This window comes from Symsagittifera roscoffensis, chromosome 6 (assembly GCF_963678635.1).
Source record: "Symsagittifera roscoffensis chromosome 6, txSymRosc1.1, whole genome shotgun sequence".
In the NCBI taxonomy this organism is placed as follows: domain Eukaryota; kingdom Metazoa; phylum Xenacoelomorpha; order Acoela; family Convolutidae; genus Symsagittifera; species Symsagittifera roscoffensis.
Window position 1 is genome coordinate 22,116,699 of NC_087067.1, and position 144,179 is coordinate 22,260,877.

Genomic DNA, 144,179 nt, shown 5'->3' on the forward strand with positions numbered 1-144,179 from the left:
CTCAACACACTCAAAAGAAGTTTTTTCGCTCAACACACATGCTATACACTTGCTATCGAATGTGTAATAATTGACACTAAAATTTATAAAAATAACCCAAATTAAAAATAAAAATAACCCAAATTAAAATCCACTCTCGAACTGAAATTCATTCAAGTTTCTTCGCACTTTATGTACTTTCCTAATTAAGAGCGTGAAATAACTTCTTCTAAGCAAAAAAAAATTGAGTTGAACTTGAAAAAAATCAAGTCAAACAGCGAAAAATCAAATTTGAGAGTGAACAATTTAAGAATTTGGGCGTGAACGTTTTTCTGTCCTGAATCTGACTTTTTCGCTGAGATTTCAAGCAAAGCAACTTTGAATAGATTTCAACCAGTCAGCAAAACAAAAGGCAGGATTTTGATACAAAAAACTTAAACAGTACGATTCTCAAGCCAGCTATTTAAACAATGAAAACTTTTAAATATTTCAAGTTCTTTAGATACCTTGACTTAGTTCACACAAAAAAAATTGGCAGCTTTAAATGATTCAGAAAAATTGAAATTTGGCAAAGAAGCTAGGAGCAAACGAAGTTTTAACACATTTTAAATTTATTGAACAGTTCAAATCGTTGCGCAAAAACATAGATGAAAAACTGATTTTGAGGTTGTTTTGATAGCTTGACTCGGATCGAAAAAAAAACGTATTGTAAGCTAATTCCACGAAAGATAAAACTTCAAATTAATTCAGTTATTTTTTACCAGTTCGCAACCACAAGAGATCTTCAGGCAAGCAATTCAAGCGACGACAAACTACACTTTTGGTATTTGAATGGATAGCTTGAGAAAAGACAACCAAAAAAATTAACTTTTGAAGCCAGCTATTTAAACAAGGAATTCATAAAAATCTTTGTAGCAAGCAATTCAGTCGATGACACAAGATAAAATATAAGCCTGTTTTGGTAGCGTTAGAATTTTTTCAAACAAGCAAGTCCATTAGGAAAGATTGCTATAATTCAAGTAAATTTGATAGCATGGATTGATTCGCACCACTTGAAAATTTTCAAACTGACAACTCGAGTACTACAGTTTCAATACTTCAAATTTAATAATTTCAGCCGTTTCAGTACCACATCTAGTGGAACAGGCTAAATTTGACAATATCATTGAGAAAATAGTCCCAGTTGTAGTCTAAAATTAGAGTGTTTCAGGCAATCATTTAGAGAAAGAATTGTTGTTTTATTATACTTTCTCGCTTTCCTAGCAAAAGTCGGATCCGCAATTTCAAAAACTACTACTCGGCGAAATTAATTGCAGGATCAACTTTGAAAAACTTCAAGCTTTTGTGATTGCTTGAATTGGCCAAAAAGTAATTCGATCAAAAAAAGAGCATATATTTTTCGAAATACGTTGTCTTCAGAGGTTCTGTTGCAATTTCATGCGATTGGTTAAAGCATGAAAGGCTAATTGTTTTCTTGATTCGATTGGTTAATATCAAAACTTTTGAGGCCAGCTACCCAAAAGATGAAACATAGAAAAACTTCAAGTAAGCAAGAGCGCTGTATTTCGTAGTCAGAAAGATAAAGCCGTGGTTGAAACGACTCGGTTCAAATGATGTTATTGCTTTTATCGGGTTTGATAGACTTCAAATTATTCTCAATAATTCTTATTCCCGGAACAATAAAAAAAGGAATGTAACTTTGAAATATTGCAATTCCAATTTAAAGCCTGATCTGATACACTCATTCACAATATTTTTTGCGCAATAAATTAAGCAGTGCAAATTAAATAATTCGAGTGCGATTGTTATGACTCGATACGCTTCGCAAGAAAAAACATAAAAAATTTCAACACGGAGATGAAGTGGAGCTTCGCGTTACTTGCGATAAAAACACAAACACAAAAAAAATACATAAGAAGTCAAAAAAAAATGAAATATGTAGGAAAAAAACTAGGTGAACCAAAATGCTCGTATGCTTCGATAAAAGATAACTAGAGGCCCAGCTAAAGCTGGAGGTAGCTTTTTGATATTTATGGAACTTTCTATGAGGGATGAAGAATGAAATAGATAATTTCAAAAACTGGACTTCGCCTTAAACTTTAGTTGTTTCTCCTACGCTGTAGGTGGCAAACTGATATTATGGAGTTTTTATACTGATGCGGGATGAAATGGAATCCCTGAGAAAATGCAATCTTTGAGAAAACGCGATTTTCCCAAATACGTATAATTTTTCTTACAAAACAATAAGGAGTGGCCACTACTGAAGAAAAAAAATTCTCGCAACCGGTTCTTCCAACTGAACATTTCATCTCATATGTGATAGGGTAGATTCTAAGAAAATAAGAAAATCAAATAACTCAAAAAATAGTCAAAGATCAAAAACTTGAGTTTCCGAAACCAGTGACTTTTCAGATGGCCATTACTTTTTCTAATAAAACCATTTGTGCGCATCTCAGATTTGCGCGGGTAGGTTTCGAGAAAAGTCAAAGAATCAAAAACAGCCAAAGATTCACAAATGGGACTATTCCGAGGGCCATGACTTTTTGTGGAGAAAAATTTGGGCGTATCCGTTTAGACAGGGGAGTTTGCCATAACCAGTTTTATCCATTGATCCCAAAACCTCAGATTTATGAGGGTATTTTTTGAGAAAACTAAAAAAATCCACAAATATTCCTACAGACTTATCTGAAGGCTGTAAACAAAAGGGTAAAGTAAAAAGAGAACAGAAGACTATGTAGGCGCACATGGTAGTAGGTGGTCTTTCCAATGAAACGCCTTTTTTGAAATTCGGCAGAGTAATTTTCTACTGAAGTAAAATTTTTGCAAAAACTGAAAAAACTTTCGAAAGCTTCTCAAAAAAGTAAAAATGAAAACCCTATCTCATACATTTTCATAAAACCTGATTTTGCAGAACAGGAATTAATTGACCGTCGAAATAACACAATATAAGTTTAATATGGCGGAAAACGTCAGCCAAAAAAAATAAGTCGAAAAAAAAACATTAAAAAAGAACAAAATTATTCAAAATCAAACTTGGTAAAATGAAAATTTGTTGAACTTTCAACTATTGTAAAAAAAACTATCTTGTAGCAAAATAAAATCCATGCTTCACAAAGTAGGCCGATAAAAACTAGTACCAGATGATATAAATGATATAAAAGACGGAAAATGAACCGACGGAAACTGGGCCGAAAACCACAAATCCGAAAAAATCAAAATGAAAAAGCAATTACTACCCGAAACGTACTCCACATATTAACTACCTAGATGAGGTAGTTATATTTTTTTTTCAAGAAATTGAGCAAGTCTTGAAATTTACCTTTCCTTCCAAAATAGACCATTTGTCAACAAAATTATTTACGAGAAAAACTATTTGCATCTCGAAACTAAAAAAGAGGAGCTAACCTTTAAACCGGAAAAAATCTACAGTCAAAAACTATCTACAAAAAATTCAAGCAATACAAGGCGAATAAGCCGATAACTCATTTGTCTAAACCATTCAAGTCGAATAAATCTTTTGAGGTGCTTTGAAGGAGATTAATTAAAAACAGAGGAAAATTAGAAAAAAAAGGGGCGAATCAACATGCCTGTCATTTCTAGCGAATCTTGCTACAATCAGAAAAAAATTGAATGATTTGAAAGGTGAGCTGACAAAAAATAGCAGACAAACAATCCGAAAACTAAACTTCTCCCAGAAAAATAAAAATCATTTTAATAAAAATCAACCCCGACTAGAATCGAAGCCATTACCTTCGTCGTCTCAAGCACCGACATTAGCTCCACACTAAACATGGTAAAGCAAAACCTGAAATTTGTAGGAAACGAAATATTAGGTAGAAAAGCCGACAAATTACAACTGACAGCCAATGAAAATCAACAAAATATACTGCTTATAAGTGCCAAGAGTGCTTTATATGTAGTGAATGCAAGACCGAATTCGGATACTAAAGCGACACAGTTTGAGGCGACAACCAAAAACACAAATTTTGGAATACAAAACAAATTTAGCACAACAAATTGGGAGACGGAATATGAGACGAAATCCGCTAAGTTAAAAATGTTGAGCCAAGTTGAAAAAATACGATAATTGCTAAAAAATTTAAATGCTAATTACTAGAACAAAAATGGCAAGCGCATTGATTCCGTTCTCATTACTCGGCAGAGCAAAAATTCTGAAAAGTTTGAAGTAAAAAAATTTGTAAAATTTATTTAAAAAGTTTTCGAAAAATTGCACCAAAAATTCGGCAAAAAAATTATAGCTCAACAGCTTCCAGTAGTGGCCTAAGAAAAAAAAAGAAAGCTGAATCTTCAAAAAGAAAGCGTGCAACGGAAACTAAGCCAAAGAAAAAAAGAGACGGACGATTGCATTAATAAGCAGGAAATTTCTGGTTAAAAAACGAATCCGACCGGATTCGAACCACAAGCCTTTGTCGTCTCAAGTATATGTATAACCTCTACGCCAGACGCGCTAGATAATTGATTGAATTTAAATGTATTAAAATAAACAAGTTAAAATTGACAATTTTTTAGGTCTAATTTATCTATTTGTACTACAAAAGGCTCAAGAGCGTGAATTAGATTTTAGAAAAATATTCACGATAGGGATCAATCGTTATAAAACCAACATAACTAATAGGAATAACTAATAAAACATTAGGAAAAAGTCAACAAAATTATAGTCAACGACCCCATTGAAAAAAATTTACGACTTCAGATTGAAAGAAGTTTCGAAAATATTTATGCCTTTCGCTAAAACATTGTTCCTAACAATTCTCTATAAACAATGTGTTGAAAAAAAGGCTTCAACATTAAGTTCATTGGCGTTTTAGCGCTACGTTCAAATAAAAAAGATAACAACTTCTACACCGGCTCTTGATGTTTTCAAAAAAAAGGATTAAAAACGGGCAAATATAATGTCAGAGCAAAACAAAAAGGTGAATTAAAAACGGGCTATTATATTATCAGTGCAAACATGCCATGCTACAAAAGAACGAATTTAGAGAACTGATTCACGCAAGCTAGGTAAGAAAAAATTGTAAAGAAGCTTTTAAATTTATTGTACGGCACAGAAAACTATGGAATAAATTGCAGCCATTTCCGATCAAACTTCTAAACAAGTTTCGCTGATGTTTTGCATTTCTTTTGAGCAATCCTGAAAAAGGCATGGCGGACATTTGCTAAATGAAAATAATTTGGAAGTTTTGGCCTGAGGTCGAGTATTTTCCGAGTTCAAGAATTATTTCAAAGGCGAAAAACAAAGTCAAGAGACAGTTGGAAAACAGCCAATGAACAAAAATATATACATTGACATGCGAGCTTTCGAAATTCAAAGAAAAAATATATGGCCATGAAGCTTTTTGAATTTCAGGATCAATTTAAAATTGACAATTTATTTGATGAAAATAACACTTCCGAAACTAACAGTCGATCAAATTTTTTTCGTGATCTTTACACTTTTGCTGTTCGATAAAGGAGTTTGCCTTCCTTTTAACCAAGGAATTGAACTAAACTTATAAATAAACCAAACGTCAAACCGCGAAAAACGAATGAACGTGAACAAATTTCTAGACATTTACTGAAAAAGAAGTTTAACAATAAATCATTACGATCTATAATACGACTCATAAACTTACTACATAAAACTGATAAAAAAAGATAAAACAATCGTTTGCTTATATAATGAAGCATTCGCGTCCCATTTGCTTAGGATAATGAAGCCTTCGCCACCCAGACTGAGCCAACTGTCATGGCTGCTTTATAAATTTTACGCATTATCTAATAGTGAGCATCAAACGGAGTGCAGCCTGTATTTAGACAACCGCGTATTCATACTCGTCAGTATTTAGACAAATCCTGTATGAACCAATCAGAATCGAGAAAATACATAAATAATCCAAAATAAATCATAATTATTTATTATTTTCTTCTTTGTCTCGATTCTGATTGGTTGAAACAGTATTTGTCTAAATACTGACGAGTCTGAGTACGCGGTTGTCTAAATACTGCTATGTAACCGCATCAAACGATGCAATACTAAAGACAAAATACGTGCTAGTAAATCACTCGCCAATGAGATTCAGAACAAAAGCTGAGCACAAAATTGTATGCATTTTTTGGTTGGAAAAAAGTAAATCGTATTCAAGCGTTTGCTGGAGTAAACACTACTTTAGTAGAGAAAATTTCAGTCTTTGGAACATTAATTCTGTAAATAACTTGAGATTAGCTACATTGTTGTTAACCATTTAATGATAGCGAGTATATCCACTTCACTGTGCAAATTTTTATAAAATATTCACGATTGATGATTCACACTTCTCTTCGGACCAGCTTGAAAATGTCAAAACAAATGATGAAATTTCTTTATTTGGCCTTTAACTTTGTGAGTTTAATTCGATTGTTGTGTTTTCTAGTTGTTATTAGTTCATCCAACGTCAGAAATACAAAAAGTTGGTTTCTTCCGATGATGCTGGTAAGGGTTGGTATGTAAATGTCGCAGGTAAAAGGGGAAATTTTCTGGTCTAGTGTCCGTATTTGTTCATGAGAGCCTCGGACGTCACCGATTTGGGTCGCTCAATCGGGAGTCCTAGCGCTCTGTCCCAGACTAGGGAAGCGAGGACTCCGAGTGCTCTTGAGACTCCGAACAACACAGTGTAATACTGCATCTCTTTCAGACCATAGTACTAAATAAAATTGGACATAAATAAAATTCGACACAGATAAATTTCGACATCACGTCAAAACAGACTGAAAATCAAGGTCAGGCGCGGATCTATGAATTTTTCGAGGGGGGGGGGGGATTTCCAAAAAAATTGAAAATTTTGTCGACCTTTTTTAGGTCGACCAAATTGTTTTTCTGAGGTCTTACAAATCACTATAAAGACCCTAATTTGACCAAATTTTCTGCGCCGCAGGCAAACTTTGAAAAAGGCCAAAAACGCATTTTAGGCACTTTTTGGAAAATGTTGACCAAAGTTCACGTTTTATTTGGCGCGCGCTCCCCCTCAAAATTAGTATAAATTGGCGCCAAAGGCGCCTTTAGAAAATTTTTAGAGTCCTTCACCAAAAATAGATATCTAAAAATAGTACAAAGGGGGACCCTTTGGGTCGGCAGGGGGTCGAATCCCTGAGGGGGGGCATCTCCCACCCTAAATCTGCTACAGCAGAAGTTGATCAATATTAAGTCATCTTATCATAAATCATTCCTTGCAAAATCGTTCATTGATCGTTTGAATTCAACGTATAAAACGCCATGCAGCGATGATGATCATACCAAACAACCTAAGACCATATAAAAATATATCAATCTGTCAAATTGAGCCAGGGTGACTTATCTAGTCTAGTTCTTCAAAAAGATTTAGCAATTTTGTATGCAACTCAACCCACCTGAAGCAGCACTCCGGAATGTGCGTCAACATTTGGCCATGGGTTCTTGGCCTTGCCCTGTTCTAGCAGAATATCTGGGGCCAATTTGTACACTTGGGCCACTATCTTGAACATGGGGTCATCCGGGAGGTGTTTCTGGGCAAACTCCATCTGGCAAGTATATCTAGGGTCCGTCTTCCGCAGAACAGCGTGACCATATCCAGGCACTACCTGAAACATCAAAAATCCATGACTCTAAATGATCCTTGCACGTACCTTCAAACAATGAATAATTTGAACCAGGGGCGGATTTAGGGGGGGGGCGGACGCCTCTTCCTCAAGGATTCGACCCCCTGCCGACCCCCTTTGGTACTTTTAAGAAATCCAGTTTTGGCCGACCAAACTAAATTTTTTCTAAAGGCGCCGTGGGCGCCAAAATATACTTAATATAAGGGGGGAGCGCGCACCGAAAAAACGCGATTTTTTGGTCAACATTTTCCAAAAAGTGCCTAAAAATTTTTTAGCAGTTTTTTCAAAATTTTGCCTGCGGCGCAGAAAATGTGGCCGAAATAGGGACTAAACAGGCTTAGGGAGAGCTCGAAAAATCAACTCGGTCGAAAATCAACTCGGTCGACCTAAAAAAAAATGGTCGACAAAATTTCGAAAATTTTTTGAAAATCCGCCCCCCCCCCTCGAGAAAATCCTAGACCCGCCCCTGATTTGAACTATATCTTTACAGCAGAAGCCTGGGTAACACTCCATACGGACATACTCTAGATTTCATCGTCTGGCACGCAATTAGCTTGCATGAGATGAAGCTAAGAAATTACTCCAAACGGAATAATGTGAGTGTAGGGGTAGGGTTCAAGTACGCGAGAGAACAAGTATAGGCAAAAGGGGCTTTACTTTTCATCCTTCGTCTACGTTTGTTATTGAAAAACAAACTATATATTTTGGGTTTTAAAGCAACACAACAAACCTTTTAGACAGAATTATCGTTCATTTTTTTTCAAAAAAGAAGTTCCACATCTTGTGTCTTTCGACTTAGTGTACTAGCTGACCTGGCCCGACTTGAGTGTTTTCCAAATCCACTCCTTGAGACTCTCATCAGTTGGGTGCATTCCCACATCATTCACCACTTTGGTCAGCCACACTAGCACCTCCTGATTGGCAAGACCATGAAGGGGACCAGCAAGACCACACATGCCTATAGAAGACAACATAGACAGGTTACAGTTGGAAAAGAGTAACGAAAGCAAGGAAACTTAAAAAAAAATAACGACTTGTTTTTTTTTCAAAAACCTTCAACTTTTAAAATTCGAAGAAAAAATAGATGACATTAAAGCTCTTTGAATTTGTAGAACAATTTATGATTTCCACTTTTTTGTCAAAATTAGCCCAATTTGAGAAAACTGGATCAATTGGTAAAACATTTTTCATTTGGAAATCTGATAATTAATTTCCATTTTCGAAATTAGAAGTCGATCAGGTTTTTTGTGACCTTTACAGTTTTGCTCTTCAATGGTGGAGTTTGCCTTCCTTTTAACAAGGAAAATGCACTGAACTTAAAAAGAAATCACAAGTCAAACCGCAAAGAAAAAACAAAACTAAGCGAACAAATTTTAGACTTTTTCCTGAAAAAAAGCAAAAAAAAATCACCAAGATCTATATAAGAGTACTCACAATGTTCATTACTCTTAATAACAATTCATCGAATATGCAAGACTATCAAACTTAAGCAAGCATAACGAGAGCTGAACTTTGCACTCAATTGTTCGGATAATATCTTTTATTGCTTTGCTTCATGCTTTATAAAAAAAAACAGTCTTGCTTTCTATGTTTTTCATCGTTTAACATTGACTCCAAAAAATCTAGATGTCATTTTTTATTTTTGAATATGTTTCTAACCATTTGAATAATGCTGCAGTTCGGTAAAAGTTAGCAGGGAAAACAAATCTTGATATTTGAAGATGAAACATTCGATAATTTTAGATTAGATGAAAAAAGCGGGAAAACAACTGGAGATATTCACTAACACTTTTAAGTTTTCAGCAAAAAGTCAACTCTGAATATTCTCGAGCGATGCTCAACTTGGCATGATGATGGCACACTAAATTAGCCCCTTGTTATTTTATCAAGTATAAAACGAGTGAATGTTGTTATGGACAACTGCTCACTTTCAATGGTTTAATGTCTATCACAAAAAACTCTGCAGCAAAACCAACAGTCAATCACCCATTATTCGAGCATACAGAAAACGTACCAGATTTTTTTTAAAAAGCAGCACTTCTGAGATCCCCAGCATCTATTAAAAGTTGCTTCTTTCATTTTGTGCAGGCCTACTGGCGAAACATCAAAAAATTAGAAATGGTTGTGGATTAGAGAAAATACAAAGAGTTACAAGGAGCTGACTACCATTCCTCCGTATGACTTGAAGCTGACTCTAAATACGCTGTTCGGCACAACAAATCAAAATGACCAGCTCGAAATTCGGAGCAGAAGAATTATATTGAAAGATTTTAAACCACTTTTAAGGAATCAGTTTTATAATGCGATAAACAGAAACCAAAAAAAAAAAAAAAACCCGGTCGAGGGATGACATAGCTTCTCAATTATGAATGTATTACGTTCTCATTGGCGCATGAAAATTCAATCAGCAAATAAGAAAGGAGTAAAGTATACACATAAATTGCCTGATTTTGTTCAAAACCGGAGAAAAACCTATACAAGTCCCACATATGAACAATTACATATCAGAAACTTTTAAGAAAGATCCAAAAAATTGTATAAATTCAGAACTCGAAGCACTTTCATTTAAATTTGATCAATAAAAAACCTTTTATATCAAAGAAAACTGGACGCCCTAAAGACTTCGATGTTTAACCACTTTTTTTGTTTCACATTTGCATTTAAGGAAAACAATTTCATACGACTCGTCTCATTTTTTGCGAGTTGCCTTTTTCATAAAAAAAATTAGAGTCTAATTTTCTGAGTTGTTATTTGTTGCGATTTTTGACAGCACCAAACTTACCCTCCATATTTTCAACAGACAAAAACTCACATACCCAATTCATTTTGGGTACCATATAAACACTTTAGGTATCCTATTCTGTCAAACTTTTCTGCGCTGCAGGCGAGACTTTCAAACAACAAGCCGAAAAATGCATGGTATTTGCTATCATCTAATTGAAAAATTTGTCTTTGTTTATAAGTGGAGTTGTTACCAACACTTGGAGTTGTTACCAACCCAATTCACCATTTTAAACAGATTTTTTCTTACCCTACACATGTAAAAATCATGAGTTAAAGCACACTTACCTGCTCCGAAGCTCAAGTAGGGATCGCTAAGAGCACTGCCAACTAAATGTACTGTATGAGCAGAAACGTTGCCACCTTCGTGGTCTCTGAAACAATGCACATGCAAAATTCACTTCAAATCATGGTTACGATGTGGCTGCCTCTTAGATCTTAAGGTCGAAGTCATTAGAACAAAACTAAAGAAATTTTATTATTCATAAAAAATAACAAATTGGACCAACTAGATAATTTGAAGACTATTAGGGCTTTTACGTACATTTTATTTCAGCATAATCTTGAACATAAACTAAAATAGTGAAAACAAAATTATACTATACAAACGTCATGTTCAAAAATTGGAACTCTTCAAAAACTACGTTATCTCCTTCAAGGAGTTACGCGAAAAGAATATTGAGCATGAATTTCAAAAACGTGTTTTCTTAAAAACTCAAGGCACCAAATGGTAGAAAATTTGGACAAACAAAATTGTTCAAACATTTTGCATAAATCTGCACGCACATTTATAAACAATAACTAGATTTTCAGCTATATTCAAATTACTCGCATACAATTTTGTGCTAAGCTGGTACACATCATATCGCCTCAAAACATAAGACTGACACCTAGAAGCACTTCTTCGCGAACCGTTACGAAAATGAACAAAAAGTGAAGTTGCACTTAGCACAAACAAATGCGAAACAACGGCAAAAAAAAGCTACAAACACTCATAACATAGCCAATCGAAGACTGGAAAAGAAAAATGAACGAAAGTAAACATAAAAACACGGACTTAGTTGAAAAAATCTCAACTTTCGAATTTCAAAGAAAAAAATAGAAAGCTGTTTAAGCTTTTTAAATTTCTAGAATGATTTATGATTGGCGCGTTTTTGATAACATTAGCCCAATTTGGGAAAACTGGATCAACAGGTGAAATTTTTAATCCGCTGGAAATCTAAAAAATAAATTCCACTTTCGAAACTAGAAAGCGATCACGATTTTTCACACCATTTGCACGTTCGTATTAGGAGAGTGTTATTTCAGCAGCAGATGAATTTCAATTGAACTCAAAAAGTTCATTTATACCTAATTGCATCAATATCTTAAGACTTTTTCCTGAAAAAAAAAACAAACACAAAATCAGCAAGACCTATACATTTTCACTACGTTCATTACTCTTAAAAAGATTTTTCTCAAATACGTTTCGTGTCATTTTTTCGGCATGTTGTGATAAAAAGATCTGAAAGAAAAAAACGAATTTGCGCATATTTGAGAGTCATAGTAAAATAGGTCAATTGGAAAACAGTTTTTGAAGAAAAATGATCAGAAAAACGAAAATAAAAATTAAAAGATCTGAAATTTTTTGAATTTTCAAGTTTTGATTGCCCGGTCACCTTATTAGCTCGAAATTAGACCAAAAATCAAAAACTTTAAACCGGTTTTTCTCGACACTGTGAAAAAAAATTTTAACGTGGTTCGAATCACGACTGAAAGGGCTTTAAAATGATATACCACTCAACCCAAATCGATCATTATTTGTGTACCTGATTTTGCGTGGAAAAAACTAAAATACGCCCAAATACAAAGTTCCTCCCCATTTCCAATGGTCGGAACAAAAAACTTAATTATAGACACAATAGATTTAATTACAGTTTCGAAAAAGTAGCATCTCAAAAAATTTCTTTTTCATCGTGGATAAGTGGTTTGGAATTTTTCTGTGAAAAACATGAAGCCAAATTGGAATTCACGGTCATTTCACCTCCTTCTAGTTCTATAGCCTACTGAAGATATATCCTGAAAAGTATCAACACCAGCCAATCAGGATCCATCTAACTAAACCTTACAGAAGATTTGTTTAGTTTCAAGTAAATACACTTGCCTTCAGATTGGAAAAAGGGAGCTTTTACTTATAACCTCAAAAAAACCAAAGTTTCTACATATCTTTTGATAGCAAGGAAATAAGAATACGAAAAAGATTCAATACTGGACTAACGAGTAGCACGAGACTATCTGGACGAAAAAAGATAGTGTCACAAGCACTCTATGTATTGATCAGAAATGATAACATCTGGTCTATCTCAAATGACATGAACTCACGTGTGTATGGTAAGATAGAGCCGCATGAGTTCTACGAATTTGGGGTCAGTGTATCCCATCATGTCACAGAAGTTCTCACTCCAGTCCTTGGTGTTGTCTATCGTGCCCACACTCGAACCCTCCTTGTACAAGTTGCGGTAGATGATGGCAGCGATTGTGGGTAGCTTCGCTATCACTTCCATCGCGTCCTCATAGACGTACTAAACATTCAAACCATTTCAAACTAACCAATTCGTTGCGTACTGAAAAACAGGTAAAACGGCAAAGCATCTCTCCGAGCATCTATTTCAATTAAATTTAAAATAAGATCTCAAAATTTCAGCAAAGAAAATCTCGAAGCCAGATATTTTGACTTGTGATCCAGTTATAGCGCAAAAAATACATCACTGTCTTTAGAACTATACCGCAGTTAAAGCTCTATATTAAAAACAAAAGCTGACAAAAGCTAGATAAGTTCTTAGGATGACCTGAAAAAAGCAAAGTTTTTGATTGTCTTGAAACATTGCTTTTCAACAGCACGTTCAACACAAAATTAAAAGTAGTTAAAAATTAATTGAACATGTTTTTACCTTCTAGTATGCAACAGCCGAACTGATTTCAAAATTGATCTAATATATTTGTTACCTCCCAATATGTAGACTTGTGCACTCCCTTCTCGTACGCAGCCTTGAACTGGGACTCTGTATTGCATGCCACTATGGCAGCACTGAATTGGGCCATGGGATGGAGGGAGGAGGGGAAGTTGTTCAACATCGTCACCACGTGTGAAGGCAGGTCTGCACGCTCAGCCCACTCATGTGATACCCAGGCCACCTGAAATACTATTTTTTCAAGAATCTAAAATGAATAAACACTTGAATTCTGTTTCATATTGCCCAAACAAATTTAAAAATAAAGTATTAAGTCAATATTACGCCGGAACATTTCATATGATATAACAAATTTTAAAACAAATCTATTATTTAACACCGAGGTGAAAAAAAGCTTCGCACCATTTGCGATACAACACAAACGCAGCATGACAAACTAGCAGACAGAAATAGCTACGAATGATGCTAAGTCAGAAAAAAGGTAGAAACGTCGAGAAAAGTTAGATCTACCAAAACTTTCATATCTGTCTTGAATTAAGTTTAAAACATGACAAAAAAAAGATAGATAAATTTGATTCTAGAAAAAACTAACAAAGCGGTAATAAAGCCGACAATTTTTGAGCAGACGCCAGTTGAGCCAAAAAAAAGTTTTCATAAAAAAAACTTCAACATTAAAAAAAAACATTTAATGATCCCTCAAAATACTCGCACGCATAAGAAACGTGTTTTGCTCATCAAACGACGCAATGTGAGGCCACAAAGCCGATTAGGCATAAAACGATAAGTTTTTAAGCCGAGTAAAAACAAAGGAAACGAAAAAAAAAACAATATATACCGAACCAGACTTGGTAAATTTAAAAAAAAAACAACTAATATTTGGGAAAATAATAATAAAATTAGTACTTGAAATGCTGACAAAAACAAAAAATGTCAGCTGGTTGACGGAAGTCTATCTTCTTAATTGAAATATTTCCGGGCGACTTTAATCCTACAAGACTGGCGCTATAAAAACCACCTAAAATATTGTTTTTGTTTAATAAAAACATTGTATCTGCTAGAAAAATTATGGAAAATATATTACCAAAAAAGCAGAACATTTTTGGTTTTAAAAAAAAGACAGTTCCCGGCCGAATTCAAACTCCAAGCCTTTGTAGTCTCAAGCAAGTTTGCTACCTCTAAGTCAGATGATTGATTGAACTACAAATTTTTATGAAGCAATTTGAAACACGTGCTACATTTTCGCAAACGAAATCAAATTCTTTGCGAAAAAAAGTCTAGTACCGGGTAGCAACACATTTGCTTATCGCAAGGATTTAAGAAAAAACATTCTAAGGATTAAAAATTATGGCATTGAACATTTTATGGGACAAAATCTTAATAATTATATACGATGAACGAATGGAGACAGTGTTAAACACTGAAAATATTGGAAACTTAAATATTAAGACCCTTGCAATTTTTCCAAAAATATCAAAAATTTCAATCCTAAAATGATTGAAAAACCAATCCTAAAACCAATACTGACAACTTACCTGTTGTGCTGTGGGGATCTGCCCTGTCATAAGTAGCCAGAACAGTCCCTCTGGAAGTGGTTCCTTTCCTCCCGGGGCTTTGGGCAGCATCTCTTGGCACTCAGGGATACTGTAGCCTCTGAATCGGATACCCTCGTCTGGGTCTAGAAGGGATGTCTCAGTGACAAGTCCTGTGATGCCTCGCATACCCCCGTATGCCTGAACAAAAGTATTTGAGTTCAAAAACACATAATCTAGCCTACTCTGAAGGGATTCAAAATGATTTTATCCAAAAATCGTGCGGAAAATTTTGCTTCATAATTTCAGTTTTAAGTTTCACTAGCTAACGCCACATAGTGTCAAAACTGTAAAAAAAAGTTTTAAAAATTTGTTCTCTGCCATTTAAACACTAGTGCTATAACTTTGAATCATTAATTTGAGTTTTTAATTCAAAACTGGGATAATTTTTACCATTTCAGCAAAATTCCAATATCTGCAATTTGCTTCATTCCATATTATAACGCTACGCGTAAATTTCACTTATGTTTCTTATGATGCAAAAATTATCTGCTTGTAGATGAGCACCTGGTCAATTGTGTATTCTCCGAGAGATTTGTTTCCATGTTGTTTCCTGAACGCGCCAATCTTCTTCTGTTCCTCCGGAATCACATTTGCCAACACGTCTTTCAAATTCTACAAGAAAACTTCCAGAACTCAAAAAAATGAGGTGGATGAGACGCTTTGATTATTTTCTTCCAATCGTTTTATAATTTCTAACTAAATTTGCTGCTGATAAGGGTTGTGATTGCTAAAAAGAGCAAGTTTTAAAAGACCTGAACAACAAAAATGAATAAGAAACCCTTGAGAAGCACGTCATTTAAGATCCGGAAACATACAAGTGAAGTACCATCAAAAGATCGTTGCTTTGTCTCGCTTAAACTTTGGTTGTTCACAACAATGTTTTTTTTTCATTTTGGCTAGGAATTTGGTTTGATGCATCATGTTTTGAGCTGATTAAACCCCGTTTTCAGTCCCATTTCAAGCCGATGGCTAGATTTGTTCATGAAGATGACCTCAATGTACGGTTTATGATCTTTATTCACACTCGAACCAAGTTAATGAAAAGTTCAAAGTTATCTAGAAGTTCAAAGACTAGACTTTGAGTTTTCAGATAACCTCAAATGAACTTCAAACATACCGTAGGCTGTGTTGCTAGACTCCTTACAGGTTTAATGCCGACCTGAAATAGATTTCATTGCTTAAAGATGAAAAATGAAATAAATTAACTAGAAAGATAATGACGCTCACATTTGTTGCCCGCGAGGAAAGGCGAATAAGAGATTTCATTGTAATCTGAAATAAAAACATCTATCAATCCATTTCGAACATGAGGGGGAGGAGGCAAAATGGGGAAAGCTTTGGTAAAGTCACCACATCTCAATCAAATATCGGCGGTTTGAAGCAGATGATCCGTACTCCTTGCTTGAAAGTGAGGCAATATTACCCAACCCAGGAGAAACGACCTTGAAAATTGCACACAAACCAGGTGCACAGCAGCAGTTACGCGTAATGAGCCTAACAGCTCGTATTTCGGTCATGTTCCTCATGGATAAATTGGCTGGCCTCAACAGAAAATTCTCGTTTTACAAATGGTTGGAGGGATAGAGAATGCATGACTTTGTCAAATAAGAATACTTCACATTTAATTATAATCAAATTTTCTGGCTGAACTTATGTGGTGGAAATGCCAACCATCCACAAATAAAATCTTTGATTAAATGACCAGCAGGTATGGATTTTAATCATCGCTAGGGTAATCAGTCTTGGTCTAATAGTCCTTCCAGTGTCCAGAATCACAGGTGACTAATCAGCTACTCGCATTTTTTATATAGCATTTTGAAATTGACATTATAAAATAGGAAATAAAATTTGCAGTGAAAAAAAAATTAATTTGAACACAGTTTGTATCTTTACATCGTAATATTTCGCATTTTGCCTACAGCACGACGAAGAACTGCTTTAAAATTAGAAACTTTTATATGTTTTGGGCGGTATCTACTACAGCTTCACATAACCTTCAACTCAAAGAAAAAAATAACGCAGAAAAAAAAAGAAAACAATACTAGGAACTGCCTGAGTAGAAAGTGACATGCTAGATGAAACTTCAAAAAATAAACCCTGATGACTTCCAATATTGAATCATATTAAAAAGTTTCCCATGCTGTCAAACTTAATCCCCTCTAGCTCTTTCCGCAAAACCAGAAAAATTCCTAAGGACAAAACATCGTTCGAAAGACATTACACATTGAATTTCAAACGTCGGAAGAAATTGCATATCAAACTATCTGTAAATTGTAAATTGAAATAAATTTCCGGCGCCATCGAAAGAGGGGCTAACATCCATACGAAACCAGGGCGTCAAAGATCAAGATGCCTCAAGTCTATGGTTAATGATTTCGCTATCACTAGTGATTTCGGTAAGAAAGCGCATGAAAAAATGTGAAAAGGAACGAAAACATTCGAGAAAAGTGAAAATTTGATAATATATCTAACTGAGGTATTGATGCGTGATACTTGCTGGTTGCGCAAATTTTCTTGGTTATCTCGTTATTTAGAAAACTTGCCAACCAGCTAGTGTCAATCATTTCACCTTTCTCGAGAAGAATTTACTTAGCCTAATTGTTTTTATAAACTTATTAAATTGTTTCAGAGAGGCAGCAATGTACAAAAAAATGATCACAAAATGAACACACATATATGCAATTAAATGGTCCAGATGATGTCAACACCAAGATATCCCGGGTTTGAGATTTCCCGACCATACTGCTATCCCCAGAACTAGAATTAAGAGAACAAAGCCTGCCCTGAGTCCACGAGAGGAAGAACGATCTCATCTCAATGATGGTATTTCAAAAAAGATAGAGAATACTATCATGAATTTACTCAAGTCGCTTCTTCTAAGTAAATAAAGAACGAACTCTAACATATAATAAATGGTCCAGTACAAAAAGCAATGAATGCCATCAAGTAGGAAATTTTGTCGTCTGCAACATGAATGATATCCACTTAAGCCAATCTAAACCGACTTAAAACGTCAGTGTGAGAAACTCGAAGCCGCTGATCGTCGTGATAAGTTACATATGTTGGGTGACCCGGAAAAAATTAATGGTGAGAACAGATGGGAGTCTAATGAAAGTATCATTTCTCAAGTAGTCAACATTTCACGAGAAATTGGAGCTAATGTAGAAGAACAAGATAAATCAGTGGCGAATCGCCTACCATCAGGACCTAAAGGAAGCCAACCTATCATTAATTGCTTGTCAAGGAGGATTGGAAAAATAAGTCTGCGAAACAATAAGTCATTGGCTCGCATGTAAAATTTGATTAAATAAATATAATCGAACAACTGAGTCAACCAAGCGTAAATTTCATAAAGTGACGAAAAAAATCAAAAAAAAGTCTGTGTGGACAAGAGAAGGAGTAATCTTTTTCATATGGAAACGTAAAAATAAAATAAAACAAATTAATGGATTGTTTGAAGGAGGTCAAATTCCTACAATAGTGCTCAAAAGGTTATTAAGTGTTTTAGTGTTTTTCGGAGAGACGAAGTATCCGGCGGATCCCAAAGTACGTTATGTGTACGCTCTTCAAAGTTTTCCCTCTGTGTATTCTAAAAAGAGAAAAAAGCGAGGTGGTAGTACAATGGTTCAAGTATGCGATAGAATAACTTCCTAAGAACAAAAATTACAATTACACCGAAATCTTTGGCATTTTGGTTGATTTCAATGGGAAGCGAACAAGTATTGTAAAGATGCATTACCTACAAGAATTGACAAAGTGAAACTTGTAGAACATTTAGACAAAGAACGAGAAGTCCTTTCCAACAGAAAAACTTCACAATTACTGTTACTGATGATTTCAACCTTGACATAATTAATTATGGTTTTGAATTCGTATATAGATCACCCCAAAGAGTTTCAGAGTCCAGCGAATCTTATATTGATAAAAAAAAATAGTTCGAAATAACCGATTTTGAAGTATCAGTACTAGGTAATGAATCATTTTCCAATCATTATCCGCAGGGTGGAGGACTTTGTTTTAAGCAGTTTAAAACACAGGGATAAAAACTGTTTAAAACAGCGGGGAAAAAACACGTTTAAAACAATTTGATTGAAATACACAATTAAAGCCGTTTTTCGGCTAATGACGCAAAAGTGCTAAAGTTATGACGCAGTAGTGCTCGATGTTTCACACCTCAGTTTTATTGCCTGTTGCTTTGACTTGCTCGCTGATTTTCTACGCAGCTAACCTTCTCGACCACAGATTTCGCGGTGCAAAACTTTCCCCAGTTGAAGTTGCAGGCCGGAATGAGTTACATCGGCTCAGTTAATGACTTACGGATCTTTGAGAAATCAACTTGACGTCGAAAAAGCGGGGAAAATTACTTTCTTGTACAAACAATTCAACTGTTGAATTCAGTGTTCGCGAAAGATTTTTTTCTTAAGCCAATCAACAAAAAAAACGTAGCCGCGAAAAAAAAACATAAAAAACGTGTTTTTTTTCGTAAAAAACATGTTTTAATGTATAATTGGATAAAAAACGTTTAAACTCCCACCCTGATTATTCGGTTACGGTATAAAAGTAAACCCATTGATGCCTAAAATTATAAGTATGTTTCGAATTCTATCTTCTCTTGAAAACGAAAAAATACTGATTTTCAATCAAATTTAGAACAACTTAGAGTTCACAGATCTGACTGATTTGAAAATTAGATAAGCTGAATTAAAACAAAAGAAATAAGTTCAATAAAGACCGTAATAAATGTCATACATTTTAACAATTAACAAAGTAGAACAATTACTAAGTTTACTGATAGTATTGGGAAGTCGAGACAACTTTTCAAATTAGTAAATGGAATAACAGGTGAGGCTACTAAGTTTAGGGGAATGCCAAGTCTTTGTGTAAGTGGCAAAAACTTATCTGAAAACTCGATTTCAAATACTTTTAATGAGTATTTTATATCCAAATTCTGACTCTATACTTCAAGTGGAAAATTCCCCTCAATCAATGTATCTCTTTAATGAAAGATTTAAACAAGCATTTGCTTAAATATGAAATGTAATTCAGTTTGATTTAGTTTTATCCCGAAAATTTTTTGATGTTTGAGCCTTCATGCATTAACATTAGAATTACTTTTTTTTCGAGCAGTTCATACAACAATTGGATCCAATTAATAATTGCCCAAGCAAAATGATAATTGTTGTGTTGGCAGCTCAATATTAGAGTTTTTAATTGAGCGATATAATCCAACAGGTAATACATTATAGGTAACCCTCGTTACATTTAGAACAAATTTCCAGAAACTTATTTCAAAAAAGACCAAAAAAAATTCATCAAAAGAACCAACAAAAATTTCACTCTAAAAATCCAACATAAACAATTCACACAGAGGCGAAGCAAAACTTTGCACGAGTTTCGATCAGCCGACAGCAAAAAAAAATAGACCAGTCGGTCATGAGGCTACCGCTCTAAATTACTGCGCAACGTTGCCTGTTGTTTAGGCTGAAGCCAAAAAATTATTCAAGAAACGATGTGAGAGGAGGATGAGCTATTTTTAATTTGGAAGAACTTTATGAAGAACTGAAACTGTTCAGTTATAAAAAAAATGTTTTTTTTTAATAGAACGAGTTTTCAGATACTTTCCTATTCCTTGGCAGGTTGCTATTTCCAATTGATAGCACTAAAAATATAGTTGAATTGCTTTTAAACGAGATGGAAAGAAAAAACCAAATCGATCAAATCAAAAAAATGAGAAAATTAGTTTCATCCCTGAATCTGAGACTCGAAGTGCAACCTGTGGTTGATTAATCAAATGTTTTACCTTCCACTATGGTTACTGGCTATACTCAGACCGTTTGATACAAAAGGAGACATTAATATGGAACTGTTTTGACACAGAAAACAACCAATGTGACAAATAATTTTCCTCTAACCCTTATCTACCACCCAAATTTCGTTCCCAGGGCATATGACCTTGTCAAATAAGGGATCATAGTGAAGACCGCATGTTTCTATCTTTTTTACTTTAAAATATATGACCGCTAAACTCTTACTTTATATATCACATTTAAAAAATTCGATAAAAATTTTTGTCTATGATGAGGATTTGAACCCGGTCATCCGGCTTGTGGGACCAAAACCTATAGGCTAGGCTATGGTGTGAGCTAAAACAAAAAATTTAAATTTTTTCAAAAACTAAACCGTTTTCCTTTTAATTCCCAACTTTGGTCGGGAAAAAATTGGAATTTCTTCCAGGGAAGTGAATGGAAAATAAATCGGAAAAAATCGCCTGCTCTACTTCCCAAGCCAGTCACAATGGAAAAACCCCGAGGAAAAAAATGACGGTACTTTCCGAGATCGGCTTGATGCCCGTCAAAACCTATACGTTAAACGCTCGCGGCTGCTGGCTAAAGGCTTATGGAACTCGCGCGCGCTCGTACGAAAAAGTGGCGGAAAACGCCAACCACCAAATTTATATTGCGTATGATTTTGCTAGAATACTCTTACAACATTACCGGATATCCGTGCCGAAATCAAAAGTTGCCGGATAACCGGATATCGATTCCGGATACCACTATCCGGTGCAACTCTAGTTATGGTTCTAGTTTTTTAAGCCGAGAACGTCTCTTCAAAAAAAATTTGCGTGCATTTTTGATCAAGGAGTTTTCAAGTCTCAAATATACAATTTATTAGATAGTGTTAGTTTGCAACTTTTACACAAAACCATTAGTTCTATCTAAACTTAAACTGATCGGAAAACAGGAACTTTCCCGTTGGGAAGTACAGACAAATTAACTTTCACCTGAGCATTATCATTAGTCTCAATAGCTTCCAAAACATTTTCCCTGTATTCAATTGGCAGGTCTATCTGCTTAGCTCCACAGAGAATAACATGTTTATACTGAGGCGATGGTTTCGATAGCATCGCTTTGTCGTTCATTATGTAGGTATAGCAATCAATCGGTTGATTTTCTGAGTCAACTATTAAAATATCTTCAGGAGACTTAACTCGATAATAGAGTCCTTCATGGACACATTCTTGAAAATCCAGATTCTTCAAATCGTTAGCATCAATTTTCCAAATGGCTCCCCAAACAACTGCTTCTGATGATCCTTTCTTAATAGTGGCAGATCCTCCCATCCAAAGACTTTCATGTCCAGGATTTGCAAACTCTAAATACCAGCCATTTATCTTTCCACACTTCACAAATGAATCGGAAACTTTCACAGATGGACACGATCCAATGCAGAGCCGCTCAGCCAGCAAATTAGAGCCGTACGCAAAATATTTCAGAGTGTCTCCCATTTCGGAAAACACTTATCCATTAGGACAACTAAAAAAACATCTTATGGACTTCCTTGGATAAGCATTGCCAACACAGTTTGAAAAATTTCACTGATCATTTTAAAAATAATTTATGCCACATTGAGCTTTTTGAATTTCCATAATATTTCATGGTTTGATAATAAAAAACCAAATTAAAAACATAGCCAACAGATGATTCGAAAACTTTTCTAAGAGATAAAGCGGAGCTGCGCTACACTTGCGATACAAGGTAAGCACAGCAGTAAAAAAAAGAAGCACCAGAAACAAAAGCTTAATTCAATTTCATCAAAACAGTCAAGAAGCACCAGCACTAGGTTAGCTTTCATTTCCCGAGCGGCTGCTAAGCCAACAATACTTGGATAGACACCCGATGAGGCTAAAAAATATTGAACACTGACCTAAAAAACTTTTATCACCCGATGAGGCGAAAAAAAATTTGAACACTGACCTAAAAAACTTTTATCATCAAAAGCTTAAGAGAGAACAAAATTAAGCTTGAAACCTTGGCAACCCATCCCGCTGCAACACACAAAATAACACACAGAGGTGAAGCGGAGATTCGCAGCACTTGCGATGCAAAAAAAACACATTGTGATACAAAATAATCAATGAAAAACAGAAAATACAGTTACACAGAAGTATAAAAACACTCTTGAAAAATTGTTGGAAAAAACTACTTGATAAAAAAATTTGACAAAAGTTGAAAAATTACAGTTACAAAAACGTCATTTTGTATCAGATGAAGTTCATAAACAGCCAATAAAAATGGAAATCATTTACCGAGAGCCAACAAATGCGACAAACTTTCGGTCGAAACCTGCTGAACCGAAAACAAAACTTAAAAAAAAAAAAACACTTTAATTGCACATCGAAATTAATTTCAATACACAAGTGTATGTCAAATGTTTTCTGTTTTTTTCCTATCAGTTCATAAAAATATTATAACAACATAAGATACACATAGTTACAATAACTATAAACAAAACAAACTATAAACAATAAACAAAACAAAACAAACCAGAGTGGTCTACAAGCTCACATGTAGTGGATGTAATTCCACCTATGTTGGACAAACGGTCCGGCATTTGACCACGCGGATTGAAGAGCATCACAAGGAAGATTCGCCAGTAGGGCAACATTTGGGAGAATGTGACAGGGATGGTAAGAGCGCTGAGCTTAAGTCTGAGATTATAGATCAATCAAGTAACATACAGAAATGAACGTTTTGAATAAAAAACCAAAAATATTTTGGGACTAAATTTTCAGTGTTAACTCCCTGCTCCTAAACTCATCGCGCGTGTTCAAGCCCGGTTTCTCTTTCCTGATATGTATTGCCTCTAGTGTTAGCAATTTTGTTTGGTTGTTTGACCTATCTATAATTTCCCAACTAAGATCTGCGCTATTTCCCTCAAGTTGGCATTGCTGAAGGTGGAGGCCTACCGGTGAGTCTGCTTTCCTATGTTCCTCAATTCTAGTGGTCAAATGTCGAACAGTTTGTCCGACATAGGTGGAAGTGCATCCACTACATGACAGTTTATAAACCACTCTTGACTTGAGGTCATTAGAAAATGCTGACTTCAGTGATGGTAAACATGATTGTAGTTTTCTTGTGGTGAAAACCACTTGAACGTTCGTTAATTTTCGTAACCTGTTAGCAAAATATTGGCTCTGGTTACCTCTATATTGCACCATCAGCATTGGGGGCTTTTCATCCTTTGGTGATTGAACTGACAAACCCCTGTCACTATCCAGGGGCTTGCCTTTACCCTCGATGATCTTGCACAAGGCGTCTGAAGCCACCTTTGCGGACCAATTTTCAGGGTACTGATTTGTCAGCCATTGCGCCCTATTAGTTTCCATAGCCTTATCAAATTGCTCCCAGCTAGATGTACTCCTAAAAACCCTGTGTACAGTGCCTTGGATAACACTACGCTTATACTGAGTTGGGGCGCAGCTTCTATAGTTCAGTATAGTCCCTGTATCTGTTGGTTTTTGAAACCAACTGCAAGTTACACGCCTATCCTGCGATATATTTATGTTCAAATCCAGGAACGGCAAATTCCCCTCCGAATTAGTTTTCTCTAGAGTGAACTGCAAATTTGGATGAAGAGAATTGGCGGCATCGAGAAGACAACTCGGCTCCCCTCTGACTGTTCATACAATGTCATCCACATACCTGAGGAACAATTTCACCTGGGGAGTATCCTTCTCCTTGTTCTTAGCTCGGCAGCAGCTTTCACAGTACCAGACTATCTCGGTTATTGATGCGTATACGTCATCGGATATTTTTCCGCATTTTAGATGATACCAGTTTCGGCAACTCTCGCATTCAACCCCCTTTGATCTATATGTGACTTTCCTGCTGCAACATGGGCACAAGCCGTTTTTGTCATTAATTTGCTGTACCCCCGTTCCCACCGGTATTTGTTGTCGTAGAGCAAATTCGTATTCTTTCAGCCATAAGTTTGCCAGAATTACAGCGAGGGACGCTCCCATTGCTAAACCATCAACTTGTACATACCATGAATCATTACACTTGAAATATACTTTGCTGACCGCCATATTCAAAAGCCTTTTCATGGTTGCTCTTTGAATTTCAGGAGGAGACTCCTGGCTGTACAGCTTCTGTAAAGCAATTTCAATTGCCTCCTTCAGGGGAACGTTGGTGTACAAACTTTTCACATCAAGAGATATTATGGTTTCATCCGGATCTAGAGCAATGTTTTCTATTTTTTCTCTAGCCTCTTTAGTATTGGTTTCTATATTTGCTCCATCGATGTTGTCAAAAAACTTCGCAAGCATTTTGTTAAGATTCTCATACGAGCTGCCGGGAAGTGATAGTACAGGTCGTAGGGGTGTCTCATCCTTGTGTACCTTAGCTAAACCGTACAAACGGGCGGGTTGCCCCCCTGTTGATCGTATCTTAGAATATAACTGATCACTTATCTCGTCTCTTTTGTTCATGGCTAGTAACTCTTTGTTAAGTTCTTTCTCAATTTTCAGTATCACCTCATCAGTGGTTGCATCTTTTTTCACAAACTGAGCAGATTGCAACAAGGATTCCAGCTTTGATTCATATGTTTGTTTCCTCATTATGCAAAAACCAACCGCCCCATCCAACGTTAAACATATAATCTCAAGTAGATATATTTTCCCACAAAATTACGCAAAACAAGTTGACTAGGTCGATATAACATAAACTGAAACTTTTTGAATATTTAAAAAAAAAAAAAAAAAAAATGAAGAAAAAAAATCAGACGTAGTAAATGTACAAATTCGTGTTTCAGAAGTACAGAAACATACAGAAACTCCTCACTCTGGAGGCCTTACATATTTGGAAAGAACGCCCCAGAATTAACACGCGCGAGGAGTTCAGGAGCAGGGAGCTGACATTAAAATTATAGTACATGTTTAAACATGACTAAAAATTGCAATTTTTGAAAAAATAAACTGACATGTCAGTTTGGATAAAACATCAAATCGAAAAATTATGACTCAAATAACAAAAAAGTATGGAAATTGTCATAATCGATGAAATAATGATTACGTAATAACAGATGTAAGAATGTGATTGGTTAAAAATTTCTAACATGTTCTTTTTGAATTTCATACATGATCTTTGATCATTTTATTGTAAATAAAAAATTTTATATCCTGACGATGCACAAAATGTGCGAAAACGTTTGAATTAACAATTTTAAAAAATTCTTATTAAAACAAACTCGATTACAATTATCGATGATTACTTTTCACCTGAGAGCTTCAAGGTGGTTGATAAATAAATGTTATTATATAAACTTGAAGCTTTTCCATGAAACTTTACCATGGGTTGCCATATTTTTCCGCCCCATCCAACGTTAAACATATAATCTCAAGTAGATATATTTTCCCACAAAATTACGCAAAACAAGTTGACTAGGTCGATATAACATAAACTGAAACTTTTTGAACATTAAAAAAAAAAACAAAAAAAATGAAGAAAAAAAATCAGACGTAGTAAATGTACAAATTCGTGTTTCAGAAGTAAAAATTGTTTAAATTGAAACAAAACCCATGCTTTAAACAATAAAATCCCTACCAGATTAAAAAAAGGTGTTCAAAAAACGGAAAATGAACCGACATAATTTAGGACGAAAGCCAGGAACCGAATAAAAATAACATCGAGAAATTTTTTGAGAAGATAATGATAACCTGAGACGGGTTTGAACTAATTACTAGCTATAATTAGTAGGAAAAACTTCAGACACTCAGAATTAATTAAAATGAGCAATCAATGCTTTTCGACGCTTTTTGCATGCAACATTTGAAGCCGAACAACCTTTATTTTTTTGTCAGACCAAGTTCAAAATGCGAGATCGTCGATTATCCGATAATTATGCTAGCCTAATTTTTAAATACTGCGATGAACATCCAGATTTTCCTATAAAACATTTCGACTCTTCGGATGCAATTGCCCGCCGTGGTTATAGACTCCTCATTGATCGCATAACACCGGGTTATCGTCAAGTAGCGTTCCAGTTCCCTATAATCAACCTTACAAATCGCATTAGAAAATTAAATTCATTTACTCCACCACAACTCAATTCGTGTCACAAATGGCATCATACTTAATCTCACTGCCTTTCATCATTTCCACAAAATTTTGCACCATGAGGAGTGTCCTAGATAAAATTTATTTTCTGACTACTTACGTCATCTTGCCATAAAACTTCTTTTCGCTCTTTGTGATTAAAAAGTTGGGACGTGGCACGGCCACGCACCCGTTAAAATTAACTTAACATCACTCACCAAGTATAATCAGTTATTTATGCGGTCCCTTCAATATTAAAACTAAGAAACTCTGTGGCTAGGAATGTTATTGAGTCACTCACCCTTCTCGAGCGAGTTTACCCAAACTTACCATGTCGCCACACAGTGAAATTGTGTCTTACACAGGTTAAAAACTTCAGTCATGTTTAAATAGGTAAATATACTCACCTATGTTCTATATATATACATAAGTAATATAACTAAAATTCTCTTTCAACAATTTTAACAATTGTTACAATTTTCAAAGTCTGGTTTGACCAAACTAAATCAAACCAAAAAGTTTAACAAGTTCAATAATCAACATTTGAAGCCGAACAACCTTTAATTTTTTGTCAGACCAAGTTCAAAATGCGAGATCGTCGATTATCCGATAATTATGCTAGCCTAATTTTTAAATACTGCGATGAACATCCAGATTTTCCAATAAAACATTTCGACTCTTCGGATGCAATTGCCCGCCGTGGTTATAGATTTTGAGCGAAACTCGGATCTGCGAAACTCGGATCTAATAAACAATCTCCCCACACCCCCACCACCCCTATTGTATCTACTAAAGAATCTCCACCCCTGTACATAAAAACAGTAAATCGCACTGAATGTTAATTCAAATTTGGCTGCATTTTGATTGGTCGAAAGTTCTACTAAATTTTGTAGTCAAAGAAGAGCTAAATGATGCTTCCCAAACAAGTTTCCGTTTTGGTAAAATCAAGTTTTTAAGCCTAAATTTCCAACTTTCATATATAACAAACGTTACTCGTTTGCTTTACTAGCTCAAAAGAAAAACAAAAAAAAATCAGAACCAAATTTTCTCAACACCAGGAAAAATTTTTTGAACAATTTTTAATGTCGTTCGAATCACGACTAGAAGGTTCTTTGATGAGATATATCACTCGACCCTGTCCGATGATTATTTGTGGTTCCTAATTTTGCGTGAAAACAGAAAAAGATTCGAAGTACAGACAATAAGGTTCAAAGGCACAGGTATCACTTCTGGGGACCGATCGTTAGCAGACCAATCATTTAGCATAAAAAGTGAAAAAATGAGTCGTTTAGCAGACCAACATAATAAAGCGATGGATGATCGATTGACAAGCTCATCAAGTTTCACCAATTTAGACGATTATCTCTCAATTTGTAAACAAAACTATCATTTTCAAAAAGATAACAGTCTGAATTAGCGGTAAAACAAAGATTTATGTCTAACATTCGCCCAAATACTACACAGTGACGGAGTGTAGAAAAAGTACCTATTAACGACTGGCAGGCGTCAGTTACCTTAATCCTACTCGTTTTTCACCGTCTCGACCCTGCCAGTTGATTTTCTGGTCTGATTAGGGCTAAGTAAAAAGTTACTATTTTTAGGCCATCAGTCAAACGACTTTTGATCAGCTTTCGTTTACATGCGAACACAACCACTTAGCTGAGTCTCGGATCCTCAGACTACCTGATTGCAATTAAAAACACGGCTCGAACAACCTATTTTAACATGTTTTTGTGTGACAGTTCTATATTAAATCCATTGGAGATGGATTGACCCTTTCCTCTTTCTAGCTACTCATATTCTAAAATATCAAATTATACCGGTGTTAATTCAGACTTCTACGACATCCAAGTAGCTACAAAGTCAGTTTTATGTAGTCCCTTCACATAAAACAGTCTCTGGGGGACCAAGCCTCCGCTCCCGTGTTCTTCCTGAGATAACGTTCTTATCTCTTCCAATTTGTGGCACGGGAGGGTTCCGTGGAATATTCCTTCCCCACCGAAGCTTCCTTCTCCACCAATTTCCATTGCTAAGAGTCTTATCGTGTGTTGTTGCCACGATAAGAGGCTTCGTCTTTTTCGTCTCTTGTGCGACCGTTTTCCACAATATTTTTCGTTGTTCTGTTTTTTCGTCGTTTTTCGTCAAAATGGCCGTCTTTTTTGTATTTCTGCGAAATATCCACTCTTCAATCGAAATTTTATTTTAAAAAAATTCTAGAATATTCCTACCCTCCTTCGCAATACTTTTTCGTTCCTAAGGCCTTTATTCGTTTTTTTTTCGTGTCGTCGGAAGGTTGCTCTGTGCCATCTGGCAGAATGGCACATACTCCCCGGACAAGTCCCCATCAATGTCCCTATTGATCGCATAACACCGGGTTATCGTCAAGTAGTGTTCCAGTTCTCTGTAATCAATCTTACAAATCGTATAAGAAATTGAAATTTATCCACTCCACCTCAACTCACTACGTGTTCACAAATGGCATCGAACTACATCTCACTGCCTTTCAACATTTTCACAAAATTTGCACCATGAGGAGTGTCCTAGATAAAATTTCTTTTCTGACTACTTACGTCATCTTGCCATAAAACTTCTTTTCGCTCTTTGTGATTAAAAAGTTGGGACGTGGCACGGCAACGCACCCGTTAAAATTAACTTAACATCACTCACCAAGTATAATCAGTTATTTATGCGGTCCCTTCAATATTAAAACTAATAAGCTCTGTGGCTAGGAATGTTATTGAGTCACTCACCCTTCTCGAGCGAGTTTACCCAAACTTACCATGTCGCCACACTGTGAAATTGTATCTTACACAGGTTAAAAAGTTCAGTCATGTTTAAATAGGTAAATATACTCACCTATGTTCTATATATATACATAAGTAATATAACTAAAATTCGCTTTCAACAATTTTAACAATTGTTACAATTTTCAAAGTCTGGTTTGACCAAACTAAATCAAACCAAAAAGTTTAACAAGTTCAATAATCAAAACTTGGTTGATTGGTTCAAGTTTTAACACACAAAGACAATCAAGTTTTATCTCCTTCTCTTTTCTTCTTTGCTCACGTCTTCACTTGTTCTCTTCTTTCAGCATCTTCATTCCATCGCTTCTCCATCCTGATCTTCAGCTTCGCTTTCTACTAGGACTTTCTCCAGCATGTCCATGGAGTTGCGGGCCGTGCCCCAACTCTCCTGTTCCAACAGCCTCGGTTTGCAACAAGGTAGCAAGTCCACATTCACCTTTTGCTCCCGGTTCCTGCAAAAGCTGTTGTGAAGACATAGGCTCACATTTCTTTCTAGGTCAGCTCTTAAGACCTCTTTCTTCTCATCTTCAGTTACACAAGGCGCTCCAGCTACTCGCTTCACCGCCGTGGTGACCGCGTTTCTGTGCGTCAGGAATACTCTCTTATAGGCTCCCGGTCCTATATCTAGCTGGAAAGATTGATAGGCTTCCGTGTTCCTCGACATGTGACGCTTCGCGCGTTCATACATCCATGATGTCATCACTGCACGGAACCAAGGCATCAATCTTTGCCTTGACCATATTCTTTCAATGGCTTTGGGTATTCTCAGAACCTTGCAGGTGGTTCTGAAAAGATCCAATTCACGACTCATCTTCACGTTGCTCAGCTGCTCAGGAGTCGGCACGGCCGTCTCCTGTTCACTCGTGTCCGCGTTAGCCTCCAACCATCTCACTGCCAGCATGGCACTAACCACCACGATTGACACCTGTTTATTCTGATCGGGCAACCCCGTAGAGTACAACTCCTCCACGTCCCATACTAGCATCAGATTCCCGCGTTTGGGGTACCACAACGTCTGCGCCAAGCAGTGGCAAGGATACTCCCCTTGGGTTCTCACTATGTTCCTTCGGGTCCGATACCCTGAGGCTCCCAGCAACGGTTCCACCTCGATCAGAATTCTGTGTAAGTCGTCCTTCTCTTCTATGATGGGGAATTCAGTGGGTAACGCTCCACTCGCTTTCTGCTTCTGGAACTCACTCATATTACCTTCGTTCAATCTCAGAAACTCTTCACCCACTACGTCTTGCAACTCGCCTTCAGATCTCTTCAGGACTGCCCGAAAGATTTTTGCCAACAAATCATATGACCTCTCCGACATTCTGGCCAACCTCACGCACTTTGGCACAGAGAAAAGTTGGTCAATCAACACCTGCTGCGTCCTCGCATCCATCACCACCATGTGTGTAGGGTACCTACTATTGCAATATGGTGCGGAGCTTGAACCCACCAGATATTTTGAACCAGTAGGTTTATGATAGGCTTCACTATCTTTCAGATTCATTTCGTTCTCCAGAGCTTCTCGCCAGCGTCCGATCTTCTGCTCTGTCTGCAATGCTCCAGGGAATACTTCCACGCTGGGGGAAGTACAATCGTGCCAGTTGTCGATGCTGCTCGCTCAGCGTAATCAGGCAGTGCCCCAAGTTACAAACATGACCTTCCATCCCACTATGTTGAGCCAAGCATGTGCCTTGCTTCAACCAATTGCTCGATGGACCTTTCTCGGACAGCTCCGTGGATGGGTTGCTCTTCCGCTTCGTCAACCTCATGGCCAGCAGATGGTGTATCATGGCCAGATCATGTAAACTCGCGTCATCATCTAGGTCTAACGTGATAACCGCCGTCATATCCCAGATTAAACCGGCGTTAGGATGAGGACACCAAGAAGGCTTCATGAGTTCCCACATCGTTACTAGACTGGTTTTCAAGGGACCGTCCCACGAACCACAATCAAAACTCACTTGCCCCTTTAGCTCGGGAACCGAGGGTTCGACCAAGATAATTCCCAGCTTGGGTTGTTCCACCATCAGCATTCCAGTTTCTTTCATCCGTTCAACCCAGAAATTGAGTACTATGACTTGCTCATAGTCGAAGTACGCTTCCCTGGCTTCTTCATTCACGAAGGGATTATACACCATCCCCGGTATGCCCGACACATATTGGAACGACTTCAGTTTCCCTAGTGTTGCAAAGTCTTTTTGTCCCTTGACTGCTTCAATCAACTCCCGGCTCACTTTCAATTCTTTGTTGGAATATCTTCTCACTTCTTCCAACTTGCGATAGCTCTCCATGTCATTCGACTCCTTATTTGGTACAGTCAACGGCATATCCTGATATAGTTCCAGGAGTGCCCTAAGGAAGTTTCTTTCGCAATCAACTCCCTTTTGCCGAATGATCTTTATACATTCTCCCAAAACAGGAGTGGGGATACGATCCACCACGAACCTGACAAAGCAAAGGGCATCCTTACGCTTAGCCCACGCTATCGCAGAATCGTCTTTTGAAATCAACGCTCGCAGAGCTTCCATCAACTCCAGCTCCTGTTCCCGTGATTTCGAATCATTACTGGCTTCATATTCCGCCTTCTTGATGCCCATCAAGCACCAAGCCAACCGTACTTGCAGATCGGTTCTCATGCAAGGGTGAGCCAGGTACGCTGCCACCGTCGCAGGTGCATGCATCGTCTCGTCGAAGTATCTATGGAGGGCCGCCCTCCAAGAAATTTCTAGTAGTTTTTCTAATCCGATTTCGTTCGCTTCAGAGGACATTACCGTACCGTATTCTTTCCGATTTAAGTTTGAATTCTCCGTAAGCTCTTTCAGATATTCCTGCATGGCTCGCTTCTCGCTCCAAGCCATCAGGTGCCCTCTCGCGGAGTTTCTCGCTTTCAACATCTCCACATAACCCCCTGCTGGATCTCCCATGTGGACCGATTCCGGCACAGTGACTCGACTGTACTCGACCACGTCGAGTTGTCCTTCCAGTTTCAACTTGGCCATGTTGGTCCGCGAGGGCCTGTAATCTTCAAGTCCTCCAGATCCACATTGACTGATGATCTCCATCTCTAATTTAGTGTCTGCCAGGGTTCGTGCTGTTTTCTTTGATCTCACGGCTGTCGTGGTCAGACCTGCCAAGAGCATAGGGGGTATCAGATTCTCTTTTTCTCCCCCGGTCAGCGTCGCACCATCTCCTTGCCCGCTCTCGCCTGAACGACCTGCGCTCATCAGAGAGGCCACCACTGTGCTGGATTTCGACTTCACCACTCTCGGGTTCACGGCTCGACTTCCTGTCTTCCCTTTTAGTCGCTTCAACCCCTTTCTGGCTCGTCTAACGGGTAATTTCTTTGTGACCTGCTGATCATCGGCACTGTCTTCTGTAACTGACTCGGTCAGAACATCCGACTCCATGGAATTCACTATTTTCTGCAGGACCTCACGCATGATGGTTTGGTTCAATCCCACCTTCATTATGGACAACGTCCCATATCGTCGTATCACGTCCCATGACCTTTCTATGAAGTTCACTCGGATCCAGGTTGCCCCTGTCTTGCCTTCTAATTCACTTTGATATCTCTCCCATTCTTCTTCCGGTAGCGTACTCAGGAAGGATACCCTCATTGATTCTTCGATTTTTCTCCTCCTCGGTGACTCATGGAGCAATCTTTGCGGATCCCTGCTTCGGCATTCTCTCGCCTGGCTTATTGGGTCCATCGGGGGTAAGTCGGCCGACGCCTCCTTTGTAAGGGACATGAAATACGATGGCGTCATTAGCAATAGACTCCCATCGACTTCCCCATCGTCGTCTCCTGTGTGATAAAACAATTCATCGTTCACCAGGAATTCTACGGACTCCTCGCCATGTGGTGCCAGGTCCTCTATAGTTATGTATGAGCCTCCTCTGCTCTCCCTTGCCACTTCCAGCATCACTACTTTCGCTTCTCCTGACCACTTCAGTCTTGATAAATCATCCGTGGGAGTATACACTTCGTTCCACATTTCAGCCGAGACCTCTGGTCTCCTGGAAGGTAGTGCCTTGATCTTTTTCCTACTCCAAGCATCAGGAAATGAGAAGTCAAACGTGTGCGCGGCTGCAACATTCCAGCCGATGAAGCGCGGCTCCATCCCTTCACTCCACTTCAGCATTCTCTTCTCTGCATCACGAGCTGCACCGATGCGAGGGGCAGTGATGGGAGATGTGACTCCCAACAACATCCTCCTTATCGGTGAATATCGAGGGCATTGATCCGGCAGCGGCCTGGACCCAGAAAGCCTCGCTTGCTGGTTCTCTTTCGCGTGTGCATAGGCCTCTGGTATGAGTGGGACTCCCATAGCCGCTCCTGTATCCTTCACTACTGGTCTCAAATTCCAAAGCTTCGGATTAAACTGGATGTGAGAAAGGTCCTCACGGCCCATTCGGCACTTGAAGTGGTTGTTGAAATCCATCAACACCCAACCTTGCTCCGCTACTCTTCCGAACAGCCTATCGTCGCTGGCCAGCCCTCTCAGCTCCCTCTGCTCTACCCAATTCAGCACGGAACAGTCCACGACTGAGACCAGGTTGACATACAACACAGAATTCCTGTATGCCTTGACTTGCACGTCCGGGAACGCGAAAGACATCACCGGTCCATACACCACCGTGACGAATTCCCGCAGTCCGTAAATCAGAGCCAACAGATCGATCCGCATCATGACAGCCAAATCTGTCAGCAAGGGCATGCCACAATACTGCTTAAATTCACCCGCATCCGTCGCCACCTTATCTTCTCCCGTGACGCTTCTGTTCTGTTGCAAGAGATATTGGAGCAGGAGAGTCCTCCAGTCTTTCATCTTCCTGAGCGAGGCGGTTTCCAACTGTGCATTGAACTCACGACTTGGTCCCTGAAGTTGTTCAGGGTAACGCAACAGCACAAGCACATCACCCAGTCGACCGTAGGTCATGGCAATCAGAGTCAGGAGTCCATCCAATCTCAAATTCGCCGGTCCCTTCACGAAATTTTCATGACCAAATGTCACGTATAGGGCTAATATCAGGCCAATCGACAACTTCCTGATATCTTTGACAACACTCGCGATCAGGTTCCGGGATACCCTAGGATAGCACGTCGACAGGAAGGATGGCGTCCATCCCACTCCCATTCCACCCAAGATGGCATTCGATCGTTCACACTGTGCCCTCGTGGCTAGTACGTCAGCTTGGAACTTGTCCAGTGCCATCGTGTTTACGTCCTGCATCAATTTCAACATCATGCCCCCAGCTAACTCCCGGGCATCAAACAAGTTCTTCAGATACACGTGTATCTCTTTTATCACTGCCGGCGCATGCTCGAACGCGTCCTCACCCAAGGTGCGCAGCCTTGGTGACAAGTACAACCATACGTTGTTGTGTGGCTTCGTGCGCAAAGCCATTGCCATGAGATCTTCTTCCGCTGACGTCATGATCTTCCTGACTGTCCTGCCCTGCTCATTCTCGGTATGATCCATCTGTCTGAACCAGAGATCATCAGCCACCTGTTGTACTAACAGATGATCGTCATCTACCCCTGGTCTTAACTTCAACAATCTGGCAAAGTTGGACAGCTCCAACCCCAGAACCTCACTTAGCACCAACCGAGTTGTGCTACAATCTTTGAGTCCCTGTATGGCATTGGAAATGTCAGCCCAAACGGCGGGAAGCTCAGATCGGGACGGGTAGTAATTGTCTGGGTCTACCACTCTGTTCGGGGCAGGAATTATCACGTTGAACCTCCCCTCTGCTATCGTTGTGACCATCGTGTACACAAACTGAAGGGGTTCTGGCAATGCAGCGTACCCTGGTGACAACACAAAGACCACCTTCACTACATTTTGGGTGAAACGATGTTTTGCTGCTGTTTCTACCTCAGCCATCGCCGAGAGCAATGTCATTATCGCCTCCCCTACGACCTCGTTGCTCGGGATCGACCCATCCGTCAGACGTGTCAACAAGCCCCTGCTTTGCAGATGATCTTTTGAGCCTGCAACCACTATCACCTGCGGCTCCATGCTGACCACCCTTCGTACACTTATCATCATGCCTATTGCCTGTCCCCAGTCCAATTTAGGCGCCGTCAAGAAAATCACATCGGGCCAAAAGAGAGAACGGGGCGTATAGAGATAATCGGAACTGGCCACAATCAGATACTTTGCAGCTTTCATCTCTAAGGGATCGTAAGCTGCAAACAGGCCGTCGCCTATTGGGGCCTTCAGTTTCCCATATCTCTTGTCATCTCCATCCACCGTGGTCGTTCGGGGGTAGTCCTCTGAATACTCGCCAGGCGTCTGACCGGGTGGTTTAGCAAACTGCCTGTACATCTTGTGATGCTTCTTATTGGGCTTGTTCTCTGCCTGAAACTTGCCCTTGCGAGCAGGTGGCGTCAGTTCCCGGGCTCTCTGTCGGACGTCCGTAAGAGACCGGGTATTCAAAGGTCCAAAGGTATTGTCCTGAGGCAACCCATTCAAGTCTGCGTGCCGGAGCGTAGTCGTGGAACTGAACTGCTCCTGCTCTGCTAGCAGCCAATCCACGCCCGGTATCCGATATAGTCGCGATACTGTGGGACTTTCTCCGCCAATCATTTTCATTGCGCCCCCCGACACGTCAGGGTATTCATGTTCAACTTCGTGGACATGTCCGTCTTGTAGTGTCCCCAATGACTAGGGTCTGATCGGTTCCAAAGCAGCACGCTGCCTGGTTCAACTCCCTCCGCTGGCACGGCGCTCGTAGACGGTCCTGCTGCTGAAGCAGGGTTTGCCGTGGCGGGCGGATCGTTCCTCCTAGACACGACCTGGGAGTTACTCCTGTTCTGAACCACTGATCTCCCGAGTCGGCTTTCGAGCGGTTGTGTACTGGGAGGGGGAGCAGTCCCTAACCTCTCTCTTACGTTTGAGCTCGGAGCGATGGGTGTGGCTGCAGCCGTCTCCATTGCCAAGGGCCCTAGGCGGTTGACGAGGGATTCGGGCACGCTTGCCCTTATTCTACTTCCTCCGGTCGAGCTGGTCCGAGCCAGAGAACTGGTCGCCCTCGAATCCTGCTCCACTTCCCTCAACTGCGTCTGAAATACATCATTGACCCAGTGTCTCCCTCGTTGGGTGTTGAAATGTATTCCATCTCTGGCAAGCGCGATGTGATCAATCATGCGCAGCAAGTTCTCGAGATCCAGAAGTCGCAGCTCGCCAGGGTTGTTTCCCACCAGATTGCGGATCATTTCATTCCACCGTGTCAGGTTGCCATTCATGAAATCTGCCACTGTGGTGCCCACCAGCGGGTTTTGTGGTATCGTGCACAGCATCACAAACCTGGGCCTGTACTTCTTCTTCAGTTCATTCAGGAGGCATACCAACAGAGGCTCCCACTTGCTCTCCGGAGTCACTGGGGCTCTCGAGACGTCGTTGGTTCCCAGCATTATCACCAGCGTATCCAGGTGATCCTCGCTCTGGAATTCCATCATCTTGATGACCTGAGCCACTGAGGCTCCTCCAAAGGACAGAGTGGTAGTCTGACCATAGACGAAGATCTCATTCAGATCCCTCACCAAACTGTCTCCTATGATCAAGTGGAGACTCCCTAGGGGAATTACCTGGTCGCTCGTAGCGGGGTTCCAGCTCATGTCATTCAGGCAGGCTCGAGGATGCTCCGCAGCTACTTGCGTGAACTGGTGACGTGCCATCAGATTCTTCCTAATGTCTACCACGCGGGAATTTTGAAAGGTTCTGCCATGCGCAGTCCCCGAGGACACTACCGTGCGGGGTGCTCGCTCCGAGCTATTGGATGAATGATCACGACGTTGGGAAGGAACGTTCCTACCCAATGTCCGCCCAGTGGTTCGGTTGATCTCATCCATTATTGCTCTGGCCACTTGGTTGAACGATTCTTGGAACTGAGGAGCGTGGTAGGTGTCAGAAGGGTCCGGTATCGTGTTCCTTTGACTGGAAGCAGACGGTTGTGTCTGCTGAGGAGCCTCGGGCCCTCTCGATGCACGTAAATCCAAAGCCTCGGGCCCTCTCGATGCACACAGCTCCTGTACTCTTGTCCTGGGGCGTGTGTCGCTGGATCCCTCCGAGGATTTCATTGTCGCCAGAACTTCCTGTGACACTTGGCTCACCTTTGCCAAATACAGCTCCTTCAGGTGCTTTATTTCATCCTCCTTGTAGGTCACCTGCAGATCTTCATATTTCTTCTTCCATTCGTCTCTTTCTCGAGCTATCGCACTATACTCCTGGAGTTTGGCACACAGCTCGCTCCGATCTCTCTCCTTCTTCTCCAGCGTCTCGATCGTCTCCGACGTCTGGATCTTTATTTCACTCACCCTCACTCTCTTCGGAGGAGGAGCAGCTGTTGGAGAGTCAACCGAATGTGACGGGCCTGGCCCATCACGTTGTCTCTTTGCTCCGATGAGTGGCTGCGCAGGTTGGACGGTTAAGGGCATCTCACCTAGCCGGTGGTCCCAATGTTCACCTAGTCCTGGCTCACGAGCCAGGTCGTGGCCAGACATTTCTCCACGCCGCCATCTCATCAGTCGGTATCGACCTCTCTCGGCGGTCCCGGACTCACCGAAGGCCAACATCAACACGACTTCCGTAGGGCGATTCCCTCGACCCTCTCGTCCTAATGCATTGAGGAGCGCGACCACAAACATCGCCAGCCCCGGGTCTTCTCGTGTAAAATCACAATCGATCAGCCGCTGATAGATCTCGTCTAGAGTTGCTCCTAGACACGCTGAGAGGAACTCCATAAGTTCGTTCGTGTCACCCATTTCTTATCGTGTTGATCCTTGCTGTCGTGTAGTTTCTTCCTGTCTCGTTTGATTCAATGAATTCAATAAACAATTTCTGATCAATCAAGATCTAAAAAACAAGTCGCGACTTAAAACCATCATTTTTGGATTAAACATAATTCAACTCTTTAAAACTCCCCATTGAAATTCTCTTCTCAATTCTGATTTAAAAATTTAGCACCAAGGTGGATCGTCCACCTGTATCTTTTTCAGGGTAGCACAAATGAGCGCTGTCACCTTGATGACCTGGAGTACTCTAGGTCTTTTATGACACGAAACATAAAACATATCATAACAATAACATAACACATAAACACATAAACATCTATATTATCACATAAGAACATAATTCCTAATATTGAACCTAAAACCTAACCTATTCTAAAACTTGACACTAATTCTTATCAAGTAACTTAATAAAAACCACTTATCGCCAAACGCAATTCCTAGCATATGCTCAGATAGTATTTTTTATGTAAGTAAACCTCTATGTCAGTTTCTGAAAATATCACATGTACAAGTGCGTACAACTCTCTCGGACGTAGCCTTCCCCTATTGGGATCATATACTGGTAACGAGAGAGAGGTCACTCCTCTCTCAACCAAAAAATCCCTAAGTCGAGTCAAGGCGAATACCAAGCTCTTTGGATCTACGTGTTGCCTATCAGTGGCCTTGGTAACAAGGAAACACAAATATTTCCCTGGTATCTGTGATGCAACAGGGGGCAGCGCTATCATCCCTCCCAAACAGGCCTCTGTTTCCATAAAAATTCGATGTTCTTATACTCTCTTTTGAAATCAGCCGCTAGTGCTGTTTTGAAGCTTACGTCCGCGGTTATCGCTATAGCGCACGTGCGTTCCGTGAGTATGAAATCGCTGTTTGTTATGACGATATTGTTTGAATAATGCTTCGGTAGATCAAAATACGATTCAAAAATTCGTCCAAAAGGTGGTTTTTTAGCATTCTCGCCCTCTGTCTCTAGTTCTCCGGTTTCTCTTGCCGATTTCAATTTTTTTATTATCAGATTTTTGGTGTGGGTGAGTCCTACCCCCACTCCCCGGACAAAAATATCCATCGACGTCCCCGTCGATCGCCCAAAGTCTAGGAGATCGAGGTTGGATTGTGGAACACGTAGAGGACCATCTGAGGCGACCCAGTTGGACTCGGAATTGTCACGACTGATGTATTTGATGCCGTCTTTATCGACGTCCTGAATCGTCAGGATCGTCTCTTTTGGATCTGTCGGCAGATCATGGAGCCATTCGAGCACGCGCAAGTTCGTTAGTTCTTGCTCATGAGTCTGTTCCGCTTCTGGTTCGAACTCCACTTCTGGTTCTGATCGATCGTCGATCCAATCCTGATCCATGTCATTCACCAAGTCTATTTCTTCTAGCACCGCCACTTCGTCCAGTCCTACCAGCGAGTCCATCATATCACTTACAACTATCCTGTCTACGACGAAATCCTCGCCGTACGGATTGTATTTCTTTTTATTTTTCCTCTCTTGCTCTGGCGCGTTTCCATGGTGAGAGGAAAATCAGGCTGTATTCCTTTTTCAATTTCAATTTGTTCCGGGCAATCCCAGTCTTCCTCGGCATAAGGTAGAGTTTCATCGTCCACCTCTACTCGCTCGGTCAACTCCAGATCCAGTGGTAGGTCGCAATCATCCACCACCTCATTCCCGTCGTTTTTGTCGCGAGTACCCCTTTCATTCACTTCACAAGCAGGATCCACTATCAAATAGTCTCCCTCTTGCATGTCCGCTGGGATGCACCAAACCTCTGACGAGGCATTGTGTGGTTTGATATTTTCGTAATGAGCTGCTCTTCCAGTGCTCAGTCGATAAAAACGACCTCCTTGGTGCACCTCTGTTACCTGAAATGGACCACGCCATTTCTTTAATAATTTCTTGGTTCCTTTTGGTGGAACCACTTCCTGGAACACCCAGACGTAGTCGCCAACTGAGTAGGCTTTTGCATCGGCTGTCCTTTTATCGAACCTCCTTTTTTGTCTAATTTGCGCCTGTTGCGTGTTTCTCCTGCATAAGTCATTGAGTTCCTGCTGTCTTCTGATAACATCCCGCACGTATGTTTGCGGTGCTGTTCTCTTCCCCTCATATTCAGGGTAAAAAAACGTCAACGGAAGCGCTTTTTCGTGACCCGTTAGCATCATGTGCGGACTTATTCCCGTGGTGGAATGCTCCGTGCTGTTGTAAGCACCCATAACTTGCGGCAAGTGCTTGTCCCAGTCATCCATGTAACGCGAGCAATAGACTCTCAGCATGGATACCAGTGTGCGATTTTGCCTCTCGACTAGGCCATTCGTTTGCCGGTGATAAGTGTTCGAGTGGGCCTGCGCTACCTGCGACCTTTTCATTAACTCCTTTCTTGAGATCACCCACGAATGCTTTGCCATTGTCCGATTGGAACGTGATGGGGCAGCCATGCCTCGCTATCCACACATTTATCAAATGATCGCATGTTTCTTCCGCCGATGCTGTCATGCAGGGTGCTGCCTCCGCATACTTCGTAAAATGGTCGATCATTACCAGCACCTGATTATAGCCCGTTGCTGTCATGCTGATTTTTTGATGATCAATTTGCACCACTTCGTTGAACCCCGATGACTCTATTGACTGTAGGGGGAACCTTAGTTTCCTGAGATCCTTCGCCTGCTGACATGACAGGCATGCGGCGATCCACTTTTCACAAGCCTTCTTCAATCCCGGCCATTCGAATCGTTTCTGTATCCTGTTGTACACTTTGTCCACGCCTTGATGGCCCATCTGATCATGTGAGCGAAAGAGCAATTCGGTTTGGTACAACTGTGGTAACACTATTGAATTGTATTTATAAAGGACCTTGTCCTCCTCTTTACGTTTACAGGCTACGATTCCGTCCTTGTTCAGGTACAACAAGTCGCTTCTCTTCAGATAGAATTGCTTCAAGATCTTGTAGCTATCTACTTCCAAGTCTCCCTTGTCAGGTGCTCCATTCTCGATCCATCTCTTCAGACTGCTCGTCATTCTATCATTTCGTTGAGCCCTTAGGAGATCCGACAGCCTGTACCTGGCTTTCAAATACGTCTTTACCACGTTCATTTGCCCACTCATTAACTCCGGAGCATGAGCATCGTCCATCAACTTGACACACCATATCTTTTTCAAAGGCGTCGCTTCCTGCACAGATGGTTCCAGATTGGTACGAACGACCGTACCATGTGGCAACAATCTGGTTGGGCGTTTCGAGACTGCTATCAGCTCGAGCTCGTCTGCGGCATTATCTACCACAGTGCCCTCTTCATCTGAGGTGTATCTGTCCCTGTCTGGATCCTGATGCGTTTCTCGGTCCAGCCCGCGCTTTTTCCAATCTACCAATAAGGAGTGGATTGCGATCTCTGACATGTCCGAATTGTAAATTGTTTCAGATGTGTTGTCCCAGGATTGGGGCCTCGAGTCAACACTTGAGTTGACTGACTCCCCAACATCATATTCCAAGTTGTCCGAGATGTTTCTCGACTCCCCGGACAAAACTCTGTCCATTGGTCGCTTTGAACCCGACTCCCCGGACAAAATTCTGCCCCTAGGTGTTCTCGTCAACCTCTCCCCGGACAGGTCGTCCTGCACGGGCTCAAAGGTGTCTGACTCCTCAGACAAGTCGTCCTTGACTGGCACGAATGTATCAGACTCCCCGGACATTGTCTCGTCCCCGGACGAACAATCTGGGCTCGGCTCGTATTCATTTTTCGCATCCGTGAAATGCACTCTCCTCGCGAAGCTCGATTTCGACTTGATCCTGACTTCCTCAGTGGCTTGGTTCTGACTCAGTGTCCCATATTCAGTGAACGAAGTTCTCAACAAGACCTCCTTCGGCATCGAGCTCACCAGCTGGTTGACTATCGACCTGCAATCCCGTTCAACGCCTCGGCTGCGAATGGACACTGGCCTCTTCTCTGTTCTCTCGGTGACAGTCAACCGCTGCATGGTCTCCATCCACTCACGATCATGCCGATCCACTTCCCTGTCCAACAAGTCACGGAGCTTTCCCATGACGTCCGGCGCCACGTTCACCGTCCCGTTCAATAGGGCCATGCTGTTTATACCCAGCCTGGTAAGTTCTTGCTGTACCAAATTGGATCGTACTAGCAGATCCAACGGAACGGGCTCGCCTCTGGCTAAAACCTTTATCCCCGCGGCCGTTTCTACTGGAAGGGTCAGGGTGTCCGGGTAAAGGATGCCCTGACTTATCCAACCACCTAGTAAGTGGCAGTTTGTCGTAGGTTTCCTTGTCCAGAAATGAAAACCCGTCTTTGATTTCCGATTGGTTAGCCTGCTTCTCCTCGAGGCGCTCACAAAATTCTGTCTTTTTACTGAGGCTATCTGCGTTCTGGTGCTTGTCACGGGTACGGTGCTCTATGATCATGTGGTATTCATCCAGGCGCACGATCCAACGACCAATATAACTTTGGTCTATCGAATAAGTTTTCAGCCAGGCAAGGACACGATTATCCACACGTAACTTGAAGGGAGCACTCCCCAAGTAGGCCCTGTATTTTTCCACGAAAGTGATCACCGCAAACATCTCCGCTTTTGGTGCGCCATACTTCATCTCAGTATCACTCAGGACTTTACTCCCGTAGGCTATCGGACGAAGAACCGTTCTCCCGTTCCACTCCTGCTCATGGTGAAGTATGCCCGATATCGCAACCACTGATGCCTCCGTGTCCAGCACGAACATCCCCTTCTCTGTTGGCATGCCGAGGACCGGTGCCTCGCAAAGTTCACGTTTGATGTTCTCAAATGAAACTTGTGCCTCATCAGTCCAAGTGAACTTTTTTCCCTTGTTTCTCATCAACCGCTCATGGGGTATATTTTGTCAGCATACCCCTTGATGAACTCTCGATAATAATTAGCGAATCCCAAAAAACTCATCAGCTGTGTATCTGTTTTAGGTGCCTTCCAGGTCAGCACCGCTTCAACCGCTTCAGGATCTGGTCTCACTCCATGTTTGTCCACCAGGCGATCGAGATACTTTATGGAATCCCTGAGGATTTCACACTTAGAGGGTTTATATTTCAGACCCGCCTGCTTCATGCAAGAAAACACCTCCTCCAAGCTCTCTATGAGGTCTTCTAGGGTTGGTGTTACAATCACGACATCATCGACATAACACATGATGAGATTCCCGTATTTCTTAGTGACGCTCGTGAGTGCCTGGGCCATCAGTCGCTGGAATGTGGCCGTCGCGTTGCTTAATCCGAACGGCATCCTCTTCCACTGGAACAATCCCAGCTCGCACGCAAAGCCTGTTTTCTCTCGATCTTGCTTTCTGAGTGGCACTTGCCAGAACGCAGAGCCCAAATCCAACGTCGTGAAGAACTTCGCGTCTCCCAGCTTGGATAGGCTCTCATCGATGCGGGGAATGCGTCCTTTATAGTCACTGCGTTCAGATAACGGAAATCACAACCAAATCTGAGTTGTCCCCCTTTCTTTTTCGCCATGACCACGCCACAAGCCCACGGGGTTTTCGACGGCTCGATCATGTCGCACTCCATTAACATCTCGATTTCCTTCCTACACGCTTCTGATTTGTTTGGGGTCATTCTTCTCGCCCCTTCCCTATGAGGTACCGAGCCCTCTTCTATCTCAATCTCGTGTTCTACAAAATTACAGCAACCTATGTCGGCCTTATGTTTCGAAAAAACGTCTGCGTTCCGATTTAGCACCGCTCTGAGCGAATCTAGTTCCTTGTCTGATATTTTACCCTTCAAATGTTCTATCTCAGGTAGGACTGGTTTATTCGCTGCTAACTCTGTTTCTGTCGGCCTCTCAGGAAAGTTGGAACAACTAGACAGCCCATCATCTGTTTCCGACTTCATTGAAAACAATTTCCTAGAAGATTTCAATTCATTCACTCTCTTCATTATACATTCTTGGTTCGCATGCAATGGACATTTAGTTACATCAAACTTTTTCAAGTTCTCCACACTCTGAAAGTCTGTGTTCAGAGGCAAAGCATAGCCAAGTTTCTTTCCCTTCTGTATTGTCACTGTTGTTGCTTCTGTGTTCAATAACACACTCACACACAGTCCGCTCTGAGTGAGTGAGAAGCTTCTTCCTAAAATAGCCGTGCTTTTACTGTTTGGATTTGGTACCAGACACACCTGTCTGTCATTGCTGAGTTCATTCAAGTTCCTCATCCTAAACGTCGCTACTACGGCTTGGTTTGGTTTTAATCTAACTTTTTGATCCAGAAAAATTGGCACCTTGGCCTGGTTAATTAAGATCTGATTAATGGGTCTCTTTTCATACTTTCTCTCAGGATCCTTGATCCTAATCAACCCGTCATTGAGATCGATCGTGACATCAAAGTTGCGCACCAAATCCCTTCCTAAGATGAACTGGTCGGATTCGTCCAAATTCTTCACTACTAGGAAGCTCATCCAAAGATGTCTTCCTCCGAGCTGCAGTGAAATGATCGGGGTTCGTCCAGTCACATAGATCGCTCCCTGATTGGCAGCTGCCAACCTGATGTTTGTCGGTATGAGATCCGACCTTTCGAAACCCATGTCGGTCCAAGTTTTGACTGGCATGACAATAACCACTGCTCCCGTGTCTAGCAGTCCCTTTACTGAAAGTTGTCTGCCTTGCACGTCCAGCACGTGTGCGGCCAGATCGGCCTCGCAACCAATGTGCACCGCATCTTGTTCGAGCATCGCGTTGTGTCCGATTCGTTTAACTTTCAGCTCCTCTTGACCAATGTATATCCGGCCAATCTGATCGTTCGCATCAGTTATGTGAGCTTTTGTGTAGATATTGATGCCATCCACATTCATTAGAATCGGATAAGGGCCATGGACATCGATATAATGTCCATCCACTTTCATCAGCCTCGGATCTCCTGTTGTGAGCAGCGCTCGCTCTGCCCTGGAGTCCAGTTTGGGATCCCTCTCCTTCAGGTAGTCGGCATAGATGTCCAGGTGGACTAGTGTAATCTCGGATGGTTCACTCAAGTTCTTGACCACCTGGTGCCCTGCGACTGAGATGATGGACATCATATTTTGGTCCCCGCCTTCGTCATGCCGAAAGTCTTACCAGATATAACGTTCAGTTTTAGTCCCTGTTTCTAGGGTTCCTCTTTGTCTTCTGCTTTTGTCATCTTACCCAGGACATTAAGATTTTCCCGAAGATCTGTGCTCTCCAGCTCCGATCTTACCCATTGCTCCACTTCTTTCGTGGCTAGGCCCTGTTTGACATTCTGCAGCGCTGTCCTTGCCGCCAGGCCGTAATCCACCTTGAGTGGGCTAGACGACTCTGCCTCCAGGTTCGAGGCTACCACCTCGTCAGGCAGTGTCTTTACCTTCTTAGTCGTAAAGGTGCTCGGTGTCATGTCCTTTCTCCGAGACTCAGCCTCGTTCATCAGACGTGCTCGACTGGCCTTGACACCCGAAAGCGCCTCTCTCGTGGCGGGGATGTTTCGCGTCCGCCACTGCATCCCAAAATTGAGTACAATCCGACTTGAAGTGTCCCTCCAAATTACAGAAGAAACACCTCGGACCATATTTCATGATATGCCCTCTGACGTACTCTTCGTGATCCTCGTCGGTCGTGTCAGCGTCCTCGAGAAAGTAGCCTATCGCCTTCATGTTCTGTTTGTATGCAGAACACGCGGAAACGTGATGGTCCATCGAACCACAATTCGCACACAATCTCCTCTTATCCATGTCATCGCGAGGTTTGTACCAACTGGAATTCGCACCAGTGTTTGTCCCGCTATAGTTACCATAATTGCTGTAACGGTTTTGCGCCCTCGGCTTTATGAGTAAATACTCGCGTGACTTCATGCGCAAATCGTTGGGCGTGGGTACCTGGTCAAGTGACAGGGTGAAGTGTGTGGCCAACATCGTCTTCAACTCCTCACTCTTTACTCCGTCCATGAACTTCGAAGCAATCGCCAAGTTCCGCTCGGATATTCTCTCATCGGGATTGCTTCTCCTCCTAAGCAATTCAAGGTCGTCCAAAAATTTATCTATGGATTCGTCATCTCTTTGACGCCTCTTTTCGAACTTCACCATAGCCTGTTGCCCTTGTACTCCAGAGCCGAAACGATTCAACAGGATGTCGAATATCTTGCGAGCGCTGTCTCTCTCATTGGCTCTTTTCGCCATTACACAATTTAGTGCAGTACCCTCCAGGTTGCTCGTTAGCGCGCTGCATTCTTGTTTCTTGGAGAGACTCTCTTCCTCAAAGTGTAACTTCATCATATCTATCCAAGTATCAATGCAGCCGTCTGACTCGTCTTTAAATGACTTCGGCTTTTTCAGTGTCCTTCTTGACCTCTCTCCTCTCTCGGTTGACTTCGAGAGTTTGGTGATGAATGTTTCGAGAGATCTGTTCAGAGGCTCAAACATCGAGGCATACATCGTTGTGTCCTGTGAGACTGTAGTCAGATCTGGTACTGAACTGACTTGTGGCACAGTTGGCAACCTCGTCTCCGTGGTAGCATCTGCCTCCGGCGGGACTGGATTCGTCCAGCCAGGCCTCGACGGGGCTGCCCTTGGCCGCTCCTTGTTCCTAGGTTCGTAGTTCCTTCTCGAGCTTTGCTGGGCTCTGGCGTTGCTGCCCGTACCATCTTCATCATTCGCATGGCGTGAGCGCTCCCTTTGGTTGGAACGCTCCTGCCAATTGCTCCCATTCAGGATCGCGTCAAGCTTCCGCATCATTAAGTCAGACTTGGCATCTAACCTTTTCTCCAGGCTAGTCATCGTGTGGGCGTAGGTACTATCATGATCGTTCAACAATCGCTCGATCTCTCTCGTCATCCTAGCCTCTCTTTCCTGTGACTCCTTGTTTGCCTGTGCCAGGCTCTCCGCCAGGCATTGATCGGTGTTGCGAATCAGTTGAGCCTGATGAACCCTCGCCTGCGACTTCGCGTGCGTTAGTTCATCTCTCAGATTCTCTCGACCCTGGTGAGCTCTCTCGTCAACCTGATCTATTCTCTTAGTCATGTCCCGTCTCAGTTCATCCAGACCATTCATTACACCAGCGAACATGTCACTTATGTCGCCAGTGGCCCCAAATGACGGGGTTAGTCCCAAAGAAGATGAGGTCAACTGCGGCTGCTGCCTGGTGCTCGATGACGCACCGCCTTTTTGCTTGCTCATCGACGTCATCAATCTGTCGAACGTTGATGACGCTCCCATCGCTATCCCATCTGACATGGGCCTGGTCGGCGAGGCGGACGACGCCTTCCTGCTCATGTCGTTCCTTGGGCACGGTGTGAAGTTCACATCCGGATGGGTTATCTCCGGGTAGTCATAACTGGAAGATAAACCTTCAGTTCTTAGTGACGCCATGCGCTCATCGTACAAAGACTTCCAACTCTTCTTGGCCTTCGAACCCGGTTGTTCTTCACTCGGGCTTATACTCGACATCATCGCGTTGTTACTCTGCTTGCCAGAGATGAGTGGGTATTAGCCGAATGTGAATATTCTCTCCTCCACCTATGACTCTTGGTCTCCGATTTGGACATTGCCTTGAATAACACTTCCTCTCGCGGCTCGACCTCGGAACGCTCCGAGGTCTCCTCCGTCCTCTCGACTTCCTCCCGCTCGAGGTCCTCGCTTGGCTCAAAGTCGGGTCGAATAAGCGTCCGTTCTCCTTCGTCAAAGGGGTCCACAAGCGTTTCGCTCACGGTTCCGGCCTCGGCGCTCCGCCTTTGATCGCCATCGAGGTTTTTCTCGCTCCTTAATTTCATTTCGCTCACTGAAAGATCAGGTTGACCTTTAGTCGATTCGGTTTCGGCAAACACGTCGGAGGCGCTGCTAAACGAAGACTGACTACGCCTAGTTTTAAGTTTTCGCGTGCTGCCCTTGCTCAGCCTGGGAATCTTAGTAGTAGATCCTAACGAGTCCCTGCGCTGCATGCTTTGTGACAAAACAATATTCGTATGATTTAATGGCGATGCACACGTACCGCAAATAAGTTCAAGTTAAATTACTTAAAGCTACCTCTTCGATCTCGTAAGTATCGAGAATGTCTCTTAGGTTTCTCAATGACAATCTTAGTGACTCAGCTAGAGTTACACACACAGGGCCTGCTCAGTATTGATATAATGCTAACTCAACCCTGTTGTATAGTATAACAGTATCATAAAATTTTCACAAGATATAATCAACACACAAAACACAATCGATAGTCAGATAAGAATATCCTACAGGTGACAGCGACCTCTCGTCAGTATCAATTTATCTCCACACAATTTATCAATTCACTGCTTTGTTAAAATCAAACAATCTTTGGTAAAAAGCAGTGATGATTCAGAAACAGATCAATAAAACTTAGTCTTAAAGAAAAAGACTTCCCTCAATCGGAACGATCCGAAAGAACGAAGCCCAGGACACAGTCTTCTCAAGTGAGTGTGTATTCGCCTAATACACCCACCGAGGTCGTCTTTTAGGTGTCCTGCGATTACCCGAGCTGTCCTATTAAGTAGCTCAAGGCAACCTCTGATCGAAAATTTCTTAAGTCTAAGAAAAAGCTCCCCCACACCCGGACTGCTCCAAGTGCACGAGAGTAGGGATCAACTTCTCTTCTCAAGTGAGTGTGTGTTTGCCTAATACACTCACCGAGGTATTCCTTTAATTGTTCCCGGATTGCCCAAACTTTCCTATTAAGTAGCTCAAGGCAACCACACAACCAAAATCACAAAAAAAAAAATTTTGTTCGTGTACTTCTGATACACCCGATCTAGAATCCAAAGTTGATCACGAATTTCCGGGCCAAAATGGGCTCTTATGATCCTAATAATCACGCCTAATGTCCTAATATGATCTTTATTAAATGGATATTTCCCGTCTCCCAAATTGCCACAGAAGGTTTCCTCAAGTTTCTAACAAGGAGGGTTGCTAAGAAGTTTAAGTCACTCCGGAGGGTTAGTTCGGAGGGTTGTTAAGACACTTAGCCTACCTCGGAGGGTTACTTCGGAGGGTAACTTAATCACCCAAGTTACTTCGGAGGGTCCCCCTAAATTTACTAAGGAGGGTCAATAAGATGCTTAATATGCTCCGGAGGCTTACTTCGGAGGGTACCTCCAAAATTTTCAAATCTCTGAACCTCACTTAGAAGGGCCTTCAATTAACTCCAGGAAGCGTCAAAACAAGCTAAATTCTCTATGGGGTGCTGTTTTAACTTCTTTGGATGATCTCGTGGAAATTTTCCACTAAGGAGGGGTGCTAAGGGGTTTAGCTGACTCCGGAGGGTTACTTCGGAGGGTTCCCCAAAAATCAAGAAAAAAGGCTATGTTACCGCGATAAAGTATCCAAAAGCGGTCCACCTGACTTAAAATTAGGTTGGCTGACACGGTCAACCTTCCCAGTTGGATAAAAAGGTGTTTTGATAAAATTTTCTGCCGCTCGGAGGGTTAGTTATAATTTGGACCCTCCGAACCAACAAATTCTAAAAAAAATTTCTTTTCCGAGATTATCAACCCAAAAACGGTTGCGGTCCGGAAAAGTGGTCCAAAACGTCGACTGATGGTACCAAATTTTTTCCGATCGGTTGGCTAGTCTTTGAGAAATTCCCAAAAACGTGTTTGTCCAAATGGCCTCTTTTCACCACCTATATAGGTTCTGAGAAACTTTTTCCGCAATTCCTATTGAAAGTGCCTAAAAATAATTGAAACGAGCGTAGTAGCCCTGTACGGCACTGGAATAATGCAAAAAACTGGACCGAGCTAATTAGGTGGATCGAGCTACGTAGCTACTCCCTATGTAAAAGCTTTTTGCTGTTCGGAAAAGCTCGGATATCCAAAAATTTGGGGGCCTATAGTTTGTCAAAAATCGATAGTTTTCGACGAAATGTGGGTGTTTCTTGGGTCCAATTAGGAGATAAGTAATATATAGTTAGGACAATAATCTATTAGCAGTCGTTAATGAATATTACTATACCCTCCTTTGCACCAAAATACCCGAGTTAAGACCCTTAAGACCCTTCTCCACCAATTTCCACTGCTAAGAGTCTTATCGTGTGTTGTTGCCACGATAAGAGGCTTCGTATTTTTCGTCTCTTGTGCGACCGTTTTTCACAATATTTTTCGTTGTTCTTTTTTTTCGTCGTTTTTCGTCAAAATGGCCGTCATTTTTGTATTTCTGAGAAATATCCACTCTTCAATCGAAATTTTAAAAATAAAAATTCTAGAATTTTCCTACCCTCCTTCGCAATACTTTTTCGTTCCTAAGGCCTTTATTCGTTTTTTTTTCGTGTCGTCGGAATGTTGCTCTGTGCCATCTGGCAGAACGGCACAATGCGCACAACAACACTCATCTTGAATTGAAGCGCAGTGGAGCAAGCGGTCGCTAATCTCCCATGCCGCGTTTGAAGTTAGCTATCACGCTTTATAATAGTTCTGAGTCTGCTAAAAAACCGGACTGCTAAAAAACCGGTCTGCTAAGAAACCGGTCTGCTAAGATCCCTAGCACCATCAATTCTACATCAAGTAAACAGCTGAGAATGCGTTAAATTTGTAAAATCAAACAAACGTTTTCGCACATGTTCGTGCATCTTCAGGCTTTAAAAACCTAAATATCTGTACAAATTGTTCAAAGATCGTAAAAAGTGTAATTCATGTCATCATTTCAAATTTAAAAAAAATTAACCAATCAAAACATCACAATCATTACTAAAATTTTGTATCAACAATTATGTAACAATTCTATTCATTTAGTCACAAATTTCTGAGTTCTCGACTTTTTTGTTTTTAAAATTTCGTTTTGTCGCTCATTTCATGCTTTCATGTAAATTACTTCAATAATTTTTGTTTTAGCTGAAATTTTTTCAATTCTGGAACTATAACCTTAGTGTCAGCTCTCTACGTCTAAACTCGTCGCACATGTTAATTGCCGGTCACTCTTTCCTAATCAGCATAGCCTCTAATGTACGTAACTTAATGCTGCTGGAGGCCTGGTCGATTATCTTTCAATTGAACTCTGACTTACCACCATCACTACCACACTGCCTTAAAAGCTGAAAGCTGGGGTATCTTCTTTTCGGTGTTCCTCAATCCTTGTGGTGAGATATCGGAGCTTCTGGCCAACATAGATGCATTTGCACCTACAACATTGAAGTCTGTACACACTTTTGATTTCAGTTCACAGGAAAAGGAGGATTTTAAAGAGGGCATACAATTTTTCATTTTCCTCGTCGTGAGTATTATCTGCGCAATGGTGTTATCGCGCACTTTTTTTTCTAATTCCTGTGTGTGATTCCCCCGACATTAAACCATCAAGATGTGGTGAATTGCAATCATCACAGAACTTTTTTTTCTCAGCCATCTTCTTTTTGTTTTTGCCCTCCCTGATTATCTTTTCAAGGTTTTGCGACGCAACCCGCGATGACCAACTTTCCGGATTTTGGTTATCCAACCACTGCTTACGGTTGATTTCCTTCGTTTTATCATAATCTTCCCATTTGGACGTACTGAGGAAAACCCGGTGAACAGTTCCTTCAATGACACTTCTCTTGTACTGAAGGAGGGCGCAACATTTAAAATTTAATACGGTTACTGTATCTGTTGGTTTCTGATACCATTCACAGTTTTTTTTCCTGTTTTGTCAACACTAATTTGTAAATCCAAAAATGCCAATTTCCCAGATGTGTTTGGTTTCTCTATTATGAACTGTAAATTTGGATGTAGTAACTCTGCTGCCCGTTGCACCTCTTCAGGATCACCCTTCACTGTTCTCACTGTATCGTCCACGTAGCGGTGAAAAAAGTTAGTTTTTTGCAATGACTTATTTTTCTTCCTTATCGCGATGCCTTTTCTATAGTAAGGCGGTTTGATTTATATTTCGATAAAAATCATCTGATATATCACCGCATTGTACGTGATACCAGTTCAAACAGCATTCACATTCTACACCTTTTGACTTGTAGGTGACCTGCTTGTTGCACTCGGGACATATTCCATTCGGACTTTTAAGGCATAATTATTTCGGGAATATCCCTCGATAGTGCAGTTTTGTACTGCTTCAGCCAAAAATATGCTAATATAAAGGCAAGAGATGCCCCAATTGTTAAACAAACTTTCTTAATTAACCATATTTCATTGCACTTGAAATGGACTTGACTAATGCTCTCTACTGTTTCTCTCGCTTCGAGTGAGTTTCAGCTTAAACATATTCTTTTTCTGATTTCAGTATGTTTTTGAGGTCTCGGAGCACTATTTTGTAGTCGTCGGCTAGGTTTCCGTCATCTAGTACCAAACGTTTATTTTGGATTCCATCTTTTTTTACTAGCACCTATATTGTTTCACCAAAAAACGGCGGAGCCTCGGGATTACCCTGATGTGTGACAACTACTTCTGAGGTTCCTTTTTTATCAGTGGCAGATCCTCCCATTCAAAAGCTTTAATGCCCGAGATTTGCAAACTTTAAAAACCAGCCATTAATCTTTCCACACTTCACAAATGAATCGGAAACTTCACAGATGGACACGATCCAATGCAGAGCCGCTCAGCCCGCAAATTAGTGCCGTATGCAAAATAATTCAGCGTGTCTCACGTTTCGGACAACATTTTTCCATTAGGAAACTTTAGAACAAAAAATTAGGACTTAAATAAACAAGCATTGCTAACACAGAGTTGGAAAAAATTCACTCAACCTTGAATTAAAATGCTTTTTTTTAAATTTTTTTTTGAATTAAAAAAAATTAATACCATTTCGAATTTTTTGAACTTCCATAATATTTCATTGTTGCCTTTTTTTTGAATAAAAAAACCAAATTAAATCATAGTCAATCGGATCTGTATCTTATGTAAGTTTTTCTTCTACCATTATGCAGAGTTCACTAAAATTGAGATTATTGTGAGTCTACGTCCACATTCTGCAAGTTTGGTAATTTTTGTGGTTGTATAACAACTAGAGAAATTTTTTTGGGACGTTTCTTGCGAAACAAAATCAAAAAGTTCCACTTTGTTTGTGAAGTTTCAAGAGTAAATTTCTTGAAAAACCAATATTCCGACTCATACTTTTCAATACGAAAACTAAATGAAAGTAGATTTTGAAAATAAAATTTTAAATTACAAGACAAAAAACAGAAATTTTTGTGCAGTACAAATCTCAACAAACATAAAGTCACCCAAATTTTTGGACAATTCTTTGAATTCATTCAAAATACAGTTAAAATAGGCAACTTCTTTCATTGCTTCGTTCTCATTTGCAAGGAAAAGTCGAATTCGAATACAAAAGGTTTGTTAACATTGTACTTCTTGTTTCTGACACAAACATGTCTCCTATTTTAAGTTGCTATGTCATACACTTTGTTACAGTTGGCAGCTCCTGATCCATAGTCAGAAGTGAGTTCCAATATAGGAACAAGTCCATGGTTTTCAGCATCGTGAATAATAGCATTTATGTTTGCAGAGATTACATCTCCTTTTTTTCACCACTATAGACTTGCTGTTTTTTTTGAGTTGTCTTAACTCATTTTTTTGAATAGTTGAAAGCAGATTTCAATTTAGATTTTGCATTTGTAGGTTTTTTGGGAACAAGCCAATCTCCCAATTCTTGTTTTATTTTTAGAGAATTCAAAATAATTGGGACTAGTGTCTTTTCTTTAGTACATTTTTGATAAGCAAACTGATCAGATGAGGAGAATTGAGGGAAATGATTTTGAAAACAAGTTAAAATGGAAGTACACAATATGAGTCATTCAAATATCATAAAAAGAAAAAGAACTATAGATGGAATTTCTGTGTGATCTTTCCAAATATGGAATTGTGTAGGTGTTAGTGTTCCTATATAAATCAACATTTTTCAGCAAAACTCATTGTTCCAGATAGCCTCTGCTATGTGTCAAGCTTTTGCCAGCTTTCATTCAGATTATCGTCAGAAATCGCTATTTATTTCCGTTTCCAGTGATTTTTACGAAAATGTTTAGTAACCCATAATTTTTGTGTCTCTACCCACAAATCTTACTGTTATTTGATGCAAAAATTGATTTATATTTTTCGAAAAAATGCAAAAGTTTTTTCGATTTTTTCTACAAAAAGCAAAAAGTGTTTCCCTTTTTTCGACAAAACGCGAAAAGTGTTTCAATTTTTTCGACAATATAAGAAACTTGATTCACTATTTTCCTAGAAAATGAAAAAGTGTTTCACTTTTTTCTACAAAGTGCAAAAAGATTTGAGATTTATCGACAATATCCAAAAACCATCAAATATTTTAATTTCGTGAACAATTTTCTTGTGTTTTTCCTAATGTGTGTGCAATTTTGGAGCACTAGTTAAGGTTGTATTCTAATTATTTGGTAATAGTTTACCCTACACTTCTCATTTGTTCTCATAATTAAAATGAATTGAACAAATTAATTATTTACAAAGAACGAAATAAATATCAAACTTAATTATTTACAAAAATATTCAATCAAAGAGCTATCGAGCTGCTGAAAAGTTCTGGAGGTTCTCAAAAGAGCGCAGCGCTGGACGATGTTGTAGTGGTTGTTGTGGAGCTGGAGACTTCATTGTTTCTGAGAAGCCCTCATCTTCATCTAATGTGATGGGGTTTTCAGCTGATCCTGCTTCCTCCGAAAGAAAGAGGAAATCGTCGACTGGTTGAGCTACATATCTAGAGTCAGGACTGTCGGGGTAGTTCATTCCCACATGCTCAGCCACTTCCTCCATCTATTGCAATTCTCCAAGTTGGTTCTCTGTGATGGTTACTTGCGTTTTATGATGCTCACTGAAATCCCTGCGCATCACTTCCACCATGTGCCAGACTTGATTAGGAATTTCCATTCGGGCCAAAAAAACTCCAGAGACTGGTTCTCGCACTTGGATTTGTAGTAAATCAGGCAGAAATTCTACCGAGAACATAAGGTTGCTGTTTTGCACAGAGAAAATGATTTTGAGCAATAAGTTGAATAAACGATACAGAATTTAAAAAAAAACGATTGATTTACAGTTGAGAGAGGAGGTAAGTGATAGAAGTTAATTTGAAGTTAAAGTATTTAAAACTCAGAGAGGAGGTAAATGATGGTAGTTAATTGAAAATAAAATGATTTTTATTTAAGAGTGAAGGGTACCTTCAACTCGAATGTCTTGGCATAACGAATCAGAATTGATTTTCCTTAATTGGATTGAGGTCGTGTCCAATCAGATTTCAGCTTCCTTTAATGAAGTTTTTATTTAAAAGTCGTCTCAAATCGGATACATTTTAACTACGTTTTACACCTTGTCGTTTCCAATTACGAAAATGTTCATTTTTGTTCTAGTTGTCGTATCCATTCAGACTAAATTTTACCTTTTAATAACTTAAAACTTCCAAATATGTAAAAAAAAACACAATTGCAATCGCTGTATTTGCTGTAACAAAAGGAAACAAGGCCGATATGATTGCCAAAAAGAAGAAAAGTAGAACAAGTACCATTTTCACAATTTTTAGGAATTTTTGAGTAGATAATCAAATTCCTTTGATGTAGATTGACTTTGATGTAAATTTGGGAAGATTCAAAGTTGATCTATTTTTTATTGCTAATTTCTAGAGATCTGGCTCCAAACCTGATCATACGTGATTTTAAACTTTGAAAATTCTTAAAGAAATGAAGAAATAAAGAATTTACCGGGGAGTTTTTACAAATTTGGGTATCGGGTAGGGGATAAAAAGGTTCTTTGACGAATTATCGTAGGAGTTATTGATTATTTTCAAATTTTCTAGAATAATTTAAATTTATTTCCTAGTCAGGTGTGATTCAGCGGTAAGTTTAGAGCTTTGATACGCAATATACAAATCAAAATGTAAACTCTTTCACTTTCACTGCGTAAGTTTCCGTCGTTTGGTTACATTTGTTTAAGCGACAGCAAATCAAATAAATTCATTCTGAAATTGTTTTACGCTAAAAATAATTGTTCTATACATTGCATAAGCACTTGAAAAAAAAATTCCTCAAAAATTCAAAGTAAATTCAAATCACAAGTAGGTTTGCCTTTAAACTCTGTATAAATACAAATTTTATATTATTTCATCAACTGGCGAAGTTTTCAACAAGTTTATCGCGTTGTTATTCATAATTTGAAATGGAGAGAAGCAGAAAAAATCCAAGTTTTGCAAAGAAAAGACTGTTATGTAAAAGTTTCAGACGTCAATCTTTATGTTCTAACCAGAAACTGGCTTCCACACAAACTATTGGTTTAGCATTTCTGGAAAGAGTTCGTTAAGTACAAAACTCAAAAAACGAAAAAGATTTGTTAAAAGTAATTTATGCTTTATTGATGGTTATGGATTTGTAACTAGTGATCAAGTCAATTTTTCATTGAAAGAATAAAAAAATTCTCAATAATTTTTTATCTCCTCTCATATGCTTACGAATTTACCAAAAACTGTAAGGAAAAAGAAAAAAGTTTCGCCGCTATTAGGGAATTAAAAAAATATCTCTACAAATTGTAAAAAAGATGCAATGTTTTCTTCTTATTTTCAAGAAGCTGCAAAAAACGTCTCAAATTTTTAACATGTTGCAAAAAATGATTCAATTCTTATATAAAATGCAAAATTTGTTTCTATTCTTACAAAAAATGCGAAAAAATGTTGAAATAAAGTGGTTCATTTTTTCGATAAAATGCGAAAATTGTTTCTATTTTTTTTGACAAGATGAGAAAAGTATTTCATTTTTTTTCCAACCAAATGCAAAAGTTGTTTCAATATTTTCGGCATGATGCAAAAATCGATTTATATTATTAGACAAATGCAAAAATTTTTAGAAATAATGAAATTGCCAGGAGTTTTTACACATTTGAGTATCGGATAGGAGATAAAAAGAGTCTTTGATGTATTATCGTACGAGTTATTGATTAATTTCAATTTTTCTAGAATAAATAAAATTTCATTCCTAGTCAGGTGTAATTCAGCGGTAAGTTTAAAGCTTTGATACGCGATATACAAATCGAAATAAAAATTCTTCCACTTTCACTGCGTAAGTTTCCGTCGTTTGGTTACTTTTGTATAAGCAACAGCAAATCAATTAAATTCATTCTGTCATTGTTTTACGCTAAAAACAATTGTTCTATACCTTGTATAAACACTTGAAAAAAATTTGTTTTTCCTCAAAAATTCAAAGTAAGTTTAAATCACAAGTAGGTTTGCCTTTAGATTCGGTATAAATACAAATTTTATATTATTTTATCAATTGGCGAAGTTTTCAACAAGTTTATCGCGTTGTTTATCATAATTTGAAATGGAGAGAAGCAGAAAAAATCCAAGTTTTGCAAAGAAAAGACTGTTACGTAAAAGTTTCAGACGTCAATCTTTATGTTCTAACCAGAAACTGGCTTCCACACAAACTATTGGTTTAGCATTTCTGGAAAGAGTTCGTTAAGTACAAAACTCAAAAAACGAAAAAGATTTGTTAAAAGTAATTTATGCTTTATTGATGGTTATGGATTTGTAAATAGTGATCAAGTCAACTTTTTTATCTCCTCTCATATGCTTACGAAATTACCAAAAACTGTAAGGAAAAAAAGAGAAGTGTCGCCGCTATTAGGGAATATAAAAAAAATCTCTACAAATTGTAAAAAAGATGCAATGTTTTCTTCTTATTTTCAAGAAGCTGCAAAAAACGTCTCAAATTTTTAACATCAAAAAATGATTCAATTCTTATATAAAATGCAAAATTTGTTTCTATTCTTACAAAAAATGCGAAAAAATGTTGAAATAAAGTGGTTCATTTTTTCGATAAAATGCGAAAATTGTTTCTATTTTTTTTGACAAGATGAGAAAAGTATTTCATTTTTTTTCCGACCAAATGCAAAAGTTGTTTCAATATCTTCGGCATGATGCAAAAATTGATTTATATTATTAGACAAATGCAAAAAAAATTTTTTTCGATTTTTTCTACAAAATGCTAAACTGTTTCCTTTTTTTTCGACAAAATGCAAAAATTGTTTCAATTTGTTCGTCAAAATAAGAAAATCGTTTCACTTTTTTCCTAGAAAATGAAAAAAGTGTTTCATTTTTTCTACAAAATGCGAAAAGTGTTTGAGGTTTTTCGACAATATGCAAAAAACCATTCAAAACATTTTTTTTTAAATTTTTTTCTAGAATTTTTCCATTTTGTGTACTTTTTACACATTGTCGTTTCCAATCACGAAATTTTTTTTTTTGTTCTAGTTGTCGTATCCATTCAGACGAAGTTTTAGCTTTTAATGATTTACAACGTCTAAATAAGTTTAAAAATACACAAAAGCAATCGCTAAAAGAAATGACCAAAAGTTGTTTGCTGTACAAAAAAAGAAATATTGTCGATATGATTGAGAAAAGAAAAGAAAAAAAAAGGATTAAATAGCATTTCCACAATTTTTAATGATTACTGAGTAGATAATTGAGTTCTTTGAATTTGATGTAAATTTGGGAAAATAGCTCAAAATTGATGTATTTTTTATAGCAAATTTCTAGAAATCTGACTCCAAACCTGATCATGCGGGATTTTAAACTTTGAAAATCCTTCAAAAATGAAGAAATAATGAAATTGCCAGGGAGTTTTTACAAATTTGAGTATGGGATAGGAGATAAAAAGTGTCTTTGATGTATTATCGTACGAGTTATTGATTAATTTCAATTTTTCTAGAATAAATAAAATTTCATTCCTAGTCAGGTGTAATTCAGCGGTAAGTTTAAAGCTTTGATACGCGATATACAAATCGAAATAAAAATTCTTCCACTTTCACTGCGTAAGTTTCCGTCGTTTGGTTACTTTTGTATAAGCAACAGCAAATCAATTAAATTCATTCTGTCATTGTTTTACGCTAAAAACAATTGTTCTATACCTTGTATAAACACTTGAAAAAAATTTGTTTTTCCTCAAAAATTCAAAGTAAGTTTAAATCACAAGTAGGTTTGCCTTTAGACTCGGTATAAATACAAATTTTATATTATTTTATCAATTGGCGAAGTTTTCAACAAGTTTATCGCGTTGTTTATCATAATTTGAAATGGAGAGAAGCAGAAAAAATCCAAGTTTTGCAAAGAAAAGACTGTTACGTAAAAGTTTCAGACGTCAATCTTTATGTTCTAACCAGAAACTAGCTTCCACACAAACTACTGGCTTAGAATTTCTGGAAAAAGTTGGTTAAGTACAAAACTCAAAAAACGAAAAAGATTTGTTAAAAGTAATTTATGCTTTATTGATGGTTATGGATTTGTAATTAGTTATCAAGTCAATTTTTCAATGAAAGATTAAAAAACTTTTAATAATTTATTTATCTCCTCTCATATGCTTACGAAATTATCGAAAACTGTAAGGAAAAAGAGGAAAGTTTCGCCGCTATTAAAGAATTTGAAAAAAATTCTCTACAAATTGTAAAAAAGATGCAATGTTTTCTTCTTATTTTCAAGAAGCTGCAAAAAACTTTTCAAAATTTTAACACGTTGCAAAAAATGATTCAAATCTTATATAAAAAGCAAAATTTGTTGCTATTTTTTACAAAAAATGCAAAAAAATGTTTCAATTTTTTTGACTAGACGCGAAAAATGGTTCATTTTTTCGACAAAATGCGAAAATTGTTTCTATTTTTACGAAAAATGCGAAAAATATTTCAATTTTTTTGACTAGACGCGAAAAGTGGTTTATTTTTTTGACAAAATGCGAAAGTTGTTTCAATGTTTTCGACAAGATGCGAAAATTTTTTCCACAAAATGCCAAATGTGTTTCCTTTTTTTCGACAAAATGCGAAAAATGTTTCAATTTTTTTCGGCAAAATAAGAAAAATGTTTCATTTTTATCCTGGAAAATGAAAAAAAGTGTTTCAATTTTTTCTACAAGGTTCGAAAAGTGTTTGAGGTTTTTCGACAATATGCAAAAACCATTCATTAAATTTTTCTTTGAACATCATTTTTTCTAGTATTTTTCCTAACGTGTGTGCAAAAAACCAATCAGTTTCGTTTACATGTGTTCAAGTTTAGAGCACTAAATTTCTTGTTTCTAATTTTTTGTATTGGTTTACCCTGAATTTCTCATATGTTCTCATAATTAAAATGAATTTGAACAAATTAATTTTTACAAAGAACGAAATAAATATCAAACACAATTACTTACAAAAAGCTTCAATCAAAGAGCAGTCGAGCTGCTGAAAAATTCTGGAGGTTTTCAATAGAAAGCAGAGCTGGATGATGTTGTAGTGGTTTTTGTGGAGCTGGAGACTTCATTGCTTCCGAGAAGCCTTCATCTTCATCTATTGTGATGGGATTTTCAGCTGATCCTGCTTCCTCCCAGAGAAAGAGGAAATCGTCAACTGGTTGAGCTACATATCTAGAGTCATATCGGGGTAGTTCATTTCCACATGCTCAGTCACTTCCTCCATCTATTGCAATTCTCCAAGTTGGTTCTCTGTGATGGTTACTTGCTTTATATGATGTTCGCTGAAATCCCTGCGCATCACTTCCACCATGTGCCAGACTTAGATTGGAATTTCAATTCGGGCCAAAAAAATTCCTGAGACTGGTTCTCGAACTTGGATTTGTAATAAATCAGGCAAAAATTCTACCGAGAACATAAGGTTGCTGTTTTGCACAGAGGAAATCATTTTGAGCAATAAGTTGAATAAATGATACAGAATTAAAAAAACGATTGACTTACAGTTGAGAGAGGATGTAGATGAGAGAAGTTAATTTGAAGTTAAAAAGTTTGAAACTCAGAGAGGAGGTAAATGACGGTAGTTAATGGAAAATAAAAAGATTTTTATTCAGAATTGATTTTCCTTAATTGGATTGAGGTCGTGCTCAGTAAGATTTCAGCTTCCTCTAATGAAATTTTTATTTAAAAGTCGTGTCCAATTGGATACAAAGTTCCATTTTATGTACTTTTTACACATTGTCATTACCAATCACAAAAATGTTCTTTTTTGTTCTAGTTGTCGTATCCATTCAGACGAAGTTTTCCTATTTATTAAGTTAAAAAATACATAAAAGCAATCGCTAAAAGAAATGACCAAAAGTTGTTTGCTGTGAAAAAAAGAAATACTGTAGATATGATTGAAAAAAGAAATAAAATTAGATTAAGTAGCATTTCCACAATTTTTAATGATTTTTGAGTAGATAATCAAGTTCTTTGACTTTGATGTAAATTTGGGAAAATAGCTCAAAATTGATGTTTTTTCATAGCAAATTACTAGAGATCTGACTCCAAACCTGATCATGCGGGGTTTTAAACTTTGAAAATCCCTAAAAAAATGAAGAAATAAAGAATTTGCCGAGGAGTTTTTTTTACAAATTTGTGTATTGGTTAGGGGATAAAAAGGGCATCGCGTATCAAAGCTTCTTTCATGTATTATCCTACGAGTTATTGATTAATTTCAATTTTTCTAGAATAAATAAAATTTCAGTCCTAGTCAATTGTATTTCAGCGGTAAGTGTATAGCTTTGATACGCGATATACAAATCAAAATCTAAACACTTTCACTTTCACTGAGTAAGTTTCCGTCGTTTGGTTACTTTTTTTAGGCGACAGCAAATCAATTAAATTCATTCTGAAATTATTTTACACTAAAAACAATTGTTCTATTCATTGTATAAACACTTGAAAAAAAATTTTTTTTTCTAAAAATTTCAAAGTAAGTTTAAATCCCTGAATAATTTTTTGGGACATTCTAATCTCCCGCTTTGATTTGTACCAAGATTGATTTTCATATCTAATAAATCTTCCACTTTTCAGATGCCGTCGCTGGCTGAATAGAAACGACAAAGTGCAGTGCGGGGATAGTGGAAGCATGTATGTTTTCAACACGCAGCTCGAGGCCGGAAAATTGTTCGTAAGGAGTAATTTTTTGTCCTCATTGTAGGTATTTCACTCACAATCAACAAGAAATGAACTATCACGTGGCGAAGAAGCATACCCCAACTATTTCCAAGCAATCAGCGGTTTGCTCTACTTGCGAGAAGGAGTTTTCACGTTAATATTATCTCCAGCAACATCGGAGAAAAGAACATACCGAGTGATACGGTGGCAGACTTGAACAAAATTGTGGAGGAGAAAGGGGAAGATGGAGAGAAACTCAAAGAGGAGAAGAGTGCTTGTCAACACTTCTGGTGGATACTGAGATGAAGAATGGGAGGCACAAGTACTTAACTTTTAAATGTCAAAGTTAAATACTAAAGTAATCAACGAAAAGCTGGATGAAGTATTCAAGAAGCTGAATTTGGCCTGCAATAATCAATAACCTTCTTGGATTTGTTCTTCTTAATATCAAAACTGGGGAAAATCGCTATTGCTACGCACACGAAAACAATACTCTGTTTGGATAATCGCATTTATTCTGTACAAAAGCCGATTTGATTACAAGCCAGGGAAAAGTTGAAACTTTGATATAGTGGAGCAATGCACTCATGATCGCTAAAACACAAAGTTGAGGTTCAAGTTGATCATAAATCCTACGATTTTCAATGGACTACTAAAAAAAAGATTCCAATGAGATGTTCAGACTCTGTTGCCCGAGTCTTTACTGAGAAAATAATCCGTAAGTTGTCTTTAATCAGACAAAGATAAACAAACATACAAAAATCAACTTTGCCTTTTCCGTGCGGTAGCAATGTATTTGCATGGCCATGGTAACCTCGATGCTCATGCTTCTCAACTGTACAGAGTTTATATCAAAACCTGGATAGTACCCGAAGAACTTTCGCGGAGTTGCCATTGATGATTTACCTCTTGTTCAGGGAACATTTGAACGCAACATATTCATCTATGGAAGGAAAATATTTTGAAGAAATAGCCAGGAGAAGTATTAGAAACCGTGAAATTGTTAAGGTTCAACAATAATATTATTCACACGAGTGGTATTGATTCTTTCTTCACTTGTTTTCGATGTCCTAGCTGTGACTGTTTCTTCAACAGGTCGAACAATTTCAACAGGCATCTAATGAGTTGTAAAGATTGAGTGCGACACATTAATCCAAAGAAGGTGTATACACTTCGAGAAACGCTATTTAAAAAGTTGGAAGAATTCAATATCCCAGTTTTGAAAGATAAGACACAATTGACTAAACTTGCCCTTTTCGAGTTTGTGTCGAAATGTATTCCAACAGATGAATTGAAAGCTACCCAAACAACAACCTGGATTTGAAAACACTTTACCATTTCTGTATCAATATCGTCAAACCTGATAGATGAACCGATCTTTCTTTATAACAAGGATCCGCAAAAACTTAGTATTGATTTTTGTAACTAACCTTGAAATTTTGGCTGAGAAAAGTGAGCTCGAAATGAAAACTAAATTTCAAGACACTGAAAGAGTAGTAAATGAGCGGATGTCGATATTTTTCCAAGAGTTGAATGAAACACGTCGAAATCGTCCAACTGAAAACTTTGAATATGAAAACGAATGTATAGAGGACACAGAGGAAACTGATACGTCGACTCAGTTTTTGAGGATGCAGAAAAATCAGCTGAATGATTTGAAACAAAATCTGGAGAGGTGCTGAACCAATTCTTATCAAAGAGGCTAACGATTTCATATCCCTCAAGTTTGGAGACATACAGTTTCTCAATATCATGAAGTTTGCGGGTAGAGCAACATTTCTAGGCTCCTTTCTTAAAACCCACAAAGCAAGTGAGACAAATTGGGTTTTCCCTTATGAGTGGTTTGACAGTGTGGACGAGCTCGAGAATGAAGTTTCACCTTCATACAAAGCTTTTTTCAGTAAACTGGGAATCAACAACCCTCTTGATAAAGACTTTAAGGGTTATCAGAAACTTAGGTCAAGCGGACGTGATGAGCAACAAGCATCAAAGAAAACTGCATCTGGATGGGAAAATTACAAATTTTTACATGAGATTTGGCAAAAACATGGAATGACTACACTCAAAGATTTTTGCAGTGGTACAACAACAAAGATGTTGTTCCAACCATTGAAGCAATGCAAAAAATATTTCAGTTTTATCAATAGAAAAAAATTGATATGTTGAAAGCTGGATGCGCGCTTCGAAATCTGGCAAATTTTTGTCTGCACAAATCAACCATTGAAAAATTCTACCCATTTTGCGAAAGTTATAAGATTTGTGCAAGAAAATTAGAGAGGATATGACGAGTGGACCATCAATTGTGTTGACGCGAAAAGCTGCTGTGGACGAAACATTTATCAGCGATTCATCAAATGTCTAATTATCAAAACGGAATTGATGCGAGCCAGCTTTACCCCTATTCAATGTGTTAAGATATACCAAAAGGATTGTACACAAGAAGGTAGTTTGATTCGGATATGCAAAACTCAAACATCCGCAAAATTCAAGGCTAGATATAACCAATCTCTCAATTTTGAGAGCATGATCATGTCTTTTTACCAAAAAACAAGAACAAATTGCAGAATTGAGAGCTTCCGCACATCTGGAAAGTAAAAGAAAATTGGCTGTTTCAATTAGATGGATTTTGCTATCACGGCAAAACAGTGTTTGAAGCTATGGGATGCTATTACCACTTCTGTCCTTGCCAAGAAACTCGTCCATCATTGAACGATCAAGTTTTTGAGAGAGGAAACAAAAGGCGAGAGATGGAGGATTTGAGTCGGGAATAAATTCGAGAAAAAGGAAACAAAAATGAAGAGATGTGGGAATATGAGTGGTGACTAAACTTCAAAACGAACGAAAGAAAAATAAACATCGTATCCGATCGACCTCTCCCTACAAAAGACCTTTCTCTACTGAATCTTTACTGGAAGCAATAAAGGATAGATCTCTTAATGGATATGTTCAGCGTGACTTAGTGGTTCCAAATGAACTGAAAGCAAAAATTGCTAATTTTCCTCCAATTTTCAAAAACACATTCTCAAAAACTTTTTCAAATTTGAAAGAAATGATATCAGTGAATATATGCGAAAACATGCAATTGAAAATGATCTTCTTAAACATCCCCAACGAACGCTTATGTCTAGTTTCAAACTAGAAAATGGTTCTTTCGTTACTCCTCTCTTCAATTTCTGTTTTGAACTTGGTTTACAGTGTACAATTGTTTACCGCTTTGTACAGTATTCACCTCGAAAAAAATTGCAAAAGGTTTTTTCAGAAAGTTGTTGAAGTAAGAAGGGAAGGAGACGAGAACTCTTTATCCAGAGTTGTTGCAGAGACTATGAAACTTCCAGGTAATTCATCCTACGGTTGCAAGATAATCGATACTTCGAGACCTACGACCACAAAGAATTTGAATGATGAGAAAACACACATGGCAATTAAAGAACCACTCTGCACACGATTTAACACTGTTCAGAAAGTTTTGTACGAGGTTGAGTTGCTAAAGTCAACAATTGCGCACAAAGAACCCATAGTTGTCGGATTTTTTATTCTGCAGTATGCAAAGCTGAGAATTCTTGAGCTTTGAAACAAGGTTTGTGATGTTAAAAAAATTTGAGGAATTTCAAATGGACACGGATTCGTTGTATTCAGCTTTTGCTGAGGAAAATTTGAATGATTGCATTCGTCCCGAGAAAAAAAGATGACGAGGAAAAATTGAGACAAACTGATTGCAGAGATTCATTTAGAGCAGATTCAAAAGCAAACATTTTTCCTCAGATATATTGAAGCGCTCGCAAGAAACACGATAAACGAGAACCTGGACTCTTTAAAGAAGAATTTAGGTGTACAGAGATGCTATGTTTAGCTTCCAAGGGTTGAATAAAAGAGTTTTAGAGGAAACCGGCGATGGACCTATGGCAAAATACAGGAAAGTACTAGACGAAGCAATCAACTTGACTTCGAAAACAGAGGATTTAGAACCATTAACCCTATGATTGCTAAATACGAGCAGTCAAAGAAGGGGTTGAGATATTTTTACCCAAAAAGACCAAAAAATTCAGGATTACGGGATACACACTAAAAAAAAGTTGATCTTGTAAATAATTGATATTGTAGCTGCATTCAATGCAAAACTAAACAATTAACTGTAAACTTGCGTTAAAAAGATTATACGAAGCAGTGATTTATATTCTCGAAGTATTCGTAATGATTCAGAATAGCCTTAAGCTTTTTTTTCATAGGTTCAAACATATAGAAAAATAAACAAAACATCTAAATTGTGGGAATTTTGTAGGACTTAGCTATGTATCGGCAAACCCGAGCACCAGAAAATTCGGGCGCAAAAAATTTTTTGAAACTTACCATCTTACCATCTCAAACCTCGCGTCTTATTACATGCCAAAACTTATCTTAATACATTGAATGTCTGTCTTAATACATGGAACTTTTGGGTGCCGAGAATATTATCTGAAACTTTTCATCTTACCATCACACTGAAACCTTAACATTCCCTATCTTAATACATTAGCAAATCTATTTCCTAACTTAATACATAAGAAATCTATTCCCTATCTTAATACATAGCTTGCAGACTGGATGATCTTTTACCTGCCTTAATACATGGAGGTCTTCAACCAATCTAGCCTGATCAGCTCACTCTTCCACTACTTCGGTTTCAATAGAGACTTGTCTTCATCCTATCATTCTTACTCTCCTATCTTTTGATTAATTCACTTCTAGAGGACGAAATAGCAATTTTTCTTCTTTTATTTTTTTAAAGTCTGTTTTGAAATAAAATTCGCACAGGCACCTATATCTACCAGGGCTCTTCGTTGTAATCTAGATGAGAAACGTATTTTAGTGAAATTCAGTACGTTTATCCTGCCGCGGGAATTATTGCGTAAAAACTGATTATCTCATCAGGTTAAACTATTTCGTTCGCTTAGATTACTTAAGGGCTGACTCGGCGGCTTTCTTAGTTTTTTTACTCATTCTGGAACACGAAGTTTTGACCAGGTTCTTGTTGTTTTTGTCGCCACCAGCATTGTGGAAAAATATTCCACAAACGTCACAAAATTTGGCTGATGATTGCACCATTGGTACAAAAAGTCCATTGGAAATTTGTATTTTAGGTATTTTATAACTTGTATATCTTGTATAACTGGTATTTGATTTGCCGCAAATTGTTCAATAGGATAATTCTGGCCCTGCTGGAAATGTGCTGATGGCTCCATTTGTACCATCAGCTGTTGCCTCGTTGTTGTCCATGCCAATTATTTTGGTTTGGATGACATTCACTTTACTGACCACTCTGACTATTGTTTATCCAATTTTCTTCGGGAGGCGAATTCGATTGTGTCTTTGACTGCTCAGTTATTTGTGATCTCACTTCGTTGAGCTGCTTCTCCGTTTGTTCCCGGTTTGTGGACGAATTTCAGAGCGCATTTTAATTTTTCTGAGATTTTGTTGTTAACTTCGTTGAATCGTCTTCCAAGTAATCGTCTTTTCGGCAAATCTCACGAATCATGATTTGCTTCTTTTTCGGCTTACGCAGCTCCTGATCTGTAGTCGAGCGCAGTTGTTCCATCTGCTTTGATCTGGGAATCCTGCTGCTTCTGCTGCTGCAGTTGCTCCAATTATTGCAGGAACACTCGGGGCAACAGCTGGCAAATCTGGTGTTGGATACGCTCGCTGCGCTTTCTTTGTCAAGTTCACGAGAAAGTTCTCGGGATTTTCTGTTTTCTTGTTGAAGCGCAGTTGTTTTAACTTCAAAACGTGAAGTTTTTGGAGTTGGGTATTGAAGAAGGAATCCCTGAGGGCTACTACACTCGCAGGAACATTCGATCGAGTTGCTGGTCCTTGTGTCTGATAGAATCGCAGCGGGTTATCTTTAGATGTAGATGCAAGAAGTTCGCTTGCTGGCCAGGATAGATTGCCGCTGCTCCAACGTATCCTTGGGATAGTTGCTCGAGTTGTGAAAAGTCTCCTTTTCCGTTCCTCCGTAGGGTTCGACCGAAGTTTGCGCGTGTGCCATCGTATTACAGTTGAATGAACATCAATTTGGTGATGCAGTTGATGATAAACCACAGCAATTGTTCGAAGTTCGAATTATGGGAAACACTAGAAAAATGGTAATCAATTGGGCTTTGAAAGGCAGCTAATGTTATCACTTGTTTTTGCCAATCAAGCTTTGCTGCTTCAATTATAATGTTGTGATAAATATTCCGTTACTTCAATTATATGGTAGGATAACTTAATGACAATTATATCAATTTACTGCAGGTTTTACTTCTGAGTTTTAGTTTAACTAACTGTTTTTGTTGATTGTTGAGAACCTGAAAATCTGCTTTCTTTGTCTGCCTTGTCAGTAGCTCAGCTGTCCTGCCTTCTGACTGGGACAAGAAGTAGAGATGTTGTAGGTCACAATCTACAGCTGCTTCTTTAGATTGAAAAAACTTTCATCCCAGAGGTGTCCACAAGTCATGACTGTCTTTTTGTCACTCTGACTGTTTCAGTTGTTTGATGAATTTTGCTCTGCTTCCCACAACTGAGCTTTGCTGGGATAATCGGATTGTTTTGCCCTGTTCTGCTTCAGCAAAATGAAGGTGTCACCGTCTGCTGGATTTTTCCCGTCTTCAATTACCGATGACTTCTGGTGAATCCAGAAAAAAATCTTCAGCAAACGTCACCATGTGATATAATTTGCCTTCGGATGGCTGTGGACAGCTATATCGTCGTTTTTTGTAATAATTGCAAGCTTTTCGGGTATAAGCTAGCGCTACTGGTTATCAATTGTTATTGTTTTGGATCCATAATTAATATGTCACGAGCAGTTAACACTTGTCTTACTTTTAAGGACGCAGAGTTCGGTTCTTAACTTCTGGAAGATCGCTAGTCGATCGGCGCAAGTTACAGTATGATTGGAATTTTTTATTCAGTTGATTTGTATTTGATTGATATTCAGCTTGGTATAATGTTCCTCGCATTGGTTTTAATTACCATCAGTGTTTACATAATTAAATAAATATAAAATTATGAGATCATTTCATAAGCAAGGTTAATTATGTAATCTATTATAGAATGTGAATGCATGACATCATGCAGTGATGTCACATTCATATTGTTCAATTTGCAGGAATTGAGATTGTTGACATAAATTGAGATCAAATTCGGGCTAACAGGAAGTGAGATCGAATTGAGATGGATGGCAGGAATTGAGATCAAGTTTGGGGTGACAGGAATTGAGATCGAAGTGGTATGTTTGACAGGAATTGAGATCGAAGTTTGGTATATTTGACAAGATCTGAGATCGAAGTTTGGATATAGGAATTGAGATTGAAGCTGGTTTGACATGAAATGAGGTTAACACGTGTTTCAACTGATAGCTGATCAACGTAGTAATTGAGGTTGAACTTGCTGGTGACCACCTAGTGATCAAAAGATATAAATTAAAACGTTGCTACATGTAAACATATGTGTAAATGGATTCAGCAACAAACAAAATGTGGGTTCAACTTGGAATTTGCGGATTTTGCTTGCAGTTGCGCATAACGCAACAGCTCAATTTAACGATACAAATTTCTTATTATTTGTTTGTGGATTCCACAAATTATTCTGGGTTCCGCAAATACAGTTGCGGATTTCGCAACTTCGCCTATTTTTGGAGCGATTTTGAGCGGTAAAATGATTTAAGTATTTGTGTGGAATCCAAAACAGCAAAGAAGATCAAATAAAAATAGCGTTGTTGCGGATTCCGTGACAAATCTGATTTTGGCCTGTTTTGGAATCCGCTTACAATGCACAGATTGCACAGTTTGCCTTCGTAATGACCTTAAGTTTAATCTTGCATACCGTCCTGTTATTCTGCTTTCAGTGAGAAATGTTTGCTGCATCGGATCTTGCTAGCTTTTTCGCACTGATCCTTAGTTCATTGCTTCTTAGTTTAAATATTTACTCAAAGTGAAGAGCCAATTCAACGGTTAAGTATATTCGAAAAAGTATCTCGTCATGACAAATTCCCGCCCTATTTTTTGTAAAAGAGGGGGAAGGGTAAGGGGGCGTAATTAACAAAATGCCTTCAATTGACCCTTGCTGCTCCGACGAATTTGTGATTGCTGCAAAATTGCATGGCTTAGATTTTGATTCTAAAGCGTTGAATATTTGAATGGTAAGAAAAACACGTGAAGTCAAAGTCAGAAAAAAAACTCCGCCATAAAATTCTATATTTTCATAGTTCGCTTTCAGCCATTTGTAAAGTTACACAGACTAAAGACTGATGTGCTGAAAAAATGATAAACAATTGGAATACACCAAAAATTAATTTTGTTTTCAGGAACAAAAAATTATGAAAGGAGTTTTTTGCTGTCTTTATCGCATCATTTTCTCTTTTTACAACACTCTTTCACTTTTTGCCTCAACTAAAATGCGTCTTAAAAAACGCAATTTTGGCTAGGGCAAAGAGTGTTATTAAATGGAATCTTGACGGCGTAGAACACAGAAAAAATATATAACTGTCATAGGATTCAATTCTTGAAAATTAAATGAAATTTTAAATAAAATAATAGCTTTTTCTTGATTATTAAATGATTTATATTTTTTCTACGCCATCTCTTGAGGGAGAGCCATTAAGAGTGCTTTCTCAAGTGACAGTAATGCAAAAGAACTGGATGATTCACTTAACAATTGCCCTTCTTTTGGTATCTACTAGAGAATTGCCACCCTATAAATAAAAGCAGTAAATTAGTACCAGAGCGTTTTATGTAACGTTCGAATTTTGCTGCATTCTGATTGGTCAAAAATTGGATCAATTGAGCAATCTCCCCCCCGTATTGACCAATTGAGCTATCTCCCCCCCCAAGCAAAAATTAAGACACCACAAAAGGCGCCAACAAACGCAATTAGATGGTTGATGTGTTTATGGCACGCACTCAATTGATCGACGGAAGTTAATTTTATATGAGTATCGAGAAAAATTTTGAAAAAGAAAAAATCAAAAAATTGAAAAAAATAATAATAATTTGCAAAATTTTGTTTGGGCGACTCTTGCCGCTCATTGAGGAAAACGAGTATCAGGCTTGGTGCTCTGAACTTGTATCTGAATATTAAAAAAGCTCTCTTCAGCACCTTACTATTGTACGCAATAGCTTTTTTTTCCATTTAGGACAGAAAAAAGTCGCTTTATGTGCCTCAGTTTTATTGATTTTGTTTTCACTCTGAATGTAATTTTTGAGCTTCGATATTGTAAAAGTTGGCGTTCCATATTCGTTGGAGAATCTCGTTCATATTATCATATCATTTAAACTATTTTCAAGTGGTTATAAACATGTCTGAAGTACCTATTGAGCTATCTCTCCCCCCCCCCCCCCCCCACGCGAGAATGGGGGGGAGATTGCTCAATTGATCCCAAAAATTCTACTAACCTAAACCTACTTAACAGTTGCCCCCTTCATTGAAAGAGGGGGGGGGGCAACTGTTAAGTAGATCTTAAGAACTTTAAACAGTGGCATCAGCTTGCATAAAAATCTCCTTTTAAAACATTTTATGATTTTTTTGGGATTTCATTTTGAATCAACTTGACCATTGCGACAACACAATTAAAACCAGCAGTTTGCACATCATGGAATTTTTAGGAACTATGTTTTGTTTTTGTGGCTCAAATTATTGCCCAAATTAATGCATAGCCATGCAAAATTGAGATAACATTTAAAAGATTTTTTTTGAAGATTCTTTTGAGGATAATCTGTGAATGAAAATGTTGTTCAGCTCGAAATATTAGAAGTGACCATTGTTTCAGCAGTCAGTGAAATGAATCAAACTCAAATCAGCGATGATGAATGGGTAAGGTTTAGTTTTTCATTATTTGCCTGTTTTGATTGGAAAATACAACCTTCTTTTGCGTTGCAAAAGTGTAGAATTATTAGTTAAAATTTAAATAATTTAGAATTTGGAATTTTTCTGAAAAACACTTGATAGCCGAAATATCAACTCAAATGACTGCTACGCTCAACGTAGATATTCTTACGTACAGAAAACGTCGGTCTGTTTAGGTTCCGGATTATGTCCAAAACTACGATTTGGAACCCAAGCCCATGCCAACAGCCGAACCCATTTTGAGGGCAATTTTCATAACATCCGGACTTCTAATCGCAGGACTGAACTGTGTGTTCTTCTTAATTGTGAGATGTTCAACTGAGCAGTTTGTTCGGCCAGCGAGACGGGAGGATGCCAGAACCTTCTATTTAATACTGTCGATGTTGTTTTTTGTTGACATGGTGTTTGGCTTTGCGTTTTTCATCAAACAAATGACCTTGATCGGCAAGTTGCAAAACATGAATTTCTTAAAAACACAAAGTTGACAAAGTGACGGTGTATCGACCAGCATAGAGCTCGAATAGATGAAAAATTGAAACACGAAAATCGTAATGACTATAGATAGCATAAAAAACCGAACACAATATTCAAATATTGTATTAAGTGAAATTATACTGGAGAAAAAAGAAACGGTACTAGAGAAGTAAAAAATTTGTTAGATTAAGAATCAATAGAAAAATCTGCCAACTTAAAGCCAGAATGTTTTTCCCTATATGTGATGCATACTTTCACCCTTTACCACATTTTTTTTATCACTTACGTATTGAAGGTGCGCCATGCCCCAACATTTCCTTCTTCCTAAAATATCAATTTTTGAGCATTTTTCTTGCCAAAATTTATGTTCATAACGTCCCATGCATGATCAATTGGGTTTACATCAGGGCTATAAGATGGCCAGGGCAAAAAAAACGGAACTGTTTTTTCTTGCTAGAAATTGCTCTGTAAATCGGGCTGAGTGGCTTGAGGCATTTGTCTTGCTGAAATGCCATAACTCTTGCCGTGCAAAAAAAAAATAGTAGCTCCGCCCAAAAACCTGATTGCAATAGTCTAAGTGCCATTTATTGAAGCAAGTCGTCCCAACCATATCATCATAATTTTGTGGCTGTTCTATCAAATTGTCGAACATTTTAGTTCACAAAACGAAGGTTTTGTCGTCTCTAAACAAGACAACGCCTTTCTCCTGAGTTCAGAAAATAACGCATTCTGAAAGGTACTTTTTAAATCACGATGTCTTCATTTTGCACATAACAATTCCGTAGCAAGATGTCCTCGGCGAAGACTTTGTCCCTTACGTTCTTCTAAACGGTCCTTTATATCAAACGCCCAACCAGCGCAACTTCTGTTCTTATAGTAGGAGCTGTAATTCCAAACTGTCGTGCCGTAATAGCAGCATTTTGAAAAAAGACCCGAAGTGAGTTGTCTAAAACTATCTACACCAATCTCTTAGAAATTTTGAGAGAAATTGGAAAACTGGAAAATATTTCGAAATTTTTAACTTAAATCACACTTCCTTGTTCGTATCCTTTCGACAGACCTCAGAAAAAAATGTTTTCTTATACAATTTGCTTTATCAACTTTGCTGGGAGAGCACCTGAAAACCGCAAAAACTCTTCGGCAAATTTTGAACAAGATTTTTTGTGACTTTTTTCTCCACAGTGTGCCACAGCAAACAAAATAAGGGCACATTACGGTTTTGTACGGTTTGGGCAGAGCTCTGAAAAAACATTGTCTTTTATAGAAAACTAGTTCGACTAAGCTTAAAAAACTATTCAAAAACTGGAGAAAACCTTTGTGTCGCTTCTGCGTTTTACATACTTGATTCAAAATCCACAATTTTGATAGGCTGTAATCTTGTCGATTAATAACAAATTAGAGTATAAAATGACTGAGTTGATCATAATGGGTTCTAAAACAGTTATGATAAAAAATGATTTATTTGGCAAAAATTCTTTTTTTACTGGATAACTTACACATGAGGACAAAATTAAATGCAAAATCAGCTTTATTGCTCAGTAAAAAGCCTACTTTAAGGACCATTTTGGACAATCTTCAAATTTGAAATTAACAAAATTTTTACATCGACCGACAGAAAATAATCTAAGCTACCCTCTCTGAAAGTCTGATTTTATAATTTGAAGTCTTTAACAGTTTTTTCCGGGTCTGAAAATGCCAGTATTTATCATCCGCTTTGAGTTTTTCAAAACGCGTGAAGTTTTAAGAAACAGCTGAACCGAGTAAATTAGTCATACTGTTATTCCAATTTTCTCTCAGAGAAGGTTTCAAAATGCAAGAAAAACTTTTTTACTCCGCTTATATTCCGGAAAGGTTCACTACTAAGCACAATTTAAAGCATATAGTAAAAACTGGCATTTTCAGACCCAGAAAAACTGGTATCATTTGCTCTCAGTCTATGAAAAAAAAACTAAAATTCCACATGAAAATTGCCCAAAATCATTCTTGAAAGCAGGCTTTTTTGAGATAACAACATGAATTTGCGCCTAATTTTGTCCATTGAGCTAAAAAGAAAAAATTGGTTCTAATCAAATGAATATTGATTTAGTATTTAACTGTATGCCAATCCGATAATATACCATGATGATCATTTTATTAATGAAAACTAAGCGCGGGTTGCTCTTTTTAATACTTTTCCCCTATCCAATATTTTGACAATCGATCTACCATTATAACCATTTTTTATGATAAAAACATAGTGCTGGATGCTCTTTTTTATTAAATTTTTCATATCCAACTTTATGACAATGGATCTGTTTATTATAGTGCACGACATTATGGGGCAAGGCAATGAACCTGTGCAATACAGACCAGCAATCATTGATGTGATCGCCCATCTGGTGTATGGTATCACTAACTGCAGACTATGGGTGCTGGCATTCCTCGCACTCGAAAGGCTCAGCTTTCTCTACACCTACAGGTAAAAAAAGTCAGAGGCTTTTTTGGATTTGGATATTTTACCCTTAAGTGATGAAAAATGAAAAAAATTAAAATAAGTCCTCTCAAATACATACGGGTTTGTCCCTTATTTTTTATCGTCTTTTTGGAAGGGTAAGAATACTGGTTATCATTTTAACCCTATGAAACCAATCGCTACATCAAAAAACGGATTCTTATTTACAGTAAGGGTGAGGGTTCCCGACCCCCCTTAAGAAAACATGCGAAAACAGTTCATCCAACCCTTGTCATATAATACAAAACAAACTTGGCAAAAAATCAAATAAAAAGTTTTAAAATGTGGGTTTTGGTGACCTAATGTGGGTTTTGGTTATTAAATTGACCTACCTAATTTTCTTAAGTCAGCTTTTGCTATTTTTGCGCCGCCCCTATTTTTGTAACAAAAGCAGGTAAAAAAAGATGTCTTACGGCGATATTTTATAAAGGATTCGACCAATAAAAGGAATGTTTAGGCGAGAGCTCCCAATCCTAAAAACACTGATATAACTTTTTGTAGGTTGGCCCCAAGGTGGTCGACCGAAAATAGTAGCAAAGAGGAAAACCTTATGGGTGATAAAAGCGCCGAATATCTGAAATGAAGGAAGGGAGCTAGCTTTTCACTTTCTCAAGCATTTCTTGAAACATTTCGTTTTTTGTCGAACAAAAAGTGTGCTCTGCTTTGAGTTGAATGACCTGCATAGCTGCGACCATTAACATCTGATTTTCTTCAGGCCCATACATAGACATGAGGAGAGCCATACATTGTGGGAGAGGGCACCTTGGGCCATAATGATTAGTGTGGCCACTACTATTGTGTGTGCATGTCTCGCCACTGACAATCGATACGCATGGGACAAGGAAATTGAAAAGGTTGTGGTTTAAAATTACACATAATTAAACAGAATTTATCCGCGAGGAAAATATTTATATTTGAGGAGTTTTTTTTATAGAGAACCGCTGTTAATTTTTTTGTGTGACAGTTTTTTTTCTCATTTTTTAAAATCTTGATTCTGCTCAAAAAAAATCTAGGATAGGGAATGTTTTGAGAGCTTTTTTAAAGAGTCCATGAACGTAGTTCAGACAATTATATAGGTCGCGACGATTTTTTTTTTCGTTCTTTTTTCAGCAAAATTTCTTAAAACTTGCTCAGGCTCAAATTTAATTTTTCGCTGTTTGACTTTTGGTTTCTTCTGAAGCTCAGTTCGTTTCCTTTGATGAAAGGAAGACAAACAGCAAAAATGTAATGGTCACAAAAAACGTGATCGGTTCTAACTTCGACAATGGAATTTATTTATCAGATTTCCCAGCTTTAAAACTTGGAAAAAGAAACTATAAATGAAAACTTTACATATCGATACAGCTTTCTCCAATTAATCAAAAAAGTGTCAATCATAAATTTTCCTAGAAAATTGAAGAACTTTACTGGCCGCAATTTTTTCTTTAAAATTCAAAATTTGAGATTAAAAAAACATGTCAGTGTTTTTTTCTGTTTACTTAAGTTCATTCGTTGGCTCTTTTCCAGCTGTCTGTTGGCTATGTTTGCTACTTTGAAGCAACAAAAGTTTTGTAGTTCCTTGTTGAAATTTTAACTAACGAAGTGAAACTTGAATAATTTGTCTTTTTTTTCTGTTTTGCTTTGATTTTTGTTAAATGGTGAAACTCGAAAATTGAGTCATTTTGTTTTAAGATTTTTTGAACATTTTTCTAACTGCCTGCTGGTCATGTTTTATTTAGCTCACGCAGTGGTCACTGCCCGTCTTCTTGGGGGTGCAATTCTCAGCCAGTTTCGTGCCCCTCCTCCTCGTCATCTGGGCCATATTCCATGCACTCCGTCTGGTCACCCAGAGAGGTCTCGTCGGGTACTTCAAAACGTCTACTAACTTGAGACTGTACAAAGTAGTGGTGGCGGTAAGAAAAAAGTTGTCATTCTTTTAGATCTTCTCGCGTTACTTTCTCGACTTCTGTTTCGACTATCGTGACTAAAAGTTCTTGTATAGAATAACCAAAATGTTCCCTTCTTAAAAAGAGATTGACCATTCTCGGCTTGTTTGTGACCTGAAATTGCTTTTAAACCACTAAAATTTAGTCGCAAAACATCATCGTTTCGATGCTGATAACATTATTTGGTCATTCGACACTTTTTCTTATTCGGCTTTGGTTTAAAGTTGATTGGTTCAGATTTTTTGATTTTTTGGTTTTCTTGATATCATGGACATTTTTCAGAGTGTCTTGAGACTATTTTTGTTAGAAGGTCAAAAAATCTCTGGCAAAGGTCAAAATACTAAAAAAATCTCAAACTATCGAAATTTTTTTCTAACAAGGGTCAAAAATTGCCGCATACGCACCAAAGGTCATGTTTATAATGAAGGTCAAAATATTCACATATATTCTTCTATCAAAGAATCTAGGCGCATCAAATAACCCAAAATTGTAGTTTTGACTACAAAAATATGTTAACGCGTTCAGCATGAAAAAACTGTGTCAAAAATCTATTGATTCCAAATCCACCCGCACTGATATTTCAAGGACAAAACACTTTTGGACCACTCAATGTTACATACATTCATTGCAATCCATTAAGATGGATTTAAATTGATTATAATCTTTAGAATCTTATACAACATATTTACAAAATTAGCAAATTTTTTTGCATTACTGACTGTTTACTCGATTTCTAAACTTACTCTCATTTAAATAATTTTTGCAAAATGATATTTTTTACCCTTTTATCACTCTTCTTCTCTTTTTAGCACTCAAGTTTAGCCCTACCCCTCCAATCATATTTGAACCGATCACCCGCTACCTCAGCACCCGCCTCACATTGATCCCCCATCTCTTCCGACACTTAATCCAAAACACTTACTCCCTCCACATCTATTCCCCTCTTATCGGAGGAGATTTGGTTGTAGAAAGTTACCCTAGTTGATCAAGGGAGGTAGGTTATCTCTTGCAAGGTATGTTTAGAGAAGCTGTATCTCTTTAAAAAATCTTGCAAGATTCTTGCAAATTCTTGCAAGATAACCTCCTTTAAAGGTTTCGAGCAAGATCTTTAGAAATATTTTTTTCAGTGGAAATAAACGTCTTTACACAAAAAGACAGCATACACCATTTTTGTAGAAAGAAAGCAATACCAGTAACCAGGAGCGGATCTAGGAATTTCTCGAGGGGGGAGCGCTGATTTTCAAAAAAAAAAAAAAAGTTTTGTGGACCTTTTTATTAGGTCGACCAAAAATCGCGTTTTTTCGGCGCGCTCTCCCCTCAAAATTAGTAAAGATTGGAGCCGAAGGCGTCTTCAGAAAATTTTTAGGGTCTGTCACCAAATATGGATATCGCAAAATAGTACAAAGGGGGACCCTTTTGGGTCGGCATTGGGTCGAATCCCTGATGAGGGTGGTCCGCCCCCCGCCTCTTTCCCCCTAAATCCGCTACAGCCAGTAACAAGTAGAAACAGTTGCGTATTTGAACAAATCATCCAAAACTAAAATTAAAAAGAAAAATATAATCGCATAACAAGATAAACATAATCATTTATCAGATTAGTTTGAAAACAGCATACAAAATGTCTCAAGCTAATTGACTCTATTCAACTACAAATAGTTTCGACAAAAATAACAAAAAATTGAAATTTAAATTGAGTTGAAAAACTAGATAGAAATTCCAAAAAAATCGCGAAATTAGTTTCTGAAAATCCTAGTTTGAAATGCCTAAATTATAATGAAAACTTGAATTTCCTTACTTTACGAAAAACGAAATGAAAACTTTTAAAACTTGCTTAAGCTAAATTTTTTTTATTCCAACTTAAAATCAGAATTCTTTCTGACCGTAGTCAAAATGAATCTTCATAACTTTTTCTGGCGCTCAGAATAAGATTTTGTGGAAGATTTCCTAGTTGGTTATCTTGCAAAATTTTGTAAGATAACCTCTAATTTGCATGATAACCCTCATCTACAAGAATCTTGCACGATAACCTTCCTTGATCGACAAGGGTACTTTTTTTCTTCATCCATCACCTTTACGCTTACGCCCTCCCTTCCCATGCGTATATACATCAGTCACTTATCACGTGGTAAATCAGTCTCCGTAAAAAGGCTGATTTTACAAAATCAATTTTTAATGAATCAGAAAAAACCGAGGAGATTTTTTAGAAAAAAGATGACAAATTTTTCAAAAATAGCCAAACGTGAATCTCCATACAACAAAAGCAACGTATATTTTTTAAAAACCCACAAAATATGTTGAAATTTCAGGCTAGCTTAAGATACTGAAGAGCTGCAGAATTATAAAGTTTTCTAGAAAAGGTTTAACGCCATCTAGTTTTTCTTCGAAATTTGAAGGCTGAGACTTTGTTAAAAAACAAGTCAGATATATTTCTGCGTCTTTGCGTTCATTACTCTTTTTTAATTTTTGTTTGGCTATATTTTGTTAATACCATTGAAAATCCTGAAGAACGTTTGTCTTCGGTGTTTTTGAATTTGCACTTGCCCATGCATAATCAGATACCACAATTAATAATCGGAATGGGCCGAGTGCCAAAAGTCAGTCCTATAAAGTCGGTAAAACTCATCAAAAAAACGTGATAACATTTTGTTTCTAAAATGGAATTTAATTTTCAAATTTCGCAGAAAAATAAGTTTTTTTTTTGGTCCAGTTTTCTCAAACTGAATTGTTTTTATCAGAAAAGTGTCAAAGATAAGTGTTTCTAAAAATCAAAAAATTTCAAAGGTATCTGTTTTTTTTTGAAATCTGAAGGTAAACTGTCTGTTGGCAATGTTTAGAGTTTTTAGATCTCTCATCACATCACGCACAAAAACACTAACATCTATTTTTGTCCTTTAATTGGATTCTTGGTGACAACGCAATAAGTGAAGAAACTTATCCATAGGTTATATTGATAATCTTTTTGTAGGAATAAACCAAATTATTGTTCACGTTAAATCTGATGTTTACGTGGTGCTACTTCAAATTTTGCTGATGCTTGATTTGTGAAAGGAACACAAATGCTCTTTCCAATAACAAAAATGAAAAACAAAAGATCCAGTTTGAATTTTGAAATGTGGATTTTGTTTCAATTTTAATGTTCTCTATTTAAATTCAAAAAAACTACGCCTTGATCCAGTTTTTTTGAATTTCAAGGAGCTTCCAATGTTGGTTTTTCATTCCAAGTTCGAAAGCCGAAAATTAGTTTAAAAAAAACTTCTAAGTTAATTGATTTCTTGAATTGAAAATTTTCCAAATATGTTTTCTATATTTCAGTTGAGTTTTGCGCCCGTGTGTTTCTTCTTACCCGTGCTGATGTACATAACATACGTGCAGTGGAATGCATGTGCGAGGAACTTGATAGTAGCCGAAATTTCAGAGAGCCTCAACATCCTCACAAACCACGCTATGATCTCAATCATACTCGCAATACCTCCTGTACTGTTCCTCGTGCCCTGTCTCAAGGTCAGATCATTATTGTCCTTCAGTGTTTTTTATGTTATGCTAAGATAAAAACAGATCCATTTTTTGAATTTTTCGACTGTGCACTCGACTACTTCTTTTGGCCGTTTTAAAAGAGCTTGTGTTTCGAATTTATATTAGATTTTATGTTTCGACTTTTACTTTGACTATAGAGCCTGCTCGCGGCCAGGGATTTTTGGTCGAAATTTTAGCTGACATTTATTTGACCTCTCCCGATTGAACATGAATAGCAAACCTCGACTCAGAACTTGTCGAAAAAGCAATCTGTGTGAAGATAAATCTGTTCCAGAAAAAGCTTGTCTACAGCTTTGAGTTTTTCATCAAGTTTTGATGGTTACGGCCTTCCCATGAATTATTTGCCGCTCAACTTCCATCTATTGCATTGTGAAACATCATGATTTTTAAGAGTAATGAAGGCAGTGAGCACTCTTATATAGGTCTTGCTGTTTTTTTTCCAGGAATAAGTCTTAAAACGTGCATCAAAGTCTCTAACAACTAAAGTTGTGCATTCTTATATATTGATGCATTTATGAATGAAATTAGGTATTAATGCACTTTGAGTTCAATTGAAATTCATCTGCTGAAAGTGATGTTAAAAGCACTCTCCAAATACGAACGTGGAAATGGAGCAAAAAAAGTGGACGATTACTAGTTTCCAAAGTTAAGCTGTTGATCCAGTTTTCCCAAGTTAGGTTAATTTTATCAAAAAAAACGCCAATCATAAATAAATTTAGGAGTTCAAAGAGCTTAAACAGTATCTATTTGTTTCTTTGAAGTTCGAAAGTTGAGATTTTTTCAATGAAGTTAGTGTTTTTTTATGTTTACTTGCGTTCATTACTCTTTTCCAATCTTTGTTTGGCTTTGTTTCTGAATACTGCTAAAAACTTTGTTGATCTTTTTGGCATCAAAATCACAACAAATTGGACTTCAAAATGATGCCGCGTTTAATCTCTATATGAGTCTTTGAGGTTGCTGAATTTGGACTCGAAAACCGTTTAAGCTAGACCATAAGTCTTTTTCCTTCACTTCGTGAAGTAGTCAGAACAAAACGTAAGCTTATAGAAAAACTATGCCTCAGTAACACACGAAAAATGGTTACATCAAAGATCCAATAATATCCCGAGAAAAGGACTGAAAAGAAGAGAAAAATTCTGATATCTGTCTACTGATCTGTCTACGTGAGTAAAAATAAAAAACTCACAAAATGGATAAACTGGGCGCAAAAAGATAACTCGGTCCCAGTATTATCGCGTATCAAAAAAGTTAATTACCTATAAGACTATGAAGGCTTTCGAAAGCCCGATTAATATCTAGAAACTTGACTAGTACCAACAAAAAAACCTGATTTGATGGGTTTTTGGCAAAGTTTGCAGCAAGTAATGTATAGAATTGGTGATTCCACTGTATTACATGCTATAGTAACCTGAGCGTAAGATTGATTCGTCATTAAGTTAAATAGTACAGCAAACAAGGGTAAAGTTCGAAATAGTTCAATCTTCGAAGATATAGTCCCTCTTATGGCAGAAAACTCAAGTGAAGTAAAATCGGCAGATCCCCCCCCCAAAAATGGGAACTACAGTGGCTAGGTTTATGAAACTCATAGGACGGATACTAGAGATGATTTGAACAGGGCATGCAAGAATCCATAACCCCCGGACCCCCCGGTGCCGAGTGATAACGGTTCCCGGAAGTGCAAATGGCCCTATCAGAACACGGTAACTAGCAGTTGGAATGGAACCAAAATATAGTATGTTATAGACCTAGTTAAGGGGAGCTTAAGTTTGGAAACCCAGACCGCTCAGACCCCCACTTCCGGTTTAATGCCCTAAGTAAACAAACCCACACCTAACTTTCCGAAGTAGTTTCTCGGCCTCCAATGATCGCAGGGAGCTGAAACTTGGAGGGTTGATAGGTAATGGCAAGATACATCTTGTATTATAATTTGAACCAAATCCGGCGGTTGGACCGGAAGCTATTAGCACTTGGAAAAACACCCCCTTAGACCGGAAGTAGGCAATTTACGTGAAATAATGAGCAAGGGCATATCGATTTTATGGCGGCATCAGATACTACAACTTGTCCCCGAAAAAAGACCCCAAGTGATTGAAACCCCTCCGGTGACTCCTTCCGGTGTTAATAGCCTTTCCCGGGAAAAGTGATAATGGACCTTTGAAATGGGATAACTTTGGAAGTGTTAACGGGATATGGATGAAACTTGGTAGGTAGGACCCCCATAGGATTTTGAACTCAAATATGGAAGCTTAACTGACCTTAAGTTGATCTTTGGGCTTTTTGACCCCAAAATTGTATAGAAAACCTCGGGATTAACACCGAAAAGTGGCGTATTCTCAGCCCAACCCCTGGAAAGGAGAATGGGTCAACTTACTAAAAACTGGGGGGGAAACTTATATATTGGGAACTAGAGCAGAATCTGATAGCGATATAGCTTTTACATTACAACCTTGGAGTAGAGGATTTAATTTAAAGTGGACTTGGTAACTTGGTGGACTTGGAGGATTACTGAGTAAACATAGCATGGTTTGAAGGTTGAGTTGAACTCGAGAGCTCAAGTTCACTGAGTTCACGAATTAGTTGATTAGAATCGTATGACATTTGTTTGCTTGGTCAAATTGTGACAGCTACCGCATACCGGGTATCTAGTAAGCGTGAAAAGATTGATAAAAGAAACCGAAATTGGCACGTGGCAGAAGTGACAGGGGGAGGGATATAGTCTTAAAACCTGTGCGGGCGGGTAATTTAGGCGGATGTCAGTACTGATAGGGAATGGCGTGACTTAACTAAAACTAAGTGTCAAGAAAGATAAGGAATTGGAGGGTACCGGAGAGCCTGTAAGAGTCAGAAGAATTATTGCGAGCAAAGCGAATAGTTGATTCTCCGTGAGTTAGAGAGAACAATTGTGAGACTTATAGAATTCAGACGGATCTTGAGATTGACTCGTGAAATAATTAAAGTGAGTTCTCGACGCGAGATTTTTAGTGAAGCTTTGTGAAGCAAAGTTGAAGAGTTGCTTAGAATTGTTTGTAAAGTGAACTGCAAGAGGCAGCTTTCTGGAACTTATCGCAGATTAAATTCATTGATACTTAATAAATTGTATTCAGGCCACTTAGCGGCCCTTATACTCAGCAATTTATATATTTATTTCTGAATTCAATTACTATCCAGTTTCTTGCGATTCTTTCCGAGGAAGAGAACAGTTGAGAGCAATCGAGCAAAGGGGCGCAACCCAGTGTAGTACATCGATCGACCACCAAGTTCAACCTTTCAACCGATGGGATTGTCATCAAATACCGGATCACAGCTCACCCCTTGCTGGTTCTGGTATTTAGGGAGGGGACTTAGCGGACTATATAGAAGGGATATATCGGGTCTAAACAGTCAAATTTTTCAAGACGACACAATGCTATGAAACTAGAAAATTTTTTTCTCCTGCACGAATGATGCATATTGGTAATGATTGCCTCCAAATAGCTGTGAAAGTCATTAACACAATGAAGATTAATATTTTCAAAAACTTGAAATCCACAAATATTTTAATCGGCTTGTATAAACTTTAATTAACGCCGGTGATTTGATACGGTCTTTTAATGCATGTCTAAGGAAACTTAAAACAAATGATAGCGCAAAAAAGTATTGCGTACGATTTCATTCAAAACTAAATAACGTACCTATATGAGTACGTTATTTAGTTTTGAGGTCAAAACTAGAGGAAGGGAGGCAAACAATTATCGAAAAGCAGAAAAGTAAAGGTCTCAAAAAACTGAGGTGTTTGAAATGGCCGATAATTTTGATTTCCCAGTGGAATAAAAACATAACATAATGATCCAGTTTTCTCAGAATGAGATGATTTTCAGAAAAAAATCAACCATAAATTTTTCGTGGTTGAATTTCAAAGAGCTTTTCTGTTATATATTTTTTTCCTTTAAATATTTTTAAAAAGTTGAGCACCCTAAAAAAAGTTTGAGTTCTTTTGCATTTTTCTAATCGTCTTTTGCCTATGGTTCTAATTTTGAGCACTATAAACCCCTCTGTATTTTGTCGAGAAGGTAAAACGATCGTCGAGCAATTGTTAATTCCGAGATAAATATACAGTAACTTAATCTTGCAAAGTTAGCATCAAGAGTGGTTAGAAACAATATCCAAGGGTGACAGACTGTTCCAAGGACAAACACCTGCTAATCAATTAGTCTAGCACCAAGAGTGAACATTTGATTGACAGCTTTGGAAATGAACTAAATTACTCAATACGACACTTCTCCTTCGATAATGAAAACTTTAGTTAAGTAGAAATAATTTCGCAGGTTTACTTTAATGACTGAAATAGATGGTTAGAAAAATAGGTGGTTGATTGATCACAGATAGTTGAAAAGAATTACCAGCTTCATGTTACAGTATACAATTCAGAATTTAAATAATGACGACTTTTTGTTAACAACTAAAGAATCACTGGTTAGTGATAGCGATTGAGTTTTGAGCCAGTAGTGACTCACCCTCTCCCTGGGTTAGAGCAGTTTAACAAAGTTTGAAGTTTCTAAGATTCGACGATCAATTTTTCCCTTCCTTGTCCTGATTGATAAAGTCAATCAATACGCCCCCCATTTTGGTGACCGCCGTTCTTTTCCGCCCGCTTTTTCTAGACGTTGTGGATGATGTCTCGTCCTGGCTTTCCCCCTGGCTGCTGTATGAGACCAGCCTTGCTTTCCTGGATGAGGTTCCCTTTTTCTTTCCGGTGGTGATCGGTTTTGTTGGGTCTTGCACCCCTGGATTCTCCGTTACTTGCACCCCTGGATTTGGAGCATCCAACTCGCCGCCTAGTGCCGGAATGGTGTCCTGGTCGGTTTCAGCTTCGGCCTCAGGTATTGCTGTTGCTGAGCGTTCTATCCGTGCTTCAGGGGTGGTAGTTTCTTGCTGTTTAGTACGTTTTACCGAGATAATCGGTAGATCCTCGCTGTCCTCTGATTCAGAGTAAGTTTCCTCGAGTCGGCGCCCGGTCCTCTCCCGTTTCTTTTCCGCAATTCGCTTGGTCAATCGTTCCTTCACTTCGCGCGGAGTTGGCGGTGGTAGTGTCGTTTGAGTTGCCCGTTTTTTCGCTACTTTCACTGGTACCGGTAGTACGGATTTGGCTGCGGTTTTTGATTTCTTTGGTATGGGCTTCGTGGCCACTCCCGATTTCCTAAGCACAACCCCATTATCTAACGTCAGTGTATGTGTACTCTCAGATCTAATTTTAGAATGAATTTGTCTATACCTCTTTAGGTTTTTGTTTCCAGTGCGCTGAAACAACGATCCGGATGGTCCCGGTTGTCCTGCGGGATTTGAGCTTCTACTTATTGAATTTGAATTTGTACTTATTTGAATTTGAATTTGAATTTGAATTTGAATTTGAATTTGAATTTGAATTTGTACTTACTGAATTTGAATTTGAATTTTAGAATGAATTTGTCTATACCTCTTTAGGTTTTTGTTTCCAGTGCGCTGAAACAACGATCCGGATGGTCCCGGTTGTCCTGCGGGATTTGAGCTTCTACTTATTGGGTTCGTCGTCCTGATTTCCAGCTTGATCCACAGTAAGGCGTCGTGCATGCGTCCTGTTTTTAATATCATAGTCGAGGTCTGATCGTACACTCCAGTTTGTGTCGGCTGGATGGGGCATATCTTGCACATTAGGATCGGTGGTATCTAAACAAGCATTTTTCGTTTTTATTACCCGTGACCAATCCAGATTCTACAGCGATGGTTCTTTAGTAAGATTCCGTAAAACTGTGTTTGCTTCTCTACCATGATGAGCTTCAAAAGGCGAAATTTTAAGTGTTGAGTTTTTTGAGAATCTGAGAGCACCAAGGGCCCGTTCGACCATTTTCTCCAAGGGTTCAGGATTTTTTTTCGTGAGCGAAAGTAAGGATTGAATTCTTAAGACTTCCAATAGTACGCTCGACACACCCGGTTGCCCGATGGTCGTTTACTGGTGATTTAATGATTTCAATGCCTTCCCCATTACAAAAAGCTTTGACCGCATTTGACATGAAATTAGTTCCCTGATCGATGTGGATTTTCCGTGGCACCCCGTGGCTTGATATATAACTCTTCAAGAATTTCAATATTTTGTCCGAACGATTATTTCCACAGATCATTGCCGATGGCCAACGAGAGAACCGGTCGACCGCTACGAGCACATATTTAGAGGATTCATTTAAATAATTGATGGGGCCCCAAAAATCTAATTGGACAGATTCATTCGGTTCTTTTGGTTCTGGTACAGATCCCAGTTGATTTTTACCTATTAACGTCTTTAAGTTCTTACCAGCTGCAGTACATTCAGGGCACCCCTCAGCAATGGAGGCTATTGAACGGTAGATGTAGGGATACCAGACATCCTTTGCGGCATCGAACATATTTGACTTCCCGTGATGGTACGCGTGTATTCGGTTATTGATTGCTGACTGGAGGTTAATTGGAATTGCTAATTTATCGTCCATCCAAACTACATATTCCTTCACTGAGAAATCATTGACGAATTGAGCATGATAGCGGCTCATTTGAAGAACTTTTTCATGAATTTCCGGGTCTTGTGTGACAATGAGATCGCGAATAGCGCTCAGTTGGGGGTCCGATACATAATTTGATTCTATGAATTTTAAATTAAACAGGTCAGGTAATGCAGTAGTTTTGTTAACGATCTTACAATTTCGCGGGATAATTGACATACATACAAGGTTTGGGTCCACTGGTGGTACTGTTTCTCCTTTGAATTCCGAGGGTAACGAGAGAGTTGTATTTGTGCGTATTGATCTTGTCTCTTTGGTAATGGCTTCTAGTGATACATTTGGGGGCAATTCTTCGATTTCGTCGCTACTACTATTTAGGCTTGGATGCTGTTTAAGAAATTTCTGCCATTTGCGCATGCTTCGGTCCATGTTGATATGTGGTTTAAAAATTTGAGGGCTGGATGTAAAAATATTTTGATTTTGAAGATTGGATTCAGATAATTTTGAACAACTGTGTTCTGATTGAATAATAGCCCCAACTAATCCAGTGCGTATTTCGCTTAGCCGTCGGCTTAAACCACGTGGTTTCATCTGATTGGTTGATTTCCGCTTACATGTTTTGCCGCCCTCTACCGAATCGTTATGTGACAAAACTTCCAGTCTATTTATAGAATGCTTTCTATTCGCTGTACAAATTTGTCCCTTGCATGTATTAGGTCCCCTGGATGTATTAAAGCCAAGCGCGGTGCGAATTAGGTTGATCTTTGCCACCGTGAACATATAATCATACGTACTAATTGGCGTTGCCTCTTTACTTGGATGACGTGATAAATAGTCCGCCAAACCAATTTTAGCCCCCGGTTTATGCTCAATTTGAAAATCAAAGGGAATTAGTCGATCTAACCAGCGAGTTAAACGACTAAACATCGTCTTATTTTTCTTGGTATTACCGCTCAAAAGGGATATCAGGGCTTTATGATCGGTAACGATCAAAAAACTTCGGCCCAGTATGTAATTTCTAAAGTATTCAGCCCCCCACACAACTGCCAACATTTCCAATTCGTTTGTTGAGTATTTCTTTTCCGCCTCGTTAAGGTATCGCGACGCGAACGAAATTGGGCGCCATCCTTCTGGTCCCAACTGTTCTAACACCGCGCCGAGCCCGTTATGGCTTGCATCGCACACTATGCGAATGTCCTTGTGGATATCAAAGTGCCGTAATTCAACAATGTTTGAAACTTGTTTCTTCAGATTTTCGAACGCGTTCTGACATTCAGGTGTCCAAATGTATTCATTATTTTTGCTTAATAGGGGCCGCAGCGGTGCCGATGATTCGGCCAATGCCGGCAGATACTTATGCAAACTATGTATCGACCCCATAAACAATTTTAATTGCGACAAGGTCCGTGGCGGCGTTAGCGCCTCTATTGGTTCTGTTTTTCTAACCAATGGAGAAATTCCAGTCGGAGTTATTTTATGTCCTAGCCATTCGCATTCCCGTTGGGCGAATTTACATTTTGTCAATTTTAAAGACATATTTTCCCGATCCAGTTTCTTTAAAATTTTCTCTACCGTTGCTATGTGGTCTATTGCTGTTCCCTTGGTTACGACCAAAATATCATCGATAAACGCATGCGCTTGCGGGTATTCGGCGAGTATACAATCCATTGCGCGTTGGAATTCCGCGGGCATTGTAGTGAGGCCATAGAATCCGGTTTTGAACCGGTATGTACCCGTCGAACGACCTCCAATTAGAGAAAAATTGCACTGTATGCTCGTCTCCGCATTTAGTGGCAGTTGGCCATAAGCGTATGTTAAATCCATTGTTGTGAAATATACGTCTCCCTGTTTTTTTTCGCTAATCGTTTGCCCAACCGTGTCCATTAGTTCCTCGATATTCGGCATTTGGTATTTATTCTTATGCACTTGTTTATTTAGTTCCCTCGACTCTAGTGCCAATTTTACGGATCCATCCTTTTTTACGGTTATTACTATTGGGGACACGAAATATTTGTCCGAGCATTCAGATAATTTTTCGATTTGACCCTGTTTCAATAATTTGTCAATTTCGGCATCCACTTTTTCTTGCAACGAAATCGGAACTCGACGCCCTTTCTGTTGTACTGGGGTGAGGTTTTCAAAAAATTCAGCTGCTACTTTGTAGTTTCTTATTTTCCCTACCCTGCTAAAAAGATTTGAAAACTGCTTACTGAAGTATGTTTGCCACGAATCCAACTTCCCCTCCGGTTCCAGTGCGTCGTGACTGCCTTCTTCAATGGACATGATTTGGTCCCCCGGTGTTTGTTGCACCAATTGGAGTCCTAGTTGGGGCATCAGATCCCTTCCAATTATTGATGGTCGGTTCCCCCCGATCACTTTTATCCTTGCCTGGATCTTCCAACCGTTGGGTTGTATTGTTACTGCCATTGTTCCAATCATCTGTAGGGGATTGTTTCCATAATCCCGAAAAGCATTATCCTCCTCCGTAAGATTGTCCAGTTTTACTCCTGATGTTCCCAATGTTTTCCGTAATTCCCCGATGGTAAAAATTGAGATTGGGGATCCGCTATCGATCCACACGCGAGTAGGTTTCCCATTGACTTTGATCGGCAATTGTGCCCCAGCAACTTTCAATTCTGTTACTCCTCTCCGTTTTATGGCCATGACTATATAGTCCCCGTCAGAACTGCTTGAGTCCCACGAGTGCACCACTGGATTCTTATTGACCCATCCAATGGAACTTGCGTGTTGTGATGCTTATTCGTCCGCAGAATTTTCTAGTTGATGATCGTCGACATTCTCCCGTATCATTCCTACGGCTCCCTGTCCTCGTTGGTTTCCACGTTTTCCCCTGCAGGTTCTTTCGAAATGGCCAATTTTGTGGCAAAAATTGCATGTAACCCCTCTTGCTGGGCATCCATCTGTCCAAATGTTCCCTGGTGAAATTTTTTTGATCGCAATTACAACATTTGTTGTTATTTAAGGGATTTCTTCCTCGATACGATCCTCGGCCTTGGTAAGAGCCCCGGCCCCTTGAACGGTTGTTCCGGTAACCTCCTCGGATTATTCCAACTGGTTCCGATTTTATTTGGATTCCTCCGCCTCCTGATGATGATCCAGGGGTCCCCGCTGATCCCGTGGCAACGTATGAGGATGCATACTTGCTACCCCTTTCGTACGAGAGAGCTATCCGGTACACTTCCTCAGGTGTTTTCGTCGACCTGCATAGTTCTTTTTGTGCATCCCGATTGTTCATATTAACAATGAATACGTCTCTTAGTATTCGGTCCTCTAGTGTTCCAAAATTGCACCGCGCTGCCAATCCGCTGAGTACGGAGTGGAATTGCTCAAGACTTTCATTGATAAATTGCTTACGAGAAAGGATTTGGTATGTTTCATATGTTTCATTCCTTTCTTTCTTGAATTCCGTTTCCAGCGCGTCTATCATCCGTGGGTACCGAATCGTCTGGAGGTCCAGGTGTGGTCGTCTTTTGTGCAGTTCATCCTGCCCCTTCTCCCCCAAACACAAATACAGGTTCGAAATTAACACCATTTCCGATTCCCGCCGATTTTTTCCGTCTACTTCCGCGGGCAAGTCAGTAATTTGTGCGGCTGTGAGATTCGCGGCGAAATAAAAGTTCATTGGATTTAGCGAGTGTTTGGCGACCATTCCCCATTGGAATCTGTTAATCCAGAATTCCCACATCATTGGCGGTTCCGTGCATTTTGCTGGCCAAAATCCCGTGATGCCCAGTGGATTCTTTCCCCCACCTAATCCTGCTGGCTGCGCCATGTCGAGAAGGTAAAACGATCGTCGAGCAATTGTTAATTCCGAGATAAATATACAGTAACTTAATCTTGCAAAGTTAGCATCAAGAGTGGTTAGAAACAATATCCAAGGGTGACAGACTGTTCCAAGGACAAACACCTGCTAATCAATTAGTCTAGCACCAAGAGTGAACATTTGATTGACAGCTTTGGAAATGAACTAAATTACTCAATACGACAATTTTTTGATAAGTGATCCAAATAATTTCACTTCACTCAATTTGAAGCAAAAATTTGAACCAATTTGTGAATTTAACTGACTTAAAATCTGAATTAAAATACCGCCCATTTTCAGCTCGAATTTGGGCGTAAATTTTTGGCGCGGATTGCGAAGCTTAATTTTTTTTAATTAAAGATAGCCATTTTTCAGAAATATTTAATTTTTCAGGATGCAGTCAGATACTACATTTGCTTCTACTGTCAAAAATGTAAAGAAAAGAGGAATAAGAAGTTGAACATAACAGCATCAGGAAGATCTGGACTCTTGACAAGGACAGGCGGAGAAACACGAACTGGGATCTTGATGAACACGCGCGACAGGCTCGTCTTTCTTTTGCCCTGTCTTATAAGATAAATTGGTCTTTTACGTGCACGAGGTATGTTTCGTTCAAGCTCGAAGTCTGTTAAGAGTGATGAACGTATATAGTACTCTTATATATGTCTTGGTGATTTTTTTCAGGAAAAAGTCCTATAAATTGTTCACGCTCAACTTTGACTTTTCGCGGTTGGACTTGTGGTTTCTTTTTAAATTCAGTGCATTTGCTTTGTTCAAAGGAAGGCAAACTCCACTATCGAAGAGCAAAGCCGCAAATTGGGATGGTTCTAACAAACTGTCAATCAGAAAAATTTTTTAAAAATGGAAAAAAGCTCAAAATTATACTTTTTTTTTTCAAAACTCAAAATTGTAAAGTTGCTTAAAAAATTAAGTAATAACTTAGGTTTTTTAAAGTTTATCCCTCCATTTCCTATTATTATTGTCTACTTTGGTTTACCTATGCCGTTTGCTGTCTGAACCACCGCAGATGAGGATAAATATTTGATGCACTAAATACCCCAAAAAAAACTTTGGTTGAGTTCCAAGAAACAAGTTTTCTAGGTAATAAAGACTAGCCAGTTGCTATAAACTTAGAGCAGATTTCTCCAAACAGCATGATTTGATTAGGAGGCTCAAAAGTTGAAACTTTTGATCTCTTTTGAAAAAATGTTCATTATTTTCCTCAAAATCTTGTTAGTTTTTGTAAAACGTCGAATGACATTAAAAACAAACCGCAAAAGTGATATGGAAGCATACCTAAGGTAGCGTAAACTGTTTATTAAGGGCTTATTTGGGTGTCATCCATTTCAAAATCATCGTCCTTTCCACTTTAAGAAGTTGTCGATTAAACTAAAAACGAATAAAGAATGACAAACAAAAACAGTTCAACGAAAGTTGCTATAATTTCTAAAGTCTTTTATTGAGTGATGTCAATGAACGAAATGAAGACTAAGAGTAAATCTTAATTTCAGGTGCCTTGAACACTTTTGTTGACGAAAATCGTAGTTTGATTTTAACTTAGCATATGAATTTACAGAAAACCCTAAATAAATTAAAAGTCAAACCCTGAAAAATCAAAATTGGTCGCAAACAATTTTGATAACTTTTTCTCAATAATCAACAACTTGAAAAAAATCAGTAACCAAACAAGCAGTCATTTTGTTTTCGCTCACGAAAAAAGCGTTTAGAATTGTTGATTAAATTTTGTCTTCAAAACTGGATTTGGATTATTCCAGCCTATAGAAAACAATAATTTATATCTATTTTTCCCATATTGGAATAATTTCATCAAAAAATTGTGTCGTTAAGAAATCCAAACTACAAAAACTAAGTCAAAACAAATTTTAGGAGTCAAGAAACTATCATCAAAGTCGCAAAGATAATTAAGAATTAAAAATTGTTCACGCCCAAATTAGTTTTTTTGGGCTTGACTTTAAACTTTTTTCAACTCCTTGTGATCCTTGACTTTTTTCCAACTGTCTGGTGGTTACATTTTTGGAAACAAAAATGCCAAAAATTAATTTGAAAGGCCAATCTCTTTCTTCTGTTTTTTTTTGAGTTCATTGAGTAAATGTTTTCAACAGTATTCTGGCTATGATTAGCATCTTTGAAAACTAAAATTAATGCTTCGCACATTGCTTGGGAAAAAACTTTGAATATGCCCATGAAACGATCATTTTTTTGTTCCATCAATTGAAGGCGGTTAAAACAATTTTTGCACTATGCAAAAAACGGCGTTTTACGTTTTTATGATTTTAGGTATTTGAAAAAGTAAAAATTTAATTAATTTCTCAAAACACCGAAAACTGAAAACCTTTTGAATTGAAAGATATCTGATCTGATATGCAATTTATTTGAAGCTCAAAAACTGAACAGAAACAAAAAAAACTCAATTATTTTTCGGTTTCAAAAAAATTTTAAAGCTTTTTTGAGCTCATTTTTACTTTTAGAAATCTGTTTTTTTTTTACTCAACCACTCTCGAAGAGCACAAAGGACTTTGGATTAAAGTTGGTGTTTTTTTTCCACAAAAAGTTTTAATACTTCAAAGAACACTCGTTGAGGTGAAGTGTGGTAACAAATAAAATCCAATGGCCCTGAATAAGATACTCCAAAAAGTGGTCATAGGGTCGTGGAAAAACTTTGACTTGTTTCTGAATATTTCGTGACCTGAATAATTTTGATTTTGAGCCAAAATTCGACAATGTTTGTTTCGTGATTTAAAAACTAGTTCTTTTGTATTTGAAAAAATTATTTTGATCGCAACATTCTCTGCTAAGCACTAAGCAACAGTTATTTTTATAACAAAGCAACAGTTATTTTTGTTTTTGTCTGCTTTTTAAGAGTCGATAACCCTAGCTCAGATTTTGATATACGTTCTGGTGATTTTTTTTCTGGCAAAGTCTTAAAATTTGTTCAAGCTCAAGTTTATTTGTTCGTGGTCGATTTGACTTTTTTACCTCCGTTCATTTTCCCTGTTAAAAGAAAGCGAACTCCACTATACTATTAAACAACAAAATTGTAAAAAGCTCAAAAAACGCGATCGATTTCTCGTTTCGAAAGAGGAATTTAACTTTCAGATTTTTCAGCAAAATAAAAATTTTAATTATTGATCCAGTTTTCTCAAACTGGATTTAAAAATTTTCGAAAAAATGCCATAATGAATTGTTCTAAGAATTTAAAGAGCTTTCAGAGCATCTATTACTTTAAAATTTCAAAAGTAGTTTTTTTTTCTGTTTTTGCGTTCATTGACTCTGTCATACCTCAATATATGAACATGAGTATATGGAATCCGAACGGATTGATAAACGGGGTTTTTGATGTGAGTTCGATAAAACAACTGTTCTTAAGAATCATAAATTATCGTCTGAGCTGTTGCTCAAGTTTTCACTTCGGCGTACAGCCATACAAGTTCAACTGACCAATTATGTTTTTGAATTTATAACAATAGGTCGAACATAAATGTATGCATCAATGATGCTAAGTTTATCCATCCGTGCCGGTTGACACTCCCCCTTCAACGGGAAAAGATACGAACAGTTTTTAAACTTTTAGTTTATTGTCCCTTGACTGATGTGTCCTCTTCTATTTCTTTCAATTGCCATTACTATTCTCATTTTCCTTTGTTTCCTCGTTGTTGTTGTTGTCGTCGTCTTCCTGCTTTTCGTGTTCCTCGTGTGTTTTGTCGTCTGTTATTTTGTCAGCGGTTTTTCCAGTTTTCTTCACTTATAGAAATAAAATTTCGTTCTTGCCAGGACTCTCGACTAGTGAGGTAAGATCTACGATTTCTTCCTTTTTCTTGGTCGTACTTTTAGGGCTAATCACCTCAAGGAATTTCAAGCCAGCCTGATATTCGTGTCTCTTGTCAGAGAAACCCCTTTCCTGAATTAGGGATTTCAGGCTCGGATTTGAGGGCGATATTGGTTGTTCTGGCGGCGAATTGATGTTGAATCTTAATATTTGTTAATCGCTTTTTGCTTCGTCGATCGTGTTGATTGGAATAGGGTCACCCAATTTTTTTGCCAAAGTCGATTGACAGTGATGAACTGATCGTCTTGTTGGTATCCTAATTGCTGATGTCGATGTTGTTGCTAGTGGGGTTTTCTTCTTATTCAACCATTTTTGTTATGGCGCGGATGTTTCTGATGTCGTCGATGATTTCTTGCTCTGCGTTTCGTTTGATACCAGTGTGCCCTTTGGGGTGGCTTTTGTCGTGGCTTGTGTTTCGCTGGGATTCTCTATCGTGTGTAGGCTCATTCGTGTGTAGGCTCGAGGTTTGTTGCAGGGGGCGTCCGCCCGTTCTTCGTCCAGTTGGTTTGGCCCGTCGTTTGGTGGGATATTTTTTCCACTGTTTTGTTCTTGATTGTCTGCTGCCTGTTCTTTTCTTGTCAATTTCCTTATTAGTCCTGTTTCCATATCTTCTTTGAACAATTTTTAATGGGGCGCATTTGGGACTTCGATGTCTAAAAATTGTAAGCAGGGTCCTGATCTCCTTGCGGGTTTTTACGCGACATAATCACTTAACCGTGAAGGTCGGCACGGTCCGTAAATTAAAGGATTAGGAACAAATGCAACTCCACTAATTCTTAATAATCTGGGTTGTTTACCGATTGATTGCACCCATGCTGTATGTGGTGTGTACGTTAAAATTTCCCCGTGAACAGATTTGTATTTTTTTTCGAATGTTTTAGGGTCCTTCACCTTAGTAGCCACTCGGATTGTTTTTCTCGCCACTTGATCAAATCGTTTTTCAATGTTTCTGTCAATTAGTGCCTGTAGCCTTTTATACCTAGTTTTCAATTTAGCCTTACTTATTTCTATGAATCTTTTAGATTGTGCACCTGATGTTAGGTGTATTGTTGGTTTGCTCGTTCCTGATGCTTTTGGTGGCATGTGTGAGCGTCGGTTTACTGATAGCTCGTCCTACGACCATTGTTACACGTCATGCATAATTTATGCTGGTAGAGGTGGCTTTGTAAGGTTTGTTCGATCTAAACATGCGTGTTTGGCGTTTTCCCAATTAAATTTATTAGGTGAGCTAGTTGTTGCCACGTTGGATAAAGGAGTATTTTTTGGATTTCTACCCAAAAGTGCTTCGAACGGTGAGATTTTTGTTACACCGTGTGGTGTTTTTCGTAAAGTTTTTTTTATTTTGGCTACATCAGATGCTAGTTTGTACGGTGTGTTAGATTCATTCATTCTCATTATCCCTAGCCTACGTTTTAATGTTTGTATAATTCTTACTACTACCCCTATGGCTCTATGATCATCTACCGGTGCGAATAGTAAATTTATGTTGTTTGTATTACAAAAAAATTGGAATTTTTGGCTTAAAATGTATAGGCTTGTTCACATCGTAGTCATCGAGGTACCCCATTATTCGAAATAAACCGTGGCATAAATTTTATGGCGACATCCGCCGTGGTATTTGTGACGACTTTTGCTGTGGGGAATTTTGACCATTTGACTATTGCAACTAAAATGTAAGCGTCTTTATTTAGCTCCTCAGGGAGGGGCCCGGCAAAGTCTAATTGTACCTCCTCATTAGGTTCTGAGACAGGTTCCATTTGGAATGAGTGTTTCGTTCCTATTATCAGTTTGAGATTTTTACCTTGTTCTGTACAATGCTTGTACAGAACAAGCCTTGTGATTCCGTCATCACAATGCTTGTCATCACAATTCCTCTTCTGGTTCCGTCATTGTTGCCTGATTGATTGTGACCACTATCCTCTCCGTGATCATGTGATGGCTTGCCTCGAGTTGCGTATTGGTCATTGTGGGGGATTCCTCGTTTGGTGCACATTCCTTATGACTGACAATCTTGGGATTGACTCGGCGCACACAGTGTTCGTTCGTCTTTGTTTCTAGTGGATTATCGGATTGTGTGCCTGCCATTGCTTTTTTGTCTCCGTTTGGACGGCTTGTGCCGTTTTCACTTTGAGTGTGGTTGGTGTCTGTGCTTTCGTCGCGTCTTCACTGAAAGTGATTTTTGGAAATTTAATTGATGATGGCCCCGAGGAAAGCAGTTCTCGCGCGTCTTGACGGTTTCCTTTGGTGATGAAATGGTGGTGTCTGTTAGTTTTTGTTTCCTGGCGGTTGGTGGTCTTTTATGCCACCGCGGGTCTGATAAGCTCTCCTCTCTGTCGGAAGACCCCTGCCAGTTGGATGTTTTTTCGTCCTTTCTGCTTAGAGGTTCCAAAGTCTTAACCTCATCTGGAATGAATCCGCCTTTAAAATTACTGACTTCTGTCTTTCTATTCATTTTTCGCAATACGTTTATGTTATTGACAAGATTTTTTGAGTTTGTGATTGCTGTAATGCTTTTCTTAGAGTGTGGTTTAATCGCTGAGTTTATTTTCTGAGAGCGAGTTGACTGAACTTTAGATTGATTTGAGCAGAACTAATTATGCTTCAGCGTTTGCAAATGACCAACTCCGGAACATCCGGAATGTTGTTCTTTCAATTGAGAGTTTAAAGTGCTAAATTTTATCCGTTTAATTTCCGCGTACTTTTTAATCAGCTGACACGGTGCCAAGTTCCGATTGGCTAGATTGTTAACGATGATCTTGTCAATCATCTCGAGGTTGTTTATGAATGCATTAGTTGATGCTACAGCGACTTCCTCATCATACTCTGTGTATTGGGTGTATTGCCAATCCAACTGGATTTCTTGATATCTAGTCTTTTAGCCCCATTTTTTTTACTCGCCATATGTTTGATATCAAAATGAAACGGAATTAGTCGGTCAATCCAGCGTGTTAATCTGCTTTGACTGGTTTTTGATCTTCCACTTGCGCTTAAAGCGTTGATCAAAGCTTGATGAGCAGTGATGACGGTAAAATGTTTTCCATAAAGATATTATTTGAAATGTTCGATGGCTCAATTTACCTCAAGTAATTCTAAGTTATTGTAACTGAATATTTCTCCTCAAGAGATTTTAAAAACGCGTTGCATATGCTATTGCCACCCAGCCTTCTTTTAAATGTTGCTCGAGTGACGCTCCTCAGCCTGAGGTGGAGGCATCGCATACTAAGCGCGTTTCCAAGTGTTGATCAAAATGTTTTTTCTGTGTTATTTCGGAGACTAACCTAAAGGTTTTTTTAAACGATGTATTGTGTTCCGGTTTCCAGATAATTGGTTTATTTTTCTCTGTGTTTTTTATTGAAGGTCGCAATGCAGCTACCGTCTGTGCTAAATTAAATATAAATGTTGAGAAAATGTATGAAGCCCAGCAATTGGTAAGTGTATGAAGCCCATATATGAAGCCCATAAATTTTTTTTAGTTGTTTAAAAAATGAGCTGGATATAGTTTTTCAATCGCTTCTGCTTTTCTTATTATTACTTCAGTGCCCTCACTAATTATGGTGTACCCTAACCACTCAACTTGTCTACACGCAAACATACATTCGTCCAGTGATATTGCGAGATTTTCCGCATCTAGTTTTTCCAATATCGTTTGGAATTTTTGTTTGTGTAGATCGAGTGATCCTTTCGTTACCATGAGTGTGTCATCCAGATATGCGTAAGTGTTCAAGCAATTGGTAAGTGTCAAATCAATAGGCTTCTGAAATTCAGCTGGCATATCCGTGAGGCCGTAAAATCCGGTTTAAAGTTGATACGTCCCGCTGGCATTGCCACCAATTAAACTGAAATTACCTTGTTCTCGAGTTGATTTGTCCATTGGGATTTGTGAGTACGCATATCGGAAATCTAAGGTTGAGAATAAAGTTTGCTGCTATGTTGTCTAATAGCAGATCAATATTAGGCATTTGATATTTGTTGTTGTGAATGAATTGGTTTATCTCTTTTGAAACTAAAGCCAATTTGACCATCTGGTCTTTTTTCACGGTAATTACGATCGGGCTATTGAATTGTCGATCCGAGCATTTATCCAATTTTATTATGTGTTTTTGGTCGATAAGCTTGTTGAGTTCTTTTTTGACTCGTTCTTGCAGGTGCACTGGGATACGGGCCTCCCTTTTGTTGGATCGGAATAATGTCCTTGCTAAATTGCGTTCGCATAATGTGGTTTTTTGACTTTCAATTACGTACACATAATTGTGGAAAATTGTCTTAACCCATTGTTTGACATTAGGATTTGATTCTTCTGGTTCGCGTATATGCAGCACGTCCCCTCGTTTTTGTTTTTCTTGAACTAATTTAATTCCGATCTGTGGTAATATATTTTTACGTATGATGTTTGCTTTCTTATCGTCAACAATGATGAATGGAGCAGCTTGTATTTTCCAACCTCCAGATTCAACTGTTATGATCAATCTTCTTTTTGGGATGATTGTTTTTCCATTGTAACATGACAAATTTCGAGCAGCGTTTTCCGGTGGGATACGTTTGAACAACGCTGATTTGTCATTTTCCTGTAGCCGCCGAGCTGTTTTTCCGTCTAAAAACGACATTGGACTCCCGGAATTGGCGATAGCGAACGGTTTTTCTGTTTTCTTCTTTAGCTGAACTATGTGTCCCTTAAGATAATCTTCTGATAAACTGGCCGTGTTTTTAATTTCGAAAGCCTCCCTATTCTGATATTCATCCACTAATTTGATATTCATCCCAACCATCTTTGGATGTAAACTCTGCAAATACTACTGGTTCGTTATGCTTTTCTTGACTTTCAGTCTCAATTTCCTCCTGTTGTTCCTCATTATTGCGGTCCCCCATATAATTGACGTTTTCCTTACATATTCTTTCTGAGTATTGAAGTTTGTGATTCGTTGTTGTTGTTGACCTCTTGTATTTTGTTGTCCACGTGGATATGGTCGACCGCGAAATCCACCCCGACTTCTTTGTAAACTCTGATTATTCGCATAAATTTTGCGTCCACATGTGTTGTTATAATGAATGTACTGGCTCTTGTTTTACTGTTGTTTGATTTCCGAAAGGATTTATCTTCATTGTGCGACTATGTTCGATACCTTTTCACGGCGTCTTGCATATTCATTTGCATCCTGTGGGTTTTGCGTTTGAGCTAGTAGTTCCTCGGCAATTTTCTGGTTATGCATATGTTCGGTGAACATGTCTCTCATCCACTCGCCTTCTCGGTCTTCACAATCGGCCCTTGAAGCCAGTTCAACTAGAATTGCATGGGATGTTCAAGTTTTTCCGTTTTTTTCTGTTTTCTACAAATGAAGTTGTATCTTTCAAACGGTACGATTCTGGTAGTGACAAAAATATCTTCTAGGGTCGTTATTAAGTTTCTTGTAGTCACCATATGTAAATCAGAGCCCAGTCTCTTTAGTTGAACTTGTCGTTGCTCCTCGGCTCCAAGATTTTGTACTTTTGCGTCTGCCCCAACCCACCGGAAAGAATTACATAAAACTCCTTTTTTCTACGTGGTTCTCCCAGCCTACTCTCTTTTCTTGATTTCTAACTTCCCGGTTTTTCTTTTGGGCTTACGTTTCTCCAGTTATCTCAACTTCATAGATGGGTTCTGTAGGCTCATGTAGTGGTGGTTTATTTTTCTGTAGATTTCTTACTTCGATTACCTCTTTCGCAAATAATGCCATTTCGAATAATGCTGCCCTTTTCGACCACTCTAGAGGTGGTTCAGCCGAGGTTTTTTCCCAGAATGGTCTGATGTTTAGCGGGTTTTTCGAAACTCCAGCTGACTGCGCCATGTCATACCTCAATGTATGAACGTGAGCATATCGAATCCGAACGGAATGATAAACGGAATCTGTGATGTGAATTCGATAAAACAACTGTTCTTAAGAAACGTAAATTATCGACTGAGCTATTGCTCATGTTTTCACTTCGGCGTACAGCCATACAATTTCAACTGACCAAACATGTTTTTGAATTTATAACAATAGGTCGAACATAAATGTATGCATCAATGATGCTAAGTTTATCCATCCGTACCGTATGACAGACTCCTTTCCAACTGCTTGTGTTTCAATGATATCAGCTCAAGTATCCATAAAAATTTTAAAAATTTTCGTTTTGCCGAATCATATGCTTGAATGCATTTTGATTTTTAGCTGTAATGGAACGTTGTACTTTTTCTGAAATCGGACATTTTTGCTCCGCTAGTTTTCAAATATTGCTGAACGCAAGGTTTTGGATTGGCTTATTCTGCAAGCAGGTTATTTGATAAAACCTCAGGAAAAACTGAGAATCTGAGTGAAAAGCACCCAAGTTTCATCAAATATCAAAATTAACCCGTAAAAATTGCGTTACTTAAATAAGTTTTGAAGGAAAAATTTATTTGCTAAAAAACTGTATCCTCATATTAGTTTTAAAATTGGGGAAATGACAGAAGAGTCTGAATTCACAGTCGAGGAGGAACTTTGCCCCTTTCTCTGAACCAAGGTCAAACATCGACACCTGTGAGACAAGACCCAATCGCGACAACTAATTATGACTACGAGACCGTCGGAGCAAGAAGCAAGCGGCCTCTTTCGACCAGATCAGACTACCTCTACATGGCAATGGGCAGCGAACGGAGCGGTAAGTACTAGTTTAAATGGCTTCTGGGAGATTCTGCATCAAATTTCACACATAGTTGAGGCACTTTACACGGTTAAGTAATAGCCTACCGCCCTAAATTGTTTCTTATCTTGGTCTGCGGTGACCAATTTTTAATGGCTATGAAGTAAAGCTGGTCCTGTAATGGCCAGCAACTCAATTTTTGGCATCTCGTTCGCGAGCTTCTGCAATAATTACAGAAGAAACCTAAATTTTAACATCACTCAAGTTTTTATTATTTTTGTCGTTTTTCAGACAAATCTGAGAAGCGTGACTTTTACAACTCGGCGAACAGACGACTGGGTAGCACGAGAAGGCGAGCGAGACGACACAGTAAGTTATGGAAAATTCGATACTAAGAAAACGACAAAAGTCCTGTTATACTCTTATGTTCTACTCTCCAAGATCCCTTGGTACTATTTACAGACAAATTTCGAGCGACATTAAAAACACCCTAAAGCGTTTCGGCGATGATTTACATTGATCACGAGGATGAGGGCGCGCCAGATTTTGGTGATCAATAGTTATCAATTGTTACTTGAAAACGGTTAGTTGCCATGTTTTGTCGACGGAAAAAATGGCGAAATCTTATATCGGCCGTGGCTACAGTTTCAAGAAAAAAGACAGCAGAATATCACCCGTTCAAAAACTTGCAGTTTGCAAAAAAAGTGCGTTCTTCATTCGAAGAAGTAGTTCATTGGCAACTTATATCGGTCGTGGCAAAATCTTCCCGGATTGACTTCCTTACAAATAAATGCCTATCATAAAATTTCATATATAGAGTCTAAGAAAAAAATGCCAGAAGAAGATGCTTGTATGACAAGCATTTGTTTAAACAAAAATTTTTTTCAAAATTATTTTCAATTGGCTCAAGACCCGAACAAAACAATTTTGGTGGCAGTTTTGGTTACATGAGAACAACTTTGGTATCAAAAATAATATTTGAAACTTAAATTATATGCATTTTTCCGAAAAATAAGCACAAAATTTTTTTGTACTATGCAAATTAAGAGTCTATAGCTTAGTCCATCTTGGGTTATTCACCCAAAAAATCAAAAAATTACAAGCAATTGTTTTCTTATAAACACAATTGTATTTTTTGTATTGTTTTCATATGCTAAGATGAACATAAGTTTGTTTAAAAAAATAACAGGCCTTGAAACTTTCAAGCTAAACACAAGCCATGCACAAAAGTTACCCTTTTGGTAAAAAAATTTCTGTGTGAAAATGTTATCATTAACTCACATGGATAATATCACCAAATGCAGTTTATCTGCGTGGTAAAATTTTGTATTTTTTTATGGAAAAATGCTTATCATTAAGTTTCATAGTGCAAAAACCTGTTTTTGCTATTTTCATAAAATCTTTGTGATGAAAGTATGGCAAAAAACTTGTTATTTAATTCCAAATTGTGCCAAAATATGGTTATTATAAAAAATCATCGTATGGAAAACATGCTTATCATGCTATTTTTCCACTATTTTTTGGTCTATGAAATAGTATAAAACTGTATGATACAAATTTTGCTGGAGATTTGCTGGTGAAAACAAAATTCACATATGATTAAACGATGAACTACTTTTAACAGGGTAGATAGTTCGGAAATAGGTACCATAGGGGCGGGGGTTAGATAAAATATCAAAGTCATACTGTTCCAGGTGTGACATCAGTGGACAGTGGTTCCTTCTCAAACCAATCACGACATTCCAGGCGTAGATCATCTATGGATCTGAGCTTCAGCAGAATGGAGAAGAGCATGGCAACTGCAGGGTAAGAACACAATCATATAATTAGTGGCGCTGCAGCATGAATTATTCCCGAATGTCAAAAATTTTGTAATCGGATATGAAGTTCTCGCCGCCAGTTTAAGTACTAAGATTTTTCACGTTATATATAATTTTTCAAGTTTGCAATCGTGAATTGGAAGACAAAAAATTAAAATCGTAAAAAGTTTTCTCGGTACCAGGAGAAAAACGGTTTGAATATTTCTACAAAAACATTTTATGAATTCATTTCACTTGTCACAAGTACGCCGGTAATGAGAAAATCGTTGATACGTTAATTTAGCTGTGATTAATGCGTTTTTGAATCAGCTAGAAAATTGATCATTTTAAATTATCATGCCGGAGTGGCAGTGTGTTTGTAAGTGTGGAAAGAATTTAAAAACTGATCAGTCAACTCTGAACAGTAAAAATTACAGATACTCTTCCAAAAATAAACTCTGATGCACATTTTAGGATACAAAGAGCAAAAAAGCTATTTTTTTCTATAATTATGGTGACGGTATTATGACGGTAGGAGATTGGAATAAAAAATGGTATCGTGGATCATGTTTTTCATAAAAGCTTACAGGTGAAATGCGCAACTTCACTTTTAGTGATTCCAGTTGAGTAAAGTAAAAAAACAACGGATGAGTAACTAGCAGCACTTTCTTCTGAGAGGGCGATCTTATTTGTGCAGGTTGGTCAAGAAAAATTTTCTTGGCCCCGACATGTCCAGAATATATAGCTACCTGGAAAACTAGATTTGACATAAAAGTGCGGAAATTTGTCGCAAGACTAATTAATCAGAATGTTTCGTTAGGAAAATCCGTCAACGCTTTCTTATCGATTGTCGCACCATGACCGTTTGGTTGATATGCAATCATTTTTTGTTGATTTTTGATGGTGATATAAGTATTAGGGCAAGTTGCTCTTCGCGATTAACTGTTGACTTTTGAAAGCCGTTGCTTTTCGCCTATGCTAGAGACGAATGGACTCATCAGGAGAAATACGTTCGCGCCTGGAATTTATTGTCGCCTGTGGACCCGTTGTCGCTAGCGCCAAATGGCCTCTTAAAGAGAAATATTTGTCCTATAGTAGCCATAAAAATTAAAAGCCCAGGATGTTCATATTGAAAAAAAAATCACGAAAGCAAAAGCCGGAAACCTTGCTTAAACCTTTCAAATTAATTAGTAAAGTTTTTCATATAGTTTGTGATGATGTTTTTGTTTTTTTTGTTCGTGCTCAAATTTAGTTTTTCGCGGAATGATTTTTTAAAAAAACTCAGTTAACATCTTTTGTTAGAAGGAAAGCGAATTGTTTTCCCAATTAGCAGAAATGTAAAGTCAAGAAAAACAAATTTTTGTTCAAAGTGAAATTTAGTTTCAAAATTACCAGTAGAAAAATCTGAACTATCGATCTGGTTTTTTAAATTTAAGTTAGTTTCAGCAAAAATGTCAATATTAGATTGTTTCCAAAAAGAGCATAAAACAAAATAAATAAACATATTTTTTGGAAATTCGAGAGCTAGTTTTTTCTCTGTCACTTATCATTCATTGGCTCTTTTCCAAGTGCCTGTTGGCTATGTTTCGAACTGTTTGTTGGCAGTGTTTATTAAGTCTTTTCTTCATTTTGGTCATCATTTTGAATTTTACTCATCTTGTTGTTGTTATCAAAAGTGTTGTTTGTGGAGGTATTTGAGGTTTCAAGACTTATTACTTCTCAAATCCGATCTAATTTTGTAGTAAGTAAGTAGTTCCGCGTTTAATATCCTTTTTTAAATGACATGGTTATATTGTTCAGTTTTTCGGAAACAAAAACAAATTTTATGTGATTGGGCAATAATTCTCCAGGTTAAATTTGACTTTTTACCTAGAAACTTTGGCAAGGAATTTTGCGCACGGTCTGCAAAAAAAGCCCTGAATACAAAATTATATAAAAACTCTCTGTGAAAATAAAAAAAAAATGATTACAAAACTACAAACTTCTATCTTGGTTAGAAGTTTTTTTGTGTATAATCATGCCCTCAAAAAACTTTCGAAAGATCAGACCTTGTACAAGCCAATGTATTTTTGTTGCTCATTAGGAGCCTCATACAATCAAATATTTTAGTCATTGCTTCAACTTTGCATCATTTACTGCAAAAACCAAAAGGTTTGTTAGCTGGAACTTCATGTTCCTCGAGCTTTTTAAATCTAACTGTACTCCAACTTTGTGAACTTGATAATCCGTCAACGCTTCTTTATCGATTGTCGCGCCATGACCGTTTGGTTGATATGCATTGGTTGATATGCAAACCATTTTTTAATGGTTTTTGATGGTGATATAAGTATTAGGGCAAGTTGCTCTTCGCGGTTAACTGTTGACTTTTGAAAGCGGTTGCTTTTCGCCTATGCTAGAGACGAATGGACTCATCAGGAGAAATATGTTCGCGCCTGGAATTTATTGTCGCCTGTGGACCCGTTGTCGCTAGCGCCGATTGGCCTCTTAAAGAGAATTATTTGTCCTATAGTAGCCATGAAAATTAAAGCCCAGGATGTTATTATTGAAAAAAAATCACGAAAGCATAAACCGAAACCTTGCTTAGACCTTTCAAATTAATTAGTAAATCGAGTTAAATTAGTTAACCGAGTCTCTTTTGTGAGCTTAGAAGGCAAAATTCTTTTCAAGTTGAACAATATGCTTTCAGGCAGTCTCATCTCTACCTTCAAAAAAACGATCTCACTCAAATAATTTTTTTTTGCGCAAGGATTTTCGATTTATTATAAACTGCAGTTCAATTTAATTGTAATTTTGAGTTTTTCATTCTGGTTTTACAAATGAGTGTTTTCGATTGCGATAGTGAAATGCCTTGGTTTTCTAAAAAACTAGATTAACCAAGGCTCAATCAGTTTAATGTGTTTCAAGTGTTGCTTATGTTTCCTTGGAATAAAGCCTCTTTTTTGATGCGTAACAACGGAACAACTTTTTTCTGAGGTTTTGGAATGTATTTGTCGGAAATTTTTGCTAATTAGGACCATTTATCCACGGGGAAATAGAGAACCTCCAGCTCCGCTTTCAATCAAGAACCTCCAGTTTCAATTTGTATCTTTAGGCTGTTGTAATTTAGTCGCATTAATTTTGCGAGTTTGTTCCAGAACCCATAGTTTGCGTTCGATTAAAGTTATCGTCCACTAAGATGTTTAAAATTATTTTTTTCATTTTTTGCCAGGTTCTTGCACTGATTAAAAATCTTTGTAGGACAGGAAAAATCTTTCAGTCAGGAAAAATCCTTTTAAATGAGATTTTTTAAATGAGGTTGGTATCCATTTGCAAATTACTGGGTTCTTTTTTCTTCATCAGGAAATTATTTTTTTCATGTCTTGACTCTCCATGGTTTTAAAATTTTTGATTATGCTGCGAACATCAGTCGCACTAGTTTCTTATGCATACATTGTGCTTTGGTTTTTGTGTCAGCTAGATTTACAGGCAGCAGTAAACTCTTCACTTGACAGATTTTTTTTGTAGTTTGCTGATTGTTTTGTTTTTTATTTCATCATTTAATTTTTCCATTCTGGTTTCGTGTTTCATTGTTTTTTGATTGCAATAGTGAGATGCATTGGTTTTGCAAAAACCTAACTGAGCCCACGCTCATCTATTATGCTCTGTTTCAAGTGTTATTTTTAGTTTCTATCAATTGAATGCCTTTAAGCGGCAGTAAACACTCTTGTTTTGATACGAGACGTTTTTCTAACAAAAAAAATTCGGAATGTATTGTCGGAGGTTTCGGAATGTATTTGTCGGAAATAGAAAACCTCCAGCTCAAATTTCAAGGAAGAACCTTCAGTTTCCATGTTTCCATTTATGTCCTTAGGCTCTTGTAAGTTAGTTGCCCTAATTCATAGCAACTATTTACCAGAACCAATGATTTGCGTTCATTTTAAAATTAGTGTTCACTAAACTCTTTAAAAATGTTTTTCATACTTTGCTAGGTTCTTTTTCTGATTACACGTATTTGTGAGAAAAAGTTCCTTCAGGTAGCAAAATTGTATCAGTAAAGAAAACTGCTTTCAATTTATGATTTTGTGAATAGGATTGATATCCATTCGCAAACTACGGGATTATTTTTTCTTCATCAGGAAGTTGCATTTTTTCCTTTATGTCTTGACTTTTCTTAGCTATAAATCTTTTGATTATGCTGCAAATTTCACACACATACTTCGTGGTTTGGTTTTTTATGTAAGCTAGTTTTGCAGACAGCAAATTGATCAGGTGAGGAATAGTTTTTTTCTGTAGTTTGCTATTTAGTTTGTTTTTAAGTTCACTATTTGAACTTTTTATACTGGTTTTGTAAATGATTGTTTTCGATGGCGATTGTGAGGTGTCTTGGTTTTGCATTAAGCTAAATTAACTCAGGCTTATTTGTTTTGACGTGTTTTCAGGGATAATTTTTAGTTTCCCTGGATTGAATGCCGTTAAGGGGCAGTAAAAACTCTTTTTACGAGGCGTTTTTCTATCAAACTGATACGAGGCGTTTTTCTATCAAAACGGCTTTTTCTGAGGTTTTGGAATGTTTTTTTTGTCGGAAATAGAGAAGCTGCAGCTCCGTTTTCAATGCAGAACTTCCAGTTTCCATTAATGTCCTTATGCTCTTGTAAACTAGTCGCTCTAATTTTTGGAAAACTATTCCAGAACCAACCATTCGCATCATTACAAAATTAGTATTCACTAAATTGTTTAAATTCTTTTTTCATAATTTGTTAGGTTCTTGCTCTGATTAAAACTATTTGTAGCAAAAAGTTCCATCAGTTAGGAAAACTGTAACAGTAGGAAAAATTGCTGAACAGGATTGTTATCCATTTGCAAACTACGGGATTTTTATTCTTCATCAGGATATTCTTTTTTTTTCATTTATGACTCTCTTTGGTTTTGAATTTTTTGATTATGCTGCAAACTTCATTCGCCTTGCTTTCTTACGCATACTTTGTGCTTTGATTTTTTTATTTAAGCTAGATTTGCAGACAGCAGCAAATTGATCATGTGAGGGATAGTTTTTTTGTAGATTGCTGATTGTTTTGTTTTTTGTTTCATTATTTGAGTTTTTCATACGGGTTTTTCTTTATTGATTCTTTTAGATTTCGATAGTGAGATGCCTTGGTTTTGCATTGAAGTAATTTAACCCAGGCTTATTTATTTTTCTCTGTTTCAAGTGTTTTTTTTTCAAGTTTCTGTGAATTGAATGCCGTTGAGCGGCAACAAATGCCCCTTTTTTAATAAGAGGCGTTTTTTTACCGAAACAATTTTTTTCTGAGATTTCGGAATGTATTTGTCGGAAATAAAGCTTTTTCAGCTCCGTTTTTAATGAAGAACCTACAGTTTCTGTTTTTGTCATTAGGCTCCTTAATTTTAGTCTTTTCGAAGTTTATCAGAGAAGCAAAACAATGCTTTCATTTTATTATTATCGTTCTCTAAACTGCTTAAAAACATTTTTCATAAACTGCTAGATTCTTGCTCTGATTGAATGTTTTTCTAGAAAAAAATTTTTCATTTATGAAAATTGTATCAGTAAGGAAAATTGCTTTTAAACAGTGATTTTGTGAGTACAGTTGATATCCACTCGCAAACTACGGGATTCTTCTTTCTTCATCAGGAAAATGCTAATTTCACTGGCTTCTTAACTCTCCTTTGCTCTACATTTTTTGAGTATGCTGCAAACTTCAGTCGCCTTAGTTTCCTACGCATACTTAGTGCTTCGATTTTTTAGGTAAACTAGATTTGCAGACGGCAGTAAATTGAGCACGTGAGAGATATTTTTTTTGGGGCTTGCTGATTGGTTTTTGATCTCATCATTTAAATTTTTTGATCTCTGATTTTTTAGAAACGAGTGTGGCAATTCCTCCTCTTGTCTGTAATATTTTTTTCGTCCTGATAGGGCAATGTTTTTTTTGACAAAAATAGACCTAATTTGACGTCCGCATTGGGCCAAGTAACTGTAAATGCGAAAACAGAGGGCTGCGAATTGGTGCTCAGCATACCTACGAACTCACCGAAATTGTAATTTTTTGAGCTAATCTTCTGCAACGAAAAGTTGTTAGGTCTCAGTTTTTGTTTAGTAGTGTCCTAGATAGCTTCTGAATCGAAAATTTGGTTTTGCCATTTTTTTTTCTTTTGGTAAGTAAGATCTGATGTATTTATTTAGAAGAGTGGTGATATCACATTTGAATTGAGTGGAGACGAAACAACAAGACAAGCAAATTCAAAAAAAAAATTCTGATGTTCTGTTTTTTTTTATTTTCCAAACCGAGTGTGGTGCAGCAACAAATTGCAACAGAAAACTCTTGGAGTGCAGAATCAGAAGTTAAACTCAGTTTTTCCTATCAGGACGCTAAGCAAAAGTTGCATGAAATTGCTTTTCTTCACTTATGTTTTTTTCAGAAGCGAGGCAACTGTGAACATGGCCGGAAAAAAACTGCATAGCTTGATTCCTAGAAGTCCAGTTTGACTTTTCTCAAGAAAGCCAAATTTCTTAATATCTCAAAAAGGCGCCACGAAAAATTGCATACCAGTTTCCAACTCTTGTTCGAAGTTTGCGAGTTCGCCTCTTACATTAAAAGCGATAAATGAAGCGGAAAATTAAAACACAAATTGGTTTATTTGCTCAATTAACCAGCTTTTTTGAGAACCTCGAGATTTATATGGAGAATTTCTATGGATAATTCCATGCAAGATATTGAAATGCTTGAAATCGAATCCCCAGCCTTGATTTTCTAAAGTTGATTTAATAAGAAAAAAAAATTGAACTTTCTTTTTGAATTCGCTGCCCCAGTTGTTTTTTGAGAAGCACAAGATGGCCACTTAAAAAATCTTTTTTTGCTATTTTGTTTGCTAACCGATAGAAATTTATTTAAAGAAGACATTTACGGCAAAGTCTTTTTAGTCTAAATTTCTAATTTCCATTTTAAAATAAACTATGACACCGCATCAGAATCAACAACAAATCCTCAAGAAAAAAGAGCAGAAACCCAAAAGAACAAAACTTTGTTTTGCGTATATATGCCAGAAATTAGTATAGTTTTCTCAAAGTTTAGAATAAAAAACTTCTTTTTGGCAGAAAAGCATTTCATGATGAGTTTGAAATCTTAGTTTTTTTTTTTAGCTCACATCAGTTTATTTTACCTTCTTCAATGCTTGTTGCGTTTGATTAGGCAGAAAAATTGCTTGGCGACGGATGTTATTTTCTTTGACTCTGAAGGCTGCAGAGGGTTTTTTTTGTTTGTACCGTTCACCTCTCCCTTGATCTAGTATCAAATTTTGCAAATCGGGGTTTTCAATTTTGGCAACTGGTTCAGGTTTTTAACTGGCATATAGCTTGGATACCCACCATGTTTATTGCAACTTACTGATACTAAGCACCCTTTCGTTATTATAATATAGCTTAGACTTGCTATCTTGTTCGTATGTTTGCTTCTAGCTGCAGCAACCTTTAATTAATGAAAACGTCGTCAGGTAATGTTTAAGATTTTATTTTTCTGGTAATCTTTTCGATTTTTTTGACGGTTTTTTAATCCTTCAAAATCACAAACTTAACAATCACACTAGGCATACATTTCTGAGAAGCTTTTCAAAATTTGGCAGAAAGCGATACGCTTTCCATGCTCTTGTAAAAAATGCATTCTCGCAATAATCAAGTCTTGTTGATCAAGCAAACCTTTTCAATCTCCCTCAGTCTCTCCTCTCGTTCATATCAAGCACAATATTTTCAAGATCTGAAACCAATTTTTGCATATTCTTTGTACCCGTTACCATGGTGTCATAAACTTGCTGGTTGGCATGGCGAATTGATTGATCGAAAATAATCAGGAGCGATTCCATTTTTATCGAGAACTTACGAGTATTAGCGTAAATTTTTAAATACATAGTTATCAAAAAAACAGTTTCAGGTCAATGGCTTTCAGCAAAATGAACGTGTTTTTCCACAAATTAGGCAATCAAAAAAACCGACATAAATTTTGCTGCCTTTTTGAATTAAGAATGCAGGATTTAATCTGAGGATGAATGCTACGTGCGTAACAGCTTTACAAACGACCTGTATTAAATTGGTGCCGAATTTGCGACGAAATTTGATGCGGTATCTACATTGTCAACCGGACCTTGGAGTCTTTCTTTGGTGACTGCCTCAACATTCGGACAGAAGGCCAGTCACGGCTTTTTAGGAAGCTTAGACCTTGGCACCAGCTGTCTTTTAAAGCTTCGGCGGCAAAACCTCGGATGCACTTGTCTGCGGGATTTTTTTCCGGTGTCATAATGATACCACTCGTCTACTGTTGTGACTTCAAGAAATTTGTCCACACGGTTTGCGACAAAACTGGTTGCTTCGATGACAAATGGGGCCACTGGAGCACGACGTCTACGGTTGTGACTCCAAAAAATCGCTCACTCGGTTTGCGGCAAAAACTGGTTGCTTCGATGACGAATGAAGCCACTGGAGCACGACTTTAGTTTAATTATTTAGGCACGACATTTAAGCACGACACTGGAGCACAACATTAGTTGAACCAAATCTTCAAAAATTTTACAATTTTGTGTTATTCACAAAAAATTGTTATGATATTTCAGCTTTTCTTGCTTGAATTGGGTCAATACCGAGGTTTTACAAAATTGCCATCTGTTTTTAGTGATGTACCTTGACAACAATTTTTATAAATAGTTAGCACGCAACGACAAAAAAATCCTTCGTATTTTTGTTGAGCTGGGTCACGCGTTTGCAGTTTCCAAACAGGAGATCCACCAAATTCTAGAGATTCCAATCCAGCGATCTATCAAACTCCAGAGAACTCACGAGAGAAACCAAACCTCAGGAAGTCCACGAGAAACCACTTCAGAGATTTCAAAAAAGCTCCAGAGAATCCGATTGGACTGTGTTCATCACCGCAGAGAAAACTACTGCGCCTAAATCAATGCAAACAGCTGCGCAGGCAGTCGCTCTGGTCTTTTGGTCTAGGCTGGGATTAAATATTGCAGTCATCGATATTAATATTTTTTGATTTTTACCGATTGTCAAAGAATTCATTCGATGGTCGTATGAAGTCTCGGTACGATTCTCCAGTTTCAAATTTTCTATGTTACTGTGCTGAAACTATATGTGCTGTTTTTTACTGGGTCGCAATACCTAAAACTTGACCGCGCTCAACTCAAAATCCTTAATATCTCATAAAAAAGCGTCAAAGACATACCAAATTGAAATTACTCTGGTAAGAGCTTAAATCGCAGAACTTGTATTTGTAAACGTTTAAATGACTCTTAAAACACTTCAAACAAATCAGCTCATTCACGGCTAGACCCTGTTAACATTAGCAGCTTTTTGTGATACACTGTAACACGGTAAATCATATGCAGACCTGGTCATTTTTGTAAGTTTCATGATTAGTTTTGTTTATGTATACATTTTGGTTAGGGCCAGAAATATTGATTTTTTGGGACTCGTTCCGACACTGAACCGGTCTGCTCAATTTGTAGGCTTCATTCTAGACCGCTCGGACGACTGGTCTTATTTCTGCTTCATTTAATCCCCTCTATATTCTCGCTTATGGCAGGTTATTTGTGTGGCAACAAGCACACTCACTTGGCAATCCGAAGTTTTCGGATCGAAACCCACACGAGTAAGTTGGTGTCCATTCAAAGACGAGCCTGAGACTAGTACGTCCCTAGCCCTAAACCTGTCACCGGCTGTTTTTCCTTTTCCCCTACCTGTACTTTTTAATAATTAAAACTGCTGTTCGCATTGTCCGATTGTCATGAAAATTTACATGCTAATAAATTAGGATATGGCAAGCATATTTGGTTTTCAAAATTAACTTTGTAAAATCACTCGTTAGACCATAAAAATGATGCTCATGTGAGGTGCGGGGGGCAAGGAAAAAGAACCCCGTCACCTATTAGAAAAACTCACAAAAAGATATTTGATGAAAATAAATATTCCAATTTAATTTTTTAAAGCAACCGTCTTTAATTTTCTGGAATTGCATATTACAAATTGAGACTGAGAAGTTACTTCAACAACTCATATCAAACTTTTTTGAATAGCTGCTAATACTTTCAGTTATCAGTTATAAAAAAAATCAGTTATATTCACATGAAGTTTCCACTCATTTGGAGATATTGATTTTTAAATAGAATTACAAAAAAATTATCTGAAGCGCCGTTAAAAGTTTCATCAAAACAAAAAGAATATATATTGCAAAATGAGCGGGGGCGGATTTAGGGGGGGTTTCAATGCTTTCAAGGGTTTTGCAGCTCAAAAGAGTAACGTCTTTTTTGTAAATTAAAAGTGCCAAAAATTTAATTTTGGTTTAAAAAACTCGACAAACATTTAGGTATGCCTGTAAAGACAAAAACGAGGAATAATATGTTTGTCTTGCAAAATAAGACAAGTATCTTTTTATCATTGGTGCAAAAAAACTTGGCAAAGAGTTTATATTTCAACTGTTTTCAAGTTTGGGCTGAATTGGATAAAATAAATACCCAATGAATGGTCAATTGATTAAAAAAAACCGTTGGGTTGAGGGCCGGGTTTAGTGGGGGCGAACCCTTCCTCCCTCAGGAATTCGAACCCTCACTAACGAAAGGGTACCCCCCTCGGCAGTATTTTATGACATCCATCTTCGGCGGACCAACCCTAAAGTTTTTCTAAAGGTGCTTTTGGCGTCAATTTTTTTTAAAGTTTTCGGGAAGCGCGCAAATTTTACTTTTTCTAGATTTTGTGTCAAAATAGGGTCTTTATAGTGTGCTTGGAGCGTTCGAAAAATTAATTTGTTTGACCTAAAAAAAAGTCGACAAAATTTCGAAAATTTTTTGAAAATCCGCCCCCTCCCCTCGAGAAAATCCTAGATCCGCCCCTGAAAGAGTATCGTAGCAACAATATATAATCAAGTAAATAATCTTAATTTTAATGGAATATGTAAGGCTATATACATGAATTAATCAATAGAAGAGCTCATAAATTGTCGGTCTGTGTACAGGTTTCGGGTCTTTCCGGTTCTACCCTCTAAATGATGAAAAGTCTAATAAACCTTTTTTGTTGCAAAATTTGACCAATAATACTATAAAGGGCTAGATATCAATAGATGCATAACAAAACGTAGCAATTTACATCTAATTTAACCTGAAACACATCTTTTTTCTTGTTTTTTTTTGCCGTTTTCTTCAGACAAATTTTACAAATATGAGTCCAAATGCTTTCTAAATTGCCGTTTAATTCATATTTTTGCAGTTTTTCAAGTTAAGTCAAGGCTCTGGATATCAGCCTTGTGTTGTCGTAGCAATATCGATCGAATTTTTAAACAAGAGTATTCTATTTTCTTTTTTCATCATTTAGGGGGGCTATAACCAAAAAGACCCCAGGTTGCATTCGGTGAGTATCAGAAATAAAACAAAATGATCATCATGGCAGCATTCTATACAGTCACAGGACATAGAATTTGCAACTTTAATTTTTCAAGCGAGAAAATAACCGAAAGTTTTTCCTTTTGCACCGTTTTCTCTACAACTAATAACAATTCACGTTAACATATGATAGATGAAACTCCTTTTTAGACAATAGCTGGGTAAAATCCCGTTAAAAGTTGGAAAGTTGATTTTAAAGCTTTGTCTGGCCATTTCATTAGAGGGCGACAAAGAAGTGTTCTGAGTGCCAAAAATTACCCATAAACAGCACAAACAGTTTGAATTTTTGGGACTAAAAGTAGTCGTTGGAAAGCTAAAAATCTCAGCTAGGCCGTTTTGATCTTTCTTAGCCACAAACTACTGCTCTACCGGCATTTTTGAGAAAACCATGCGTGAAAAGCTGTTAGTTCTGAGAAGTTTTGGCCAGGCAATGGGTTTGTTGATGCCATTCCTCCTCAAGTTTATAATATGTAGTAGAAAAAGCCTCCCTCACAAAATCCGTATTTGAGTTCGTTTATCAATTTTTACCTGGGAATAAAAACCACTTGTTTTTACCACTTGGGGAGGGGTTGTTATTTTAATCTTTTAATCTTTTTTATTTGACTATTATTGCTTATTTCTTCATCGTCTTGATCAATATATTTTGATTCCAAGTTGATCCAAACGTAAGAAAATTTGCTCCTTCATTTCCTTCCAGCCAAAAATTTTGTAGTTGGGGTGTAGTTCGGGTGCCAAATAACCAAAATTTTTCCAATCAGTGAAGAATATGTCGTCCTTGTTGATAGTTATCGACTGTGTTGTCTCTTTGAAGTGTTTATTCAACTTATCAGTATATTCGCGCTTTAAAAAATCAACAGGGTCCGGTTTGTCTTTTAAATCGTCCTCCACGACGTCATAAGGCCAGCTTTTATTGATACAAATCAAAATCTTTGAATACTTAGGGTCGAATGCTATGTCGTAGACCTTGGTGATCTCATCGGCTAGGGTTTCGCTCGCATCTCCCCCCATTTTATCAATCAGGACAATAACACTGCTTATTGAGCCACATTTGTTGAATGTTTGCGCGCATTCCTTCGTCAAACTGTTCGTTCCGGGGAAATCTACGACTGCTATGGATGGACTAATGCTCTTCATCTGAACTGTTTTTGTGTGATTTCGGTCTCCAATATCGTAATTTGATCCCGTAATTAAATTCATGAACAGTGTTTTTCCGCTGTTTTGGGGACCAACCAAACCAATGATACCTTGCGAAGACACCAAATCCCGAATTTTGTGCGTCTTCTCTATCAGTGCGATTCGTTTTTTTAGTTTGTTTAGGGAAACCTGGGAGATGGTTTTATTAAACGTGTTTCCAGATTTGTTTTTAGCCATGATGCAAATTGCTTTTTCAACACTGTAAATACTATCTTGAAGAAGGAGGTTGCAAAGCTCCTCATTTGTGTCATTTCTATTTCTCGATAGCATATCTTTGGCTACAAAGCGCAGTGCAATGTAATAATCATTGTCGGTGATTTCAAGTGTGAGTAACTCTTCAAAATAACCGAACTAAAACAAAAAGCTTTTGTGAAAACAACTAACTAAAATCATAATTAAAAAATATTAAACTAATAAATGTTTTATAAAATGTAAATTACATTATGCAATACATAGATCAGAATACAACACCAAGGACGAACATCTAAAGACAAAACGACCCCACTACACTCGAGAGAGAATGACCAACCACAATCGATATGCCACTCACAATCACAACTCAAAGGATTTAGAGTACGACTTGACTTCGCAGAAAAGGACTTCATTGAACTAGACCAATGACCACCTCGATGTTCAAGTATACGTACAGATCCGAGTAACCAGGCATCCCCTCCACGCACAATCTCCACGCCATTCCCAAATTAGATCAGACACAAAAGAAGTTCTCCACGCAGAACAGAAAAACCTGACATAGCAAACCATTCTGAAATCAGATTTGAGTTTGTTGCAAAGACTTAGTCGTTGTCACTAGAAGACACAACGTCTTATGTCTCTAACTCCAGCTTCCTGGAACTTCTTTAACAAAGAGGAAACAGAAGAAATATGATGTTCGCCAAACACCAACGTCCATCATCCATCCTTCGAATTGCAGAAGAACTATTCTAAAAAACTCTGTAAAACCCGGATGGGTGGAACCTGATCTAGACTACATTTTATGATTGGATAATTTAGATATTTTACCAATGTAAAGTATTTAATATTAACCAATCATGATCCATCTAACTAACAACCCACTTATTTGTAAGTGCTGAAGTTACTTGTAATTTCAGCACCAGAGAGATTTGAATTTAACTTAGAAATTAGTTGGACTCTCCCGAGCACTTCAGCAACCGCAATAAACCAGTATACCCTAGATCTATTGAGCCTAGCAGAGACTAGTTAAACAACCTGAGACTAGATAGTATAAGAGTAAGATTAGGATCGGTATTAGACTAAGAAGTTGCACGAATCTATCCGGCCGAAAATAAGATAGCGTGACGAGCAGACGGTGTACCCTATCCGAAATTACTCTATGAGTTATACCCATCGGTCATAACTCATCTGGTGCGACCATAAGTCTCGAACAAGACCTTAATAGCTTAGAATTAACCAAAATAGATTAGAAATTAGACAAAAACATTTAAAATATGTTATACGACAATAATTTAATCGAAATGTCTCTACGACTCAATAGATCAGAGCCAATATTCCGAACCATAACAGAACTACCCGGAATTGGAAGAAGACCTCGAACCAGAGACGACATACGACAAAGTAGAAACTTGCCATATAGCTATATGATAGTTAGGCAAAAACCAGAACAAACTTTTATATTTAGAATACTACTGGCAATGAATTTAGATTTTCATTTGCAAACATAAAACCTTGAAGTTAATCTTCAAAATCATTTCAGGCGCTAAACAAAATTATTAATATACAATAACGATTGATAAAAAGATCTAAGATCGTTTTCCTAAAACTCTGCAGTAATATACAAAACATGTTTGAAAAATATTTATTGAAAAATAAAAATAAAAATTAGTAGCATGACAATAAATGGTTAGTAATCATAAATCATCCTGTTGTTCCAGCTCCATCACCTAAAACATAACAGCAATCATAAACCCACTAATATCATCAAAACACTAAATCTTTCCTTTACACACATTTAAAATTTTATTAAAACTTAAATTCACTTAATTTTAAAACCAGATCATCAAGGCTTATCCTTGGATCTTAAATCATTTTCTACTTAATTAAATTTCAAATTTGATCATCAAGGCTTATCCTTGGATCAAACAGAACAACTTTGTTCTCCCCCACCCACTTAATTAGTGTCTAACGACCTCAAACGTCGATTCACTACCCAACCCTTTCTAAAGACCTAAGACTAATAGAAATTTTTAAACAAAACTAATCATTCAAATTAGGATAAACAGTGAAGAACTTCGGTTATTCATCCTTCACTTGACCCCCCCTCTTACCAGACCCAGGATAAATCTTAGACTTAGTAAGTTTAAAATAGTATCTAACGAACTACTCGCGTTCTAATTATACCTGAACCTTGTGGATCGATTTACTATTCTCCAACCCTTGAACACAATCACTACCCCTAAGTAAGATTAAGTAAGTTAACACCTTAACTTATACTAGCCACGAGAAAGTAAAAAATCATTCTTCGGAATCGATATACTTTTCTCTCCAACCCTGAACAAACAGACCCAGGTTAAGCTAACCAAAAAATCGTAAGAACTAACAGTTTAAGAAAATAGAAACCATTTAACAACCTTTTGCATCCGTCATCCTAAACCTTATGTCATTTAAAAACCTAGGAAATAAACAAACAATCGTTTTACACAATTGTGAAATAGATAACAAAAAATACGACCTTGTAATCACACCTCATACACAAACAGTTGGATACATTCGAACAAAACGACAAACACTAAAAAGAAAAATAATAACGAAACAAAGACAAATAACACGAAAAAGATTTTCAAAAAATCGAAACGCATTTTCAGAATCAGAAACCAACAGTTTAGACGAACTTTATAAACTAAAAGAATCAATAGATAAAAATTGCCCACTTCACGATCAATTATATTTTTCTGACTCAGAAACAACTTCAAATTCATCAAAAAGAGGAAAAAGAAGAATAAAAAAGCAGTATAAACACAAACCAGTACATTTATACAATTGGAATCAACCAATTCGACACATTAATAATTACATATTAACAGTCATCGAACGAAAAAATGAGCTCAACGCACACCCCAGGTGAAGAAAGTCCAGATGATGATGAAATCTTTCCTTTTATAGTAGATGCAACCACTGATAGAGGACAGCATATATTTTGCAAAAATTTACTATTAAATTTATTTGAACCCGGAATCAGTCCATGTAAAACAGAGTTCCCAGATGTAAAAATCAAAAGACAAATCATAGACCACTACTTAAAAGATATATGCAACATAACATAACAGTATGGAATCTACTCCATAGAATTCACCTCACCAAACCATAATAATAGAAAATATACAATTCAAACAGACGATCTTGATTTAGAATTTTCAAAAGTTTTTTCAGAATATATAAAAAGCATCCAATATCATAACTCACAAAGAGCAAACTCCATATTCACCAATGAAGTTTTCGCAATAATATATAGTTATATTTCGATATTAGAAAACGAAATCCCAATAACAAATGTCTCACCGACAGAAACATCTAAACATTTGAAAGTACGACATGAAATCACACTACTCTCTAGTTATTTAAACATCATTAAAGAAAATTTCACGAAAGACGACGTTTCACAACATACAAAACACGATCTACAAAAAATTTTGGCATGGTTCATAATAGATTATTTCACACACAATATTGATTTAATTGCACAAGCAAGAAAAAATTTTAGACCCCAAAACTCGAACGATGATACCGCTATCACAGAACAATCAGATTATGTTTGGGACCCCGAATGGTCTCATCCCGCATTTATAAGCTTCCCACAATCAATCTCAAGTCAAGCAATAAGTACGATATCTTACATAAGAGATTATGTAAAAGTAATACCATTAACCATTGATGCAACACCATTAAACTATAATACATTTTTGCCCGATACACAAAATAATAGTTTAAACTCTACAGTTATACACAATGAAAACCTCAATGGAACTAGGAATCTTACTCAACAAGATATCCAGACACCATCACACTTCATAAATGAAGAAATTGTACACACAACAACTACACAACAAAGTATTTCACCAATACGCCCAAATTTAACAACACCAAGAAATACAAATCCTTCACAAACACAGGTAACCTTACAATCAACCGTTAAACCTTCGGTTGCTCCTAAATATTCACAAATGGATTACCAAACATACAGACCCATGACAATACCATCAAAAACACGCAAAACATTCACTAGAAACAACTTTGCAGACCATAATTATAATTATACACATCCATCAAAAACATATAATCAACCACAAAGAAATTTTAACCAATATACAAGATCTCGAAATTGGGATAACCCAATGACCCAACCTAATTCAATAAATTTCCAAACAAATCCTCCACAGGATCACAGTGAAAATTACCCATTTTTTCAACAAAATAAAAATAAAAAACAGACATCTTATCAAATGGATTATTTATCCTCAGATGATGATTTCTTACAACCAGATATATTTGCACCAAATACTCAAGAATATCGTAGACAAGGAATAGAGAGAACACGTACAAATCATAGAAATTTTTCTCCACAACCAATAGATGCACAACATCAACAACCAATTCAACAACAAAATCTAATTAATACACAATCTTTTCAACCAATTCAACAACAAAATCCAATGACTGCACACTCTTTCTCTTTACACAAAAATCTAACCCAAACCACCGAGTTTATAGATTTCAACTAATTCTAATGAAATTTCCAAACTTACATATAGTTTGGACCGCAGGAAAAAATCTTGCATTACCAGACACCTTAAGTCGAAATACACCACCTGAATTACTTACTCGAAAAACAACAGTTGAAATACCCAAAAACATAAAATTCTACCTTGCAGAAAACGAAACATCACCCCGATTGGAATGCAAATATGCAGTAAAAACTGATATTGAACAATCACAAATAAATAGTTTACAACATTTCCCACTTTATTTAGATTGTCAAAATAATCATTATGAAGTTGATTTACTTGGAACATCAACTTTCAAACCAATCCCATATTCTCAATGGATAAAAAATAACACCCAACAAAAACGAACAAAACAACACCCGCCTAAAAAAGACCATTTTCCACTAATTGAAAAAGAAGATTTAACTGATAAAATAAATTTATCAGGACCACAAACAAATGATTCAAAATACACAATAAATCAAGTTTTTGACCTTCACGACCCACTTGATACAATACCCTTATCTAAATTCGAAATAGAAAACATTTTTCTCCCTCCAACAGAAACAATTACAATTTCAACACTGAAACAATATCAAAATCTTGACCCGATAATTAGACAACTAAAATCATGGCACAAATATAAAACTAAACCTGTCAAGGCAGATTCAACCATTCTAGGAAACAAAACACTCCTCCGATACTTTCGCAAATTTAACAACACAACAATTAACGAAAATACAGACCTTTTAGAGTATAACCTGAATGAATCTACAGTTCCATGTCTCCCTTTAAGTATGATTCTTATAGCTTTTAATATTTCACATACACAAAATATTAAAGGACACTCTGGATCAGAAAAAACATATTCAAATTTTATACAAAATTTTTACTTCCCAAATGCACCAATTTGGATAAAAGTACTATGCAATGATTGTATAGTATGTCAACTAAATAAACCTTACCCAAATCAAAAACAAATAGCACAAAAACAAGATTTTAAAGGACAAAGTTTGTACTTTAATCATCGTATCTCATTTGATACCAAAGGACCAATTTCACCCTCATCCGAAGGAAACTCCTACATTATGGTAATTGTTGACGCATTTACACATTATGTAGCACTTAACCCAGTACCACATTGTAACGCTTATTACGCTTACACAACACTCTATGAACACTGGATAGCAAAATTCGGACTACCAGAACAGACAACGGTACAGAATTCATAAATAATGAAATTATCACACTATGTCATTTATATAACATTAAACACAAACCACGTACATCTCATGCACCTTGGACAAACGGCTTAGTCGAAGGTATGAACCGTTCATTACAAGAATATCTTAGATGTATCATCAACGGAAATGATACAAAATATACCGAATGGTCAACAGATGTAAAATTATTTCCCTTAGCGTATAATTCACAAATTACGACAACTTTAGGAATGTCACCATACGAAATGGTTTTTAACCAAAAGCCACGCAAACCAATAATGTTTACAGCAAATTCTCATAAAAACGCACAAGGTTATTGTCAACCAAATAAAGACTCAATTTGTTATAACCTACCTTTAGATACACACGATGAAGATCATTTTCATCACCCACAAATTCTTAAACTAGCCTCCGGTACACACACCGAATGGATTCTAAATAGAGATAAAAAACACAATGAAATTTATCAAAAAATAACGAAAAAGTTATTACAAAGACAAAACATTAATGAACAAATCAATTCACGTTTTACACCAGCCTCCGAATTAAAAATTGGAACATTTGTTTTAATACCTAATTTTAATACTCAAAAAGGAATTTCTAAAAAATTACAACCCCTTCGAAAAGGACCATACCAAATAATTGCAAAACCCACTGATGTCACATATAAAATTAACGACTCAAACAAAAAAGAAATCGTTCAACATCGAAACAACCTATTACCTTATTACCCAAAAGAATACGCACTCCGCGAATTAACTCAATTATATTCTTTCACAGGATTAAAAATCATTCAAAATGAACCACATCTGAAAAACACAGAACAAAATGATAACCCCACCGAAAATCAAAACACAAAACCAATCGCCACCAAAAACAATACACAAAACCATAAAGAATCCCCAAAACAAAGAAAAAATAGAAAAATGACCGAACAAATAATACCCCAAGAACAAATCGACAAATCAGAAAATAGAAAAACAACAAGACTCCGAAATCAACCACGTAAAAACTATAAAATATTCATCCCCCAATCTAAAATTTTAAAGAAAGTGGAATTTCAAAAGTAATTTTAACATTATACTTCACAATCTTGAAACCTCCGAAACATTTTCCATTTACATTTTTCAAAATAACATGCTGACAAGTACGTAATAATTCTAGTTCAAAATAGACCAATAGGATTCATCCAATCCGTCACTTTCTCTAACTCAAACTAAGACCAATTAGACGAATCATATAGAACTCCAGGCACATCTATAACTATAACTTTACGACCTCCAGGTCAAAAATAAGCAAACCACTCCAACTTGACAACTAAAATAAATATCACAATAATACCGTACCCCTCCCTTATCTAATAACCCAAAGATCAACAATATTTCCCCAACTCAGACCACGAATACCCCCAAAATAAATTTGTTAACTTAGCCTAAAGTAACAAAATGAACATTTTAATTAGCCTAAAGTATAAAAATCTCACCATACCCCGGATCATTTGACAAACAAAAATAAAGAAAAAGACGACCTCCCAATCACCATGAAAATTGCCCCCAACAATTTTTTACAAAACTCAACCCACTTGTCAAAAAACTAATAAATAATCCGACCACACTTGAAAATCGCCTCAAACAGCAAAAAATATTCGACCAAAAGATCATTTCTTAAATGCTCTTCTCTCAATCAGTTACTCAAAAACTCATAAATCTTAAACATTTTTTTACAATACTTGAAACCTTTATAATATTTCTTTTTGATATACTTGAATCTTTTCTAATAATCCTAATCATTTTTTGTAACATTTTTTTAATTTTCTACACTATACTCGAACTATTCCTCCAACTTTCCAAAACCCTTGATTATATCCACAGGTACGATTTATACAACTTGTCTAAATGATACGAAAAATTTTCAGTTGAACTGATATTTTTTTATTGTTTGTAATTTTCATAGCATTCTTATCATCCCTCATTTTGACAATATGTAAATGTATAAAGAAAGCAATCTTCACATTTGCCCTAGCAACAATCCTTCTAATTCTTTTTTTGGAAGAATATTATAATAAACATAAACCTTCCCACTAAAGTAATAATTCAAAACTCTATCAAAAATTGCTACCCAACAGTCACAAAGTCAGTCTTCACCGACATCATCCCAAGATAACCCAACACCACCTTCAACTACTCAAAATCCTCAAACATCTACACGAATTTCTTTTCAAGACAATCCATACACTTTTGAAGAACGACATGCTCGTTTATCAGAACCACTAGAACCAGTTCAACGACAAGCACCTCTAAGCGAACCAACATATAACCTATACCCAACACTACCACAAGAACTAAGTAGAATAAGAAATCCTAGTCAAAACCAAAATACAGTCGAAATAAATAGACAAATTATACATCCTCGACGAAACAGAAATTTTCAAACTCCCCGAGTTCATTTTGATATACCTCAATCCCCATCACAAAACACTCCAGAAAACCCCATTGGTATATTACCAGAAACCCCTACGCTTCTTTCACAACGTAGCACCTCAAGCCTACCATCAGATTACTTAGGTTCAACACCAACATCTGAACAAATACGTGAAAATCCCTTTAACCCCCCAAACCAGGCATCACGACTACCATATTGGACAACACATTCATTTACACAAGGTGAATTAAATTTAGTCAATAATCCAATAGATATTTCTACGGATACAACAACATCCTCATCACTACCAGAAACATTATCACTACCATCAACACCATCAATAAGCCAGATTTCACCACCACCTTTTAACTTAAATTTTCCAAATAATCTCGACGCCAGATATCGAGAACAATCATCAATAAATATTCCTTTAAGACTAGATTGGAATACATTTGCAGCACCTCCACCATTATTTGGACAACATCAAGAAAGTAACCGCCTTCATAACTGGGCACTTAATAGATTACAATATCGCCAAGATATTCACAACGATATCCGTGATCACAATATTCAAATACTCCAACAAAACAGTTTACAATTAAAGTTTGAAATCACAGTTAAGTTAAATAATATTACCCAACATCCCTACCCGTTAAACCCACCTAACATAACAGCTCAATCACTACCACCACCGTTTATAACTACTGAAGTAATATACAAATACGACAGATATACCAAAAACACAATTGGCTACATTACATTTTATAATCCATACTCAGGATTATCATACACATGTATATTCTAAAATTATTAATTTTTCTCCAACTCCTTTTTCTAGTAATCTCAAATCAAAACATAAACCCTTCCCCTCGTACAGGACCACAAGATTTATTAGTAACACATTACGATTGTGAAGAAAATGAACAAAAAACACTACACAAATATGCAATAAATCAAGTATCACAATGTGAAACAGAACCACAAGCTATAGAAACCACAGATGTAATAGCAACACTCTATTCAAAAGCCCGAGCAACAACAGTTACAGGTTATAAATTCACAGCAACATTTTCCGAAAAGAAAGTACATTGTTCACAAGTCTCGAACGGAAACAAAAACCGACTTGACCATGAATCATTCTATCAGAGTAATATAGAACGTCTTTTACATCTCAATCCCGACGATTGTAAAAGTGAATTACTTAGACTAAACATCACACAAAATAAAAACTCCGCAAGAAAGTTAGTTAATTTTCAAGTTTTTTCAGACTCTGTACATCAATCACAACTTGAAAGACACCAAGGACATATAAAACTAGACGAAAAATACCCGTATAACGGCGCACACGGACGATTAACCTATGACCTACACGATAAACATTGGATACCACACATTGGTATAAATGACCCATCAAACTGCAAAGCAGACACAAAAAATAAAGGATACCAAGAAATAATGTTTTTCGATTGGAAAATACAACTCGAAAAAATACAACTAACACGAGATTTATCAGATAATACAATGATCTATCAAGGAATCCGATTACCTTGTAAAAATGATCAAGGTTATTGCGACCCTACAACGAGAACACAAGCAACAATTGTTTGGTTCCCCGAAGATACATGTACAACATTTCAAGTAGCAAAAATACACGCTCGTATGATAAAATTTCACGAAAAATATTTTATACAATCAATTCCATATGAACAAGTCCATCCATCACGAAAACTAAGTTCTAATTTTAGAAACATAGACAATATAGAAAATAAATTGACACGTTTTCAAATATATCAAGAAACAGAACTTGCATGTAAATATAGAAATCCACTCCATAAAACACAATACTCTGAAATATTAGTTGAATACGAAAAAGGATTCGACATGACCACTGGAAAAGTAAAAATCGACCCATATGCCACAGGTCATCCTCCAAACGAAGGAACATCCTATATACCAGTTAATTTTGAAAAAAGCAACGGACAACCTGGTGGACATCTAAAACCCCATGACACCAGAAGCACACGCTTACAAGAATTATCACTAATGAATACTACATATTTCGGTAATATCCACTATGATATTCATTTAGATATGAAACTAGATTATACAATTAGCCGAATTTTTCAAGAAATGTCACTCTCCGAATTAGAAACACTACACCAACTATGCGAATTAGAACGAACACAAATATTACAATCACTTGCACTAGCAGTATTAAAAATACCCTATGCAGGATACTTATTATCTGGAAATAGATCAAATTTTTTAGACTATGAAGGAAACATCTTATGGTTTTATACTTGTACTAAAAAAGTATCACCACTCTACGTTTTTGAAGATAAACGATGTTATAAAAGAATCCCTATCTTTTATAAGAATAAAGTACATTTCGTGGATACACTTTCACGAAGAACCTATTTCTGGGATACCGCAGTCCCATGTGGATCAGAAAACAGCCACAATGTAGTACAACTAAACCCTGATGAAAATAAATATTATCTTCTCACTCCATATCCCACATTAATGCAATCACTCAAAAAATTTTCACCAGAAAGCATTCGCGCTATTGCTCGAAACCCAAATATAGACTTACAATCAATAGGAATCTATTCAAAATCAGATATTCAACATCACATTAGAACAGAACAATTCCAAGAATTATTAACACAAATGGACACTATACAAAGACAATCAAAAGACCAAAATTTACGCAAACTTGCAGAAACCGCAGGATTTGCCGATATCTACACGCAAGACTATAGCGGATATTTTAAAGACATTAAAGATTATATATATCTAAACGGTGAAAAATACCGTCCCCAAGATATATCACCGATTAACATTTTTAGCTTTGTTACACTCAAAAATGAGATCCTCGATTTTCTAGGATGGCCCTACTACATCTTAGAAAAATTGACTATTTTATACGCAATGTTTAACTTTATTGGATTTCTTTTCTCACTTTTAAAAGGAATCTACAACACATGTGCTATACACACACAAGTAAACAGACAAGCAAGCGTAGCACGCATACTCTTTGCAGGATTTTTTGGAATTTTTTCTACATCTATAAACAAAATTCTTTTAGACGCACAAATAAAAGAATATAACACAAAAATAGCAACACGACAAAATACATACGACGAAGAACATAACAATGTAGACATAACGCCAACGGCACCACAATTACCACCCCTACCAAATAACCATCCACTATCCCTAGTCCCACGAAATTTTCGAAATTTAGCCATCACACATAATCCAAATTTTCAACTCACCACATCACAAAGTCCCATCCAACATATAATGACACACCAGTCACAAGACCATAATACTTATGAACAAATTATTGAACAACCCCATACCACCGCTTTTCAGTCTCAAAATAATCATTTTTTTAGCCCACGATGAGCCGCCAACTTGGATCACTACACCGATCAAATTCCCACCCAACCAATCTTACCTCTCCAATCCCAATAATACCACTTTTTGCTTTTCCGCCACCCGATTTTCCATCTAGTAATGTAACATCAGGCATGAATTCCGACACTAATTCACACATCTCAGTTTTATATTCCATCTCACAACTCAATAACCCGAATATTGAAACCCCCGATGAATTTGCCGACTCAGAACCATCCCCATCCAATAATTTTCATAACTCTTCTAATTTTTCTCAACCCCCTTTTCAACCCATATTATCCAATAACCCTGACCCAATCACTCCCACACCCTCTTATGCTTCCCAAGTTACCCCAACCTACTCCTCATACCATTCTGACCAATCATCTCATTCTCCAGACACCCCCCGAATCTCCCCAGAGCTAGATAATTTTATTACCCTTCAACAACAACCCTACCACCTTAATACCCCAACCATAAACCAAATCTCCTCCACTATAAATTCATCCAATCCCCCTACCCCTACACCCTCTTCAAATTATACTGAATCATTAGCACCATCATCCACATCAACTGAATCTTCACTCAACACTAATAGAGCTTACCGCACTTTTAAAAGAAAGTTCCCCAACCATCCTTTCCCAGCAAAACCAGGAACAGCCCGTGAATACATCAACCACCCCAAGCATACTAACACAAAAGAATTTTTAGCCATCACCTTACCCTCATTCCCACAATACACCTTAAACACCCCCCACGACACTAACGAAACACGCAACTTTGTAGATGAATACGTTTTAATGCCCACTCTCTCTTGGACCTCATATTATCATTTTACTAACCCTCTTTGCTTACCTTTATCTAACACTCACATCGATATAGAGCAAAATACGGACATGCTATATCGACTCACTACACCACTAACACCTAGACAATTTACTTACGTTGGATATAAAAAATCACTAAAAACACACACTGCACCTAGAGCTAACGAATACACACTCGAATACTATGATCACAACATCATCAGAGCTAACCAAGATCAATTCTTAGACGACGATCGCTTCGCTAATCCACAAATTACCGAGAAATTTTTCATCAAGACACCATATATATTTACACTAAACATCTTCGACCGAAAGTTTGATCACATTATTTCAGAAGCACTAACAGACACACAAGCATACGAAAGTTTTAAAGAACGCTTCCAAATATTTTCACTAACCTTTCATTTCCTTGCACCACACGGAAGAGATTTACACTGCTCACACGATATTATGTTGCGCACTAAACAAACCCACACATATAGTTATTATCGCTTCATCCAAAATCACTTTGACCTACACACACCCTCTAGACAACCACACCATCGTTTTCAATTCATTAATTCCAAATACACTTCACCATTTTTCCTAAATTTCACATATTGTATTAAAGACACTAACCTTCATGGTATTCTTCGCAATTATGATCCCATAACCCAAATGTACATCTTCTGTCCCATCACCAAGACCTTCAACGCCGAAGAATCCCGACCCTTCCTTATCCCGCACAAGTTTGTACAACCTATAGAAATCCCAATTTTAGAATTCATCCACAACACTAAATTCAATCACAAATTATATAATCTAATCCAAAACACACCTTATGAGTTTGCAGTTGGCACTGAAGAACTAACCACTATCAAGGCACTTCAATTGCTTTGGCCACTGCTTCAGACTAAAAATATCATCCGCATCCTAGCTAAACTACTAACAAATTCCGATCTCATCCACGACATCTTCCCCCACGGTTTTTTCCCCGACGACTAACAGGTAAGTATGAATTAAATGAATATTACTAACTAATTAAAATATTAAAAACTCACCATTCTTTATCCATGTTTTCTTTAGATTTTTAGCTTTCATCCGACAATCACCTACAAAAACCACAAACGACAAATAAAAATCGCAAATTTCATCAAACAAATTTCAAAAATTCTATTAATCTCTTACACTTATAAATTTATAAATTTAATACCAATGCAGTAAATTCATTTCTAAAATTTTCCCCACAAGCAGTAAATCTAATTATGATGAAAATTTGTAACTTAAAATTCCCCCATAACTAGCAGTAAATTTCCAAATTCTATGCAGTAAATTAATAAAATGCAAATGCAGTACTAACATTTTGATATTTTCATTCATTCGCACAGAAATTCTATCCAAACTCGCACAGCTCGCCCACGAAGAATTGTTTAAAATAATGAATTTCAGTTTCAAGTTTTCACACTCAACAACTCTAACATATAATAACATGTTTCAAACTTTCCTTTAACCCGGTTGGAAAGGAATCATATACTAAACAAAACTAACCAACGCAGCTTACTAAATACCACAAATCATAGAATAACAGCATGACTAAGAAAAGGAAACCAACGGTACCCAAACCGGATTAACCCAGTTTAAAACTGGATAATTTATTCTTTTGAAGACTATTATAAAGTCTAAGAAAGAAATAATAAAACACAAAAAAGTCGAAAGACAAACCCATACCACAAACAATTTGATTTTTGAAAAAAGGACACAACCAACAAAACATAAGAAAAACCACAACAAACCAAACATAAAACGTTGTCACATAACAGGACCCCTCACAAAAACCGCATGAAATCATACTCCCACTCCTGGCCTAACCCACCAGGAAGGACGTCCTGAGCATGCTCTATAGCCGGCCTAACCCACCGCGCTACATCCACGCTTTGTGACCACACCTCTATTTTTAATAAGAGCTACTCAAGTGTGAGTAACTCTTCAAAATAACCGAACTAAAACAAAAAGCTTTTGTGAAAACAACTAACTAAAATCATAATTAAAAAATATTAAACTAATAAATGTTTTATAAAATGTAAATTACATTATGCAATACATAGATCAGAATACAACACCAAGGACGAACATCTAAAGACAAAACGACCCCACTACACTCGAGAGAGAATGACCAACCACAATCGATATGCCACTCACAATCACAACTCAAAGGATTTAGAGTACGACTTGACTTCGCAGAAAAGGACTTCATTGAACTAGACCAATGACCACCTCGATGTTCAAGTATACGTACAGATCCGAGTAACCAGGCATCCCCTCCACGCACAATCTCCACGCCATTCCCAAATTAGATCAGACACAAAAGAAGTTCTCCACGCAGAACAGAAAAACCTGACATAGCAAACCATTCTGAAATCAGATTTGAGTTTGTTGCAAAGACTTAGTCGTTGTCACTAGAAGACACAACGTCTTATGTCTCTAACTCCAGCTTCCTGGAACTTCTTTAACAAAGAGGAAACAGAAGAAATATGATGTTCGCCAAACACCAACGTCCATCATCCATCCTTCGAATTGCAGAAGAACTATTCTAAAAAACTCTGTAAAACCCGGATGGGTGGAACCTGATCTAGACTACATTTTATGATTGGATAATTTAGATATTTTACCAATGTAAAGTATTTAATATTAACCAATCATGATCCATCTAACTAACAACCCACTTATTTGTAAGTGCTGAAGTTACTTGTAATTTCAGCACCAGAGAGATTTGAATTTAACTTAGAAATTAGTTGGACTCTCCCGAGCACTTCAGCAACCGCAATAAACCAGTATACCCTAGATCTATTGAGCCTAGCAGAGACTAGTTAAACAACCTGAGACTAGATAGTATAAGAGTAAGATTAGGATCGGTATTAGACTAAGAAGTTGCACGAATCTATCCGGCCGAAAATAAGATAGCGTGACGAGCAGACGGTGTACCCTATCCGAAATTACTCTATGAGTTAACCACCTCGGTCATAACTCACCAGGAAATCAAGAAATTTGTAGGCGGAATAACAACCTGCAGCTGCAGTCAGACTGTACATTACACACGCATTCCACGAATCACAATCGATGTACTGATATTTCTCAGCTGACGCGTGAGCAGATCCCGAAGTTATTAATGCCAAACTTTGAAGAGTCCATTTGAGTTTTTTACTTTTTTCGACATACAACTTTATTGGCTCTTTGAGAGCTTGTTCAATTGGCTCGAAAAAAGTGACATCTCCTATTTTTTCATCTTTAGCTTCCAACAGATCTTGTTTCCATGCACTAACTTTTCTCATCGGCAAACAACTGGTTGCAAGATCAAGTACCATCCGGAACAAACTTTCTTCTTGAATTTTTACTCCCTTGACATCAGCAAACGTTTTTGCTCTTTGGATGGCCACTTTTAGCATCAGACTTGTTTTGTCTGTTTCTCCGAATGAAACGGATGTTTTCAATGATTGGTGAATGTCCTCTTTTGGCAGGAAAAACTCGCAGCTGCCAAAAACAGTTTCAATGACTATTTTGCAACCATCGTACGTTATTACTGAACGTTGACCATCAAGGGTCTGCTTGATTCTAATTCTGTCTTTTTTGCAGTTATTGTCGTTATATGGGACAGATTTTTTCAATGCGTTTTCGTCACCGAAGGGAATTCCGAAATCAAAGATGCAATTCGGCAAGCAGATTTCGTTTTCGGCTATATTTTCTCCAGTTAACTCAAGCTCAGCCAGTTCAATTCTGTTTTGTTTATTTGAGCTTAAAGTCAATTTGCCACCTTCAACTTTCGGTTGGAACACTTTTATTTCGGCTAGGGCACGTGAAGCTATGAAGTCTGTTTTTGTGTATGATGCCAATCTGAACAATTTCAAGTAATTTGAAACACTATGGTGTACGATTAAATCTGACAAAGGCTCGTTCTCAAAATTGAAGATGTCGAGTATTGTTGCATGTGGCTTTTCACAAGGTGATACGCTGACAACACGACCTCTTTTTCCAGATCGCTCGTTCAAAACATAGAAGTTTCCTATAGCGGAGTACAGCTGTTCGTGGGGTAGACTTTCTTCGTCGAGGAGTCTATTGAGTTCTTCAAAACTCCCCCGTAGTGAGAGTATAGGATCTGAAGGACACACAACTGAGCCAAGGTTTAAAATGAAGGAGACAAGTGGCTTCAGATAGGCTACTAAATTTGCAATAGCCTTATTCTCAACATTCTTGTTTTTCAAGTACAGGGCAGTCTGAGTGATATGCAGTAAAGATGGAACCGGGTCACCGCTGAAAACAAAATGCTGCAATGTAACAGGAAGTCGCTGAGACGCTATCCAGTTATCCAACTGCTTGTCTCCAATTAAAGGCGAACCGAAAGTCAGGTTTCGAATTTTTCGATCAAATGAAGGGTTTTGTCCTTTCTTTACAGCCGCTGCATACAAAGCTGCGATGGAAGAAACAGCTCCGCCCATTGAGTGCCCGCAGAAGACTAATTCTTTATCGCCAACCAAATCACTGTTGATAATTTTATTCAACGGCACCAATTCAATCCTTTTGAGGAAACCTCGATGGAAAAGACCAAACCAAGGGTAGTAGTTAGCTTGTTCAAGTGTTATATCTAAATCTGTCAAAATGTCATCCCAGTTGGAAGTTCTTGTTCCCCGGAACGCAATATAAATTGCCCGATCGTCGCTAACTTCTGCCAATAAAAACTGACATGCAAGGTTTCTACTTACAAAAACAGATTTGAAGTTGTGTGATTGGCATTTAGAATCCTCTAAAAAAGACTTTGGATCAGCCTCATATGCGGCTTGTGACAAAACTAAACAGTTTGTGAGGACATCTCGGTCAATATCTGGTGTCACTTCTCCACTAAACTGTCTTTGATGAACAAACAAGGGATCTGGAATTGTTTGGATGCGACGGGTTACTTGATTCGGTTCAGCGTCAGAGACGATGTCTCCTTCTGGGATTTCATCTAATTGATCGGATTCAACTAATAGAATGTCTTCTATTATTTCATCTATCAAATTGAACGGTTTTGTTGTGCTGAGGTCAAGTGCTTTTATCAACGACATTTTCGGGACTCAACGGAACTCGAAACAGATTTCACAATTAATTCCGAATATAAACGAAACCGATATTGTGTTACGTTCCGTCTGCAAACGAATTGAAGCCACTGAGCTTGTTTGGTATGCTTTTTAAATATATTTGCGTTTTTGGTTGCTTTTCTTATATTTGCGTAACAATTTTTCAAAACTTATAGAAGGAAAAGAACATAATAGAAGGAAAAGAACGTTTATAGAAGGAAGAGAACGTTTTTTGGTTGCTTTTTATATATTTGCATGAAAAATTGTACAGAATTTATAGAAGGAAAAGAACATACTTCAACAAGTCTCTATATTCATTAAAGTAGATAAAACGACAGAAAAATTAATCTTGCCAATAAATTTTGTCTTTTTAAAAGAGAAACAGTTGCTTATTATTTGAGATACAGTAATTTTATGTACTCATCTGAATTCTGGCTCTGTTCAAACTTGTTTTGTGCTTTTTTTTCAATTCGAACTCATATGGTCACAATTTTTATAAACTGATGCTCAGAACGATTTAATGGCATGCCAATTCAGATCATGCGATGACTAATTTCTGGCGAACAAACATGGTTACCCTCTTTTTGCTATTGTACAACAGCTAACTTTAAAAATACGGCTTTACTTCAGCATTTATTAGTTTTAACCAAGCAAACTAACACTACAGTGAAACCAAAACAACAAATGAACAATACACAAATGATTAAATTAATGGTTCATAATCAGGATGATCTGCTGGTCGAGGTGTTTTGGAGTGTTTTTTGTTTCGAATAATAAAATATCTGATTCGTTGATTTCAATTAGTGGAGGCTATGGATTTTTCTTTTTATGAATTATGAATATATCTGATAACAGATAGGTTTCAATTAAAATAGCCGATCTCGTTGTTTTTGTTTCCCATCTGATAATTTTTCAATAAGTTTTTCCAATCCTTAAAATAACTTCATATTCCCTTAAAACATCGAAATATGGTATGCCAGAAGTCAAAGTCTTAGGTACCAATTTCATTGATTCATGTTAAATTTTTCAAAAAATTATATGTTCGTACCAGATCTTATATAATAAATGAAAGTCGGAGTGCGCTATGGAAGCAATGTTCAACTGAACAAAAAACTTAAGAATTATTTGCAGACAATGTTTAAAAGGCTATCGAGCGTAACGTTTAAGAATCATGCAGAGCAACCATCAGAGGAAGATTAACTCGATCCAACATCAACGCTAGACAGTACTTGTCTAGTTTCTATCTAAGATGTTGCGCTTAAGATTGATTTTAGTCTGGAACGAATCACTTACAAACAACAACTTCCATGCTAAGAGAAAAACTTTTTGCGAACGGATTTCGAACGAAAAAATGGAAATATTTCCACGTTTCATAGCTTGAAAAGCTTGTCCAGAGAAACTTGAACTTTTCTAGAACTGATTAGATTTATGAAATAACTTGAAATAATTCAAAGTTGCATTGCTCTAATAGCTTGCTTAAAAAACTGAAACTTTTCGCGAATCGATTCATTCTACGAAATAATTTGAAAAGTTTCACAAAGTTTTAAAACTTGACTTGCTACAAAAACTTGGGTTTTTGCAAATCGACTCGGTCCGCGAAGTAATTTGAATTTTTCAAAGTTTCATAGCTTGAATAGTTTGCTTCAAACCGATTCAGTCTATGAAATAGCATGAACTATTTCAAAGTTTCTTAGGATCAAAAGCTTGCTTAGAAAAACTTAAACGACTCGCTACCCAATTCCTTCTATGAAATAAATTGTAAGAATTCAAAATTTCATAGCTTCGAAAATTTGCATAAAAAAATTAAATTTTTTGCCCACCGATTCAATCTATGAAACAACTTGAAATAATTCAACGTTTCATAGCTTGAAAAACTGACTTAGAAAAACGTGAATTCTTCACGAACCAATTCAGTCTATTCTTAAGAGCTTCCTTGAAAATTTGAAATTTTTGCGAACGGATTCTGTCCATGAAATAACTTGAAAAGTTTCATAGTTTCATAACTTGACTAGCTTGCTTAGAAAAAAATTCAGTTTTTCTTCAACTGATTCAGTCTAAGAAAACTTGAATGCTTCAAACTTTCTTAGCTTTACAAGTTTCCCTAGAGAAGTCTAAACTTTTCGCAAACCGATTCAGTTCATGAAAAAAAATGAATTAACTCAAAGTTTCGTTGCTTTAACAGCTGGCTTAGAAAAACTTTAAGATTTTCGCAAACCACCTTAGTCCATGAAATAACTTGCAATTTTTTAAAGGTTTATAGATTGAATACTTAGCTTTGAAAAAAAATGAAAGCTTTTCTCAACTGATTCGGTTTAAGAAATAACTTGATTTTTTTTTCAAAAATGTATAGCGCTAACTGTTTGCTTAAAAAGCTTGAAGTTTTGTCAAACCGATTCAAACTAATTTGAACTAATTACCAAGTTTCATAGCTTTAAAAGCTTGCTCGGAAAAACTTAAGACTTTATGGAAGCAAATTTGTCCACGAAATTACTTGCAATGTTTTAAACTTTCATAGCTTCAATAGTTTGCTTCAAAACAATTGGAACTTATTTGCAAACTGATTCATTTTCTTTAAACAACTTGAAATATTTTAGTTTTTTTAGCCTCAAACCTTGCTATGAGCAACTTGAATTTTTGTGCAAACCGAATCAGACTAAAAGAGAAGGTGAAAGAATTCGAACTTTCTTAGCTTGATTAGCTTGCTTAGAAAACTTTTAAGCTTTTTGCATACTGATTTGGTTTAAAATCATTTTGAAGTGTTTGAAAGTTGCATAGCTCTTTTAGCTTGCCTAGAAAAACTGAAAAATTTTGCAAATCGGGTCAGTCTTCTATTACGTAACTTCAAAGCTAAAATTTTTCAAATTTTCAAATAGCTTCAAAGTTTCGACTAGCTCGCCTAAACAATTTTTTTTTCGTGAACCGACTTGTTGTATTAATTATCTTGATTTATACCAAATTTTCATAATGTGGACTGCTTGCTTTGGAAAACTTCAAACCATTCGGTCTCAGAAGAAGCTTGGATTTTTCGAAACTCTTTGCTGCATTAGCCAGCCCTAAAAAAATTATAAACCAAAAAATACTGGAAATCACTTTGAAGGCTTCAACAGGAAAATAGTTTGCCATCCGGCTCACTTCTTTAACCAAACTGAATTTTCCAAAACTTCATTGCGTAAACAACTCGCTTAGATTAGTTTAATTTTTTTGCAAACTTTTTCAGTCTTTGAAACAAATTGAAATATTTCAATGTTTCAGAACTTGAAAAAACTGATTCGCTTGATTGAATCACCTAAAAAAGCTCATCTTTTCATAGATATAGAAGCTTGCTTAGAAAATTTCAAACTTATTGCGAGCCGAATGAATCCTCGAATTCACTTGCAATGTTTTAAAATTTCATAGCTCGAAATTTTTGTTTCAAAAAATTTTAAGTTTTTTGCAAACTGGTTCAGTCATTTAAATAATCTGAAATGATTCAAAAATTCATAGCTAAAAAGCTTGCTTTAAAAAACTGATACTTTCGAGAACTGAATCAAGGCGTCGAAGTTTGACTAGCTTGCTTCAAAAATTTAAGCTTTTTGCGAACCCTCGGTCCGCGAAGTAACTTGAATGATCCCAAAGTTCCGTAGTTTGAGCTGCTTGCTTAAAAAAATTGATCTTTCTCGAACCGATCCAGTCTATGAGATAAGTTGGAATGTTTCAACGCTTCAGAGCTTCAAAAGCTTGCTTAGAAAAAAATAAACTTCTCCTAAACCAATTCAGTCTGCGAAACAACTTGTAATAATTCAAAATTTCATATTTTCAAAAACTTGCAAAGAAAAACAAAACTTTTCCGCTAACCGATTCAATCTATGACATAACTTGACGTTTTGCAAGGTTTCATAGCTTGGAAAATTTGCTTAGAAACTTGCAATTTTTTTTAAATGACTCAGTTTTTGAAATAACCTGAATTAACTCAAAGTTAACATGAATCAATTCAAAGACTGAATTTTTTGCGAACGGATTCTGACCACGAAATAACTTGAAGTTTTTCATGGTTTCATAGCTTGATTAGCTTACTCAAAAAAACTTCAATTTTTTTGCGAACGGTTTCAGTTCAAGCAATTTTTCAAAGTTCCACAGACTGAACAAATTGCTTCAATAATGTTAGAAGCTTTCTCAATCTTTTTGCATACTGATTGGGTTTAAGAAATAACTTGAAGTAATTCAAAGTTGCATAGCTATTTTAGCTTGCCTAGAAAAACTGAAAAATTTTGACCGACGAGTCAGTCTTCTATTACTTTACTTCAAAGCTAAAATTATTCGAATTTTCGAATAGCTTCAAAGTTTCGACAAACTCGCTTGCGCAACTTTTTTTTGTGAACCGATTTGTTTCATTAATTATCCTGAATTATATCAAATTCTCATAGTTTGGACTATTTGCTTTGGAAAACTTTAACTTTTGGTAAAAATGATTCGGTCTGAAATCAGCTTGGATTTTTTGAAACTCTTTGCTGCATTAGCTCGTGCTAAAAAAAATTAAAAATTAAAAAAAAACTGAAAATTACTTTGAGGGCTTCAACAGGAAAACAGTTTTTCAGTCCATTAAATAAATGGAAATATTTCAACGTTTAAGATCTTTAAAAGCTTGCTTGGGAAATCTTAAATTTTTCGCGATCCAATCCAGTCCACGAAATAACTTGCAGTATTTCAAAATTATCGTTTCTTGATTAGCTTGATTCAAAATTTTGAAGCTGTTTGCGAACTGACGGTTTGATTGAATCACCCGGAAAAAATCAATGTTTCATAGATATAGAAGCTTGCTTACAAACCTTTAATTTTTTGCGAACCATTTTAGTCCTCGAAATCACTTGCAAAGTTTCATAGCTTGAATATACCATCCCGCATTATTTGTCGGGATGGTAAGTGCTTTAATAACATTCTCTTTGAGGCAAGTAGCCAATAACGCAGCTTTCATTTCTAGTTTAGAGATAGAACAAACAGCAAATAGATGTTTTGCATCACTGCAGAAGCTGCTTCTGGAAAAGTGGCTTGATAGTCACGAGTGGTTTTTTTTTGCGAAGTTAGCTCATGTGAGGAAGTCTCGAGCTCCGAAGATGTGTCCGGTGTATTGGTACGTTACCATATTGTTTGTGGTATCGTCCCGCCACAGGACTCTCAGTAATGGTCGATCATCGGCAAGCACACCAACCTGAAGAAACAATCCTACTTTATCAGCAGATACGGCATACATATGCCGGCGGAACCTCTAACACGCCTAGTAGGATTTGAAGCATGCCTGGACCCACCAGAAAAGCTAGCTTTTTTCAGTGAAGATCCATCATGTTTGGATGTTCCATTGAGGACGCACCGAAATGAACTTTTCACCGGCTTGTTGAAATTAATCGCCGGGTGATGAGGAAGATTCAATTCCCTCGCGGAACGGTCTCTTGAGTCGTGGTCGTTATTTTGATTACATGCCCTTTTTCATAATCATCTCAAAAGAAACTTTTCGCGACCCAGTTTACTCCACCTACTTACTTCATTATTTCTTAAAATTTTTGTTGGTTGGCTAGCTTGCTTAGGAAAATTCAAAATTTTTGCAAACCGATTTAGTTCTTGAAATAACTTGCAAATTTTCATAGCTTGAATAGCTTGCTTGAAAAAAATGAAATTTATTTGCAAACTGCCTCATAAATGAAATAACTGGACGTGTTGCAAATATAAGAGCCTCGAATTTTGCTTAGAGCAACTCAAATGTTTTGCATACCGATTCATTCTAAGAAACAACTTTAAATAATTCAAATTTTATTAGCTTGATTAGCTTGCTTAGATAAATCTTTTCGCGTAGAGATTTGAGTTTAGAAAAAACTTGATGTAATTCAAAGTTGCATAGCTCTGTTAGCTTGCCTAGAAAAATTTAAGTTTCCGCAAACCGAGTTTAATTCGGATTTTTTTTCAAAGTTAGTTTTCAAATTTTCGAATAACGTTAAAGTTGCAACTAGCTTTCAACAACTTGAAGATTTGGCAAAAAAACAATTTGTTGTAAAATGTAGCTTGGACTTTTTGAAGCTTTTTGCTCCAATAGCTTATGCTGAAAAAGTTTTAAAAACTGAAAAAAACTGGAAATTACTTCGAGAGCTTCAATAGGAAAACAGTATTGCGAACTCTTCCAGTCTTTGAATAAAGTGAAATATTTCAACGTTTCAGAGCTTGAAAAAACTGATTCGCTGGATTGAATCACCTAAAAAATTCATTGTTTCATAGATATAGGAGCTTGTTTACAAACCTTTAAATTTTTCGCGAACCTTTTTAGTCCGCGAAATCACATGCAATATTTTCAAGTTTCACAGCTTGAATAGAATGATTCAAAAAATTTGAAAAATATTTGCGAACTGATTCAATGAATGAATAAACTGGAAATATTTTAAATTTTATAGCCTTCAACTTTGCTTACAGCAACTCAAATGTTTTGCGAACCAATTCAGTCTAAGAAATAATTTGAAAGAATTCAAATTTTAATAGCATGATTAGCTCGCTTAGATAAATGTTATTTTTTTTGCGTACTGATTTGGTTGAAGAAACCACTTTAAGTAATTCAAATTTGCATAGCTCTGTTAGTTTGCCTAGAAAAATTTAAATTTCCGCAAACCGAATTTAACTCGGATATTTTTCAAAGTTAGTTTTCAAAGTTTCAAATATCGTCAAAATTGCAACTAGCTTTCAAAAACTTGAATTTTTGGCAAAAAAACTATTTGTTGTAAAAAGTAGCTTGGACTTTTTGAAGCTCTTTGCTCCAATAGCTTGCGCTGAAAAAGTTTTTAAAAACTAAAAACACTAAAAATTACTTCGAAAGCTTCAATAGCAAAACAGTATTGCGAACTCTTTCAGTCTTTGAAATAAAGTGAGATATTTCAACGTTTCAGACCTTGAAAAGCCTGCTTGGAAAATCTTGAACTTTTCGCATACCAATTTAGTCCACGAAATAACTTGCAGTGTTTCAAAACTTTCGTTTCTTGATTAGCTTGGTTCAAAAACTTTGAAGCTTTTTGCGAACTGACGGGCTTGTTTGAATCACCTAAAACAGCTCAATGTTTCATAGATATAGAAATTTGCAGTACTTCAATTTTTTGCGAACCGAATCAATCTCAAAAAATTTCAGAGAAATCAGAGTTTTTTAGCTTGTTTAGCTTGCTTAGAAAAAATTTAGTCTTCTGCATGCTGATTTGGTTTAAGAAAAAACATGAAGTATTTCAAAGTTGCATAGCTTTTTTAGCTTGCCTAGAAAAACTGAAAAAAATTAACCATTGAGTCAGTCTTCTAATACTTAACTTCAAAGCTAAAGTTTTTCGTAGTTTCGAATAGCTTCAAGTTTCGACTAGCTCGCTTGAACAACTTTTTTTGTGAACCGATTTGTTTTTATTAATTATTCTGAATTATATCAAATTCTCATATTTTGGACTGCTTGCTTTGGAAAACTTTAACGTTTGGTAAAAATGATTCGGTCTAAACGTAGCTTGGATTTTTCGAAACTCTTTGCTGCATAAGCTTGTGCTAAAAAACTAAAAATTACTTTGAAGGCTTCAATTGGAAAATAGTTTTTCAGTCTATTAAATAAATGGAAATGTTTCAACGTTTAAGAGCTTTAAAAGCTTGCTTGGGAAATCGTGAATTTTCCGCGATCCAATCCAGTCCACGAAATAAATTGCAGTCTTTCAAAATTTTTGTTTCTTGATTAGCTTGATTGAAAAATTTTGAAACTGTTTGCGAACTGACGGGTTTGATTGAATCACCCGAAAAAATTCAATGTTTCATAGATATAGACGCTTGCTTACAAAACTTTAAATTTTTCGCGAACCAATTTAGTCCTCGAAATCACTTCATAGCTTGAATATACCATCCCGCATTATTTTGAACCGAATTAATCCTCGAATTCACTTGCAATGTTTTAAAGTTTCATAGCTCGAATTATTTGCTTCAGTCTATTAAATAACCTGAAATGATTCAAAAATTCATAGCTAAAAAGCTTGCTTTGAAAAACTGAAACTTTCGAGAACTGAATCAAAGCGTCAAAGTTTGACTAGCTTGCTTCAAAAATTCAAGCTTTTTGCGATCCCTCGATCCGCGAAGTAAATTGAATTATCCCAAAGTTCCGTAGTTTGAGCTGCTTGCTTAAAAAAATTGATCTTTCTCGAACCGATCCAGTCTATGAGATAAGTTGGAATATTTCAACGTTTCAGAGCTTCAAAAGCTTGCTTAGAAAAAAATAAACTTCTCCTAAACCAATTCAGTCTGCGAAACAACTTGTAATAATTCAAAATTTCATATTTTCAAAAATTTGCAAAGAAAAACAAAACTTTTCCGCTAACCGATTCAATCTATGAAGTAACTTGACACTTTGCAAGGTTTCATAGCTTGGAAAATTTGCTTAGAAACTTGCAATTTTTTTTAAATGACTCAGTTTTTGAAATAACCTGAATTAACTCAAAGTTAACATTAATCAATTCAAAGACTGAATTTTTTGCGAACGGATTCTGACCACGAAATAACTTGAAGTTTTTCATGGTTTCATAGCTTGATTAGCTTACTCAAAAAAACTTCAAATTTTTTGCGAACGGTTTCAGTTCAAGCAATTTTTCAAAGTTCCACAGACTGAACAAATTGCTTCAATAATGTTAGAAGCTTTCTCAATCTTTTTGCATACTGATTGGGTTTAAGAAATAACTTGAAGTAATTCAAAGTTGCATAGCTATTTTAGCTTGCCTAGAAAAACTGAAAAATTTTGACCGACGAGTCAGTCTTCTATTACTTTACTTCAAAGCTAAAGTTATTCGAATTTTCGAATAGCTTCAAAAATTCGACAAACTCGCTTGCGCAACTTTTTTTTGTGAACCGATTTGTTTCATTAATTATCCTGAATTATATCAAATTCTCATAGTTTGGACTACTTGCTTTGGAAAACTTTAACTTTTGGTAAAAATGATTCGGTCTGAAATCAGCTTGGATTTTTTGAAACTCTTTGCTGCATTAGCTCGTGCTAAAAAAAATTAAAAATTAAAAAAAAACTGAAAATTACTTTGAGGGCTTCAACAGGAAAACAGTTTTTCAGTCTATTAAATAAATGGAAATATTTCAACGTTTAAGAGCTTTAAAAGCTTGCTTGGGAAATCTTAAATTTTTCGCGATCCAATCCAGTCCAAGAAATAACTTGCAGTATTTCAAAATTATCGTTTCTTGATTAGCTTGATTCAAAATTTTGAAGCTGTTTGCGAACTGACGGTTTGATTGAATCACCCGGAAAAAATCAATGTTTCATAGATATAGAAGCTTGCTTACAAACCTTTAATTTTTCGCGAACAATTTTAGTCCTCGAAATCACTTGCAAAGTTTCATAGCTTGAATATACCATCCCGCATTATTTGTCGGGATGGTAAGTGCTTTAATAACATTCTCTTTGAGGCAAGTAGCCAATAACGCAGCTTTCATTTCTAGTTTAGGGATAGAACAAACAGCAAATAGATGTTTTGCATCACTGCAGAAGCTGCTTCTGGAAAAGTGGCTTGATAGTCACGAGTGGTTTTTTTTGCGAAGTTAGCTCATGTGAGGAAGTCTCGAGCTTCGAAGATGTGTCCGGTGTATTGGTACGTTACCATATTGTTTGTGGTATCGTCCCGCCACAGGACTCTCAGTGATGGTCCATCATCGGCAAGCACACCAACCTGAAGAAACAATCCTACTTTATCAGTAGATACGGCATACATATGCCGGCGGAACCTCTAACACGCCTAGTAGGATTTGAAGCATGCCTGGACCAACCAGAAAAGCTAGCTTTTTTCAGTGAAGATCCATCATGTTTGGATGTTCCATTGAGGACGCACCGAAATGAACTTTTCACCGGCTTGTTGAAATTAATCGCCGGGTGATGAGGAAGATTCCATTCCCTCGCGGAACGGTCTCTTGAGTCGTGGTCGTTATTTTGATTACATGCCCTTTTTCATAATCATCTCAAAAGAAACTTTTCGCGACTCAGTTTACTCCACCTACTTACTTCATTATTTGAAAATTTTTGTTGCTTGGCTAGCTTGCTTAGGAAAATTCAAAATTTTTGCAAACCGATTTAGTTCTTGAAATAACTTGCAAATTTTCATAGCTTGAATAGCTTGCTTGAAAAAAATGAAATTTATTTGCAAGCTGCCTCATAAATGAAATAACTGGACGTGTTGCAAATATAAGAGCCTCGAATTTTGCTTAGAGCAACTCAAATGTTTTGCATACCGATTCATTCTAAGAAACAACTTTAAATAATTCAAATTTTATTAGCTTGATTAGCTTGCTTAGATAAATCTTTTCGCGTAGAGATTTGAGTTTAAAAAAAACTTGATGTAATTCAAAGTTGCATAGCTCTGTTAGCTTGCCTAGAAAAATTTAAGTTTCCGCAAACCGAGTTTAATTCGGATTTTTTTCAAAGTTAGTTTTCAAATTTTCGAATAACGTTAAAGTTGCAACTAGCTTTCAACAACTTGAAGTTTTGGCAAAAAAACAATTTGTTTTAAAATGTAGCTTGGATTTTTTGAAGCTTTTTGCTCCAATAGCTTGCGCTGAAAAATTTTTTAAAAACTAGAAACACTGAAAATTACTTCGAAAGCTTCAATAGCAAAACAGTATTGCGAACTCTTCCAGTCTTTGAATAAAGTGAAATATTTCAACGTTTCAGAGCTTGAAAAAACTGATTCGCTTGATTGAATCACCTAAAAAATTCATTGTTTCATAGATATAGGAGCTTGTTTACAAACCATTAATTTTTTCGCGAACCTTTTTAGTCCGCGAAATCACATGCAATATTTTCAAGTTTCACAGCTTGAATAGAA

General features: G+C 37.3%; 2 protein-coding genes across 2 annotated transcripts; both read right to left on the reverse strand.

Annotated features, from left to right (window-relative positions):
* Positions 1 to 6,158: 6,158 nt before the first annotated feature.
* On the reverse strand, positions 6,159 to 109,792 carry LOC134847800 (citrate synthase, mitochondrial-like). Its single transcript, XM_063865017.1, has 11 exons — positions 109,783 to 109,792; positions 16,142 to 16,188; positions 16,032 to 16,073; positions 15,419 to 15,526; positions 14,855 to 15,052; positions 13,357 to 13,545; positions 12,733 to 12,932; positions 10,660 to 10,745; positions 8,403 to 8,548; positions 7,363 to 7,572; positions 6,159 to 6,659 (listed from the first exon to the last, which is right to left on the reverse strand). The coding sequence occupies exons 2-11, from the start codon at positions 16,178 to 16,180 to the stop codon at positions 6,498 to 6,500; spliced, it is 1,380 nt and encodes a 459-aa protein (XP_063721087.1). The 5' UTR covers positions 16,181 to 16,188; positions 109,783 to 109,792; the 3' UTR covers positions 6,159 to 6,497.
* Positions 21,636 to 22,199, reverse strand: LOC134848648 (gamma-glutamylcyclotransferase-like). The gene has a single exon (XM_063866166.1). The coding sequence runs from the start codon at positions 22,197 to 22,199 to the stop codon at positions 21,636 to 21,638; it is 564 nt and encodes a 187-aa protein (XP_063722236.1).
* Positions 109,793 to 144,179: the final 34,387 nt, after the last annotated feature.

Coding starts and splice junctions, on each gene's coding strand:
- LOC134848648 (XM_063866166.1), bottom strand. CDS start 22,199: ATGGGAGACACTCTGAAATATTTTGCGTACGGCTCTAATTTGCTGGCT.
- LOC134847800 (XM_063865017.1), bottom strand. CDS start 16,180: ATGAAATCTCTTATTCGCCTTTCCTCGCGGGCAACAAAT. Junction 15,053..15,418: donor GAGAATACACAATTGACCAG/GTGCTCATCTAC, acceptor ACTTTTGTTCAG/GCATACGGGGGTATGCGAGG. Junction 7,573..8,402: donor AAACACTCAAGTCGGGCCAG/GTCAGCTAGTAC, acceptor TTGATGTTTCAG/GTAGTGCCTGGATATGGTCA.